This window comes from Bos indicus x Bos taurus, chromosome 21, assembly GCF_003369695.1.
Source record: "Bos indicus x Bos taurus breed Angus x Brahman F1 hybrid chromosome 21, Bos_hybrid_MaternalHap_v2.0, whole genome shotgun sequence".
Taxonomy (NCBI): domain Eukaryota; kingdom Metazoa; phylum Chordata; class Mammalia; order Artiodactyla; family Bovidae; genus Bos; species Bos indicus x Bos taurus.
Genome location: NC_040096.1, coordinates 10,620,762 through 10,764,940, shown reverse-complemented (window position 1 = coordinate 10,764,940; position 144,179 = coordinate 10,620,762). Strand labels below are relative to the sequence as shown.

The 144,179-nt window shown below is 43.0% G+C and overlaps 2 protein-coding genes and 2 long non-coding RNA genes across 16 annotated transcripts in view; 1 reads left to right on the top strand and 3 right to left on the bottom strand.

The window, feature by feature from the left end:
- The window catches only part of LOC113879808, an 11,561-nt gene extending 7,067 nt beyond the window's left edge, over window positions 1-4,494 (bottom strand). Inside the window, exons 1-2 of one of the 2 annotated variants that reach the window (XR_003507461.1) lie at window positions 3,166-4,494; window positions 1-2,421 (exon numbers count right to left, since the gene is read on the bottom strand). The exon at window positions 1-2,421 is cut by the window's left edge and continues 379 nt beyond it. This is a non-coding gene — a long non-coding RNA (uncharacterized LOC113879808). The remainder of the gene's footprint in view (window positions 2,422-3,165) is intronic. The other variant, XR_003507462.1, reaches the window with a different exon arrangement.
- A 42,173-nt stretch (window positions 4,495-46,667) lies between these two features.
- LOC113879958 lies at window positions 46,668-124,314 on the bottom strand. Of its 10 annotated transcripts, none has more exons than XR_003507539.1 (5): window positions 124,161-124,314; window positions 80,791-80,838; window positions 80,598-80,672; window positions 78,366-78,485; window positions 46,668-49,180 (listed from the first exon to the last, which is right to left on the bottom strand). XR_003507539.1 is itself a non-coding variant. In XM_027521870.1 (5 exons), the coding sequence occupies exons 1-5, from the start codon at window positions 83,522-83,524 to the stop codon at window positions 48,959-48,961; spliced, it is 621 nt and encodes a 206-aa protein (XP_027377671.1). In that variant the 5' UTR covers window positions 83,525-84,088; the 3' UTR covers window positions 46,668-48,958. The 10 variants fall into 10 exon arrangements, 5 of the variants coding, with proteins under 5 accessions (XP_027377671.1, XP_027377675.1, XP_027377673.1 ...); XM_027521870.1 differs by lacking the exon at window positions 124,161-124,314 and adding an exon at window positions 83,369-84,088; XM_027521874.1 differs by lacking the exon at window positions 124,161-124,314 and adding an exon at window positions 83,369-84,088 and having other exon boundaries at window positions 46,668-46,811.
- On the bottom strand, window positions 84,134-87,218 carry LOC113879959. Its single transcript, XR_003507544.1, has 3 exons — window positions 86,102-87,218; window positions 84,607-84,812; window positions 84,134-84,234 (listed from the first exon to the last, which is right to left on the bottom strand). It is a non-coding gene; the product is annotated as an uncharacterized LOC113879959 (long non-coding RNA).
- On the top strand, window positions 122,566-135,848 carry NR2F2 (nuclear receptor subfamily 2 group F member 2). 3 transcript variants are annotated; one of them, XM_027521867.1, is made up of 4 exons: window positions 122,566-123,313; window positions 127,900-129,493; window positions 131,106-131,633; window positions 134,356-135,497. In XM_027521867.1, exons 2-4 carry the CDS (start codon window positions 129,052-129,054, stop codon window positions 134,628-134,630), a joined length of 1,245 nt encoding a protein of 414 aa, XP_027377668.1. In that variant the 5' UTR covers window positions 122,566-123,313; window positions 127,900-129,051; the 3' UTR covers window positions 134,631-135,497. The 3 variants fall into 3 exon arrangements, with proteins under 3 accessions (XP_027377668.1, XP_027377670.1, XP_027377669.1); XM_027521869.1 differs by lacking the exon at window positions 127,900-129,493 and having other exon boundaries at window positions 123,158-123,313; window positions 134,356-135,848; XM_027521868.1 differs by lacking the exons at window positions 122,566-123,313; window positions 127,900-129,493 and adding an exon at window positions 130,759-130,948 and having other exon boundaries at window positions 134,356-135,848.
- Window positions 135,849-144,179: the final 8,331 nt, after the last annotated feature.

Here is a 144,179-nt window from a genome sequence, read left to right as displayed (position 1 = left end):
TGTCTCTGCCATTCTCCATGTTAAATTAAAATCAAAACAAACACACTCTAAAAAAAAAAGCCCTCCTAATTCAACAGAGTAGCATTCAGAATTAGGCATCTGAGTCACACAATTTAATCCCGACTGACTCAGTTTATTGTCCAAAGCGTATTGAGACCTCAGTGTCTCTAAGTAAGGCCCGAATAAAACATGTCCATCAGTGGTGAGGTCCTGTCACAGCCCAGTTGGAGATGTTGGTTGGAACCTAGAGAACAAAAGCATCCCTTTTATAAGGTTGGGACCTTTCAAATTATTCCCCCATTATTTTTTAAAGGAGTAAAATGCATAAGGCAATTTAAACAGGTCAGGGACAGAAGAAGTCACAGCTTACTCTTGGGACTGGACCAAGTCATGTACAAAGAAGGCCTGGCCCAGTGTGGGGTGAGGGCACCAGCTCTTAGGAACGGGGTCCCCCTAGCATTGGAGTTAATGAGGCCATTGGTTCACTTATTTTCCTTCCCAGAGATTATCATGATCAATTTGCATGATGATTATGGAAAAAATTAAAACACTATTCCCAAAGATCAAGTTAATATAGGCCTTTGAGACTTTGAGCTTCCTGGAGGAGAAGGGTATATTTTTCTCCAAAAGGGGGGAAAGCACTTGAGATGAACTATAGTTTAGTTCAAAGAAGCCATGGTGAATTCCTCTTCCCCACCCCCCTTTTTTTATTCATAGCATCTAACATCTCTATTAAACCCTTGAGAACCTTTCTCCTTTAAGAGCCTGTAATGAATTTAACACAAATTCAAAGGGAAATAAAAGGAGCCAGGAGGGGTGGGGGGATCAGAATGAGGAATCGAAAAGAATATGAATTTGTGGAATCCTCCTGTGGTTGAAAAACCATTTGCTCCTCCTTCAGCCCAGTGACAGAGTCTACATTTTCTAGATTCAAATGAAAAATCTTTTTTCCTTTGACACCTCAAGCCTGCCTAAGAGATAGACAGTTACAGCATCACACTGCTTCCTGAGGAGCCAAAAATCTAATCATTAGGATCTCACTAAAGTTAACTGTCCCACATACAAAGCAATTCCATTTTTTAGTTCCGTTTTTACCCCATTCCCTTGTCATTTACATAAAGCTAGATTCTAGGGTTTTTTTTTTTTCCTTCTAGAGAGACTTGCATTTTCTGCTCTATAGAAAAAGCATCTGACCACCTTGGAAGCTGGTGTGGAGGATGAAATCTGTGTAGATCTGCTTTCTTGAGATTTCTTTCCATGTTACTACTACAAAATGGAATACATAAATGTGAAACTGTTCAGCTCTTCCATCTAACAAGGGTTTTACTTTTAGCAACTGAACTATCTAGACAGAATAAGCAAAAGCAGGAGAGTTAAACCAACAAATATTCCATATCACAAGGAACTTTCCCTGCAAGCTAGTCTCAACTTCTCTGTTTCATCTCCCTTCCCTAATCATGGGGAACCCAGATCTATAGACATACTGTCCTTCTTTAATAATTTGTGTCACCTCCATGGTTTGCTCCTAGTCCGTGTCAGTATTGATTTCCCATAGTTCATGGTCACAAAAACTTAAAGCAAAGAAACAAAAACCTGTACCCTTTATGTCCAGCAAACCCAGGTGAAATGCAATACTACATTAGTTCCATGACTGACTTAAAGGAAGAAACATTTTAAGAGGAGAGAAGAACCCGTTGTTGTGACTTTTTACATGTTATCTGTAATTTATCCATTGAATCTATCCAATGGCTAAAGTAATCCTATTGAAAACATAATGCCATCATTCTGGGCACAACAGTGACTGTAATAAATTGAGTTTGAAATCATTTAGATATGTCGTTGGGCCAAGCACCATGTGACACTAGCAGGCTCACCATGGGTGGTTGTGTGGGTTGCACACTGTGCCCAGCTAAAGAGGCAGCTGACACCCAGGTTATTCTCTAACCAAGCAGAACACCTGGCTGCTGGCTATAACCATTTGAAGGAAAAGTGGCCTTTGTATAATTCATTTGTCCCAAAGTTTTCTGATAATCATATTTGACTAAGTGAGCCCAGGGCTAAGGGTACTGGGAGCTTGTAATCTAACAGCAGATAATCTCAGTGGAGGGTGATATAAATTACCTGAAAAGTAACCATGATGAGGTAAAAGGTAAATAGTGAGCTAGTCATCACTCCCCCTTATATAGCTTACCTAGCTGGTCTTTTTTGGAGAAGGAAATGGCAACCCACTCCAGTGTTCTTGCCTGGAGAATCCCAGGGATGGGGGAGCCTGGTGGGCTACCATCTATGGGGTCACACAGAGTCAGACATGCCTGAAGTGACTTAGCAGCAGCAGCTTGTCTTTTTAGCAAAGCACAATCACACTGTTAAGTCCAATATTCTCAACTCTATGAGGCAGGAGTCCAAGTGTCCTTTTCGTGACTGAAGAAAACAAGGCTCAGAGAAGTCGATCAACTTACCCCAGACCACCCAGCAGCTAATGAGTCACCCAAATACCCCATGTTCTCCCAAGGGAGAGGGACACAGAAGAAGGAGGCAGAGAGCTCTGTGACGGGGGTGGGATTAGAGTTGAAACCAGGGTGGTATTAACACTCATCTCCAACGCCCAGCACTGTGCTTGGCACACGGTAGACCCTCAAGGAGTCTTTCTTGAACTGAACCCAGGAAGGAGAACTGGGTTCTCCTTCAGGAACCAACATTTCTTGAGCAGGCCCAGGAGGCACCTAAGATGCTACATGGAAGAGGTGCTTGCTCTCAGGGTGGGCCCTGTCGCCTTAGTCCCCCACCCTGGTCCTCCATCCGCCCTGCACTCTCCCAACAATCTCTGTGGTTTGGGGACTTTCATTGACAAGCCTGGTGTGGACAAGGCAGCAATTCAGACAGCTCACCCAGGTCTCCCCTCTCTCCACCCACTGGGCCTCCAGCAGACTCACTGCTGTGTCTGCACAGAGACAGGAAATCTGGCCACCCTCCTTGGTGGTCTTCCGTTTCTTTGCCAATAAGTTGATCTGCTTCACAACATGCTTCAATATATTTGACATCTGTCATAAAGGCCAGGTCAGGCATATCTATCTTCTGTTACAATGAGCCATTCTATAGAGGCACTTCCTCTGCTGTTAGGGCCCCACCAGAAATAATTCTTGGCATATTGTCATGTCTACCTACCTTCTGATTAGGAGCTGGAAAGGACTGGTCCTGGGTCCCCCCGACTCTATCAGAGAAACAAGGTAACAGTTACAGGACTAGGAGACATCACGATATGAAAACCTGAAGGGGAAGTTGTAGCCAAAACGACAGGCTCAAAACAAATACCTTCCCTTAACATCTTTCAAAATCAGTGACTGGGGGAACACAGCTGTTTCGCTGTGATGGGGCATGAATTTTCTCATAACTCGTGGTTCAGGTGAGTCTTAGGTTCATGCAACACAGAAAGACGTTGATGAAAATGTTTCTGAGTGGCAGTTGCTCCTCTTCAACATAGGATGGCTCAGCCTTCAAGGCAGGCTTCACTTAGGGGAGACTCCCAGGCAACTTGGTCTCTCATTAGAGACTATAAGTATAGAAGAGAAGCATCGATCATTTCTGATCCTAACTGATCCCTTAAGAGGCACCCATAAAAGAAGCCTGTTTCAGTTCCTCCAAAGACCTGTTAGTTGGAAAAATCTTTCACAAGATTACTCAAATAACTACTATGATCAAAGCTGTTACAGCCACTTTGATTCTCTCTGGGCCAAGTACATATGTCAAAATATATAATGCTTCACCCTTGGGTGGAGAACATGGGCAAATGTACCTCTTTTGATAGATCAGGAAGGAAGGAAAGGGATGATTTTTATAAAAGAAAGGGATTTTAGAAAGACATATGCTAACTTTGCTATTTGTATTGGGGGTGAAAAAGGACTCTTTTTCCAAGATATTTACAAATCTTTCCTTGTGGCAATAATTGCAGCAGAATTGGTATTTTTAACAGTGATGATGCAACACACTTAATAAAACATGTTAGTTGAAACAAATATTTCTATTCAGGGGAAAAGAGAGGGTTTTTCTGGTGGCTCAGATGGTAAAGAATTTGCCTTCAATGCAGGAAACCTGGGTTCAATCTCCAGATTGGGAAGATCCCCTGGAGAAGGGAGGGGAAAGAGAAACTTCTACAGCTGGATGAAGCTGTGGATATGTTCTAGATTCTGGGCCATCCTGACTCCCTGAGCAGCCCAAATAGTTATTTGGTAGGTAGACAGGCTGTGAGGGGAGGTGGAGAGGTCCATACATAACGAAGAAAAATGGAATTAAGAACTAGAAGTCTCCTTCATTGGGGCCACTGGAGTGAATCAAGAAAACATCCAAAAATCCTCGGTAAGAAAGTTTGTTCTCTCGGCAGACCTAAACAGGATGTTTAAGAACAGAGAAAACTCATGCAGACAGGAGTGTGTGCATGCTCTCTTGCCCAGCTGTGGCAGACTCTTTGACCCCATGGACTGTAGCCCGCCAGTCTTCTCTGTCTGTAGAATTTTCCAGGTAAGAATACTGGAATGGATTGCCATTCCCTTCTCCAGGGGATCTTCCTGACCCAGGATAGAGCCCTTGTCTCCTGTTTCTCATGCATCAGCAGGCAGATTCTTTACCACTGCACCACCCTGGAAATCTGCAGACAGGAGAGAGGCCCCCAAATATTAAATGGTGGACACTCAAAAATACTATTTCTGGTTGGCAACATTCTAAGTCCTTCTTCTAATCCAACACTTGAAAGAATGCCATACATTTTTTTTTTGAATACACATAACTTGTTTGCTCCATGCTTACATGAGAAATGGACTGTCTTGTTCAAACTGGAATAAATTGTTGAAAGAAATATAAGTGCTTAAGTGTCTTCTTCAGGACCAGGAAATCATCTATCATTTGGACTTTGAGTTGTAGCCTTGTAAAGAAGAAACTTGTTCCTTATAGTTATGCTGCTAAACTAGGAATAAAGACCTCTGTTGAAAGAGATGCTTTAGCAGTATCTGGATGAGAGATTAACTCTACAAGAGGCAAAGGAAATCACCTATTTCCCCTTGTCCAACCCACTCAACTCAAACCATCCAAAACTGTCAGTGGATCTGAAATGAGAGGAAGTGACTAATTTGATGATCAATAACAACACTGATGGTTCAGGATGTTAAGATAAGGGTAATGTAAGTCATGCTTCTAACTATGAACAGATCGGTGGAAGGAATCAAAAAAGCACCGGCGGTAACACAATTGACTCAAAAGGTTCAGTGTTTTATGTTCCAGACCACATGTTTGCAAATCAACAAGTAGCCATCTCATCTCACGTGGGCATCCAAGTCTTCATGAAGAGTGGAATTCTGCTTCTTTACCAGAGTTGGAATCAGGCAAACCTGCCAGCACTGACCTAGATTCCCAGCCTTCTAATAGATGAGGGGCATCTATGTCTGAACTCAGGGAAAGGCCTGTTAGCCTGAGTTGGTGGCGTGTTGCAGCCTAACAATCTCCTGTGTAGACAGTTGCTAAGCATCGGGGCGACCAGCAGGCATCCTGAGCTCTGCAGAGACTAGGAGCCCCTCACGTGTGTTCCCTTTCCCTTTCACGTATAGAGGACCCCGGCAGGACAGCTGCCCTGAGTTCAGTGCCAGCGATCATGAAATTGGTGCCAGGAAAGGTTGTTCGTTTTGCACTGGCAGCCGCTGGGTGACTGACGCACTGTAGATCATTAAGTACTTTTCCCATCAAGGCTTTGGCACGTTGCTTACGTTGGGGTGTTGGGGGAACCGATTCCGCTGAATGCCATCTACATGCAGCAGATGTGCTGTGGAAGAGTTATCCTACCTTCTTGCCAGATTTTGACATGTTGTCTGATGTCCGTGTTTGGAGGGAATTGGTGGTTTGTTTTTTTAATATAAGACTGGGTATAAGGCAATGTGGAGTTTCCTAGCTAACGCTAGTGGTAAAGAACCGGCCTGCCAATGCAGAAGACATTAGAGACACGGATTCAATCCCTGGGTCGGGATGATCCCCTAGAGGAGGGCACGGCAACCCACCATATTCTTACCTGGAGAATCCTATGGACAGAGGAGCCCGGTGGGCTACAATTCATGGGGTCACAAAGAGTCGGATATGACTGAAGCGACTTAGTACACATATATGCATAGGGCAATATACAGCTTCTCCTTGAGAACGACTTGCTTCCATTATGTGGTCAAAGAGCTGGGTTCCCATCCTGGGGACTTCTCTGGCATGTGCTGCCCATGTGCAGAGAATGAAACAATTTCCTAATTGCAAATTATGGTTCTCTTGTTTCAATGTTATTACTTCCTCATAAAGGTCTGTATAAAGCCTCAGGATGCCTCTTGCTATTTTTTGTTTTTTTTTTTTTACAAAGTACAGTTGATTTACAATGTTGTGCTAATTTCAGGTATACAGCAAAGTGATTCATTTATATATATGTGTGTGTATATAAATATATATACACATGCATGCTAAGTTGCTTTAGTCATGTCTGACTCTTTACAACCCCACAGACTGTAGCCCACCAGGCTCCTCTGTCCATGGGATTCACACACACACACACACACACACACACACACACATGCATACATTCTTTTTTCAGATGCTTTTCCATTGTAGGCTATTACAAGATATTGAATATAGTTTCCTATGCTCTAGTGTGAAAGTGAAAGTGAAGTTGCTCAGTCGCGTCTGACTCTTTGTAACCCCATGGACTGTAGCCTATCAGGTTCCTCCATCCATGGAATTTTTCAGGCAAGAGTGCTGGAGTGGATTGCCATTTCCTTCTCCGGGGGATCTTCCCGACCCAGGAACCGAACCTGGGTCTCCCGCGTTGCAGGCAGACGCTTTATCATCTGAGCCACCAGGGACCTGCTCTGCAGTAGGTCCTTGTTACTTATCTATTTTATATACGGTAGTGTTTGTGTGCTTAGGCACTCAGTCATGTCCCATTGCTTGCACCCTTTGGACTGTTGCTCGCCAGGCTCCTCTGTCCATGGATTTCTCCAGGCAAGAATACCAGAGTGGGTTGCCATTTCCTTCTCCAGGGGATCTTCGCAACCCAGGGATTGAACCTGTGTCTTCTGCATCTCCCACATTGCAGGCGGATTCTTTACCTGATGAGCCATCTGGGAAGCAAGCATGAGTATCTGTTAATCCCAACATCCTGATTTATCCCTCCCCACCTCGCTATGCTACTTTCATTTCTGCGATTGTGATTCTATAATTCATGATAGTCAGTGCAAAAAGCAAAAGACACATGTTCAGGTTTTATGTTAACAGAGAGTCCTTTGCCTCGACTGGCTGATGTTTAAACACTCTAAGACCACACACTTCCTCCATGTTGTCTTCATCTGCTTAAGCCTAAATCTGCGCCTGTAGGTGAGGAATGACTGGATACTATTACCTCGATAGCCGATGATAATATTTCTACATCCATTGTTAAGCTTCTTAAGTTTCTCCTTCACTGTAGGAGTGTTTAGCATATCGTTTTCTAAAAACCATCCTCAGTGTGCCTTAGGTAAAGCACCATCCGATACCGCGTTCGTGGGAGATTATCTAGGACTTAGCTGCTGAGTGAGTATCTCAGCCTCCCTCACCAGTCTCTCCATAAATGCCCCTTTCTAAACCTCTCAGGAGTAAACTGGGTCACTTGACATTGTTTCAGAACATCTGGAAAATAATCATTGGGGTGGGGAGGGCGGTGAAAGCTCTTTGTGCTAAGGCTCCGGGGATCTCAGGAAAACACGGATGTGACACACACCAGATGATTCTAAAACATCCACTTGTTTGTAAGTACCCAAACTACTCATTACCTGCTCCAACTTCAAATAAGAGGGGTTTGGCAAGGACTCTAAGTTCAGATCTGTGTCACGGCTCCCACCCAAGCTTCAAATCCCTTTTCTGGCATTTTCAGGCAATCAAGAAGCAAACTGACTGAGCTGAGCTGAGCTGAATCTCATTTCACATGCCTCCCCAAGGTGAGCTCTCGAGGACCTAAGACGAACAGAGGGTCCGAGCCACTGACAGGAGCCTCTGAGCAACCATCAGGTAACCACACAATCCGCAGGACATTGTCTCTATTTGTAGCTTTTTTTGCAGTCAGCTGCAAATATGACCAGGTAAGTAAAGCCGCCAGCAAATGGACTGTCCTTCCTAAGGCACTTCATTCACTGATTACAATACTTCTTTATTGGTAGAGGTTTAGAAGTTTTGCATATAAAAAGTCCTCCCTTAAACTTCATGGATTCCAAGCTGGGGAACTTCTTAAGTGGTTGAGTCATGTGTTTTATGGTTCTCACTTTCCTTAAAATATTAATTAAGGAAACAAATGAGAGCTTTTCTTTAAGGGGCGCGCTGAGAGTTAAACTGGCCCATCCTCCATGCTAACCGTGTTGTACTTTCCTCCTTGATTAGTACGAGTGCCAGGCTGTTCCTTCAAATTAAGACAATATGCTTGCAGTGAGGGACTGTATTGGCCATCTATCTTCCTTTTGTGATCTGGCTCTCATCGAGCTGAAATGAAGCCATTTCTTCTGCCTGTGGCTGATTAAACACAGAGTAAACCCACATTTCTAAGGAGGCTCTTAATGATCCTCCACAGAGCCTGTGTCAGCGTAGCCCGCACCTGCAGCCTTCAGCTTCTCTGCTTCCGTCGTAAAATGGAGTGTCTGTTTCACGGAGGTGGTATCTTTTTATCACCAATGGTATCACTCTGGTCAGAGTGCATGCAGCTCATTGGGTACACAAGGCTGCCTGCTGTGCCACAGGTAACAAATAGTCCCTCGGGAAGTCTTGTTCTCATCAGGACACAACTTTGGCTAAAAATCTGTGACTTTGGTAAAAGTCTCATGGCTCACAGCCCATGGTCTTCCTTCAAGCAAAACAGGTTGAGAAATGACAAGAGGAATCTTTTAAAGAAGGCAATGCTTTATTCATCAACTCACTGATTATTTTATTCATTCACTACATAAACACTCATCAAATACCAGTTATGAATGGAGCCCTATGAAAGGAGCTGAAGCTAGAGCATGGGCTTGGTGCCCTTGGAGGTTACATCCTAGTGAAGAGACAGACATTAAACAAGTAATGATGCATTAAGTACTTAATTACCACTGTGAGGGGTATCCCAAGTAAGAAAAGGTTCAGTTCAGTTCAGTTGCTCAGTCGTGTCCAACTCTTTGTGACCCCATGAATTGCAGCATGCCAGGCCTCCCTGTCCATCACCAACTCCCGGTTATGGGAATATATTAAATGGGGCCTGATGTTTTCTGGGGTTCAGGGAAAGCTCCCTGGGGAAGTGACATTTAACCTGAGACCTCAAAGACAAGAACAAGTAGTGAGTTAATAGAAAGCCACAGACACAGCATGTTCAAAGGTCCTGGGGTAGAAAGGTAATGTTTAAACCATTCGAGCAATCAAAAACCCAGTGAGAGCAAGAATGGCTAAAAACAGGCCTGATGGCGTGGGCAGGGATCAGATCAGGAACAGCTATTTTATGCTGAGTTAAGGCGTTATAATTTTATCCCCAGATTTGACTGAAACTAGTGGTTTGTAAGCAGGAAGGTAAAAAGGTCATTACCACCATAGGACCTTATGACCATTTTTGAGTAGAGGCAATGTTGCACTTTCCTTGACAGGCACTGCAGATATTTGTAATTTTTCTTCTCCACGGGTACCAGTAGCCCTTCAAGGTGTCTATCTTTAGCCCCACCTCTAGGTGAGGGGAACACAGCAGATCACGCAGTTGGCAGGGTGGGGCCAGGTGCTGGCCAGGCCAGCCCCACACACAGGTTCCCTCCTCTGGGCCATGCTGTGTTCTCACTCACAGACGGACTCTTCACCTGCTGCTCCTTCATGACATTTATGTAACGTTACTTTTTCCAACTGTGTGACACGAGGAGAATTTCCAGTTCATTTACGGATAGCGTTCAAATAAAGATAGCTCCATTTCAATCATAGGAGAACTAAAGATAATAGAGCTGACTTACCTTGTCCCTTAGACAGGAATCTTGGCATCAAGGTATTAAGTTAGTGCCATGTAGAAACATAAAGCCCCAGATCTGGAATTAGATTGACCTGGGCTCAAATCCCAGCTTGCCCAGTGCAGAGGCTGATGCTCCGTTCCATTCTTCATAAATGAATGTATGAGCACTGAGTTCACTTGGTTGTTGTGAGGATTAAGTAAAATAGTTACACAAAGCAATTTTCCAACTTTCTGAAACTCTCATTTGTCACTAATACCACCAGCCTCCCTGTCATCATCTGCATCACCATTGTTATAGTCATAGCGTCATCCTCATGGTTACTTAAGTAACTTGCCAGGTTAGTGGGGATAGCGTCACCAACTCAATGGACATGAATTTGAGCAAACTCCAAGAGACAGTGAAAGCACAGGGAAGCCTGATGTGCTGTAGTCCATGGAGTTGCAAAGAGGCAGACGTGACTTAGCAACTGAACAACAATAGCCGGGGAGGGGGACACTGACCACCCCCACCTCTTTCTCCTAGCAAGTACTTTTGGTCTATTGTCAAGACATGGCTCATGTTCCTGCTTTCACCTTATAGAAGGAATGTGCACTAACCAACCCCTGGCAGGTGTGCAGAAGACCACGTATGCCTACCAAAGTGAAAGTGAAAATCACCCAGTCGTGTCCGACTCTTTGTGACCCTATGGACTATAAAGTCCATGGAATTCTCCAGTCCAGAACACTGAAGTGGATAGCTGTTCCCTTCCCCAGGGGATCTTCCCAATGCAGGGATTGAACCCAGATCTTCCACATTGCAGGCAGATTCTTTACCAGCTGAGCCACCAGGGGAGCCCGAGAATACTGGGGAGGGTAGCCTATCCCTTCTCCAGCAGGTCTTCCCTGCCGAGGAATCGAACTGGAGTCTCCTGCATTGCAGGTGGATTCTTTACCAGCTGAGCCACCAGGGAAGCCTAATGAGTCAGGCAGCAAGTAAATCCAAGAACATTTGAAAGCAGCACAGTGTAATCCCAAAAAGACTTACACAGCTTTGCAGAAAAAGATACTTGACAGAGATGAGTGACTATGAAGCATTTTAAAGATAATTCTCTCTTTAAATAAATAGCTATAATGAATGAAAGGACCCTGTTTTGCTTTGAAAACTGCTTTTTTGTCTTGAGAGGTTTTTAAAAATTATGTGAGGCATCAAATGGATTGGCTCTCACTTGAACAAAAGTTGTCATGCAAATATTACATATTTTGAACATAGATGATTATAGGTATAGGTGATGCGAATTCCTCCCAAAAGGATATCAAATATCTAAATCCAGAAAGATATCTGGGCAAGACCATCTGCTCTCTCGATGGCTGTCTAACAACTGCCACACTACTCTTGATGATACTTGCAGACAAGTCTACAGAGCAGATCCCACAAACATTACTTCTATTAAATGAAACAATGCCTGTCAGAGCCTCCCATTCTATGCCTGGTACATATTCAACCTGTGATCGATGTTAGCTATTGCAATAATACAAAAGAACACTTTCAGATTGAAAAGGTTTTTGTTTTTTTCTGATTTATTGAGATGTAATTGACAACACTGTGTAAGTTTAAAATGTACTAGTGATTTTACACACTTATATACAGCATCACTTATGTGTGTATGGTAGGATTGTTTAAGATCTACTCTCTTAGCAATTTTCAAGTATATAATGCAGTACTGTTAACTGTAATCACTATGTCATACATTGATGTGAAGTGAAGTTGCTCAGTCGTGTCCGACTCTTTGCAACCCCATGGACTGTAGCCTACCAGGCTTCTCCATCCATGGGATTCTCCAGGAAAGAATACTGAAGTGGGTTACCATTTCCTCCTCCAGGGGATCTTTCCGACCCAGGGATTGAACCCGGGTCTCCCACATTGTAGGCAGACTCTTTAACCTCTGAGCCACCAGGGAAGCCCATGTCATACATTAGATCCTTGGAAATTATTCATCTTATAGCTGGAAGTTTTCATTCTTTGACTAGTATTTTCCCATTTCTCCAAGCCCTCAGCCCCTGGTGCCAGCATTTTACTCTTTGTTTCTATGAATATGACTTATTTAAGTTCCACATATAAGTGAGATCTTTACAGTATTTTTCTCTCGCTGTCTGACTTATTTCTCTTAGCATAGTTCTCAGGTTTTAACCATGTCGTTGCCAATGGCAGGATTTCCTTCTTTCTCATAGCTTTCTCACTGGGGCTTCCCTGGTGACTCAGATGGTAAAGAATCTGCCTGCAATGCAGGAGACCTGAGTTAGATCCTAGGTTAGGAAGACCCCCTAGAGGAGGGCATGGCCCACTCCTGTATTCTTGCCTGGAGAATCCCCACGGACAGAGGAGCCTGGTGAGTTGCAGTCCATGGGGTCGCAAAGAGCCAGACACAATTGAGCAGCTAAGCACAGCATAGCTGAATAATATTCCAACAGGGAATATTTTATATCTCACATCTTCTTTATCCATTCAGCCATCTACAGACACGTAGGTTGTTTCCATATCTTTGGCGACTGTGAATAATGCTGAAGGAACATGGGAGTGCAGACACTCAAGATCCAGATTTCATTTCCTTCAGATAAATACTCAAAAGTGGAATTGCTGAATAACAGGGTAGTTTTATCTTTAATTTTTTGAGGAGTCTCCATACTGTTTTCCATAGTGGCTTCATCAATTTACGATTCCCAACAGTGCACAAGGGTTTCCTTTTCTCCACATCCTTACCAACGTTGCTTTTTGATAAAACAATGTTTGCTATTGCTTTCTTTTTGATAATAGCCATCTTAACAAACATGAGATAGTATCTCATTGTGATTTGGGGTTTGCATTTTCTTAATGATTAGTGATGTTGAACACTTTTTCCTATACCCATTGGCCATTTGTATCCTTTCTATTGGAAAATATCTATGTAGGTGTTTTGACCATTTCTTAACTAGATTAAGTTTTTTTTTGCTATCAAGTTGTATGAATTTCTTAACAATTTTTGATATTAACTTCTTATCAGATATATGGTTTGCAAATATTTTCTACCATTCCATCTTCATTTTATTGAATTTTTCTTTCACCATGCAGAAGGTTTTCAGTTTGCTGTAGTCCCACTTATTTAATTTTGCCTTTGTTATTTGTATTTTTAATGTCTTTTCGAAAAAAAATCATTGCTAAAACCAGTGTCAAGAAGACTGTCCCTGTGTTTTCTTTTAAGTGTTATCGTTTTTCATCTTATGTTTAAGCATTTAATCTATTTTGAGTTAATTTTTGTGAATTGTGTTAGGGGTTTAATGTAGTTCTTTTGCACGTGATTATCCAGTTTTTCAGTACCTTTTATTGAAGAGATTAGCATTTTCCTGTTGAATATTCTTGGCTCATTTGTCAAATATTTGTGGATCGTACATGCACACTTCAAGGCTCTTCTTTCTGTTCCATTAATCTATGTTTTTATACTAGTACCACAGTGTTTTAATTACTATTGGTTTGTAATACAGTTTGAAATAAATAAATGTGATATCTCCCACATTGTTCTTTCTCAAAATTTCCTTGTCTATTCAGGGTCTTTTGTGGTTCCATATGAGTTTTAGAATTTTTTCTATTTCTCTGAAAAGTTTAGAATTTTAATAATTACATAGATGGTTGTGGGTAGTATGGGCATTTTAAAAATGTTAACTCTCCTGATCCATGATTAAGAGATGTTTTTTCCATTTATTTGTAACTTCTTCGATTTTTTCATTAAAATCTTTCAGTTTTCTAGTTTCAGACTTTTCACCTCCTTGAATATATTTATTCCTATTGTCTGTGGTGATATTATAAATAAAATTTTCTTTATTTCTTCTTCAGATATTTTGTTGGTAATACATGAAAACACAACTAATTTATGTATGTTAATTTTTTTGTCCTGAAACTTTCCTGAATACATTTGTTAGTTCTAAGAGTTTTTCGGTGGAATCTTTAACATTCTCAATACATAAGATCATATCATGTGCAAACAGAGACAGTTTTACTTTTTTCCTTCCAGTGTAGACAACTTATTTCTTTTTCTTGCCTAGTTGCTCTGACTAGGACTTCTATAGCTATGTTGAACAGAAGTGGTCAAAGTGGGCACCCTTGCCTTATTCCCAGTCTTAGAGGAATGACTCTAATTTTTCACTGCCAAGAGTTTTAAAGCCGTCCAATTTAATTCCTGTGTGTTCACAGACCGTAAAACTACAGTTTCATCTATAACCATAGAACCTTCAAAATGTTTCATCTCTACTGAGACCAGAGTCTATACCTGTTAGCACATGAAGAAGTTAAGGCAATCTAAGATCTGAGATAACCAGAAAGTTCCGGCATACTTGGCCCTCTGAAAAAAAACTTTTCCCATCTCTTCTTTCATCACATTAATCCAACAGTCATTCCTCTCTTCTCATCTGTCCCTACTAGGTTATATGTTCCATGAAGGCAAGAACTGTGTATCCGTCATTTCCTGCATCAGCACAGTCCCCTGGCCTGAAATATGCACTCAGTAAACTATTTGTTGAGTTGGATAGAAATGTATCAGCATATAGCACAGTGCCAGGGGTCAAGCCAAATTGCTACATCATCCATCCCAGAATTATGTGCAGCAATTAGCTAAATGTTAAGCCTCTCACTAAAACTCTGAGAGATAAGAAGAGTTGGCTAGATAAATGTTTGTAACTCAAAGACACAAGGTGGCCTGTGTGTGATGAGCCATGCTGATTTTACTGATTCATTCTCAACACAAATTCCTGTCTATCTGAGAGATAACTTAGTCTATAGTGAATGAGACTGGATAAAAGTTAGGTAAAGACGGTCCAGCAACTCAAGTACTGAACCTGAAGCTTAGGGGAAAATGACTACCGGGAATTCTATCACTGCTGGGAGCCAGCGTGAGGAGCTCCACCCAACCAGAGACCACCTGCAAAGCTGCATGTCCACCACTATCCACGCAGCTAATGCATTTCCATTGCCAATCTCGCGGAGGTTTTGCTCATCACTATCTTGAATGTAGTTGGGTACTCCCTCTAGTCCTGGAAGTGAGGTACCAGTGGTGAGGAAGATGTCCTGTGGCTTTGTAGGAAGGCTTCTATCTGGTGTCAACAACCTAACCCATGAATGCAAACATAAAATTTGTCAGCAACGCTTTTCCCACCACCTTTCGTGGTAAGGCACCACTCCAAGTGCCCAGCTGTAAGACACAAAAAAGTGGATGGAGTGAAACATGGAGGGAATCACAGATCACTCACTGTCTCTGAGACTGCATCATCTGTGAAACAAAGGATTCTATGGCTTGTCTAATCCATCTCATTAGATGGCTTTAAGCACCACAGATAGACATCTTCAGGAGGGTAAAGTCTGTACAATGTTAATCTGGCGTTTATTTCTCAATAGCCATCAGCTAGGTGTTATAAGGTTAACAAAATGAACAAAACTACATAGTCTTGCTCTTCAAGGCACTTACAGTCTAGTACACACATGTAAGCATGGTGAGTGAAAAGAATTTATACACACACAGACAGTTCTTACGTTATCAAATATCTTTGTAAAGGAAACCGTTATAGAACACTGCTGCTGCTAAGTTGCTTCAGTCATGTCTGACTCTGTGCGACCCCACAGACGGCAGCCCACCAGGTTCCCCCGTCCCTGGGATTCTCCAGGCAAGAACACTGGAGTAGGTTGCCATGTCCTTCTCCAATGCATGAAAGTGAAAAATGAAAGTGAAGTCGCTCAGTCGTGTCCGACTCTTCGAGACCCTGTGGACTGTAGCCCACCAGGCTCCTCCATCCATGGGATTTTACAGGCAAGAGTACTGGAGTGGGGTGCCATTGCCTTCTCTGTATAGAACACAGTGAAGCACAAATTAAATAATCTTTGTCTGATTGATTCTGAATACCCTCAGACCATTTCACTCAAATAAGCACATAAAATTTTACACTTTTAAAAGAGAGGAATAAAGAATATATAAACAGGGTCCTTTATGTGAAATTCTGTATGAGTCAACTCAGAATCAGACATAACTAATAAGAATAGGGAGATGTCTCAGATTACACATCTGCCTTTTACTTCCTGTAAAGCATCAGTATTCCATAAGTCCACAAGATCACAGCTTGACTGACAGAAGTCATACACAGAGCAGAGGATTTGTATTGATGAAAAGTTTATTTTTGTCCCTTATAAAAAAAAAAACAGGTATACTTGATATTTTGCCAGAAATGCTTAAAGTGGATTATATCTACATTTGACTTTGTGTTAACTGCAAAGACAAAACTCTAAAATATATAAACAAAAGTTTCTCTCTTCCTTCAGAGTGTGAGGCAAAAAAAAAAAAAAAGCAACTTTCACTGCATCTCAAACATATTACAGCTTGAATGTTACAAGGACATAAAATATATTTATTGTTCCTGCAGCTCAAATTTTCCATCCCACTAAATTTGAACAGAGTTGGAGTTTACCAAAATAGTATCAGCAACATTGCCAAGATCCTATAACCTTAACACAAAGTAAATATGAAAGTAGAAAAGAAATGTAACCTTTTTAAAGTTCTCCCTATGCAAATATCATGCAGAAGCCACTGACTACTGAAAACTGACATCTCTTCAATATTTGAACCACCCCAAAAAATCATCATGGCAAATTTGTTATTTTTGATCTTTCACAGATTTCTTTAAATTCCTGCTCACTTTCTATGATGGTCTGTGTACCTACAACCATCACCTATTAATAATATGTTTCTTAAGAGGGCAATATAGTCATAACCACAAAATCACAAAAGAAGCTTTTTTATAAAGTTCTGGGTCTATTTATCTTTTGAGACTATACTAACTACATGTTCAAGTCATCTTCTAAAGTAATCTATTAAAATGAAATATACATTCAAATATATAAAGAACAAATACAATCCAATAGGAAAAAACCCAACAATTTGATTTAAAATGGGCAAAACCTCTGAATAGATAGTTTTCCAAGAAGACATACAGATGGCCAAAAGGTACATGAAAAGATGCTCAACATCATTAATCATCAGAGAAACGGAAATCAAAACCACAATGACATATCACCTCACACCTGTTAGAAAAGTTATCAACAAAAACAAGAAATAAAAAGTGTGAGCGAGGATGTGAAGAAAAGGGGATCCTGATGTACTGTTGATGGGAATGTAAATTGATGCAGCTACTATGGAAAACAGTATGGAGGCTCCTCAAGAAATTACAAATATAACCACCCTGTGATCCATCAACCCCGCTTCCGGGGATTTCTCCAAAGAAAATGAAAACATGAACTCAAAAAGACAGATGCACCACCATTCATCGAAGCATTGTTTACAATAGCCAAGAAATGGAAAAAACGTAAGTACTCATTGGATAAAGAAGTTGAGGTATATATATATATATATATATATATAATGAAATATTATTCAGCTATAAAAAAGAAAGAAATCTTGCCATTTGAAATAACACATATAGACCTTGAGCATATTATGCTAAGTAAAACAAGTCAGATAGAGAAAGACAAATATGTATGATCTCTCCTATATGTGAAATATAAACAGCAACAAGCTCATAGACACAGAGAACAGATTAGCAGTTGCCAGAGGCAGGGGACACGGGTTAAGAGAAATCAGTGATTTTTTTTTTTTTTTTAGTTTAAATAAATCAAATCATTTTAATTTTAAAAATGAAATATGCAAATAATAGTAGCAGAATATTGATAAATATCAAAACTGGTGGGACCAGAAATTCCCATTCTTGCTACCCCACTTATTTGAACCCTTTGTTTGCATGAATTCATGTTCAGTTCTGGTTGGGAGTCTGAACTGAAAGAGAAGAACTTTAGCGGGCAAGCATCAGTAACGACCCAGGAGGCCACGTCGATGGAAGAGGATGCTGTGTATTTCCCAGGCAGAAACTCAATTGCACCGTCTATGAAGACACTGCAGGATGAGGCTAAAGGGGCTGTTTTGATGAAAACCAAAGTTGTGAGACTCGGGTCCAAGCTGTGCTACCTCTAGCCTAGAGTGATGCAGAGCAGCACACAGACCAGGGGACCTCCTGCACACAGCCTTCCCCAGAACTCACAGCAGGTCTGACCCACGGCAGAGAAACGCAGAGCCCAGCAGAGCCCAGCAGGGCCCAGACGGAGTGATGCAAAGGGCCGGGCATTCACAGGAGGGCCTGGTGGTGTCCAGGCGAGGTTCTCAAGAGCTACTAAGGTTAATTTGACCTCCTCTGAGCCAGCTAACGGAGGCCTAGGAACAACCAGTCTCCCTTCACATGTGGAATATTGAGTTGAACGTGCATTACCCACCTGAAACCCATAAGCAATTATTTGTTAAGTCTGAAATACTTAGCAGTTACCTAAAATGTTCATTGATAATATGAAGCCTGTCCCTGTGCTTCTTTCTCTAATACAGACCCTCCACCACCAACACTAACACACCTCTTGTTCAGTTCAGTTCAGTCGCTCAGTCCTGTCCAACTCTTTGCAACTCGACGGACGCAAAGAGGCATGCCAGGCCTCCCTGTCCATCACCACCTCCCAGAGTTTACTCAAATTCATGTCCATTGAGTTGGTGATGCCATCCAACCATCTCATCCTCTGTCTGGCATCCTTCTCCTGCTGCCTTCAGTCTTCCTCAGCATCAGGGTCTTTTCAAATGAGTCAGCTCTTCACATCAGGTGGCCAAAGCTCTTCAGCTTCAACATCAGTCCTTCCAATGAATATTCAGGACTGATTTCCTTTAGGATGGACTCTTGTATGTATTACCAATTAATTCTGCTGCAAATCTTTTTTATATTTATTTTATTGAAGTATAGTTGATTTAAAATATTGTGTAATATTTCAGGTGTACAGTGATTCAGTTTTATATGTGTGTGTGTATGTATATATATTCATATTCTTCTCACTTCTTTACAATATATTGAATATAGCTCCCTGTGCATGCATGCATGCTAAGTCGCTCAGTTGTGTCTGACTCTGTGCAACCCTATGGACTGTCATCCACCAGGCTCCTCTGTCCATGGGATTCTCCAGGCAAGAATAATGGAGTGGGGTGCCATGCCCTTCAGGGGATCTGCCCAACCCAGGATGGAGCTGCATCTCTTACATCTCCTGCATTCGCAGCAGAGTCCTTTACCACCAGTGCTACCTGTGCTTTACAGTATACCCCAGTTGGTCATCTCTTTTATCCATAGTAGTAGTGTGTATATGTGAATCCCCAAATCCTAACTTACGCCTCCTGCACTCCTTTGATAACTGTAAGTTTGTTTTCTATGTCTGTGTGTCTGTTTCTGTTTTGTATATAAGTTCATTTGTATCATTTTTTAGATTCCATATACAAGTGATATCATATGATAGTTTTCTTTCTGTGTCTGCTTATTTCACAAAGTATGATCATCTCCAGACCCATCCATGTCGCTAAAATTGGCCTTATTTCATTCTTTTTTATGGCTGAGAAACACTCCATTATATAAATATACCACATTGTCCTTATCCACTCATTTGTCAATGGACATTTAAATTAATACAGCTTTGAAGATTGATCTGTTAGTAAGCCATTGCTTAAGAATTAGGAGAATCAAAATTCCTATCTTTTAAAATATATTCAGTTTTCATAAAGCCTAAATATCATGGTTCATCTACTTATAATGACTGGCATTCATAATTATGTGTCAAAATCTAAGACTAGAATTTGGGATTCATGTTGTGATATACAATAAATAATAGAGAACTAAGTACTCTTGATAAGTTACTCTAAGAAATATAGACTAGATATATTTAAGTACAGAATAGAATATAGAATAGATCAATAAATTAATGATACAAAGCAAAGAATGTTTCTTGATTTTTTTTTTTTTAATGTTGTGACATTAGAAGTCACTTAGAAACAGGACTATATGGACAACCTAAACAAAGGAGGAAAATCCAGAACTCAATATTTCTGCCAAATCTTGTGGAAGCTCTGATAAAGAGGAAATAATCTAAGTACATAAGAAAGCTCTGTTTTATAAGCTTGTTGGCTTGTTTTTGGTTTTTTATGCAAGAGATTGATAAAGTTTATACTTTCAAAGCTGTATAAATCTTCCTTTTCACATCATTATTGTCACCTTAGTAGTTAATAAGGAAGCCATGTTTTCCCTGAATTAGATGAAGTAATATCCAGATTCAAAAAGATGAAAAATCTAACGAACTTTGCTATGTTAGTAAATCAATGCCTTTTCTTATTCTAGAACTTTGTATAAGATCAAAACTATAACATTCCCTTAAACAATACAACTGAGGATTTTTACCCAGTTAATTCAGAAGTATGTTCCTGTCCAAAAAACAAAAAAAAAAAAAAAAAAAAATCTTACTATTTTAGTATTTCTGAAAGCTTGCCTTTGTGAAAACATTCCATAAACAAAGAAAATATTTAACTGTGTCAAATTCAACAATCTGCTTATGTTGGTAGCATAAAATACAAGTCTTCCAAGAGCTCCAACTTTGAGAATATTCTAAGTGACCAATGACATAAAAAATTAATTTGCTTCAGACTTTTACTATGTCTTTAAAATGACATAGTAAGGAAAAGAAAGACACTCTGGTCAAAGTAGTGTCAAAGAATGTTCAAACTACCTTACAATTGTGCTCATTTCACATGCTAACAAAGTAACACTCAAAATCCTTCAAGCTAGGCTTCAACAGTGTGTGAACCAAGAACTTTCAGATGTACAAACTGGGTTTCGAAAAGGCAGAGAAACCAGAGATCAAATTGCAAACATCCATTGGATCATAGAAAAAGCAAGGGAATTCCAGAAAAACATCTATTTCTGCTTTGTTGACTATGCTAAGCGCTTCCCTGATAGTTCAGTTGGTAAAGAATCCGCCAGCAATAAGCCTTTGACTGTGTGGATCACAACAAACTGTGGGAAATTCTTCAAGAGATGGGAAGACCAGACCACTTTACTTGTTTCCTGAGAAAACTATATGCGGGTCAAGAAGCAACAGTTGAAACTGAACATGGAACAACTGACTGGTTCAAAATTGGGAAAGGAATATAACAAGGCTGTATATTGTCACCCTGCTTATTTAACTTACATGCAGAGTACATCACACAAAACACCAGGCTGAATGAATCACAAGCTGGAATCAAAATTGCTGAAAGAAATACCAACAACCTCAAATATACGGATGATACCACCCTAATGGCAGAAAGTGAAGAGGGATTACAGAGCTTCTTGATGACAGTGAAAAAGGCAAGTGAAAAAGCTGGCTTGAAACTCAACATTCAAAAAACTAAGATCATGACATCCAGTGCCATCACTTCATGGCAATTAGAAGGGCAGAAGTGGAAGCAGTGACAGATTGTATTTTCTTGGACTCCGAAATCACTGCAGATGGTGACTGCACCCATAAAATTAAGATACTTGCTCCTTGCTAGGAAAGCTATAACAAACCTAGACAGTATAATAAAAAGCAGAGACATCACTTTGCTGACAAAGGTCCATAGAGCCAAAGCAATGCTTTTTTCCGGTGGACATGTATGGATGAAAGAGTTGAACCGTAAAGAAGGCTGAGCACCAAAGAATTGATGCTTTCAAATTGTGGTGCTGAAGAAGACTCTTGAGGGTCCCATGGACTACAAGATCAAACCAGTTAATCCTAAAGGAAACCAACCCTCAATATTCATTGGAAGGACTGATGCTGAAGCTGAAGCTCCAGTACTTTGGCCACCTGATGCGAAGAGCTGATTCATTGGAAAAGACCTTGATTCTGGGAAAGATTGAAGGCAGGAGAAGGGAACAGGAGAAGATGAGATGGTTAGATAGCATCACCGACTCAATGGACATGAATTTGAACAAATTCCAGGAGATAGTGGAGGACAGAGGAGCTTGGTGTGCTGCAGTCCATGGGATCACAAAGAGTTGGACATAGCAACTAAACAACAACACATTTGTGCTAAAATATGTTTTCCTATCTTTTAAAATTCTGCTGCCAAAACAAACGCATTTCTCATTCAGTATATGTGATACTATATACAGTAGATCTTGTCAAATATGAAAACCTTTTTAAAAAACTGCTCTTATCAACTTGCAAGAAGCCAAAATGTGAAATGGATATTGTGAGGCCCTGTAGACTCGTGGTGTCACGGTGGATGATGCATGTGAAAGTACTTTGTAAATGATAAATAAAACGCTGTTATTGTTGTTTAGTCACTAAATCATGTTCAACATTTCTGAGACCCCCATGGACTGTAGCCCACCAGGCACCTCTGTCCATGCAATTCTCCCAGCAAGAATACTGGAGTGGATTGCCATTTCCTTCTCCAGGGGATCTTCCCAACCCAGGGATTGAACCAGAGTCTCCTGCATTGACAGGCAGATTCTTTACCTCTGAATCACCAGGGAAGCCCAAATAAAGCATTACAAGCATGCAGACTATTCAGACTACCTGTGACCCTTCCTTCATGATGATGATGGTGATGGTAGCAATAATAATAATAGCTATCATCGATTGAGGATGTCCCTGTAGCTCAAATGGTAAAGAATCTGCCTGCAATGCAGACCTGGGTTCAATCCCTGGGTCAAGACGATTCTCTGGAGAAAGGAATTGCAATCCACTCCAGGAATCTTGCCTAGAGAATCCCATGGACAGGGGATCCTGATGGGCTACAGTCCATGGGGTTGCAAAGAGTCAGACATGACTGAGCAACTAAATCTCTTCATCAATTGAGTGATTTTATTATATGGCAGCAACTATGCTAAGCACTTTCCATGTATTTGCTTGTTTATTACTCATGACACTTGGTTAATGTCAGACTACCATTATCTCCATTTTACAGAAGAACACTAAAAGCTCAGAGAAGTTAAGTAAATTGCCTAAGGTCACATAGCTCATCAGCCTGTGACCATCAAAGTAGTCCTTCACACCCTCATGCAAATAAAAATATGGGCAAAGAATTTATGAATTAAGTCTGTCATGTTATGTAATCCAGGTAACCCTGCTTATGGCTTATTCAGTTCAGTCACTCAGTCATGTCCAACTCTTTGTGACCCCATGGACTGCAGCACACCAGGCTTCCCTGTCCATCACCAACTCCTGGAGCTTACCAAACTCATGTCCATTGAGTCTGTGATGCCATTCAACCATCTCATCCTCTGTCATCCCCTTTTCCTCCCATCTTCAATCTTTCCCAGCATCAGGGTCTTTTCCAATGAGTCAGTTCTTTGCATCAAATGGCCAAAGTATTGGAGTTTCAGCTTCAGCAGCAGTCCTTCCAATGAATATTCAGGACTGATTTCCTTTAGGATGGACTAGTTGGATCTCCTTGCAGTCCAAGGGACTCTCAAGAATCTTCTCCAACACCACAGTTCAACACTATCAATTCTTTGGCGCTCAGCTTTCATTATGGTCTAACTCTCACATCCATACATGACTAGTAGCTATTGAAGATAAATGACACATACGCGTGTACACACACATGCAAACTTACTCAGATAACCAGAGATATGTCAGGTATCCTTGAACTAACACATAGGTGTGTTCTCTTGATTAGACAGTGACTCAAGTAAGTCATAAGATTTTTCTCTGCAAAGGCTCTTTCTGGCATAAACTAAACATATACTAAATGTTTGATACATAAGCAGGTATTCCCCAGTATGACTGATTTTGCCTTACTTACCTGGCATGTTATTCAGAAATCTTTGGTTTACAAATGACAAAAAGTCAACTCAAACCAGTTAAAAGCAAAAGAGGAATTGTTACGTTTGAGCAATGTAAGTAAAGAGTCTAGAGGTCTTGGTGCTGGCACTCAGGCACGCCTTGTCCATCTCACGACCACACCTGCTCTGCTCTGCCTTCCTCTTCCTTGGCTTCCTTCTCAGTCAGGCTCTCTTTAACAGCAGTTATTAAATTATATTTGATTATTCTAGAAATGATAGCACTGCTTTCTTTTTTTAATTAATTCATTTATTTTAATTGGAGGCTAATTACTTTACAATATTGTAGTGGTTTTTGCCATACATTGATATGAATCAGCCATGGGTGTACATGTGTTCCCCATCTTGAGCCCCCCTCCCACCTCCATCCCCATCCCATCTCTCTGGGTCATCCCAGTGCACCAGCCCCGAGCACCCTGTCTCATGCATCGAACCTAGACTGGTGATCTATTTCACATATGATAATATACATGTTTCAATGCTATTCGCTCATATCATCCCACCCTCGCCTTCTCCCACAGAGTCCAAAATTCTGATCTTTACATCTGTGTCTCTTTTGCTGTCTCACATATAGGGTCATTGTTACCATCTTTCTAAATACCATATATATGCATTAATATACTGTATTGGTGTTTTCCTCTCTGACTTACTTCACTCTGTATAATAGGCTCCAGTTTCATCCACCTCATTAGAAGTGATTCAAATGCATTCTTTTTAATGGCTGAGTAATATTCCATTGTGCATATGTACCACAGCTTTCTTATCCATCCGTCTGCTGATGGGCATCTAGGTTGCTTCCATGTCCTGGCTATTATAAACAGTGCTGCAATGAACATTGCAGTATACGTGTCTCTTTCAGTTCTGGTTTCCTCGGTGTGTATGCCCAGCAGTGGGATTGCTGGGTCATATGGCAGTTCTATTTCCAGTTTTTTAAGGAATCTCCACACTGTTCTCCATAGTGGCTATACTAGTTTGCATTCCCACCAACAGTGTAAGAGGGTTCCCTTTTCTCCACACCCCCTCCAGCATTTATTGCTTGTAACTTTTGGATCGCAGCCATTCTAACTGGTGTGAGATGGTACCTCATTGTGGTTTTGATTTGCATTTCTCTGATAATGAGTGATGTTGAGCATCTTTTCATGTGTTTGTTAGCCATCTGTATGTCTTCTTTGGAGAAATGTCTGTTTAGTTCTTTGGCCCATTTTTTGATTGGGTTGCTTATTTTTCTGGAATGGAGTTGCATGAGCTGCTTGTATATTTTTGAGATTAATTCTTTGTCAGTTGCTCCATTTGCTATTATTTTCTCCCATTTATGAAGGCTGTCTTTTCACCTGGCTTATAGTTTCCTTCATTGTGCAAAGGTTTTTTAAGTTTAATTCAGTCCCATTTGTTTATTTTTGCTTTTATTTCCATTACTCTGGGAGGTGGGTCATAGAGGATCCTGCTGTGATTTATGTCAGAAAGTGTTTTGCCTGTGTTTTCCTCTAATTTTATAGTTTCTTGTCTTATATTTAGATCTTTAATCCATTTTGAGTTTATTTTTGTGTATGGCATTAGAAAGTGTTCTAGTTTCATTCTTTTACAAGTAGTTGACCAGTTTTCCCAGCACCACTTGTTAAAGAGATTGTCTTTTCTCCATTGTGTATTCTTGCCTCCTTTGTCAAAAATAAGGTGTCCATAGGTGCATGGATTTATCTCTGGGCTTTCTGTTTTGTTCCATTGATCTATATTTCTGTCTTTGTGCCAGTACCATACTGTCTTAATGACTGTAGCTTTGTAGTATAGTCTGAAGTCAGGCAGGTTGATTCCTCCAGTTCCATTCTTCTTTCTCAAGACTGCTTTGGCTATTCGAGGTTTTTTGTATTTCCATACAAATTGTGAAATTATTTGTTCTGATAGCACTGCTTTCTTTACATCACCAACAAAAGTCCTAAGAAAGCCTTGAGTTGGAATGGCCTGATCACACATCTTGGAGCTAATCCCTGCCTTCGGAGAGATAAGTTGTCTGATTTGCCAACCAAGAAGAAGGAAGAGATTCAGAGGAAGGGAGGAGAAAGAATATGAGAAGAAGTTGGTGATAAACTGAAGTGTGACACAAGAGTAACCTTTCTTAGTCTGGAGATGTCTTATTGACTTTTAGTTTCATTGTTATCTCAAACATTTAGCTTCCAAGGACTTCCTCATGGTGCAGTAGATAGGAATCCACCTGCCAATGCAGGGAACATGGGGTTGTTTCCTGGTTCAAACAAAGGGAAGATTCCACATGCCATGGAGCAACTATGCCTGCATGCCGCAACTCCTGAGCCTACGTGCTACAACTGCAGATGCCCGGGAGCCTAGAGCCTGCACTCCACACAGCAAGGGAAGCCACGGCAGTGAGAGCCCCTGCACCACCACCAACAGTGGCTCCCACTCTCTAGCTAGAGAAAGCCCTCTCACAGCAATGAAGACTTAGCGCAGCCAAAAAATTTATTTTTTTTTAAAAAATTTAGTGTCCAAGAAAGGAAGTGAGTGATAGGTCATTCCATCCCCCTTGTTAGATTACCTCCTGTATTTGTGCTGCTTTACTTCTTGTACTTAAAGGAAATGGACACAGAGCTTTGAAGAGGCTGAGGCTTATACGGATGATGTTTCTTTCCCTGCTGCATTATACGTGGTGATAATATGATCCACATAACAGTGACGCTTCATTATACCATTCCAATAAACCCACATTCATCTTCCAACTCATAAATTAACAAAAGGGCACCACAGAGTGTGACCTGTTACACGTTTGTAACTTTTATTCTCAGACGCTAGGGACATGACGGGACGTCCCCTGTGGTCCTTTCTCACACAGATGTAGCCTTCTGCCCTGTTGCACACAAAGGTCTCATTGACTGGCAGGGTAGCGACATTGATGTGCAGGCCCAAAGGGTTGGAGATCCAGGAAATTCGCAACTGGTTCAACAAGAATGGGCACCACACCTTCCTGAAGCTCTTCAGTGAGCAAGTCACAAAAATTGGGTCCACCATGAGAACAGGAAAAAATCAGAGGAGTGCCTTCAGGCAACTGGAGTCTGCAGAGATTGAGAGTTCAGATATGGGAAAATGAGGATCTCAGACTGCTCTGCTTCATTCCAGTCTCACATTTTCCTAAGGCTTCTTCTCACCCAAGGGAAGCGGGGAAGCAGAGAGAGAGAAATGGAGAGCCATTCCGCAGCCACGGAGGTGCCCACCCTCATGCCTGGATCCTGAAGCCCCCACAGCACTAGTTCTATTGGCCCCTCTCCCTTCCCTTTGAAACCTTCTGGGACCTGGGACCCTTTGCTGAGGGACCTGGACTAAGTCTCCTCGAACGACAAAAAAATTATAAGGGACTAAAAATAACTCTGTGTTTGTGTTGCTTGGGGCAAATTCTGGATGACCCGATACTGAGACAAAAAAAGCCCAAATGTGGCTTCAAAAAAGCCAGGAACAAAAGCAGGGTATTGTGCATGCCCCCTGCACACACCACCACCAAAGGGGTGGGCACACCACCTAAGCCCTCCCACTAGTCCAACCCTTGGACACACCCCCTCTTCACCCCATGCACGGAACCAGCTGGCCTGACCCTCCCAGGAAGCAAGTGAACAAAGACACCTGCTACTTGTCCTTGCTCCCTCCTGTTAGAGCGGGAACCCCAATAAAGCCTTGCCCGAATTTCTTGTCTGGCCTCTCTGATCAATTTCTATTGATTAAGGAGCCCAAATGATGCTTTCGAATTGTGGTGCTGGAGAAGACTCTTGAGAGTCCCATGGACAGCAAGGAGATCAAACCAGTCAATCCTAAAGAAAATCAACCCTGAAAATTCATTGGAAGGACTGATGTTGAAGCTCCAAAATTTTGGCCACCTGCTGCAAAGAACAGACTCTGATACTGGGAAAGATTGAGAGCAGGAGAGAAGGGGGTGACAGAGGACAATGGATGTCTGTGTCGACAGAGGTGGTTGGATGGCATTACTGACTCAACGGACATGAATTTAAGCCACCTCTGGGAGACAGTGAAGGACAGCGAAGCCTGACATGCTGTGTTCCACAGAGTTGCAAAGAGTCAGACACAATTTAGCAACTGAACAACAAGTAGCCCAAGAACCCTGGTCAGGAACACATTGACATTTTTCTTGATCTTTCCTTTTTCTTTTAGATCCAGAGGCAGAACACTGGGTGAATCATACTCTCTGCTGATAACGCACTATCATTATAAGCTTGCACCAGGTCCTTCTCTCGTTGTTTATTGCCTTTTATCCCATTTCCCTCCCCAACCCAATACCCACAGCACTACTAAATGTGATCATCTCATGTCCTTCTGCTGTGTGTATGTTTTTAACTTTTATATGTGATATCCACAGACTTTTTTCTGTTTCTTTTTCATCCACACAGCACGGTTTTTAAGATTTATCTGGATACTTCTGTTTTGCATGGTATTTTGTGGTATGCCTCATTATCTGTCCCTCCAGGGATGAACCCCAAGGTCACCACCATCCTCACCACAATAGAGAACACTGTGATAAACATCCCAGGCCAGCCTGCTCAGGGACCTGCATGACAGCTTCTCTGGGTTCTACATCTGGGCTCGGGACTGAAGGATGGTTTCCGTCCGGCTGTCCCGTCCTGATTATTCTAAGGAGCACCTATGTGGCCCCATCATATCGCCGGGTTCACATCACAGAAATGGGAGTCATCTGAGGCTCAAAGAGGTTAACTCCTGAGAGTTATGCCTACCTCCACAGAGCTGGTTCAGTGGTAGAGAGTCTGGATTCAAAGCCAAGTTTCTCTTACTCCCTTCCACTGCACCATCCTGCCTTCCACAGGGATTTTTTGATTCCATGCTTGAGGCAGGAAACAGGCCAAGAAAGGATTCTCACCAGGGATCTGTGCCCCCAGGGGTCTTCAGATCTGCAGGGAAAGCTAACCCTGACCCAAGGGTCTGCGTTCCCTAGCCTGGCCCACAGGGCTGTGTAATCAGAGGTGCAGGAGAGCCCCACTGGCCGGGGGCCAGACAAGCTTAGCCCCCCACCCCACCCGTGATTCAAGCAGATTAACAGCTGCCATCTGGCAAGCAGAGGCTCTGCGTGCAAACTGCAAACCCCTCCTGTGGGCGAATCACTAGTGTGTCCAACACCAGTCAGGCCCAAAGAAGCTTTGATGGCTCTATTAATGAAGATGAAAACTTGAGATATGCCAAATACAGATTAAATGGCATCTTGGTAACATGATTATCTCTGAATTACTAGCTGCTGAGAGAGAGAGCCAAGTGACTAATCCCAGGGAAGGCTGGGCACTTTGGATGCAGGAGACACCACCTCCTGTCTCCAGGGTGTTCTTTATTGCATCAAAGTATTGATAGCACTTTACTAAATGGAACACCTGAGAGGGGGCTTCCTCTGGAGAAGTCCCTTTTTTACAGAGAAGATTTAATTTCTCGAAGTTCTGAGGTTCCAAATTTAGAGTGGTATGTAACAAGATGAGCAGGAAGTGCATCAGGAGGAAACAAGGAACAAACCCAAGAATCTAGCAAATGCTCATGTCTACAGCATTGTTGATAAAATAAGCAGAAATGACAAGGTAGGAATGACAGGAAAATAAGAGCCACAAGTCTCTCCTACTTCTTTGTTTTTAATTTTAACAGTAGCTTTATTTAACTCAATTTATTAAAAAATATCATTTTAACATGGATTCAATATAATAATTAAAGAGATATTGCGCATCCTTTTCCAGAATTAAATTTTTTAAATTTGATGTACATTTCACAGTGTCAGTACATCTTCATAAGGACTTTGTTGTTTTTTAGTTGCTAAGTTGCATCCAACTCTTTTGCAACCCCATGGACTGTAGCCCACCTGACTCCTCTGTTCATGGGAACTTCAAGACAAGAATACTGGAGGAGGTTGCCATTTCCTCCTCCAGGAGATCTTCCCAACCCAGGGATCAAACCAGAGGCTGCTGCATTGACAGGCAGACGCTTTACCACTGAGCCACCAGGGAAGCCCTAATAAGGACTTGTTGCAGTTAAAATGCTCGAAAGTCTGGCTTGGGTTCCTATTCTCTGCATTTCCATCGTAACCTGTTTCCATCATTCTTCCACTCAGCTGTGTTCTTCTTGAGATTAGGTGCGCTACTTTGCTTCCTGCATCCATAACACAGAGCACAATACACCTAGTAGGTACTCAACAAATACTTTTTCCACAATTAAGAGATGTTGTTGCATGAGATTCAAGCCTTCATGCAGAAGAGAGGATCTTTCAACTTCTGTCTTTAGCTCAGTATTGTCTAGTAAGTTCTTCTATGCTAGGGTTTTTCAATACATGAGCTACGTTAGCGCATGTCATTTCTATGAGTTAGGCACTGTTACTCATTCCTTTTTTCTCTATGAGAACGCTAAGGCCTAAAAAAATGTTAATAATTTGTCTGAGGTCAAGCATCAAGTATTCGGCCAAGTTGAGACTCAAACTAGGTCTTACCATGTCCTAAAGTGAGCATCCTCTTAAAGAAATGCCATAGCTGTACATCCCAATTCTAGGGAGCTATAGAGAATTTTGAGAGGGTTCCAAGAATTATTTCCAAAACAAATGGAAAGCCAATCCCAGTAGAGAGGCTTTGAACATTTCATCTTTAAGAGAAAACTGGGTCTTGTCAAGTGGTGGTGTGTTGTGGAAGTGGAGTTGTTTGTGACGATCTGCAAATAATTTGACAAATGTCTTTCAATTTAGCTGGAATTTTGTAACAAAGTCTTTACTTGGCAGCCATGAAATAGTCTATAACACCCCCAAGAATCCCATCTAGCCACAGATGTCGATAAATTTCCTTACAGTTTCCAGAAGAGGTCAAGGACATGAATTGGTGGCACGGCACATGGTATAAATTGTGTGTTGCATAAAGTTATCTAAATACATCTCAAGAAAACCCACCACTTTGTCTTTTCTTTCAAAGTGTGTTTCCATGCACAGCAGATAGCTTAAAAATCACTGCTCTAAGACTTCTGATAAACTGTACCTTTTCAATCAGATGCATAATTGTAGTAGCACTGTTCTTGCTTACGTTTCACACAGTCGTTAGCAACTATAATTTTTTGTTAAATTCTTGAAATCCCTCTCTGAAAAAACAAATGCGATCGCACTCTGCATTCTCCTAGTTAACAGCGTCATTATCACACGCACATCCTCAAACAATTAGCTAAATTCCATTGTTCTGAATATCTTTTTTGTGTGATGCATTCACAAACTTATTCAGTCTTCTGCCTGCTCAATGGAAAAGTTTTTATAGAAGCTACCATAAACGATACATAATTGTAAATGGCTTTAAAAAGCCATATGGAAGGATGAATAATCTTCCTTTTTGTTTCCATCTTTCCTAAATATTCTTTCGCTTTGGGTTTTGCAATACCTTTTGCACTCGCTTTGGTCAAAATTGTTGTTGGCCATTTGCCAGTTTGGAATGTCCTACAAAATGAATTGCTTCTTCTGTAAATAAGAAAACCTTTGGGAAACAGTGCTTTGAAATACTGTGCTGGAGTTACAGCTAGCTGGTAGCACTTTGTGTGGGGGCAAAGAAGGCAGGGAGTTTATTGTCTGTGCATCATGTATAAATCATGATCCAGGTAATATTTTGTGCTTGCCTTCATATCTACTAGTGGCTATAGTTTGGAGCATCACAAATATTCTTTCAGGAAAAAACTGCATATTTCCTGTGTCATGATGGCATTTCAATTTGGTCACTTTTCAATGACACTAGTATCCGATAGAAACGGACACATTTTAGCCACCAGTTTCTTGGCTGACACTTAATAAAGACACCATGATTTTCAAGTGAATGAGTTTACCCATTTTTATTGGCTTCCTTTTCATACCTTCTACTTTAAGAAGTTAATTTATTCCTCTTACAATTTAAATGCCAAGTTCTTCTAATATTATTCTTGCAAGGTAACTGAATTTGGCCAGTCTTCATCTTCCTTCTTTCCCATATTACCTTATGCTTTTCAGAAAAAAAAATCTTTAAATGGCACAACAAGAACAAATATCAGAGTTGAAGATCATTTTGAAACTAAAGTGATTGTCAAAATTAATCCAATAATGCACTGCAGCTCAATTCACTTATAAGATACATTATCATATAAATAATAATGTTTTTAATTTCTTGCAAACTTAGAAATGACAGTGAGAGCACACTCGAAGGAAATTTTAAAGCTCACATTTAAAAGAGAAATAGTTTTCTATTTTTGCCCATTGAAATGCAGTGAAATTATATATGTATATATACTACGAATCACTACATAGGATTATTAAAATAACTTTCCTTTCCATGATTTTCTTCCGAAATACAATTCTTGAATCATATATCTTAATTTAATATTCAAAATAATGAGAACAGAGTGAAAAAGTTTACTGAAAAAATGGTCTGTTTAAGACAGAACTGGAGTGATGGTCAATTAAAACTGTGTCTCCACACTCCAGAGAAGGAAGCCTTCCTACACTGCTGGTTGGAATGTAAATTGGTATAGCCACTATGGAGAATAGTAGGAGGTTCCTTTAAGAACTGAAAATAGAGCTACCATATTACCCTGCAATCCCGCTCCTAGGCATATATCCAGAGAAAAACATGATCTAAAAGGATACATATACCCTAATATTCATTGCAGGATTGTTTTCAATAGCCAAGGCATGGAAGCAACCTAAATGTCCATCAACAGAGGAATGGACAAGGAAGATGTGATACATATAAACAATGGAATATTATTCAGCCATTAAAAAGAAGGAAATAATGCCATTGCAGAAACATGGATGTGCCTAAATATTGTCATACTGAGTGAAGTAAAACAGAGAAGGTGAAGTATTGTATGACATCATTTATATGTGTAATATAAAAATAAATGATGCAAATGAAATTACTTATAAAACAGAAAAAGACTCAGAGACTCAGAGGATAGTTGCTGGGGGTGGGGAAGGATGGGCGGATGGGATAGCTAGGGAGTCTGGGAGGACATGTACACAATGAACATTTCATATGGATAATGAACAAGGACCTACTATATAGCACATGCTCAAGATTATGTGGCAGCCTGGATGGGAGGGGGGTTTGGGGGAGAATGGACACATGTATATGCAAGGCGGAGACCCTTCGCTGTTGACCTGAAACTATCACAAAGTGTTAAGCAGCTATACCAAAAACATAAAAGGTTAAAACAACAAAAACCGTATCTCCACATTTAATTCAGGATGTGGATTTTTTTTTTTTTTTAACCTCTGTAAAGTAGCTGAAATAAGATATATTATGCCAAGATATCTGGGCAGGAAATTGCCACTAGGTGCGAGCAAGAGACATCCAATCTCCCCATTCTAATGAAAATGTGGTCAATCATATCTATGCTGAGAAGAGAAACATACCAAAGGCTCAAAAACTTAGGAAAATGCCATGAACAATCCAGCTCTGTGCAACCCAGGAGAGGACATGACCTAATCAATGAGAAGATGTAAAAAAGCACCGAGCTCTATAGACTTTAAGTCTCTCTGTCACAGAATTATTCATGTCCAAAAATTAAAAAAATAAGTTTAAATGTTTTCATTCAGAAATATATATATATATATATATATGTATGTATAAAATATCTTGGCTCCCTTCAGTTCAGTTCAGTTCAGTTCAGTCGCTCAGTCATGTCCGACTCTTTGTGACCCCATGAATCGCAGCACGCCAGGCCTCCCTGTCCATCATCAACTCCTGGAGTTCACTCAGACTCACGTCCATCGAGTCAGTGATGCCATCCAGCCATCTCATCCTCTGTCGTCCCCTTCTCCTCCTGCCCTCAATCCCTCCCAGCATCAGAGTCTTTCCCAATGAGTCAACTCTTCGCATGAGGTGGCCAAAGTACTGGAGTTTCAGCTTTAGCATCATTCCTTCCAAAAAACACCCAGGGCTGATCTCCTTTGGAATGGACTGGTTGGATTTCCTTGCAGTCCAAGGGACTCTCAAGAGTCTTCTCCAACACCACAGTTCAAAAGCATCAATTCTTCGGCACTCAGCTTTCTTCACAGTCCAACTCTCACATCCATACATGACTACTGGAAAAACCATAGCCTTGACTAGACGAACCTTTGTTGGCAGAGTAATGTCTCTGCTTTTGAATATGCTACCTAGGTTGGTCATAACTTTCCTTCCAAGGAGTAAGTGTCTTTTAATTTCATGGCTGCAATCACCATCTACAGTGATTTTGGAGCCCCCCCCAAAATAAAGTCTGACACTGTTTCCCCATCTATTTCCCATGAAGTGATGGGACCATATGCCATGATCTTCGTTGTCTGAATGTTGAGCTTTAAGCCAACTTTTTCACTCTCCTCTTTCACTTTCATCAAGAGGCTTTTGAGTTCCTCTTCACTTTCTGCCATAAGGGTGGTGTCATCTGCATATCTGAGGTTATTGATATTTCTCCCGGCAATCTTGATTCCAGCTTGTGTTTCTTCCAGTCCAGCGTTTCTCATGATGTACTCTGCATATAAGTTAAATAAGCAGGGTGAAAATATACAGCCTTGACGTACTCCTTTTCCTATTTGGAACCAGTCATTGTTCCATGTCCAGTTCTAACTGTTGCTTCCTGACCTGCATATAGGTTTCTCAAGAGGCAGGTCAGGCGGTCTGGTATTCCCATCTCTTTCAGAATTTTCCACAGTTTATTGTGGTCCACACAGTCAAAGGCTTTGGCATAGTCAATAAAGCAGAAATAGATAGTTTTCTGGAACTCTCTTCCTTTTTCCATGATCCAGCAGATGTTGGCAATTTGATCTCTGGTTCCTCTGCCTTTTCTAAAACCAGCTTGAACATCAGGAAGTTCACGGTTCACATATTGCTGAAGCCTGGCTTGGAGAATTTTGAGCATTACTTTACTAGCATGTGAGATGAGTGCAATTGTATGGTAGTTTGAGCATTCTTTGGCATTGTCTTTCTTTGGGATTGGAATGCAAACTGACCTTTTCCAGTCCTGTGGCCACTGCTGAGTTTTCCAAATTTGTTGGCATATTGAGTGTAGTACTTTCACAGCATCATCTTTCAGGATTTGAAATAGCTCAACTGGAATTCCATCAACTCCACTAGCTTTGTTCATAGTGACGCCTTCTAAGGCCCACTTGACTTCACATTCCAGGATGTCTGGCTCTAGGTCAGTGATCATATCATCATGATTATCTTGGTCATGAAGATCTTTTTTGTACAGTTCTTCTGTGTATTCTTGCCACCTCTTCTTAATATCTTCTGCTTCTGTTAGGTCCATAGCATTTCTGTCCTTTATCAAGCCCATCTTTGCATGTAATGTTCCCTTGGTATCTCTAATTTTCTTGAAGAGATCTCTAGTCTTTCCCATTCTGTTGTTTTCCTCTATTTCTTTGCATTGATTGCTGAGGAAGGCTTTCTTATCTCTCCTTGCTATTCTTTGGAACTCTGCATTCAGATGCTTATATCTTTCCTTTTCTCCTTTGCTTTTCACTTCTCTTCTTTTCACAGCTATTTGTAAGGCCTCCCCAGACAGCCATTTTGCTTTTTTGCATTTCTTTTCCATGGGGATGGTCTTGATCCCTGTCTCCTGTACAATGTCACGAACCTCCGTCCATATTTCTCAGGCACTCTATCTATCAGATCTAGCCCCTTAAATATATTTCTCACTTCCACTGTATAATCATAAGGGATTTGATTTAGGTCATACCTGAATGGTCTAGTGGTTTTCTCTCCTTTCTTCAATTTAAGTCTGAATTTGGCAATAAGGAGTTCATGATCTGAGCCACAGTCAGCTCCCAGTCTTGTTTTTGCTGACTGTATAGAGCTTCTCCATCTTTGGCTGCAAAGAAAATAATCAATCTGATTTCAAGGTTGACCATCTGGTGATGTCCCATGTGTAGAGTCTTCTCTTGTGTTGTTGGAAGAGGGGTGTTTGCTATGACCAGTGCGTTCTCTTGGCAAAACTCTATTAGCCTTTGCCCTGCTACATTCTGTATTCCAAGGCCAAATTTGCCTGTTACTCCAGGTGTTACTAACCCACTCCAGTGTTCTTGCCTGGAGAATCCCAGGGATGGGGAAGCCTGGTGGGCTGCCGTCCATTGGGTTGCACAGGGTCAGACACGACAGAAGCGACTTAGCAGCAGCAGCAGCCAGGTGTTACTTGACTTCCTACTTTTGCATTCCAGTCCCCTATAATGAAAAGGACATCTTTTTTGGGTGTTAGTTCTAAAAGGTCTTGTAGGTCTTCACAGAACCGTTCAACTTCAGCTTCTTCAGCTTTACTGGTTGGGGCATATACTTGGATTACTGTGATATTGAATGGTTTGCCCTGGAAACGAACATAGATCATTCTGTCGTTTTTGAGATTGCATCCAAGTACTGCATTTCAGACTCTTTTGTTGACCATGATGGCTACTCCATTTCTTCTAAGGGATTCCTGCCTGCAGTAGTAGATATAATGGTCATCTGAGTTAAATTCACCCATTCCAGGCCATCTTAGTTCGCTGATTCCTAGAATGTTGACATTCACTCTTGCCATCTCCTGTTTGACCACTTCCAATTTGCCTTGATTCATGGACCTGACATTCCAGGTTCCTATGCAATATTGCTCTTTGCAGCATCGAATCTTGCTTCTATCACCAGTCACATCCTCAACTGGGTATTGTTTTTGCTTTGGCTCCATCCCTTCATTCTTTCTGGAGTTATTTCTCCACTAATCTCCAGTAGCATATCGGGCACCTACTGACCTGGGGAGTTCCTCTTTCAGTGTCCTATCATTTTGCCTTTTCATACTGTTCATGGGGTTCTCCAGGCAAGAACACTGAAGTGGTTTGCCATTCCCTTCTCCAGTGGACCACATTCTGTCACACCTTTCCACCGTGACCCACCCGTGTTGGGTGGCCCCACGGGCATGGCTGAGTTTCATTGAGTTAGACAAGGCTGTGGTCCTAGTGTGATTAGATTGACTAGTTGTTTGTGATTATGGTTTCAGTGTGTCTGCCCTCTGATACCCTCTTGCAACACCTACTGTCTTCCTTGGGTTTCTCTTACCTTGGATGTGGGGTATCTCTTCACGGTTGCTCCAGCAAAGTGCAGCCACTGCTCCTTACCTTGGACAAGGGGTATCTCCTCACCGCTGCCCCTCCTGACCTCGAATGTGGAGTAGCTCCTCTAGGCCCTCCTGCACCCGTGCAGCCACTGCTCCTTGGATGTGGGGTAGCTCCTCCCAGCTGCCGCCCCTGGCCTTGGGCATGGCTCCCTTAGATACATTGAAAAGAAAAATTTGAGCTACTCAAAATCAATATATAAATTTATGAAATAATGCAAATGCTCCACAGTGCATTTAGCCAAATCTTAGCCAAGTCAGGAACAAAAATAACATTATGAGAACCTATTGGATAAGGACATGAAGATGCTTCATCCTTCCATTTGTTGCTGTTATTGTTGTTCAGTTGCCAAGGTGTTCAACTCTTTGGACTTCAGCATGTCAAGCTTCCCTGTCCTTCACTGTCTCTTGGAGTCTGGTCAAACTCGTGTCCATTGATTCAGTGATGCCATCCAACCATCTCATCCTCTGTTGCCCTCTTCTCCTTTTGCCTTCAATCTTTCCCAGCATCAGGGATTTTTCCAATGAGTCAGCTCTTCATATCAGGTGGCCAAAGTATTGGAGCTTTAGCTTCAGCATCAGTCCTTCCAATGAATATCCAAGGTTGATTTCCTTTAGGATTGACTATATACCACACAAACCTGTCAGATCTCAAATATCACATATCACATCTCAAATGCTGTTTCCTCTGAAAGCCAAGTTTCAACTTGGGAACAACCTCATTTTAAAGACCAAAGCCCAATATTCCAGAATCTTAGGGTTAAACAGAGAATCTGAAGAACACATCTTTAGTGAAAACTTAAACTAAGGTCGACATTTACTGATGTCACTACAAACAAAACACTATCTTGAAGAATCTTATAATAATCAACTCTTAGGCTTTACTGCCCTGTGAGAGAGAGAGAGTGCACATGTGTGTGCACGTGCATGAGTGTTAATACAAGTGTTTTCTACAAATAAACCTGGCCACCAAACTCTTTCTTTAGTTGCTGGTGTATTTTTGTTTTCCTGTGTGCACTGAACACATTTCTGCAGTTGTGAACAACTACATTTGATTAAAATCTGTCAGATTTATCTTTTTAGCCGGAGAAAAGAAATATGTGTTTCTCCAGAAAGGAAATCAATGTGTCTTTATGATAGATGCAGAGTGGAAGGCTGGATCCTGTCACTTTAAGTGATGAAGCAGAAAGACAGGGTAGCTCCGTAGCTATCACCCACTGGTTGCTGACATAGTTGTTGGGAGGCAAAGCCCTGTTTAAATCTTATAATCATTGTTTATAGGATAGGCTTACCGTCACTGACCTAATAGTTGTTACTCCACCTTGTTAAGTTACCAAGTCTAGCATCTGAGGTGTCCGCAGCTTACTTTGTTTAAATTCTCTTAGCAATATCTTTGGACCAGAGCTCTACTCTGTTGCTCTTCAGAGAAAAGAGTTCTCCCCTCCCCATAGGAAGGCACCAGGTCTGCAAGGGAGGATAACTGTAGCACAGAATCCCCTATCTGAAGATAAACAGAAACCTACAAAGCAGCTCACAGGCTATGCCAGAGACACATAAAGGAGAAAGCATCCTCCAGGGGCCATAATGGGAGACTGCTTCCTGCAAAAATATGTCCAGAGATCTCCTCCCTCCACTTGAGATCCACTCTCCTCCCCCAGGACCCCAAGGGGCTCCGTACAGAGCTGTGCTGGAGAGCAAAGAAACTTGTGCCCTGGCATTGTGAGCTTAGAAGGTCCTCTTTCAGAGATGCTACAACCAGCAGGCACTTACCCAATCAAGATTGCTTGAGAAGGTCACAATAAGCAGGGATGTCTTTACAGAGTGAGTATTAGTTCTCTGTGGCTGTAACCAGTAAAACCATCCTAATGGGCTTGTAAAGGAATGTCAGGGTCTATGAACTCATGTGTCAGCTAAAATTACTGTCTCTCTTGTCTCATGAATGACATCTGTCAATGAAGTATTTGAACTGTTTTTTTGTAGTCAATTTCCATAATATATATTATATATAAAATGTATTTTATATGTATATTTATATATAATACATAAAATATTACATATATAAACATTTCAAATATGTTATATATATTATATATTTATATGTGATTGTACTTTATATATATTATATATAAAGTATTTGAAGTGCTTATGTGTAGTCAATTTCCATAATAATGGTGTATGTAAAAGCCCCTCTCCTAACCAACATTTTTAAAATAATATGTTGCATTTTGTTCCTTAATTAATATGTTATATATAAAATAAGTTACATATAAAACATAATATATATATTTATATTCATACTGGCTTCCCTTGTGACTCAGTGGTGAAGTATCCACCTACAATGCAGGAGACCTGGGTTCAATCCCTGGGTTTGAAAGATCCCCTGGAGAAGGGAAAGGTTACCCACTCCAGTATTCTGGCCTAAAGAATTCCAAGAAGTGTATAGTTCATGAGGTTGCAAAGAGTCAGACACGATTGAGTGAGTTTCACTTCACTTCACTTGTATATATGTACGGTATTATATATATAATAAGTTATATATAAAATAAGTTGACTTTGTTCCTTGAGAAGTTCCTTATTAAGTTCCTCCTTATTAAGTTCCTTATTGAAGTGCCTGTGCACAGGTGTGTTCTGCATGTTAACACAGGCCTGATTAAACCATTGATGATATTTTATGCAGAGCACCTAGCAAGTGCTTAGAACACGGTTGGTATTCTTTACAGGTTCTTTCCTAATTGATCACGCCTCTCTTCAATTTGCACATTCTACAAATTAAATAAGCACAAGCAATGAGTGCAATTGCTTAAAGCTAAATGACCTCGCCCTTTTTTCCCAATGTCCACCTTCTATCCTCACCTCACTCCTACAGTTTCCAAACTGTTCAAGAATTAGCGTTTAAGAGTTGCACATTAAGACTTTGTTGGCCACCATTGCATCCATTGTAAATGATTGGAGCCTTCCCACAATTTATATAAAACTGAACATACATTCTTACATTCTAGTAATAGACTCTAGTAATGGTGTCATACACTTCTGATATACTGATGGATTTGATTTGCTAACATTTTGCTTATAATTTTTGGTAGAAATTGGTCTTCAAATTCTGTGCTGTCTTTAGAAGCAATCTTCACAAAATAATTTTACTACCTTTCCTTTTTATGGTTGAATAGATTTTTTATCACATTGAAACTGATTTTTAATAAGGAATTCATCTATAAAACCGTTTAGGTCTGGTGCCTTTTTTAACAATAGATCTTTTACTCTCCAGTGTCAATAATAATTGATCTATTCATGGTTCTTTAAATGATCACTTTTGGTATTTTTACTAGGAAATTATCCACTGCCTTCAGTTTTCCATAATTATTTCAATAGATCTGCACATAATACCCACCAGAGAGTTTTCTCTTCTCCGTATCTATGATTATGTCTCCTTTACAGAGCTGTATTTATATAACTTTCTCTCTAACCACGCTTTACCAGGATATATTTAGTTCATTAATCTTTCAAAGCACCTAATTTTGATTTTACCTACCCATTTTTATGTTTGTTTTCTACTCCATAAATTTTAGTTTTTAATCTTTACTAACTACCTCCTTCTTTAGTTTTATTTTGTTACTTTTTAGTTTGAGTATTTTAAATTTACTTTCAATTGTTATTTCTTAAACAATAAAGATAATCTCAGGATATAGTTTTTTGTCTGAGTACAAAGTTTGCTTGACTGTCTCACATAGTACATATTTTACTATTCAGCTACTACATTTTTATAGTTGTACTTATTCAACTACTATTCTTGTATTGTAGCTGAATAAGTGTCACAGTTATAGAGTTGCATTATTTGTTTTATAAATATTTACATATACATTATCTCACAAAATTAGAATCTCTTCCTCTTTATTGTTAGTATTCCAAAAGTACAGAGCACAGCTTTTTGCCCATTGATAGAACTTCTTTAAATATGTGTAGGATTTTTTTTTTAATATGGAAGGTATAAAACTTGCCAGAGTATCTAACTCTGGGAAACCTATGCACATCAACCCAAGTATCTTCAAAACTTAGGTGATGGTGGAAAACTGAATGCTAAGGGGGATTCCAAGGCAAACCATTCAACATCACCGTAATCCAAGTCTATGCAGCAGCCATTAATGCCAAAGAGGCTGAAGTTGATCGGTTCTATGAAGACCTACAAGACCTTCTAGAACTAACACCCAACAAAGATGTCCTTTTCATCATAGGGGACTGGAATGCAAAAGTAGGAAGTCAAGAGATATCTGGAGTAGCAGGCAAGTTTGGCCTTGGAGTACAAAATGAAGCAGGGCAAAGCCTAACAGAGTTTGGCCAAGAGAACGCACTGGTCATAGCAAATACCCTCTTCCAATAACACAAGAGACGACTCTACACATGAACAACACCAAATGGTCAGTATCGAAATCAGATTGATTATATTCTTTGCAGCCAAAGATGGAGAAGCTCTATACTGTCAGCAAAAACAAGACCAGGAGCTGACTGGCTCAGATCATGAACTCCTTGTTGCAAAATTCAAGCTTAAATTGAAGAAAGTAGGGAAAATCACTAGACCATTCAGGTATGACCAAAATCATATGCCTTATGATTATACTGTGGCAGTGACAAACAGATTCAAGGGATTAGATCTGATAGACACAGACTCTGAAGAATTATGGACGGAGGTTAGTGACACTGAACAGGAGGCAGTGATCAAGACTGTCTCCAAAAAAAAAAGAAATGCAAAAAGGCAAAATGGTAGTCTGAGGAGGCCTTACAAATAGCTGAGAAAAGAAGAGAACTAAAGGCAAAGGAGAAATGGAAAATATACCCATTTGAATGCAGAGTTCCAAAAAATAGCAAGAAGACATAAGAAAGCCTTCCTTGGTGATCAGTGCAAAGCAATAGAAGAAAATAATAGAATGTGAAAGACTCGAGATCGCTTCAAGAAAATTGGAGATCATAAGGGAACATTTATTTCATGCAAAGATGGGCACAATAAGGGACAGAAACACTATGGACCTAACAGAAGCAGAAGATATTAAGAAGAGGTGGCAAGAATGCACAGAAGAACTATACAAAAAAGGTTTTCATGACCCAGATAACCACGATGGTGTGATCACTGCCCTAGAGCCAGACATCCTGGAATGCAAAGTCAAGTGGGCCTTAGGAAGCTTCACTATGAACAAAGCTAGTGGAGGTGATGGAATTCCAGTTGCGCTACTTCAAATCCTAAAAGATGATGTTGTGAAAGTGCTGTACTCAATATATCAGCAAATTTGGAAAACTCAGCAGTGGTCACAGGATTGGAAAAGGCCAGTTTTCATTCCAATCCCAAAGTAAGGCAATGCCAAAGAATTTTCAAACTACCGCACAATTGCATTCATCTTACATGTCAGTAAAGTAATGCTCAAAATTCTCCAAGCCGGGCTTCTACAGTATGTGAACCACGTTCAAGCTGGATTTAGAAAAGGCAGAGGAACCAGAGAACAAATTGCCAACATCCGTTGGATCATAGAAAAAACAAGAGAATTCCAGAAAATTCTGACTTATTGACTATGCCAAAGGCTTTGACCGTGTGGGTCACAACAAACTGTGGGAAATTCTTCAAGGGATGGAAACACCAGACCACCTTACCTGCCTCCTAAGAAATCTGTATGCAAGTTAAGAAGCAACAGTTCAGACTGCTTCCAAATTGGGAAAGGAGTACATCAAGGCTGTATATTGTCACCCTGCTTATTTAACTTCTATGCAGAGTACATCATGTGAAATGCCAGGCTGGATGAAGCACAAGCTGAAATCAAGACTGCCAGGAGAAAGAACCAGATATGGAACAAGTATCAATAACCCTAGATATGCGGATGACACCAGTCTTATGGCAGAAAGTGAAGAGGAAATGAAGACCCTCTTGATGAAGGTCAAAGGGGAGAGTGAAAAAGTTGGCTTAAAACTCAACATTCAAAAAGCAAAAATAATGGCATCTGGTCCCATCACTTCATGGCAAATGGATGGGGAAACAATGGAAACAGTGAGAGACTTTATCATTTTGGGCTCCAAAATCACTGCAGATGGTGACTGCAGCCATGAAATTAAAGGATGCTTACTTCTTGGAAGAAAAGCTATGACCAACCTAGCAGGATATTAAAAAGCAGAGACATTACTTTGCTGACAAAGTTCCATCTAGTCAAAGTTATGGTTTTTCCAGTAGCTGTGTATGGATGTGAGAGTTGGACCATAAAGAAAGCTGAGCGCAGAAGAATTGATGCTTTTGAACTGTGGTGTTGGAGAAGACTCTTGAGAGTCCCTTGAACTACAAGGAGATCCAAGCAGTCCATCCTAAAGGAAATCAGTCCTGAATATTCATTGGAAGGGCTGATGCTGAAGTTGAAGCTCCAATACTTTGGCCACCTGATGCGAAGAATTGACTCACTGGAAAAGACCCTGATGCTGGGAGAGATTGAAGGCAGGAGGAAAAGGGGACGACAGAGGATGAGATGGTTGGATGGCATCATTGACTCAATGGGCACGAGTTTGAGTAGGCTCCGGGAGTTGGTGATGGACAGGGAGGCCTGGCATAGTGCAGTCCATGGGGACTGAGCAACTGAACTGACTGAAAGGGGATTCTGTTAGAGGAGAAGGTGCGACATCAGATTTAAGCAACATAGAGCTGGGCTCCAATGCCAACTCTTTTCCCAAACTTCAGTTTCTTCATATATAAAGCAGGTGAAAAAAAAGTTCTTCCTTCACAAAGCTGCTGTGAGGATTAAATGAATGAGTGTGCCTGACACATAATAAGAACTCCACAGCCATGAGCTCACAGCATTACTGTTATTATCCCTATAGTTATAGTAGGGCCAGGGTGATGGGGTGGGAACTAACTGAGTGGTGGAAGCCACCCAAGGGGAATTGGAGTTGGGAAAAGGACAAGAAAGGGAAGTCGCTAGCCCAGTCTTAATTCAATGGTCTTGAAAACATCGAGTATGTATGAGAAATGTTAAATCCTTTCCTTGTAATGGTGACATTCCGATAAGCTGGTTCTCTATTTCATTTCCATCTCACTAAATAATATTACACCAAACTTCTCAAGAGAGTGCCCTCCCCACCAAGTTCACCCCAAAGAGGATGGAGTGGATGGAAGGAGGCAAGATAGGCAGCCGTAATGTAGCCGCCAGCTGTCCAGTGAGTGTCCGGAAAGCGTCAGCTTTAAGGACCATTCCTGTGGAGGAAGGAAGCATGCTTTGGCCATTCTCTTCCAGGTGAAATAAAGTCAGGGCAGAGGCAGCTGTTCCTGATCGCTGTCCTGTGTTTCCAGGGATGTCTCCAAGGAAGAATGGGCTCTGGTGCAGATGGCCAGATCCCAATCCCACTCCTGCTGTTGGCTAACCGTGTTGTCTCAGACAAGAGTCTTGACTTCTCTGGGCCTCAGTAAAAGGAGGACTTTACTTAGAAACATTTATGGAACACTATTTTAAGCGCTTGGCAAAGATTAACCTATTTAATCCTTACAGCAGGTGTGGGAGGTAGGTCAGATAGGGGATGGTGAGAATTAAAAAGTGAATGTACTTAGAGTATAAATACTTAGTCTCACAGGTCTTGTTGTCTGGCACATACTGAGTACTGTGTAAGTATAAGCATAAGCTGCTGTTATTATCACCATGAATGCCATGCTTTAGCTGCTGACCTCCTCACCATCTAACCGTTGTTCTGTTGCAATATGGCACTTTGGTGGCATTTTCTCTCTCCTCCTTCCATCACCAAATTCTCGCCCCATTTCTCAGGCACAAAGAGTCATTTGAGCATTTCCTTCACATTCTTGCCATCTCCCCCTCCATATTTACATTGCCCTTCCTCACATTCTGAGACCCTAGTTCTTCCATTTCATTTACACAGATACCAACTCTCCTAGGCCTACAGGGTGCCAAGTATGATGCTAGGTATTCTCCCCTGCGTGTAGTCTGGGCCCCTGTGATCATGACCAGATCCAGTTGGAAAGGTAAGATTCCATCAGCTGTCTATTGGGCTTCCCTTGTGGCTCAGCTGGTAAAGAATCCACCTGCAATGCAGGAGACCTGGGTTTGATCCGTGGGTTGGGAAGATCCCCTGGAGAAGGGAACAGCTACCCACTCCAGTATTCTGGCCTGGAGAATTCCGTGGACTGTATAGTCCACAGGGTCACCAAGAGTCAGACACGACTGAGCGACTTTCACTTTCACTTTTCAGCTGTCTATTTGCCTCCAAAGTCTTGTATTGTTGTTGTTTAGTTGCAAAGTCATGTCTGACTCTTTCGACCCCGTGGACTGTAACCCACCAGGCTCCTCTGTGCATGGATTTTCCCAGGCAAGAATTCTGGAGTGGGTTGCCGATCTTTCTTCAGGGAAGCTTCCTGACCCAGGATTGAACCCATTCTCCCGCATTGCAGGCAGATACTTTACTGCTGAGCCACCAGGGAAGCCCTCTAAAGTCAACTCTTAAGCTAATATCCTTGAAACATCCACCTCGCCTTCCAAACTTTTTTACCATCACTCTTAAATGTTGGACTGGTTTGTTTTTAAAATATAGCATTCCAATTTTTTCAATAAAGAATCATGCCAACTTGAAGTAGTTATATCTTAGTCTCAGTTTTCTGTATGTTTCAATTTTTAAAGGTGATAAATGAACTGATGTGCAGCATGTAATGTGCTTTTTTTAAACTTTTTATTTTGTATCTGGGTATAGCTGATTAACAATATTGTGATAGATTTAGATGAATAGCAAAAGGACTCAGCCAAACATGTACATGTATCCATTCTCCCCCAAACTCCCCTCCCACGCAGGTTGCCACATACTTTCTTAATAAACAAGTTTCTTATTCTAGCACACAAACATTTGAGATGATTATACCAATCAAGACATCTTACTCTACATATTTTAAAGCAACGTCTTCAAATAAAGGAGTTAGAAACAACCAGAACCTATCATAAATGTGAATCTTTGAAATACACATCAGTAAATTCAGAAATGGAATAACTTGAGGTCATAAAAATGAGACTAAGTAAGTCAGTCTAGTAATGAGGATATATCTGATGATATATTAAATGGAAAAGGCTGGTTACAAAGTGTATGTAGTATAAGATGCAATTTTATTTATTTACAAGAATATATAGTAGTGCAATCACAATAGCTGATTTGTGGCGAAAGGGAAAATTCACTTTGAGGGTGTCTTAGTTTTGCTTTGTATATTCTAATTTTTCTTTTTAATGAGTATACATTGCTCTTATAGTATCAAAAAACAATAGAAGCAACTACATTTTGGTGGAAAACACAGTCGGACACTTATCTCCACCAGCTGAAACTCTCCTCAGTTAAGCCTTTTAATCTGCTGTCTCATCAGGCCATGCATTTGTTTGATAGATGGCTCAGTTGCCTCTGGCCTGTCATGTTGTTATTTGCTTTGAACTCTGAACATCTGGGTGGCAGGGACTCTAGCTAATATTGTTTTTTAGTGTTTAGATATACAGAAAAATACATTAAAATTCTTCTGATCATTAGGATGAATCAAGAACCACTAGTTCAATATGTTGAAGGCAAATATCAACCTCCTAAGCCTGGAGCATAAAGAGAAACGAAGGATGACCCATGTCCCCATCCTCTGTCTCCTTCCAGCCACATCTACAGAGCAGGTCACACTCAGCAACATTTAAAACAACCACAGACGCAGGTTCCTTGACCACGGACTGCATTTTCTTCCTGGGGTAACTGCGTTTTATCTTAAACTATGCTTTTGCTTCAGTACAAATGTTAACCATGTTCATTAACAATTTTTAAAGTTTTCTTTTTTTCTTATCACTCCTAAAGTATGCTTTATTTAGTAAAAGATAGTGAACACATGTTCTGGAAATAGTAAAAGCCAAGCTTAGATATTTATTGAATTCATATTTTATATTTATATTTTCTGATTAAAATCAGAAGGGTAGCTGGCGTTTCCTTCATTTCCACAGGACAGAAAGACAGGGGCTGTGTCTGTTCAAAAACAAAAATGTATCTGAAAAAAATAAAAATATATCCTAAAAATTCAGATATTACCTTTACAATGTCAAATACATGAATAGTTGGATAGTTGTCCTGTATTATTTTTTTCATATGGTCAGTTAGCAATATATAGAATGCCACAATGGAACTGATTAACTTTTTTTCAAAAATTAAGATACTCAATAAAAACCAATTTAAAAAAAACAACAAATGGACATAATTAAACAAAAACAAAACCCAGGCATTTAAAAAGAATCCTCACATCTAAATGCAAAAGAAATTATTCTATAATAACTTATGAATCCAATGTAATACCAATAAATATTCTTAGACTATGTCTTATTTTTTATTTTTTAAAAGCATAATGATAAAAATTAACCACACATAAAAGTGCTTTATACTAGACATGGAGGAAGCATAGGTTTTTAATTAGACAGCATTGAGCTATTTGGGTACTTTTTCATATCACATAGCGCAAACTTAAAAAAAAAAAAACTATGAATGGAATACAAAAGAAAACAACAGTTAAGATAAAAGTAATTTAAATAGTTTCTTGCATCTTAGAGGCTTTTGGAAACCATGAAAGGCCCAGGTGAAGGCAATTAAAATATATTTGTTAATATATGACATAACTGAATATTAAGAAATATTTAAAAGCAAAAAACATTTAAGAAAAATTAGCCTGGAAAAGAGAGGACTAGGGTCTACTTTCTGAAATGTTGACTCATGTCCAGGAGAAAGAAATCATGTCCAAAAAAGAATACATTCTGAATAAACAACAGCGTGGGAGGAAAAAAAAAAGAGTAACCGCTCTGCTGCCAACCTGACTTAAAAAAGACAATGACTCTTGAGACCTGCCTTTAAACTCTGTCCTGTCTTGGACCAAACTTAGCTTGTGCTGGACACGTTGTGAAGGTCCTTCAACACTTCCTCCTCAACACATCTGCCACATAAGGCACTGGTGGCCACCTGAAGTAAGACACAGATCTGAGCCATACTGCCATGGAGGGGACCTGGAATATTCCCCCAGAAAGGCCACTGATAACCCAGGCAAACGTCAGGGAAGAGAAGCTGTCGACGAAAGGCATCATCTGTCTGAGATGAGTTTGATAGGTGGAGAGAGGTTGCCCAAGGGAATAGAAGAAACAATTCCAAGCATTCCAGGCAGAGGAAATTGCATGTTCAAAGGCACTGAGGTATTCGGATGTGCTCAGAGAATACACTTCTGTGTAACTAGAGAGCAGGATAGGTGGCCAGAGGTGGTCCTATAGAGTCAGGTCCAGTGCACATTAGCAAAAGTCTTCCTTTCTACCATGTTAAGTTTGGGTTTTGTCTTTAAGGCAGTTGTAGAGTTATTACTACAAGGATGTTTTTACAGGGAAATTACATCATGGTATTAGCATCTTAATGTTCAAAATATCCTTCTGGTGATACATAGTATGAAGACTAGGCTGGAAAATAATATTGGAATCTGTTGCAATATTATAGACAAAATTCCGTATTCTTTTGAGTGTGGAAGCAGAGTCATGCAGTGGTCAGCAGCTGGCATTGACAGAAATGGTGAATCGCTTTTGTGAAGGAGAAAAAGGAAAGGAAGAGTCTAGGAGAATTGTACTTGGGCAATTTGGTAGATGGTTGCATATTTTTCCAAAATAGGCAATACAGAAGGAAAGGGGTAAGGTGGTCAGGAGAGATGGCATATTTAGTCTTCTAGGCATAGAGCTTATGGTGCCTATGAGATATCAAAGGAAGAAGTTGCATTTACTAGAATGTGAGATTCCTGAGGGCAGAGACCTTGTTGGTTTAGTTCAACCAACCAGGCACATGGCTTTCAACATGATCACTGTTTAGCACATTATCCAGCAGAAGGTAAATAGTAAATTCCAGTTGAATATGTGTTTTTGGATGAATTGGGTCTGAATCACAGCACAGTGTTCCAGGCAATGCTCTTTGGTTTCCCTGCACAGAAAATTCTAGAACCTCTTCTAATGTCCACCAAGACCACTTTACTTCCAGAAATAGGACAATTATGGTCCACTCAAAAAGGAATGAATTACAAAAATCTTACTATGATTCCTAGAAGTCCTATTGTTAACAGACATAAGCAAGCTTGTTTGCTTACTGACAGAAGAAAAATTCACAAAATAATTTTTGGAGTGATCAGACTGAGCAGAATGAATGATAATCACAGCATTGGAGTAAGCCTCTGATTTTTTTCATCACATGTGTGACTTTTAAGTTGCTATTGAAATGGTTCAGAGAGCTGAGTCTGATTGTTGAAGATTGCTGTTGATTCACATACATATCAAAACTTGGAAAGAGAGTTGCATCGGAATGAGAAGTAGTGAGAAATCCGGGGCTGAAGTAGAAATCTGGAAAAGACTTGAAGGAGAAAAAAAGAGGAAAAAAACATGGTAAATGGCCCTGCTACTTGGAGAAATTGAAACTAATCTTTTTGCCAGGGAATCCTGAACTACCTGCCTATCCCTTTAAGCATTCTCATGTACAAATCAAACACAGATGGCCCATTACATTTACGACCCCCTGTCAATTACTCTAGATGGAGCATGCATTAATTATTGAAATATTTTCATAGTATACACGCTGTTAGTGGTTACATTGCCACAGATAATTTCAATTTTCCGATTAGAAACTGCTATAAACAATTTTATTTATAAAAATTCATCTCGAATGTAGTAAAACTACATTCAGTAGTGGATTTTTTTTTCCATTTAACATAGCCAAAGTAGAAATTCTGGCCTCTATCCTTGGAAGTCAGCATTATGTTAGCATTGCACACAATACATAAACTCTGTCAAAATCTATTACAATTGTAGTAAATTTTGATTACTGCAGTTGTTTGTTATTTATGTCTATAAGATAAAGATAATATTGGGAATAGCCTTCTTCTATTTGATATATAAGCTATATTGATAAAATATCTTGTTTTGAAAACAGTAAAAGTTAAAAAAAAAAAAAAGACTAAACTTGGTTGAAGCTTCAAATTGTGCATCCACTTTAGTTCAAGTAATAAACACTTCAGATGATGGGAAAGTCCATTGAGAGTTTAGACTCTTAACTGGGTCGCTAGCTTTTGTCTGGCTTAGTAAACAAAATGCTGGGGTTAGTTAACTGCTGGAGAACAGTAAGAACATTCCAACGAAGCAGGCTTCAGAGAATGTGGAGAAATATTTTGAAAGAACTTAAAGAAAAGCCTAGGTATTTTCTGTCACTCTGGAGGAAGCTATTCATTCAAGAAACATGAACTGAGCACCTATTATGTGCAGGGAACTTCTTAGGCATTTGGAGTATAAAGCAAAGATCTCTGCTCCTACCAGCAAGGAGATCCAACCAGCCCATCCTAAAGGAAATCAACCCCGAATAGTCATTGGAAGGACTGATGCTGAAGCTAGAACTCCAATATTTGGGGCACCTGATGCAAAAAGCTGACTTATTGGAAAAGATCCTGATGCTGGGAAAGATTGAGGGCAGGTGGAGAAGGGGACAACAGAATATAAGATGGTTGGATGGCATCACCAACTCAACGGACATGAGTTTGAGCAAACTGCAGGAGTTAGTAAAGGACAGGGTGGCCTGGCTTGCTTCAGTCCATTGGGTCACTAAGAGTTGGACATGACTGAGCAACTGAACAACAACACCCAGCATAGATTCTGAACCGACTGCCTCCTTTAATCCTCACACAGGCGAGATCACTTACCTAAGGTCATTCAGCAAAAAGGCAGTAAAGTCAGAATAATAACCCACACAGTCAATCTATATTCTGAACCCACCAGCTCACTCATATGTTTACTATTTTCAACTCATCTTTCTCTAGATCTTTGAGACAAGAATACTTAATGTTGTTAGCGTGACTTTTTTCAGTGAAAGTCTTCAGTTAGGCAGATTAGCCCTAAAAAAAAAGAAGCTGTATCTCTTCTCTCTGAAATTCACTTTAGGAAAGAATGTTTATGCAAAGAATGGTAAAAAGAGATGGTCATTGCAGAGGCTGATTCCACATCCCAGTGGGATAAGACAGCCCCAGAGGCAGCAAGCAAATTCAACATGCTTCTTTCTCTGGCTAAAGCCAAAGAGGGTTAAAAACTATAATTCTCAAGAGGGACAAAGAGGCAGTGCTGACGGCACTGGGCTTTCACAACAGGTTTGCACAACATGGAAAAAATCAATTCCCACATACTTCAGCAGCAAGTAAGACTGGAAAAATATGGTCCCCAACTAGAATTATGCCACGGCATGGAAATTTAGCATATGCATCGGGTGCAGATCATCTACCAGTGAGCAATGCTTGTGTTTTGGACCACTCATTCATAAGAAACACGACCAGTGGGGAGAATTCATGTAAAAATTCCTGGCATGGCAATAAGTTCTGTTGAATTAATTAGGGGTGTTAATTTTGGAAAACTAAACAGTAATGTATTTTCTTATCACTAATAAGGAAACTCTCAAGTTTGTGTGCTGCTGTGTGCGTGTGTGCTAAGTCATGTCCAACTCTATCCAGGCTCCTCTGTCCATGGAATTCTCCAGGCAAGAATACTGGAGTGGGTTGCCATTTCCTCCTCTAGGGGATCTTCCCAGGATCAAACCCAGGGATCAAACTCATGTCTCCTGCATCTCCTGCTTTGGCAGGTGGATTCTTTATGACTGTGCCACCTGGGAACATATTTTTGTTTTTCTTTTTATGGAAGTAATTTAATTTGGAAGTAATATGGAAGTAATAGTTAATTTACAAGGTTGTACTAGTTCTAAGCATACAGCAAATTGTTTCACTTTTATATAAATACATATACATATATAAATACATATACATATATATAGGGCTTTCCTGGTGGCTCAGAGTCAGACACGACTGAAGTGACTTAGCAGCAGCAGACAGTAACGAATCTGCCTGCAATGTGGGAGACACAGGTTCAATATATTCAGATTCCTTTCCCTTACAGGTTACAAGAGATTAAGTAGAGTTCCCTGTGCTATACAGCAGGTCCTTGTTGTTTGCCTATTTCCTATATAGTAATGTATATTTGGGAGAAGGCAATGGCACCCTACTCCAGTACTGTTGCCCAGAAAATCCCATGGATGGAGGAGCCTGGTAGGCTGCAGTCCATGGGGTCGCTAAGAGTCGGACACGACTGAGAGACTTCACTTTCACTTTCCACTTTCATGTATTGGAGAAGGAAATGGCAACCCACTCCAGTGTTCTTGCCTGGAGAATCCCATGGACAGAGAAGCCTGGTGGGCTGCGGTCCATGGGGTCGCACAGAGTCGAACACTACTGAAGCGACTTAGTAGTAGTAGTAGTAGTAGTAGTAGTAGTAGTGGTTATATATATTTGATAACTCCAAATTCTTAGTTTATCTCCTCCATGCTATCCCCTGCATTTCATAATTTTTAAAAACCTTTTTGCTATCGGTGAAAGAGACAGAGAGTCAGAGACCTCAGATGACTGATGTGAAGTCACATCAGGTTTAACAGAAAACAGCCCAGAACCTAAGCACACCAGTTCACATCAGACTCTGGACATTGCTCCGGGCTTCTTATTTCATCCTCGCCAAAGGAGATGGAGACGGTAATACCATGTCCATGGACGAATGAGAGCTGAAGCTCAGAAACACAGGACAAGTCTGTGTTTAATTAAGGAGAAATTGGGCATACAAAGTCTAGTGTGGGTGTGTGGGTGAGGAGGGCATGGGTAGGAGACGCTAAGGCACACAAGGATAGAAACTGAGAAATGCAACAGTAGAAGTCCGTGCAAGGTATAGAGCTTGTCCTGTTCGGTTCAGTCTCTCAGTCATATCTGACTCTGTTGTACAGGGGTGGAAGTAATTAACTTCATCTAGATCCAGCTAATTGCAAATATATCTGGGTCGTAATCAAAACTCTTAAGAATCTTGTGACTGGTGATGCAATGTCTAAAGCTGCTGTTCTGTTTTGTTTTGTTTTTATGAGACTGCATAAGAAATTTAATGAGAAATCTTGGGGAAAAATAGCCTTATGTTTATTGAATCAGAAACTTTGGAGATTCCCCAAGTTAGTTCTCTCCACACGTCAAGTCTGAAGAGCGCAGGTCTACAATATCCCTCTCCTGTTAAACCTTCACCTTATCAGAGAAAACCAGGCAATGTGACATCGTGTTCTTAGTGAACCCATAAGGACTCCAAGCTGGCCCAACTTCTATCTCCAACTTCCTTCCCAGTCTAATGTTCTCCATGTCCATCACCCTCTGGTCAAGGGTTATAAAATACCAACTCAAATATTCTCGCAACTTTGGTTGAAATTCAATATCTAATTCGTGAACTATCAAGAGTTTCAAGCATTTTCCAAATTCACCTTTGAAATATCTTAAAAGTAAATCATCATTTGCACATCTCTAAAGACTCTTCCCTTGGAGAAGGCAATGGCACCCCACTCCAGTACTCTTGCCTGGAAAATCCCATGTACAGAGGAGCCTGGTAGGCTGCAGTCCACGGGGTTGCTGAGGGTCGGACACGACTAAGCGACTTCACTTTCACTTTTCACTTTCATGCATTGGAGAAGGAAATGGCAACCTACTCCAGTGTTCTTGCCTGGAGAATCCCAGGGACGGGGGAGCCTGGTGGGCTGCCGTCTCTGGGGTCGCACAGAGTCAGACACCACTGAAGTGACTTAGCAAAGACTTCCCTGGCAGCTCTGCAGTAAAGAATCCAACTGTAATGCAGAAGTTGCAGGAGATGCAAGTTCGATTCTGGGTCAGGAAGATCCCCTGGAGGAGGGCATGGCAACACACCCTGTATTCTTTGCCCGGAGAATCCCATGGACAGAGGAGCCTGGTGGGTTAAAATCCATAGTGTCTCAAAGAGTCGGACACGACTGAAGCGACAGCATGCATGCATGCACATCTCTAAATTCCCAGTAATCCTCCCATTTCCCACAGTTCGTTGACAAGTAAAGCCCTTGGGCAATCCCATCTGCTGGCTTTCTTTGCCCCCTTATATGACAATCAATCCGTCGGATTCAGAGAGCCGGGTGTGTTTACAGTTTCTGAGGAAGCCATGATGAATTCTACCCTATGCTGAAGCTTCAGGTTTCTCATACAAGTGTTCGTTTAAACCAGGCTCCATGAGGGCACCTGGGGAAGCTACTCCTTGCTTTCAATTACTTGGGGAAACCCCTCCAGCCTCCATCCTGGGATAAGGGAAGAAGGAATTATCCTCCTCTGGTCCAATTCTCACCACTCAACTAAGAGCACCACAGCTAGTATAACTCATTATTGTAACATTAAGAGAAATTTTAAATAAATAAAATTGCTCTCAAGTCTACCACCCTGACAAGTTCATGGTCCATACACATGTAGAGCTAAGTTTACATATGGATTTGCTTTTGCTTTTTAACTTTCTTCAAAAGTATGTTTCGTTTTTGAATATGGCTACAGATTTCGTAGCCTTGTATTGCAATCTTGAAATGCTATGTATATGGAATCAATCTACTTCTCTTGGACATCCAGTTGGCTTCCAATTTTTCATTTTGAGAAATACATTCTAAAAGCTAATTTTAGAGATTTTTAGAGATCCAATCCCAATATTGAACAATTATCCTTAAAGAAAAGAAGAAGTTGGCCCAAGGCCAGGATTACTTTGCTGACTTCCATTAGCCTACTCATAAGTGCATATCATTAGTCACAGTGGGGACCAGGCAGAAAAGGATAAAGAAAACTATATAAGATTGATCCTTTTTATCTTCAAAATCAGCTGAATGTACACGTTCTACTAAGAGACCCAGAAGTATCATTTTTCACGTACGATTTACTCTAAATAATATAGATGAAGTGTGTTATTAATATATATGGGGTTGGCTTCATTGCACCGAAAGGTTCTGAGTTACAAACAATTCACGGGTTAGATAGTCGGCCACTTCCTGATTAGATGCCTTCGCTTGGGTAGAGCCAACTAGAGATTTGCTGTAGCCGAACATTGTAATACAGCTGTAATTTGATTGCATTCTCACTTTCTGTTTTAGACTGTAGAATTGAAAACACATTAAAATCTGTTTAACCTTTATTTGACTACACTGCATCCAGCCATGTTACTGTGAGCTGGCCCAACATCTGACTTCTGTGTTCCCTTTTCTGTTCTCTTACCGGTCCCTTTCTCCCCCCACCCCCTGCCCCGTCACCAGTGATGGTGACACTGGTTTTGGTAGAACTCGAGGAAGACAGTAGAAGCCACTTGGAATAGCCCAACTTGGGGTCGGGGACAAGCAATCTTTTAAATTTTATTTTTTCCTTCTCCTGCCTAGATCTTCTACTTAGCAAAACAAGCAAAAAAAAAAACTGCCAGAGGAGCCCTTGTCACAGAGGACTTTGAAAGACAGGACAAAGAGTCTGGATAATAAGAAATTATTTTAAGCAAGAGTAAATCAGATCCAGATTTGTGCTCTGTAAAGATGTAGCTCGGTGAAGTGAATGGAAGAGAGAAGGGCCTGCCAAGGCTGAGCAAATATTGAGCTACAAATGGTGAGCTGGTGAGAAGGGTCTGGATAAAGAGGCAGCAGTAAGAATGGAAAGGACACAGGTGTAAGAGGAGCAAAATCACTGGGTGAAGGAGGCACGGAGAGTTATTCTTAGAAAGTTGTTATCTGGACAATCTCCTCCTAGGCCCTATGTCCTAAGAAAACACCAGATTTTACAAAGCCATCTTCTAAAATAGCAAAAGTCTGTAAGACTCAGGTATAAAACTGGCTGAAACAATCATTTGAACCTGTGCACCAACGTCCTGTTTGAAATGGAAATGTGTCATTGACTTTGTGGCCGTATTTGAAAAGTACCAACAGGTGTGATTTGGCTTGGCTTTTTGACTGATGTTGCCCAGTCTCTGAATGGCTCGCCACCTCGGTGGACATGCACAGCTCTATTTCTAAACATCTGGCAACAGTGATTGAGCTGCCTGGCTGTACCTGCCCTGGAAGATGGAAAACTCAGTGAAAGATACTGTGGAGAGTCTCCATCTTCTTGGAGAAGCAAAGGCAAAGAAAAAAATTAAAGCGGCTGAGTACATGTGGGTTTAAATAGAGTTGAGAAAAATTGTATCAGAGATTCTGGTAGGACTTTCACTGAAAATTAAAATTGCTAAGTAATTTGCCAGTAACTTAAAATATAAAACATGCAGATCCAGCAACTTCAGTCTAAGTAGCCATGCTAGAAAAATACTCATAGCAAATGAGTAATATGCTTAGGAGCACATGAGAAATACTTGGACACATAAGGAAGTGTGTACAGGTATATTCACTGCAGGGCTGTTTATAATGTCAAAGGGAATCTACCTCTAATATATGGGAATAATATGGCTATTTTACTAGTCATAACATGTGGATCTAGAAACAAAGTATGATCTGTATCTGCCCACTAACAAGGTAATCTCTCCAAGACACTGACGAGTGAAAAAATCAAGAGCATAATGATATTTACAATATGACACATGTTTTATTTCCTCTAAAATAGTTCATTTTTTAAAAAAAATCAAGTGAGGTACAATCCAGGAGTTAATGGTTGAATCGCAACAGATGATAGACAAACAAACCCTCATTGGCAAACTCTGTTAGAGCTACCAAATGTATGCTGCTGCTGCTGCTAAGTCGCTTCAGTCATGTCCGACTCTGTGCGACCCCATAGACGGCAGCCCACCAGGCTCCCCTGTCCCTGGGATTCTCCAGGCAAGAACACTGGAGTGGGTTGCCATTTCCTTCTCCAATGCACGGAAGTGAAAAGTGAAAGTGAAGTCGCTCAGTCGTGTCTGAATCTTAGCAACCCCATGGACTGCAGCCTACCAGGCTCCTCCGTCCATGGGATTTTCCAGGCTAGAGTACTGGAGTGGGGTGCCATTGCCTTCTCCAACCAAATGTATGTAGGACTACCAAAGCAGCTCTCAAAATAATGGTACAACTGCCATAGCTTAAATAATTTGGCAAAATAAATACCCAAAGACATGCCCCTGAATTGCCAGTGCAGGAACATCCTCATTTATGTCCTATTTAAAAGGGAATGTGAAATATTATTTCTTCCTGAGATGAAATCCAGAAATTGAGCTGATTTGAAATCAGCTCCAAATAATCTAGACTGGAATGTATTCATTCAACTATTTTGGGGGGATTTAGAAATAAGTGGAAGCAAATCACTTTCCAAATTAGAAACTATGTCTGCAGTACCTTTCAATCCATTCTAATTTTTGAGGACAAGGCAGAGCTGATGCAATTTCAATATAGTTTAGCAGATAGTGATTATCACAAGATCTTCTTTTGATCCCTTAGGACTTTTTCACTTAAAAACTTGATGGTGTTTATGGTAAAGTGCTATAAGAGGGCTTCTAGCATATAACGGAAAAGAAAATATTAACCCACTATGCAGCCAAGAGCTGGATTAATCTTTTAAGCAATTCAGAAGAGCATCAGAACATGAACCCTGAAAGACAGCTCAAGTATTCTGAAAAATGCTCGACTATCTCCACTGTGACAGTCCACTTTAGTGGGTTTTCAGTTATTTTGGTCACCTTGCTTTGACTCATTCAAGTCTCAGAAGTAAGTTTTCACGTAAGTTGTTTTATTTTTCATGTGTTTGAAAGTAATCGCCACTGAATATTTCTTTGAGCCAAAAAGTTGAACAGTCTGCCATGCTGAGCACATGAGGGTCACTCTGGGAAAAGGGTGTTTAATGAATAACTTTGCAGTAAAAGGCCTTGAAAACTTCCTCTAAACATTAGACCCGTGCTTACTTTTGGAAATACATTAACAGCCTCCAGAAAGCTGAGATGCTGGCAGCACTGTTAGGCAGACTTCAGACATCCCTGACATTTGAAGTGCATCACAAGGTGTGCGAACACGCCCACCCCTCCTCGGCCCTGACCCTGCTCCCTGCCACCCCCGTGTCCCCACCTCCACCCCCAGCCGGCGTTTGGAGATCATGTGGACTGGAGCTCTCCTGGAGAGAAAGATTGATAAAGCAAAGCCATCGGAGTTATTTCCTATGCATGAAATTGATTAAATGCTTCACTAAATGGCTTATAAATTTGCTTCTCATATTTCTGTCACCCACTGAAAAGATTACAGAAACTCTGCATATAACCATGTTGTATACAATACCAAATTACAAAAGGTTGTAAAAACTAATGTTTTGTTTAAAGTTTTGAGCAGGACCATATGCCTTCAGTGACCTTGAGTAAGCTATTTTAATTCAAAACATTTCAAAGAATAGAGAAGGGAGAAATATTCAACTCCATAACAAACCAGACAAGCGGTGGGTAGACCTCGGTTAACTCTGCTGAACTTCTGTTCTTTCCTCCAAGGGCGGGAGAGTGAAGCCCTTTCCTCGGGCTAAACGCCTTGTAGTTGCAAAGCTGAGAAACGCATATGGTGTCAACAATATGTTTACAAAGGAGATGAGAAAAAAAGGCTTTGAGACCTCCCAAAGTTGAATCCACTCTACTATTTTTAGTTCAGAGACACAACCCAATGAGTCCCGTGTCTTGGCCAGACTTGCAGGACTATGGAGAAAAGATGACAAATGTTAGCATGGGTGATGGGGTTGTTTTATGTTTAGGCTTCTTGTTTGTGTATTTTTCATCTCTCCCCATCTTTCAAATGTCAGTTCTCTTCTTTCTTCCATTTGAGAGTTTCTTCCAACTCTTGTGTCACCAGGAGGGGACAGGGTGGGGTTTTTAGCAAAGAAGCCACTGGTAGGCAACCACGTGACCTATAGATGTGACTTGGGAAACTAATCCTTTGCCTAACGTGGCCTTAAAAGTACCTTCACTTCTACAAGAAAGATGATATTCTTTCATAACATTTATAAGACATCACGTCCCCAGCAAGAATTAGCATTTGGCATTAATGCACAGCTCTGGCAAGAGCTTCAAGAGGAGATGTTTATAAGCAAAGGTGTGTTTAAGATCCCTGCTGGGCTGACCTTTGTGGTACACACCGCCAACCTCCGGTCACCTTCATGAATAGCCAGAGGAGGAGCCAAGATCTGCCACAGCCACCACCATCTGGACCTCAGTGTGGTGGGAAACAAGTAGGGCCGTGCTGTCAATGGGATGGGCTTCCCAGGGGGCCCAGTGGTAAAGAATCAGCCTGCCAATGCCGGAGACTCAGGTTCCATCCCTGGATCAGGAAGATCCCCCAGAGGAGTAAATGGCAACCCACTCCAGTATTGTTGCCTGGAAAATCTCATGGACAGAAGAGCCTGGTGGGCTACAGTCCGTGGAGTCGCAGAGTCAGACACGACTGAGCAAATATGCACCTCAATGGGGAATGGGGGGAGGGGCGGAGGACAGGACTTTCCAACACCAGCTTAGGTACACATCTGCTTTTCTGTGACATTTCTGGGTACATGCAAGGAGTTATGATGGAACTATCCCTAGTTTGTGAAAACACAGTGTAATCTCAGTAGTAAAATCCAGTTTGTTCTTTTTTTTAATGAGTACCTGTTCTGGGAGATATGCCAACAACTCAGAGATGATTTAACCAGACCATCAACAGCTGGACAACTTACTTAACTCTTTGGTGATGGCTACATGAACCTTCTTGTTGGCTTCAAGCCATCACATAATTAATGTTGATGCCAGACATACAGGGTTTAATAAATTATAACAAAGAGACTCCTTACTATACAACACAGAGAATAACTAGATTCTCCCCACAGGTGTGAGCCATCTTAGAAGATGTGAATGCATGCTTCCTAAAGGTTACTCCCTGGAACACTGATTCTACAAGGTTATCCTTCATAAACCTGGAGGACAGCATGGTAACCCTCTCCAGTATTCTTGCCTGGAGAATCCCATGGACAGAGGAGCCTAGCAGGTTACAGTCCATAGGGTCACAAAGAGCTGGGTATGACTGAAGTGACTTAGCAAGCATGCATGGACGCATCCTTTATAAAAGGGTTTTGCTGATCAAATACATTAAAGTGAAAATTGCTCAGTCACGTCTGACTCTTTGCGACCCCATGGACTATACAAGTCCCTGGAATTCTCCAGGCCAGAATACTGGAGTGGGGAGCCTTTCCCTTCTCCAGGGGATCTTCCAAACTGAGGGATAGAACCCAGGTCTCCTGCGTTGCCCGCAGATTCTTTACCAACTGAGCCACCAGGGAAGCAACACTCTTTGGGAGAATCGTAACACACAGGAAAGTGTTAGGACCCCTGTTGCAAACAATCCTACCTATTCAGTGTACCTACAGCTTCTCACTTGACCCGAGACATTATTTTTATTTTCTGTATTAAGCTTAGAACCTGGGAATTGCTCTTTGTGGGAAACACTAATTTAAACCTACTGCATATCTAGCAGACTGGGCCACCTCGTTTGAAAGTTTAACAAGTTCTGGAATGCCCCTCCGGTAAGACTCTCCAGCAAAATAAGAGAAATCTCCAAGCTCACTGCAAGAAGGCCTCCTCCTTGCCATATACCACCCTTGAATCATGCACACGTTCCTCTCCTAACGGGCACAAGTTGCATGGCTATATACATATATAAAATTTTGGCTACATTGAGTCTTAGTTGCAGCATACAGGATCTCTCCTTGAGATCGGTCTTTCCTTTCCTTCTCCAGTTGTGGCTCACAGATTCCAGAGCCTGTAGGTTCAGTAAGTTACAGCACCCAGGCTTAGTTGCCCCGAGGCACGTGGGGCCTTACTTCCCAAAGCAGGGACTGAACCCGAATTCCCTGCATTGGTAAGCAGATTCTTAACCACTGGACTAAGGAAAGTCCTTATATTTGTTCTTTTTTTAAGTAGATCTGACTAATCTACACAAGCACCTGCGGGCACTGAATGCCCAGATGAATATTGCTATCAGTCACTCAGCCATGTCCAACTCTTTGCGACCCCATGGACTGCAGGACTCCAGGCTTCCCTGTCCATCACCATCTCCTGGAGTTTGCTCAAACTCATGTCCATTGAGTCAGTGATGCCATCCAACCATCTCATCCTCTGTCACGCCCCCTTCTCTTCCTGCCCTCAATCTTTCCCAGCATCAGGGTCTTTTCTAATGAGTCAGCTCTCTCAGGTAGCCAAAGTATTGGAACTTCAGCTTCAGCGTCAGCCCTTCCAATGAATATTCAGAGTTGACTTCCTTTAGGATTGACTGGTTTGATCTCCGTGCTGTCCAAGGGACTCCTCCAGCACCACAGTTCAAAAGCATCAGTTCTTCGGCGCTCAGCCTTCTTTAAGGTCCAACTCTCACATTCATACATGACTACTGGAAAAACCATAGCTTTGACTAGACGGACATTTGTTGGCAAAGTGATGCTTTTTAATATGCTATCTAGGTGAATATTAGTTGTATTTATTAGTAAATAAATTCTTCACATACCTTGATTTTTCTTTCTATGATTACTTATAAACCCACCTCCCTGTTCTATTTTAGATATAAGCCACAAGCCAGTGTTTCTCCTTTCCTTTCTGTAATCAAGGTCACTCAAACATCAAGATCATTCAAGAAAACCTAGTGGTGTGTGGGAGTGAATGAGAGTGACGGTAATTATGGAGAGAAGTTGGATATGCCCTCATTTAATTTTTTTTAAGTAAACCATTTGCACACTTCAACCTCTTAAGTTGTATGGGTAGAAAATTACCCGTGAGGCGCCTGAGAGGAGATGGTTGATAGTGCTGGGTGACAAACCCCTGGCTCGACAGCCTTGGCTTGCAAACTGTGAGGAAGCGTCAAAACCACCTGGAGGCTGTGTTTAAAAAAAAACAGGTCTGAGGCCACACCTTCAGAGTCTGATTGATTGAATGTCTGTACACAGAAATACCACATTGCTCCAGAAATGCGTCAGCGGGTCTGAGCACAGACCTGAGGATTTGCGTGGCTAAGGAGCGCCCTGGCGATGCTGGTGTGGCTGGTCTGGGAGCGCACTGGGGGAGTTCCAGCTGTACGACAACTCCCCAACTTGCCTGATCAGTTACCTGGGGGTGTTATTGCAAACACCAAACAGCAGCCCTACCCCAGACTCCAGAGATGGCATCTCTAGGAAGGAAACGTGGGAGTCTGTATTTGTATAATAATAAACGCTGCAAAGCCATTTGAAACATCCAGGCCTGGACTACCTCAGCCAGAGAAGCAGGGCTTGCCTTTTAGATCAGGGCCCTGGGCCTTGGGCGCCCCGCCTGCCTGCCCGCGGAGGAAGCCGCCTCGGTGCCCGGGGCCTCTTCAAAGTGCACGGAGGCCCAGGACCCGTGAATGCCTCAACCAATAACTTGTCTGGTAATTGGTATATTGATTGCTAATGTCATCATGTTTTAGTATACATAAACCCCTCACTCTATTCCACAGCCCCCAACAATCCCCAAAGTCATTGTTTATTCATCGTGACTCCCAAACTGGCCCTTGTCAGTTCCCGCTGGAGGGCTTGCTGATAAAAATCACCAGATGATTGGATGCACACATTCTTAACATGACTGACTCATGACATCTCAGAGGGCAGTCGGGGAGCCTGTCATTACAGTACAATACTTTCCTTTCTTCCTCTTATCTAGCCCCAGATGACTTTGAGATTTTTATTAACTCATTAATGACTGAAGATGTCATTAGAACCAGTAGAAGGGTTTTTAATTTTTTTTTCTTTCATTCTTTCCTTCTTTTATTGAGAATAAGTGCACAATTTGCTCCTGGTGAGAGGGGGTAAATAGCCAAGGCAAACCCAGTGAAGAGACCCTTTAACTTTATTAGAACTTGAAATCTGATTGACAGTTACGAGGACTGAAGGTCTGTACCCAGAAACACCAAGTTGCTTCAGAAATACACTGGGTAAGAAAAAATGGAGCAATTAGTAAAGAAACAGCAACTCATAAAATTCAGCAATTTCTATTGTGTGGTGGGACCAATTTTTCCAACCTAACAGCTAAATTAAAAAAAAAAAAAAATTCAGAGGAAGGCTACTGAAACCTCTAAATGTTTCTTAACCTACACATTCATTAAACCATATCTTGTTTCTGCCTGCCTTTAATTTTCACATCTGCAGAATTGCTTTTAAAAATCAAATTAGATCTTTTGAAGGCACTTAAATTGCAACAACCTTATGTTTTTTTATATACTCTTGGGTTTCAGGCTTTTCATCTGGGTTGTGTGTCCAATTAATGGGATATCTCAAGGAAGCACTAATCATTTCGAAAACTTGAGAATCTGAAAAGCAAGCAGACTATTTTCATTATAACTGATTGGATTGAGAATAAGCTACAGAGGAAATGTTCAATAATTATGATAACTTTTTTAAGATGAGATCACAAAAAAATGTCAGTCACATAAGGTACTTTTCCCTGCAATGAAGTCTTTGAAGTTCGTTTCAGTGGATTCCTCTTCAGGGTTCAGCCTCGGGCATGGCAGAAGGCTGCTTAGAGAGTGGGTTTACACAGATTTTATCAGGCTGGGTAATTCACTTGGCAAAGCAAACGTCTATTACTCGATGTATCTCATATGTTATTAAGTGTTTATGAAATTTTACTATTGTCAAAACACATTGTAAATTAACAGATTCTCGTAACACATGGAAACTACTCCCCAGAAGAGAAAATTGTTTTCTGAGGACCTAAAAAGATTTCTACCCAAGGAAACTGCTGTCAGTAAACTATGACCAAGATTTCAATGTGCCTGAAGCCAAGTTTTATTCTTAAATCACCTAATTATATCTTTCTGTATTTATTTGCCCGGTGGAGAATTTTACTCATTAAATGTTATGCTAAACAGAATAATTAGTTAATATCTGCAGATTAATTAAATACAATAATTTTCTCTAATTCAGTAATAATCATATTAAATTTTTTTTTAAATTGTTCAACTTTCTGTACATGATGCCAGATATCCAGATAAAACCTGGGAGAAAATGAGTTAAAAGCCCAGATGTTTTTAAGCATCCAGATGTATGGTGTCAAGTAAACAAAACATCAAGGTTTTTTACTATTTTTTTTCCCATTTTCATCCAGATGTTTGGTGTCATATAGACACACTTTTAATCTGTTTAGTCGTAATCACAGTGTTCTTTAATATCATTTGCCAATATTTGGATCCTTTCTTCACCATATTATTTCTAAAATTTTTGTTTAATTCATTCATGGGGGAAAACACAAATAAGTAAAAAATTTAACAGCCAGAAGACTCATAACACAAGACCACCAGCCAGAATGATGCCCAAGTCTTTTTGTTGCAAACTCTTTCCATGTGCATTTTTAAATGAGGAAAGACAATTCAGCTTAAATGGTTGGAATGGCAACTTAATTTTAATTGACAGGTACATGCTAATTTCAATTCTAATAAGTATATAGAAGAACCCCAGGCTCCCAATTGTAAATCATGGCCATCTTTTCAATGGCTTTCTTTCCCAACTTCCTAAATCCCAGAAGAGACATTTCAGGAACAATTTCTGCTCTGGTGACTTTGGGAATGTAGAAGCTCTGACCTTGGACTTGAAAGACTTGCCACTGAGCTTCAACTCTTCCATTTTCTGACTGGGTGACCCTGACCTCATCATTTAAGCTCTGAGCCTCAGTTTTCTCTTCTTTAAAATGGGAATAATAACCCTTCCCTCAGTTAACCTGAGGTTCTAATGAAAGAAATCTGGAACTGCAAAATGTTTCGCAGGTACACATTATCGTTAGTTATAAAATATTTTATAATTATTTTAATGTGTTATTAATGTTTAAGTGGGGCTTCCCAGGTGGTGCTACTGGTAAAGAACTCACCAATGCAGGAGATGTAAGAGATGCGGGTTCAATCCCTGGATTGGGAAGATCCTCTAAAGAAGGGCACAGCAACCCACTCCAGTATTCTTGCCTGGAGAATCCCATGGACAGAGGAGCCTGGAAGGCTAAGTCCATAGGTTTGCAAAGAGTCGGACAGGACTGAAGCAACTTAGCATGCAATGTTTAAGTATTAATAGGGAAAGTGACTGTCACTGTTAATATGGAATCCAGGGGAACAGTAAAGAAAAAAAAAAAGTAAAAAAAAAAAAACCCACACAAAAGGATCTGATCAGCTATTTACGGTTTCCAAATTGTATACAGAAATGATTATAATTCTTGGGTGTACAAAACAACATCAGATTATGTTACAGAGTCCACGCTCTCTCTGCTTGATGCACAACAGGCCGATGAATCCAAGAGACGAGGCAAGGAAGAGAGTTTAATTAGGGAGCCAGCAGACCCAGAAGACAGCAGGCTAGTGCCTCACAATAGCCATCTTATTGGGGTCTGGATACCAGGTTCTTTTACAGATCAGAGAGAAAGAAGCAATGAGGAACTAAAGTCCACAGGCAGAATAGAGAGGGAGATGCAGCGAGAAAGTGCAGTAGAAGGGTCTCCAGTCCTGTGAAGCGTCACCAAGGGAATGTCCAGCCTTCAGAAGGGGTGTGTTAATCTCTTCTATTCACAGGGCAGAGACAAACTATCTCTCCTTGAGTTGAACAAAGGCACTTTATAGTCAAGCAGAGGGACAGGGTCCTCCAGGCAAGCCATGAGTATGATCATAATAATAAAAGCAAGTCAAAGAAACAGTTTCCAACGTGGAGTCAGAATTGGCTTCCTCCCTGCAACAGTTATACTCCTCCGTGCATCTATGCCCTTACTGCATTTCATCTAGGTAAATAGAGAAATAATTGTAGGGATATTCTCTTAGGTAACGAAATAGACTAATCCTAGATCCCATTGATTTGGTCTCTACTACAATAGGGCACTCCTGCCGATCTAGAACTGTATTCTTGACCCACTGTTGCACTTAACTTTGATGGACTCACTGACCCTCCTGGCTAATGCAAAGACTCAAACATCTGCATACAGTAATTTTGTGGGCTGCTAAATATTCAAACAGACCTCATGGTTTCTATCAAGGGAGATGGCTTTTACGATTTTGTGCTATTAGCAAAATGTGCATCCTAAAAAATTGTCATCGAAGAATAGGTCAACCTTCCTGCTACAATACAAGAGGGTTTCTAAGTGAGAAATCAGCTCATGCATTTGTAAACCTCTAAACACTAAAAACCTTTCAAGCATTCTAATCTTAGACTTTTTTGTCATGACTCCAAGATTTTGGAAAAAAAAACAAAAACCTCAAAATGTTTGAGTTCTACTTTTAAAATATGGAAGGTTCTTGAAGTAAAGAAAGGGAAGAAAATAAATGCAAGGAAGACAAACTTGGTTAATTTTAATAAAAAAAAAAATCCACAGTGTCAGAACACCACAGTACAAAAAAGCTCCCATGTTAAGAAATTTCTTTCAAAGTTGAGTGCAACTTTTTTTCTCAATATGTGACCGTAGAGGAGATGGAATGAGGAACCGGGTTTTAGCTCCTCAACTTTCTGAAGTCACAGACCTCTCATCAGCATATAGCTCTGTGTGATGAACACTTGCTGTGAAGAACCAGAAATCAGTGCAAAAGGAAACAATAATAATAAAAGGGACGCTTTCCACCATCAGAACCGGGAAAGGTGTGTGAGCTGGAAGAAAGTACAGTACTGAAACCCATGACAAGTCATGATAAATGGGTCGTTATAAAATTCATGTTTAGGCAGCACCAGGCCGGGGATAATGCCATTCGTCATGGTAACACTCGGCCGCTAATGAGCCCTCATTGCATATTCATGTCCGTGGCGTTTCTTCTCTCCCTCCCACCCCGAACTAGTGCCTGGAAATATCTCCACCTCAAACTGCAGCTCAGGCCTTCTTCTTCTTCTTCTTCTTCTTTCTTTTTTTTTTTTTTTATTTGTTATGTTGCAGCAATTACAGTGTAAAAGTGCTGCCCAAGATTGATTGCTCTGATCTGTAGTTCAATTGTAAATTAGAATACACATCCCCCCAGGGACACACGGCCCCTATTTGTGATTAAGAAAAAAGCCCCATAATAGACTAATAGGTAAAGTTCTCTCTCTTTTACTTTCAGGCAATTAGCTTGATGAAATGGCCTCTTTTTGTGTACCCTGGAAGTGTAAAGCGATATCATAATGAAGTATATGATGTTTATTCTATGATTTTCACCTTCCCGGGTATGCAGGAATGCATAAGTAATGGCTGCTTTGTCTGGTGCATTTACTGATTCACAAGTGAACTATTTCTTAAAGATGCAGTGTGTGCATTCTGAGGCTTGAGGTAAGCAACCCCCTGACTTTGGGCTACCCTCCACAGAAAGAACTCTACTAAAGAGGAGAGAAATTCCCAGGTAGTGGTGAGAGCAGGACTCTGATAGTCAAGAGCCATCTAACTGCCTGCTGGCTCCGAGGTGGATGAAGTGGTAACACATTGTAAGCACTCAGAATCAGTGAAGACCCCGGGAGAGTCTGGCAAAGTGTCCAGAGGTGACTTTGAGTCCAGTGAGCATCCAGGTGGCCAAAATGTGTGTTTCATCTCCCGTGCTTGGTTTTGGAACACTAGCTCAGTCTATACTCCTGGGTTAGAGGAGTTAAAGCTAGGGTTAAAGCTAGCCCTACACCATGTATTTCATTATACAACCATCTTTAAGTGAATTGCAGCCCCCCCTCAACAAAAAGCCTTGTCTTTTCAAGTTGCTAAACTGTCATAAGTTGTCAAGAAAACATTCTTCAACTTCCTACACAGGCTGGCTAACAAAGGTTTTGACCAGTGAGCCAATGAATGCAGCTGGTGCATTTCCAAAGCTGTTTGTGCTCTCCATATGCAATATTTTAATATCTATTTTATTTCATTCATGAGAGTCTCAGGAGTCAAGGAAGAAACAAGTGTCCCAACTGGCAAGATAGAAAGAGAAAAAAAGGAAAAACAGAACAAGACAAAAATCTATCTTGGTTGAAAATAGTTTATGGTGGGTTACTTACCAAGAGGTTGATTTCTATTTCAATTCCATATTCCAACCTCCTGCCACTCATCAATAACCCAGTTTGTATAACCCACCAAACACTTCCTGGGCTTGTGTAGTCTGGGTCAATCCAACCCTCTCCTCTTTAATGTGAACCTTATTTGCTTTTCTCAAAAAAATCACTCTTATAGCAAAAAGATCTCACTGACTTCTTAATGCTGAAATGGACATGCATGTTTAGATTTGTTATATTTTAAAATTAATGTTTGCGATAGTCTTTTGTTACATATAAAATGTGTTTGCATTTCCTCCAAGTTCCTGGTTAAATAAAACCTTTTGGGAAAGTTTATTACTATATCCTGTAAAGTGATACTAATGTTACATAATTCTGAATAGTACCACAAAATGAGCTACACAGAAATATTTCAGAAAAATTTACTTGATAACCCTTCTTGCTAAAAATCTAAAGTTCATATCAGTCCTTATTTGGGGGTTTTTGCCTTAATTTTTATAATATTGAACTCTGTGTAAAATATAGACCTGAAATATAATAAATGCATATTTTCATTGCTCCTTGAAATGTTTGACTGTGTAGCTGCCACATCGGTGCTGTGTTTGGAAATATACTATTGTAAACTTCCAACCTAGACAGCATATTAAAAAGCAGAGATATTACTTTGCCAACAAAGGTCCATCTAGTCAAGGCTATGGTTTTTCCAGTGGTCATGTATGGATGTGAGAGTTGGACTGTGAAAAAAGCTTAGCGCAGAAGAATTGATGCTTTTGAAGTGTGGTGTTGGAGAAGACTCTTGAGAGTCCCTTGGACTGCAAGGAGATCCAACCAGTCCATTCTAAAGGAGATCAGTTCTGGGTGTTCATTGGAAGGACTGATGCTAAAGCTGAAACTCCAATACTCTGGCCACCTCATGTGAAGAGTTGACTCATTGGAAAAGACTCTGATGCTGGGAGGAATTGGGGGCAGGAGGAGAAGGGGATGACAGAGGATGAGATGGCTGGATGGCATCACCGACTCGATGGACATGAGTTTGAGTAAACTCCGGGAGTTGGTGATGGACAGGGAGGCCTGGTGTGCTGCGATTCATGGGGTCGCAGAGTCGGAGACGACTGAGCGACTGAAATGAACTGAACTGAACTGAAACTTTCAAGTGGCATTAAGTCTAGGAAAGTTTCCTCCATAGCACTTCCTTGCTGAAACTTGTCACAATTTTTTAAGAGTACATTTATTCTATAAAAATAATGACTTATATTTACCTTGCTTCATAGTTTTTGCAGTTCTTTCATATAAATTACACCATATAAATAATCCTTTGAGATAAATGAGGCAATCATTTCATTAATACCCCAAGGTTACAGGGGGGGATAAGTACATTCAGCGAGGTTTAGTCATCTGCCTAAAAGTTACCAGTCCGTAAAGGCAAAGTTGGTCCTTGTCCCCATGCCTTGAACACCAAAAATCTGAGCACCCTCTGGCAGGCCACACTGTTTCTTTTCTGGCTGCAAAGTCACCGTTAGCAGCAGCTCTTCAGAATCTCATAGCTCTTACCATAAACAAACCTTTCGATCTTTTTTATACTTGGGCAAGACTGAAAAATGAATGTTACGCACACACACCCCTTGATAAACACCAATAAAGGAAAGAGTAGAATTCACACTGCCTGGTTACTTCCCTACCTAAATTTAAGATAAATAATCTGTATTTCATTATAAGCATATGCTGAGACTGGAGAGATGTCAGCCACAAAACTGAAGCAGTTATCTAGATAATTCAAATTTGAGATACAGAGCAAAGACCACTCTTTTTTAAGAGCTATTGGTTTACATCCAAATTTTCCGGAGTCTTGGTCGACTCTTTTCACTAAACATCTCTCCATGGCCTTTGAACATGCCCTCTGCCCCACCCTTATCCCTTGCCACACATTCCCATAGAACTAACTCAACCCTGACCATCATTCCAGAATCAGCTCAAAGATCACTTCTCTTCAGAAAGAGTGGCTGACTTCTATCTCTACCCCTGTTGCAAATACCTCCTTGATTTGATCTCAGCAAGCAAGCCTCATCCATCCCAGTAAAGGCCTCCTCCACCGTGAAGCCAGTGAAGATGGGATTTACATCCAGAATCCGGAAAATACAAATTCTTTCAAGGGTGTGCTGCACTCATCTGTTGAAGTTTCCTACCCCAGTAACATGTCATGCTCATGACTCAGAGCCCTGAGATTAGCAAGGCAGTTCTGGGCAGTTCTTTGAGAGAAATGGCCACCAGTTTGATAAGAGACAGGCACCTGACCAATGGCTTGCCACTCGTAGAAGTGCCCTTGAGATGACAATTCTATCAAATAAAACTACTTAAGCAGAAGCCTACAGGAGTAGGTAAAAGTCAAAGATAAAATCACACTAGCCATGACTTCCTATGAAAAAAACTATTCCTGCCTGAATTGGGAGAAAGAAAAGATACCAGAAATGGGCCCAAAACAAAGAATCCCCGAACAATGTGTACGTACAATATCCAAATCCCAGGTGTGATTACCTAACCTTGTAGGAGAAATGAGGGGATGTGTCATTATTTCGTTTAGTCATTTATCCCTCCATTCAGTGATTCATCCAGCAAATACGTACTGAGTCCTCAGGAGACAATGGCAAAAACAGACGTCACCCCTACCTTCATGGAGCTCACAGTTTAATGAGGGAGACACAGACATCATCACACCGGAAGACAAGCCTGCATGCTCTGTAATACACACGGAAAGTACAAAAATGGGGACTCATAGTGGGATCTTGATATACAGAAAAGTGCTTCTGTATAGAAAGTCTTACACAGAAGCCTGAAGAATGAGGTTATAGATGAATGTTTAGAGAATGCGGGGAGGAATGGACACATTTCTAGAAGCAGAACGAGCAAAGGCCCAGGAGTACAACACAGCTTAGCCAGTTAAAGGGCCATTGAACAGGCAGCGCGACAGGACTGCTAAGAACTGGAAGTAAACGATAATGTGTTGAAGCTGAGGACATAGGTAGGTAGTCCGTGTAGCGGCTTGTAGACCCCAGAAAGCATTCTGGAGGCTACCTTCAATCTAGTGCAAAGCAACTGAGGGTCTCTAAGCAGAAGGGGCCCCTGACCACATTTGTAGTGGGCTCTTTGGTGACGATGTTGTCAGTTTGAGCAAGGCACCTCCATTTGTTCAGAAAGAAACACAGTGGTTTTGTTTCTCTAGCCCGGGTACCAACTGAGCTCTAGGAAACCACTGCCTCTTTACTGCTGGAAAACAGAGCCCTCTCCAACCTATCTGGTGTGTGAACCCAGCAGCAGGGTCCCCAGTGCTGACAGAGGAGCTCTGGGCCAGCAGGTATGACACCAAAGATTGACTTTTGAGTCAGTTCTAAGAAACAGTGACTGCTCTCAGGACAGCAAGACAGCTACTCAAACGCTGCAGCAAACCTGGAAGATGACACATAGGCTCTGAATGAAATGGAGTGAGAACAGGTCCCAAGATCCATCAGCGGTCAGTTTCAGAACTGACTGGGCTACATGACATCCCCCTGAGTCCCTGTCCTGCACCCTCTGACTGGTCAGGACCTACCCATTCTGATTCCCCGTTAGAGCACTCTGCTGGCAGGACTTCTTAATGGCCTGTTTCCTCCACACAGCAGGAAGATCCACAGAGCAGGAGAAGCAGGGATCTTCAGTCACCACTTAATCACTAAGGCCTGGTACTGTGCTGGACACTTGTAAGTGCCTGGTAATGTTGGTTTGTTTCATTTGTCTTATGTTCTACAACACTGCATTGTCATTGTGGATTTTTTTTTTCAATCTCCCTCTGTGAGTTCTTTGAGAGCAATGTCACCATGTTTGCATCTGCAGTTGGCACTTGATATAGGATTGTCTGTTAAGTAGTGCATAGGTAAAGGAATTAATATGAAGGCACTTCACGAATGCCAACAGCCCCACCTTCTCTCTAGAATCCTACATACCATCAGTATTCACTGATGAAAGATGCTCGCTTAACACTGACGGTTAATGCATTCCTACATTTTAATACACAATCAAAAAGAGAATGCATGTAAAAACTGCTGAACTCCAAATAAGGTCTATAACTGGGTTAATAGTAGTGAATCAGTTCCCCAGTGTTGACAAGGTATGGTGGTCACACAAGATGTTATCTTTGGGAAAGCTGAATGAAGGGAACAGGGGATGTCTCTGAATTCTTTTCACAACTTCCTGGGAGTTTAAAACAGTTTTAAAATAGATTATAATGACTCAAAAACAAATTTTAATTTTTTTGCTCTTTACCTCTTTATATATTTTCATATTTTTTACTTCTAATTTTCATATCTATTTTGAGCACAGCTGAGAAAAATGTAATGATTTAAATGATGCTGTCACACACTACACCAGCAAACAGGAAAGATAATGCCCCAATTCTGGGCACTGTTCTTTTGGTCCTGACAGGTTGGCATTTAAAATATGCTGGGAGAGGAACAAGAGGCATTACTTTTGCCTGATTCAAGCATATCCTCGAAATGGTAGTTTCATAAACAAAGTGCCGACGGCTATGATCTTCTCTCCTCTCCTCCTTTTATCCTAAGTCAGGTCAATAAGTCTGCCTTCTGCAGAGCCCCGGTTTTGGAAGATAGAGAGCAATTACAGACTACAGGGAACTGTTAGTGGAAAACTCACAGGAAGCCAGAGTGCCTTTAAACTTCCTTCGGCAGAGCACCATTCTTTGAAAAAAATGTCAATGTTAGAAAACGATGTTTTAAACAAATGTTTAGTGTGTACACTCTCATGGTGTTCCTGGAGTTTTTAAATTACATTTTCAAGAGCCCACTGTCAGTTACGTGGATAACAATATGGGTCATGACTTCAAAAATCTGAAGCATGGTAGGCAATTTTTCTACTACTGGAAGATCTGAAAACCACCAATAAGAAATCCCTGTGTACACAGATTAAGGTGAAATTGCAGTTTATCTTAAACTGCTTAAACATGGAAGGTCAACAAGAACTTCCCCAGCATAAAAATCTGTAATTTCCAATACCATTCAATTAATAAGCTTCCTAGAAATCCATGTGATGAAAATTATGACAAACCCTGGAGATACCATAAAGTCAAATTCAAAGATAAATGACATTCCTCCATATAATCATCCTTTTTTTTTTCTGAAAACTGAAAACCTGTGAATAGGTACATCTAAGAAGAGTACCTGCTCAGAAGTCCCTGTGGTTTTGTGATAACCTGTTTAAATCAAGTTCAGCTCTAGGGATGGCACTGGGACATCATCTTAGCAACCCACAGGCTTGCCTGGAAAAGAGGTGGAAGGACCGTGTATGATAACCAGGTGCAGAAGGAGAATGCCTCTCTGATGACTGGAAAAGCTCATTAAACAAGGGCATCCATCTTTACTTCTTCAGGGTAACAGCCACACATTGTAGAGACAGAATTTCACTTAATAAAAGAAAGGGAGGGGAAAGTACAAGAATGTTTTTAATATTTGGCTTATCGATTCACGAATCAAAGAAGAAGAAACTATAATTATCTCTGGTTGTATCAGAACTGAGAAATTTCTTCCACACAATCTTTTGTGTGGCGGGAACAAAGCTTTATTCCAAAGAAAATTCACTTTAAAATATCCCCAAAGAGATAAAATACCCGCAAGATTCTACAGCTCTTTAATGCTTGCCATGGGCCAAATTGTGCAATTAGAATCAGTCACTTTAAGTGCTGAAGTCATATAATGCTAATAGATCACTTTATAATGTGAGCAGTTTTTAAAAGTCGTATTTAATTCTCCATTATCACTGGACTGAATGCTAGCTGTGTCCATACAATCGGTTAGAGATTCTCAAGTCCAGAGAAGACAGACGGCCACTTGCTAGGGCAGTGCTCTACCCTGGCTTTCATTCTGAAATCTGAATTGGAACTCTAAAATAGACCATATTTCCACTTTCTTCCTAACTGTGTTTATTTTTATTTCCAAACCAAATGACAAGGGCTCCTTTTGGTTTTGTAATTATTTTATTTCAAAAAGTACAGATTGAGACAAAATCCCCTGTGGGGTGTGTGTGTGTGTGTGTGTACGAACATGTGTGTGGTTTTCTTTAAGAAAATGAAATGAACCATAAAATAAGCCCTTAACAGTAACCTTAGAAATAAAACAAAATCATTTACAACACATGGGATTGTTGCAGGATATGTCAAGATTAGATGGTTTAAGGGAGCTCTCCTGAATGTGGAAGCAATTATCATGAAATTCATGACTCATTAGCAAACATTCCATATTGTTCCTCATTTCTGGGTCAATGTTATTAGGAAATATAGACTTAAGATTTAGCTGTTTCATTGACTTTAGAGCCAGATTAGAGATAGTTGGACCATATGATAATATAAAGCAAAGATTCTGTGCTTTTGAAGTTCTTCACTTCTCAGACATAGGCAGTTTGGTCCTGGAGTTAAGTATGAATGAAATAACCTCAAAAGCATATAGGTAAGAATGAAGTTGGTGATAGAAGGGTCGTCTGCAAATGGAAAGCAAGAGTGCACGCTGCACATACGTACTAGCGGATGTCAGCTGGGATTTCGCAGACACGCTGCTTGGTATGCAAAATGGCTGGTGAACTCAAGTACCCAATACTGTATATAATGGGAACCAGATGTCTAACAGAGAGAGAAAAATATTTTATAGCAATAAATGTGACATTGACTCTTAAAGGGTTTGCTGCTTTTAAACAACTTCCCAATCTTTCCTTTTCCTCGTGCATTTTAAAGCAGATCGTGGAAAGAAACTATTTTCACATTTTTAAAGAAAAAGTGTTTAACTCGCCATGAACTTCTAAATTGCATACATAAGGAGAAATGATCTGAAAGAGATAATTTTGGAATTTATGAAAGCCCTGTGCCCCACAATGCAAAAAAAAAAAAAATTACTAAGGCTAATAAGGCATAATTCCTCCTGCCCTTTAAGAACTTAAAATATACAAGATGTGATAAGATGCATACAGCTGTTATGGGGACATGGCCAAAGCAGGCCCTGGGAAAGGGACAAACAGTACTCTGAGGACTTAAGAGGAGGCCGAGAAAACTCCTCGGGCTGGCCGGTCCCATGAAGAAGGAGCCCTCTAACTCGTCCTGCTCTAGGCCTCCCGTTGGCTCCTCTGCATGCACCAGTGTTGCCCTGATGAAGGCCTCCAGCTCTCTGGCTTGCCACTGCACTGGTCTCCTAGCAGTTCTGCCCTCAGCTTCCCCCAACCCACTCCCAATATAACCCTCATTTTGCTGCTGGGCTTGTTGGTGTTCAGTTGCTCAGTCATGTCTGACTCTTTGAGACCCCATGGACTGCAGCACGCCAGGCTTCCCTGTCCTTCACTATCTCCCGGAGTTTGCTCAAACTCATGTCCATTGAATCGATGATGCCATTTCACCATTTCTCACCCTCTGCCACCCCCTTCTCCTCCTTCCCTCAATCCTTTCCCAGCATCAGGGTCTTTCCCAATGAATGGACTCTTCGCATCAGGTGGCCAAAGTCTTGGAGCTTCAGCTTCAGCATCAGTCTTCCTGCTGGGGTAGGGGTTCTGAAGCCTTGGTTCTATAAAGGAAGCTGGTTAAGTTGCAAGCTCTCTAGTTTGGCCTGGGTCCACATCTTGCCTTGTCATTTTCTGGTTGTGACCTTGAGGAATTCACTTATCCAACTTCCTTCAAACCTGTATTTTTTTCATCTGTAGGATGAGGATAACCAAAGTGCAGATCTCATGGGTTTGGTGTCAGGAATTGATGAAGTCTGCACAGAATGTGCTTGAAAGTCAGGACTCTGTTGGTAGAAACTCTTTTAGCTCTTCTACTATAAATCATCAGATCCAGGTTTTTAAAAGACAAAATCTAATGTGCTTATTTTGGCGTGCCAGACTGCTCAGAGAGAAGCTGGTGTTTGCCTGCTTCTCTAATTCTTTCTCTCAATCCCCTCCCTCAAATACACGACTCTCCTCCCATCCTTGTCTGCTTATCATCATCCAAAGAGGCCTTTGGGCTCCAGCCCCTGCACATTTCCACAGGTTACCCTGCCTGACATGGATGCCTCACCTTCCACCTTCCTACACAGGCAATGCTTGCTGACCCTGCTGGTCTGCTGTCTAAGAGATCTCTCTGTCTTCCCTGACATCCTATGAAAAAAAAAAAATAGTGTTCCCTTTATGAGGCCAATGGTTGCAAACTCAGGGTGCACACAGATAGCATAGCTAAGTGAAGCAGGACAAGGTGATCAGTAGGGAGCGGTGAGGACTGTGGCGAAAAGGAGAACCCCTGCCCTGGCTAAAGGGTCAGCCACTCCTCACTGCTGCCATGAGAAAATGAGCATTCAGTATTGCCAAAACTTCCATTGCTTCAAAGGAAGAAAGAAATCTACATTCTCACCTGAAATCTCCGGTCGTTAATTGTTGACACCTAAAAGGATTTTTGCTTCCCAGGTGGCACTAGTGGTAAAGAAGCCACCTGCTAATGCAGGAGACAGAAGAGATGAGGGTTTAATCCCTGGGTCAGGAAGATCCCCTGGAGGAGGAAATGGCAACCCACTCCAGTATCCTGCCTGGAGAATCCCATGAACAGAGCAGCCTGGAGGGCTATAGACCATAGGGTCACAAAGAGTCAGACAGGATTGAAGCAACTTAGCACACACGCCAAAAGTTTATTAATGCTATAACTTTGGGCCAGACAAAACCCTCTGGGGACCAAATGGCTAACTGTATGCAGACCTTGGCTCTTGAGTCACCAGACTTAGGGATTTCCTTACAGGTGCACCCCTCCGTTCTTTGCCTATAATTGTTAGCACACCTACTTCTCCAAGAAGGACAAGGAGTATGTTGGGCGTGCTTTGTCTATCCAATGCCTGTCGCGAGTGGCTCAAAAAAGCATCTCAGAGAAGTTTACACTGATGTTTCCTGAATCTGAAAGACAGGGTAGGGTCTGCAGGTGGGAGGTCGTTCCAGGCAGGTAAAGAATCAAGGAGTTCCCATTCCAAATGTCCCTCTTTCTAAAGAGAAAAGATTTTATAGATATCATAAGCCTTGGGCAGTATGTGACTTCCTTAGAACTGTCTGGGACTCTTCCTACAAAGTTTCAAAGTCTACTCCATGATTAGCAACACTGGAATCAGCCCTAAAAAGATAAACCTAGTCTACACAGCCTACATATAAACTTAATCTGTACCTGGCATGCAAGTGAATAACTCAATGAATGAGCTAAATCTTCCTGCCAGAACCCCAACTCAAGTGTCAGACATGACACTGTCTTAATTTTGTTGGAAGGTGACCAGAGAGCAAATGCTGGATCAGAGACAAGCTGTCTCTGAAACTGTGGACAAGAAAAAGAAAATAGTGAAGACTGAGATGTGGACAACTTAGAAGATCCAGCAAAAGCGATGACAGTATTTTTTTTTAACTTTTTGAATGCCCACAGTCTTTAATCTGATGAGGTCCTTACTTCAAGGGATGAAAAGTAAAAGTGCTAATCATTTCATTACATCCAACTCTTTGTGACCCCATGGACTGTAGCCTGCCAGGCTCCTCTGTCCATGGGATTCTCCAGGCGAGAATACTGGAGTGGGTTGTCATTCCCTTCTTCAGGGCATCTTCCCAACCCAGGATTGAACCCAGGTCACTTGCAATGCAGGTAGATTCATTTACCGTCTGAGCCACTTAGGGAATTATCATTCATAAATGCTTGGCTGTAAGTATGTCCATTGCAGCTTTGTTTACAATGTTGAAAAAATATAGGAATTGTTACATGAGAGCAGTAATAGAGGATTTACTATTGTTAGTATTCATTAATTAATAAACTATTATTAATAATTTACTGTTATGAATGACTATTATTAACAACAGGTGAAATCTACTGAACTCTTATTTATGTGGCAAGCTATGTACTTGGAATGTTGGGTTCCTTTTATCACTTAACCATAATGTTCTATCCATCTTACAGATGAGGACTCTGAGACACAAGAGTGTTTAAATAATTGGTCTGAATCACATAGCACAGGCATTTGAACTCAGTACTTATTTAATACCAGAGCTTAAGCAGGATCTTCCCCTTCTCCTGTAAATAACTGACATCCACTGTGGTCACTGTGAAGTCACCAAAATTATAATCTAGGAGAATATAGGATGATACAGACAAGACTGCTATAAGGTGGAAAAAGCAGGTTACAGAAAAAGTTCATCTTGCTCTGGCAATGTTAGAGGAAAATATCAGAATCCATCAGACACTGCTCCATCAGTGAAGAAGGATTTGAAGTGAGAAGAAAGACTATCTCACAAAAATCACTGCAGGTCAGTGCCAGATACAAGGAGTACCTCTAGCATCCTTCCATTTGTTCCTCTGCTTCTCACCCTCTGTCTCGTTTACTTGTCTCTTGCAAACCACCTTCTTCTGTAATCCCACCTCAGTTTAACCCAGCTGGGGCCTGAGATTCCCCCTCGTCCACTTAGCTGGGGCCTGGAGCTCGAGTTCTCTAACAACTGATCCACAAAACAGTAAATGGCCAAGAGGAAAGCACTGTCCATCTAAGAAATAATTCTATTGTTTGTAACTAAAAACCAAAAATATGTGGCAAAAAGATGGCAAAGACCCACATCAAGGTATTAACAGAGTTTAAATACACATTTTTCTGCTTATGTTTGCTTCTCTATGCATTCTAAGTTTTCTACAGCACATATAAATTATAGCTGAACAGCAGACCCCACCTGAAAGTTGTTGCATGTAGAGCAAGACCTCACCTTGAAGATGTCAAAGTTGTATTGATGGGACTTCCCTGGTGGTCCAGTGATTAAGCCTGTGTCTTCCAATGCATGGGAAGCAGGTTCGATCCATGGCTGGGGAGCTAAGATTCCACGTGCCTTGCAGCCAAAAAAACAAAACATGAAACAAGCAATATTGTAACAAATTCAAAAGACTTTTAAAAATGGTCCAAATTAAAAAAAAAAATCTCTAAAAGAAAAAAAAAAACTTGTATTGTTGGAGATGGTAAACATTAACTGCTCCCAGGCCATTGCTCCATAACTACACGCTGAGCTAACGGCTCCTAGGATAGACAAGCCAGAGCAGAGAAGAAAGGCATGAAGTACATGGAATGTAAGACATCACTGCAGAAGGCAAGAGACTGTGTCCATAAAAGGGGAAACCAAAATGAAAATACATATTTCAAACAATCAGGTGGAGAATGGACAAGGAAAAGCAGGTTCATTGCTTTGGTCTGAAAAATGGCGGTGTGGTTGCAGGTAGCGAGGAAGCAGAACAAGAAGCAAGGCTTTTCCACGCACAGAAAGGAAAGCTGAAGTGCTGCCGGGGGAGATGAAGGGATGGAAAGATTGTTAGGCCCACAGAAGGTACAGTACACAGAAGACTGGGACAGTAGTGTAACCACGGTGGAGCAGGAGAAGAACAGCAAAGAAACCGGAGAATGCAACACCGAGGACATTTGGGCTGAAATAAAGCTGGCAAGCACCCGCAGTTCAGAGTTAGGAATGTCACCCACTGCGGTCTTATTTATCTTTCAATTCTCCTCAATCACACTCTGCTGGTGGCCTTTCTGTAGGCAAGTGTTCATCTTGTCTATCACTTGGTGCTTGTTTCCCTATCATCCTGCTCACCTGGAGAATAGATATTTCATTCCTTTTCACTAATTACTTCATTGAATTTTTTACAACTCCAACTAGACAGGAAGCTCCTGGAGACTGGAATGCTATGATGAGAGATCGGCAATTTTAAGAGGTGTCCACAAGCTTTCTAACGCTCTTCAAATCCAGAGAAGGGGTCTATGTGCTCTCGCCTTGAATCTGAGCTGACCTGAGTGACTGGTGGACCCGTGATGGATGTGCCTGGGCTAGGACAGAAAAGGACGTTCCAGCCTTTGCCTTGTTCTCTTGGGATGCTGTCTTTGGAAACCTGAGTGTCCAGGAAAGGAGCATAAGAGCAATTCTGTCAGGAAGCTCAGGTCACAGGGAATGAGCAAGCGCTCCAGCTGACAGTCCCAGCGGAGAAAGCAGCAGAGAACGCAGTGGAGAAGGGCTGGCATCAACCATCACACCTGTGAGCGAGGCGGTCTCAGTGGTCACTCCAGTCTCTGCCATCTCATCCTTCTGGAAGGCTCTTTGAGACCCACCCAGCTGAACTCTGCAAACACTCAGAACCATGACGGATAATATAAAATGTCTGTTGTGGTTTTATGTGCGTATATGTCAGGGTGAATCTCTCGTGTAGAAACAGATAACTGGAGCAGGCACTGTTGGTTCTCAACAAATATGTGTTACATTTCATTCAACAGCAGACTAGGGATGGCAACGTTGTCTTTTGATCTTTTTCTCCCTTTTTGTCTTTCTCTCCATTATTTTCTGTTCTATAATCAGGCTCTCCTTATATCCTCAGTCTCTCTCTCTTTCTTTCTCTCTCTCCAAATCTACAATTGTCCCCGTGGAAAAGAGCTCCATCCAGAAAGCCAGGCTTCTCTTCATACCTATAAAAGGCTTTTCCCTCTCTCTTTTGGAGTGTAGGTGCACGTGTGTGTGTGTGTGTTACTTGTTCAGTCATATTCGACTCTTTGCGACTTCATGAACTGTTACCCACCAGTCTCCCCTGTCCATGGAATTCTCCAGGCAAGCATACTGGAGTGTGTTGCCATTCCCTTCCCCAGGGGATCTTCTAACCCAGGGATTGAAGCTAGGTCTCCTGCTTTGCAGGCAGATTCTTTATCGTCTGAGCCACCAGGGAAGTCCTCTTTTGGTGTAAAAGAGCCCAAATTCTTCATTAAAAAAAAAATTGTTCTCCTTTTCCTGTTCTTTGCTGACTTTAGTCCTCCTTCCCCAATGATCTTTGAGTCTTGGGTGTACTTTTCAGGTTGTAAAGATTAGGAGCAAGCTTCTCTAGCTGTTATGCTCTTGGTCATAACCTTACTCACACCTGGAAAGCACAACTGTTTTGGCCACCTTGGGATCGTCCTGTGGCTGTCCCACCTGTCGGCTGCAGAAGTCCCAGCTCGCTTCCCCAGGCAGTACAGGGGGTCCGCAGGCAGCAGCCACATCAGGAGCCTGAGGGGTAGACAGCAAGCAGGGTGGTCAGAACCGCTGTGATGAGGGTGCTGAGTGCCGCTTCCAAAGAGGTCTCATAGGAGAGATGCTCGGACGTTGTAATCTGGAGATGACTCACCTGGCCTGGAGAGGCACTGACTGTGTCACCTGAATGGTCACCGAACAGCTGAAAAAGAACAGAAGCTGAGAGATAGGCAAAAACCAGACCAGAAGATTCCCCAGCCCCTTGTGCGCAAGGGTGTGCTTTCCATCTGTGCTTGCCCCCTGAGGAGCAGCCCGCGCTGGGACCTGGAAACACCACCTGTGATAAGCCCATGTGGGCGCACACTGACGGAGCCCTGCGGCTGCAGGAACGCACGGGGATTCCGGAGGCGCATGGAGCTGCCCAGCAGAGAAAGGAAAAAGCCACCCCCAGGAATGGCAAACACGCTGCTAAAAGGACCACGTGCAGGCTTGGCCCAGCACACCAGCAGCAGGCAAAGTAATATCATCTCAGGTCAAGGAGAAAACCCACAGCCCAAAATAGACACCCTCCCCAGTTGCCGCTGGGTCTAAAATTATACCATCGAAGATTTATTCCTTTGCACACCTCACTTTCCCTGGGGGCCAGTCTGGGTGGGGGCAGGGACAGGCACCCATATGTCTTCACATAAAGGTGTAAAAGGCCTGACAGCTCCGGGAGTTATGTGGGGGCGGGAAAGGAAGGGAGGTGTTGAAAGGAGTGGAACAAGGCAAAGGAAGTGTTGGTGAGGAATACCAAAAGGAAACTTCTCCTATTTCAGAGTTTTACCCAGAAGGAAGCTAGCTGGCAGCTACATCATAAAACCAAGGCCTGAGCGATTTGCCAGTAAATCTGAACCATGCATGTAAACAATTCAAATCATTCATTCCTTGAAATGTCTTTATAATATATCATTATGCAGAGCTGGACACGCCTCTGCTTCAAATTGCTCAAAGGGTCGTGGGGTAAGGGGTGGGGAAGGGCAGGCGGAGGGAGGGGGAACAAATGAACGGGCGATTAGAAAGTATAACAAGAGGAAACAGAGAAAATGTCAGACTGGCACACAAAAGGAAGCTACAGGCAGGTAATCAGACCATCCTCAATCAAAGGCACCATTTCTGGGGCAAGATGTCCTCAGAAATTCAGGCAAGGCCTCTGTCTTTACACACAAAAGTTTGATTAACCTGACCCTAGAAGATTAAGCTGTAAGCAAAATAAAAACAAATAATCACTACTGATTATTTGTAGACCTCCAGTCTACTGTCCCAACAACAACCAGCTCCATCCTCTTCTATCTTTAAAGTCCTTAAAATATAGACAAGAATGTCAGAAAGGTACGCCCCCATCCTCCTTTCTTAAGCTACCTCTGGGGCAGAAAGCCAAGTACATGGATGCCATGGATGAGCGTTAGGTAGAGGCAAGACTCCAAATAGGGAACAGTAGAAGGATAAAAGTGAAAGACAAGGAAAGAGAGCAGAGTGCTGCGAATGAGAAACGTGTTCACACCATTCGGCCATTTATAAAGGGCTGTCATTTAACCTGACCTCCAGTCCTCCCAACTCAGTGAAGAAAGGAAGTTTTAGACCTCTTTGTATGAATGAGAACACGGTGAATGAGAGAAATTCGGCGACTTGGCCAAAGTCATACAGTTGGGTATTTAGGGACATGGACAGGTCTCGAAAGCTGAGTCTAACTGAATAAATGCCCTATTCCTTCTACTCTAATAGTCTTTGGAGTTACTGAACCCAGGGATTCAAGAAATGTTCCTCCTGGGTCTGTTGGTAATACACTGATGATTTCTGTAACTAAGATTTCCCTTCTTAGCCTTGATTCATTTTTTTACTCAGCCACAACTGAATCTCAACCAGAGCCAGGCCTTGATCTAGGAATTGAAATGCACCTACGTGGGGATTTCACATAGATGACTCCATGATGGTCAATCTCAAATGTCCCCTTTACAGATGGATATTTTGCCAGGCGACCTCAAGTGGCCCCTGGCATCCTTTCCTAGTGACAATTGTCTAATTTCCCCAGAATGTGTAAGACATCTGAAACAATGTAGATCCTATCTTTATCCACTGTTTTACTACTTGTCTTCTCTCTCTCTAGAAAATGAGGTCGTTCAGAACAAGGACCTTCTCTTATTCAAAGCTGTCTCTCCAACACTTAAAACAATTCCTGCCCAGAATAGGTGCTTTAAAATATCTGTGTAATAAATGACGCTGAAAATCACAGAGAACTTTTCCCAGTGCCTACTATGTGTCCAAAGCAGTATGAGACTGTTTGCCTCAGCCCCAGTCCAAGGGGGCTTAAAATTTAATCAAGATTATACATGTCTAAATAGAAAGTACATGAAGAAGATGGGATTTTAATAATGGCAGAGAAAGGACCTGGAAGAATTAAAGCTCAATTTGAAATGCCTGTACACTGTACCACTTAATGCAAGAACAAGAGCCATCTTGTGATAATAAAAGGTAACAAATTTAAAATGAATAAAAGGAAACACTTTTTTAAAACAGCATATAATCTACCTGTGGAATTCACTGCCGCAGGATATTATTGAGGCAAACAGTCTAGCAAGATTCAAGAAAGGATTAGACATTTATATGAATAGGAATAATATTGGCAGTTACACTAACTAGGTTAAAAAGTTACAAGGCATGTCCGTCCTGGGCTCCAGGGCATAACTGCTCACCAGCTGGGGTGAGGAAGGAATTTCCCCTTGTGATAGAGCATTGCATAATTGGCCAGATGCACAATGGCTGGTATTTTTGCAGTCTTCTGTAACAGAGGTAGAGACCACTGCCCAGGGGAAGTTTCTGCAGAAGTCAGACCAATGACCTCTTACCATGGTTATTTCTGTCTTCCTGTTATACAGTCCTGAATAGAAGGTAGAGAAAACACATAAATTTGGAGGGGATTTTTACCTGAAGATTTTTCAACTTCAGAAAACAGAAAAGGTAAAAATAACTTTCTTCTTTTTCATGATGAAACTATCTCAGAAAATGAAATCGTACTCTAGCTGTAATCTTATTAGTGGCATAGCCAGCAGCTCTAGGAGGCTACCTGTGCAATTCCAAACCTCAGCAGGAGTCCTGGGAAAATCGTGTATAAGGGCATCATCCATCCATCTTTCACAGCCATCTAACACTACGCCTTCTGCGTGTGCACTTAACACATATGTGTTTAATGAAAGTGCATTTTTGCAGATGTGGGAGGAAAGCTGTTCATAATGCAGTCCACTCACATTGTGAAGCTTTTCTCTTTGTTAGAGAATCAGTTACACTGCCAGGCACTTCCTTTAATTCTTATAATGCATGCATGCGAGTGCTCTAAGTCGCTTCAATAGTGTCCAACTCTTTGCAACCTTACAGACTTGCCTGCCATGGGTTTCTCCAGGCAAGAACCTTGGAGTGGGTTGCAATGACCTCCTCCAGGATCTTCCCAACCCAGGGATCGAACTTGCGTCTCTGACATCTCCTGCAATAGCAGGCAGGTTCTTTACCCCTAGTGCTACTTGGGAAGCCCCTTAAAATGCATATTCTCCATTTTTTCTTCATCCTAATGTGAAAAAACCAAAAAGGCAGTTGTTAGCCATGCATTGGAATACAAGTCTCCTTAATAACATGTGATCACATTAAAGAAAACATCAAAACTAAATTATTCATTATACTAACTTACTTTACAAATCTTAGCTATGCACGTGCAGACAAGACTCCAAAGAAATGGTATCAGTGTTTGAATAATTTAAGAAAAAATATCTCCCATATTGCGGGACAAAGAACATTCTGCAAGCCAAAACATAAAGGGTAATTTTAATTTAAATCCTCAAACCAGAAATGAACCCAAAAGGTTTCAAAGATCTCTAAATAAGAGTAGATAGATATACAATAAAGTGTACATATGGTAATACGATGGGATCTTGTTACTCACGGATTCCTCATCTGTGTGTTCACTCAATCAAAATTTGATCCACAATTAGATGAATGTGTGGGTTCAGTACCCACTGCTATGGAAGGCTAATTGTACTACATCATCTTATATAAAGGGTTTGAGCATCTGCAGATTTTGGTGTCCTCAGAAATACAGGAAACTATCCCAGATGGAGATGGAGAAACAACTGTATTCGTGGTTTTTTTCTGGAGAGAAAGAATCAGAGATGGACCGTAGTTATCATTAGTATTTTCAAATATGTTCTCACACAAGGTATGTTAAGAATCACTGGTCTAGGACCCATCCTACAACAAAATTCTCAAGTCATTTTGGACACAATCTTTTCCATCTGTGTACAAAAGTTGCTCTCATAAGATTTGCTTCCTTACATTCAATCATTAATACTTAATGATTGATACATGGGATCTAATTCCCACCCAGAGGAAACACCTTAAACATTTAAGGGTTCTTTTAGACAGCTATCTGTCATTTTATTTAGTGTAGGATGAATCTTTTCAAGTTTGAATGTTTTCTCTTGGTTTAAGTTTTCCTACTTACTTTTTCATGTGGTTACCATTAAGATTAGGGCTCGTCAGATTTTTATTTATTGGTGTTGGGTTGTTTTTGATTTGGGGTGTTTTTTTCTCTATTTTTGGTGGCTAATGCTTGTTTTTTACTTGAAATTAATCACATAGCACAAGGAATTGTATGTTGTAGAAGGTCTGTTGCCAACTAGTATGGGGTTCAAATTTCACTCCAGAAGTATTACTTTAGATAAACCAATTCCTATGACTCTCTTTCCTCCTCTGTAAATTGGAGCTATAATAAATTTGGCTTAATCTGATGAACAGATTAAAGGAAACACGACTATAAAGCATGTGCCACATTGCCTATCATATATTAAGCAGACAATAAATTTCATCTACTTTATAACTGTGGATATTTTGCCTACATATTTGTAACACTAAGAATGCATATCCTATTTCAATGTTATTATATCAGCTGCATAACAGTAAATATAAAGAAAATATTTTATACTTCCATTTTCCATATTGGTAGGTTTATATTAGGTTCTAACTATTGTAAGCAATAGTTTGATGAACATCTTCAAGCATTATCTTTTTAATTCTGAGAACAGACTCCTAGAAGTAAAATTATTTAGTCAAGCGTTGTTAAAAAAAAGCCAGTGGCTCTTGACACATGTGGTCAATTGAGGTTCCAAAAGGGTTTTGCAAATGTACCCCCCTCTCAGCCATATAGAAGTGTCAGTTTCACGACCCTTTGGTGAATAACGGGAATTACTATTTACCAGTAACAAAATAATAATGAAAAGACTCTGTACAAGCAAGCTCTGGTGTTTCCAGATCTAGGAAAATAAATATTCTGTGAATGGTACAAATTTCCATTGCTTCAGCATCAGTGAGTTTCCTTCCAAGTGTTTTCTCAAAGTGTTGCATATAACCTCTCAGAAACTTTCCAGCTCACAGTCACACACCTTGTAGTTTTCAGGCTGAGTGAAGTCACAGAGGGGAAGGCAGTTTCCTGGTTTTCCTGCCAGCTGTCCAGTGGTCCCATGAAAACCAGCGATCCAACTGTCACCACTAGCATGAAGGCACGGCATGCAGGACCATTCCCAGAGGAAATGGGACCTGGTGAGACTCATATATAAATATTTTCTTGCAAGGTGGAATACTGGAGACTGACAGCCCCATCTGACCACAAAACCTGGAAGGTGTAACCCAAGGAGGCATATCACTTGAGCCTTGAAAGGAATAATCTGAGGAGGAACAGTTGGTTTGTGCAGCTTTGCTAGAGACTAAATAATAGCTGGGTTTGTGGAAGGAGAGGAAAGAAAAGAAAGAGAATACTCTGGCCTTTGGTGGCGAGTTACTGCATGTGAGAGCTGAGGGATTGACAACGTCGAAATGGAAATTTTCTTCCTCAAGGTGACCAAATAGAGGCTTTTTCTTCCCTTTCCACATCAGTGTCCTGCTGACTCCCTCCTTCTCTTGAAACAAATCTTGAGGAGCCCCAGTTTTCACTTGAAATCTATGTGGGCATTGTTCTAACAATAAACCATCTGACCTCCCTGCTCATCCACACCAAACTCTTCAACAAGAAATCTCTTTTAAGATGCTATCACTTAGGAGGCTAGTTCAGCAGCATCTCCTGGCTCACTCACAATGCAATATTCACAGAAAAAGTAAAAACCAGAGTTGGGCTCTTTTGACATTTATAGATGGCGTAGCGTTATTTGTTAAATTCCAGAACCTGGTGTCGGGTAAACAGGCTGAAAGGATTAATGACTCCAAAGGTGAGGATCATTGGCATGGATGCCTGCACATCTGGGTATGAAGTACACCCAAAAGCAAGCAACATGGTAGAAGGGATAAAGACTCAGCCTCCCATCAATACTACCTGCATGACCCTCCACAAGCAATGAACCTCTCTGGGCCTTTGTTTCTACTCTGTTAAATGGAGACAGCAACACCTGCCTCGCAGAGTTATATCAGGAAAGTGCCAGCTCCCAGTATAGGGGAGATCTTTATGTCCACGGGCTTCCCTGGTGGCTCAGAGGGTAAAGCGTCTGCCTGCAATGCTGGAGACCTGTGTTCGATCCACGGGTTGGGAAGATCCTCTGGAGAAGGGAATGGCAACCCACTCCAGGACTCTTGCCTGGAAAATTCCACAGACAGTGGAGCCTGGTAGGCTACAGTCCATGGGATCACAAAGAGTCACACAGGACTGATCAACTTCACTTTATGTCCACACACGTGTGTCTACATGCATATGTGAGTACATGTGTACATGCATTTGAGTTTTTGAAAATCAATTACTCCTCTCCCTCTTTACAGCTCGTAAGGTGAGTTTTGAAAAGTCAATCAAGAAAGGAAGGAGAGAAACATATTTTCCTCTCCAAGAAAAATCAATTAAATGTCAAATATGAACTGTTCCTGGGAGTAAATTTTTTTAATGGGTTAAAGGCTTGGCCATTACAGACCTCCAATATGTAATTTCTAAGAAAGGACCAGGTAATATTTTTTTTAATTAAGTGGAAGATAAAATGCTCGAACCAGTGGATCCATTCAGAAACCACTTTTTTAGCCATTTTCCGGAGCTTCCCGATTGCATCATGCCTTTTAAGAGTCCGGATTTAATAGCACTTTACTTTAAACCTTCATTTGTGAAAAGCATTGATTTATGATAGGGCTGATTAAAGCAATGGTATCTTAAGCAATAATGATTTCAATTATTGGACTTTCACCAATGGGCATTATTCTGACTTACTCTCCATTCTTTCCCCATTTTGATTCACTGTAAGAGAATAGATATAATTTTGGAAAGTTCCCGCACAAACATAATATCAGAAAGAAAGGTGTAGGCAGATGGACTGCTGTACCCTTTTTGATGATGTGAGGGTGTTGCGTTTTAATATGCTTTGACAAACTAGAGCCCCAGTGAGCTCCTATCCGATACCACGAGGATTATCCAGAACTCCAAGACCACTCTAATGCCCCTGGAGCACAGAGAAGTCATAGCAATAAACATAGTAAAGACCAACCCTCCAAGCCTAGTACCTAGAAGCGCACTTTCTCTTCATGGACCTGGAGAAAACAGTTAAGCCCACACTTAGATCTGTAACTCCATTTGAAACTAGCATTGATGCAAAGCAGACCAAAGATTCCCTCCTGATCTGAAAGCCTGTCCCATGGACCAGGCTGGTAAATTAAAAAGTGAAACTGGCCTGGGGTCATATGCTAGGGAATGGTGGCAACTTGGAAGGAGCCCTGAGGAATGGGGGCAGCTGCTCCTGCGCCTCAGCTAAGCCTCACCACGTGCAGCTGTGGCCCAAAGCCTGCTGCATCTCAGGTGTCATAAGAATCCAGAAACCCACACTGCTATGTGAAGCTGAAGTTTCTCCCTTTCTGAAGGTTAGACAAGCACTGGCCAAACTGAGCCCAGAGGCCAACTCTGCTCAGATTCCTAGTGGGTGCACAAGTGGTGGATCCATCTAGTTACTGGGGGCAGGGGGGAAACATGCCACATCTTTTAAAAATTATCACAGTGTTTTTATTCCACTATTTCACAAACATTTAACAGAAATATGTGCGAAGAACTACATGCTGGGTGAAAGTGAAAGTCACTCAGTCATGTCTAACTCTTTGCCACCCCATGGACTATACAGTCCACGGAATTCCCCAGGCCAGAATACTGGAGTGGGTAGCCTATCCCTTCTCCAGGGGATCTTCCCAACCCAGGGATCGAACCCAGGTTTCCTGCATTCTGGGAGGATTCTTTACCAGCTGAGCCACAAGGGAAGCCTGGGTACTGGGAAGCAAAAAGAGAACAGTACCTTTTATCTGCCGTCAAGGAACTGACAGTCTAGCATGTATATACAGGAACTATGGAGGGCTTCCCTGGTGGCTCAGCTGGTAAAAAATTCACCCGCAATACAGAAGACCCTGGTTAGATTCCTGGGTCGGGAAGATCCCCTGGAGAAGGGATAGGCTAACCACTCCAGTATTGTTGGGCTTCCCTGGTGGCTCAGCTGGTAAAGAATCTGCCTGCAATGCAGGAGACCTGAGCTCAATCCCTGGGTTGGGAAGATCCCCTGGAAAAAGGAATAGCTACCCACTCCAGTGTTCTGGCCTGGAGAATTCCATGGACTGTACAGTCACAAAGAGTCAGACACCACTGAATGAATGACTTGCACTTTCACTTTTCATGGAGGATTTAGGGTTTAAAATTTTGAGAAGAAATAACCTAACATTGGGGCTCAATCTATCACATTCCTTTTTTGTATTTAGCTCCCTTGATATCTTTTAATTAAGTTAGTTTGTCCCTATTCTGCTTTGAAGCTTTCTTTGAATTTGAGGACTACTGCCAGGATTTCTAAAGTCCATGTTGGGTGAATTCCCATTAAAACCCCAACAATGATTGGAAGGGAAAATTCCAATTGTACCTTGACAGTTCATTTCCATCAAATCAACTTTACAGATTTCTTAGTTTGGTGCTGTTAACTGGATGCTTGTATCATTTGAATCTAGCTAGTCTGTGCTGCTATAGTTTTTATGAGAGCTGACCAGCAGATGCTTTATGTATTAATCCCTCTGGAAAATCACCTCAATAACTTTTTTAACTTTTGGTTGGGGAAGCGGGGAATTATAGAAATCCAAAGACACAAATGAAAGCATTTGGGTCCAACCACTAGAATTTTTTTGGTCTCACATTTGAAAAATGATGTGCTTAATTGCTTTACAGAAGAAAATCAGATCAAAGTTAAGATTCTTCTTTTTAAACTTTGTAATTATTTTTCAGACTCCTACTTGAAATGCATTAAAGTACTTCCACTGAAATGTATATGGCTTTTCCCCTCTTTCTGTTGAATTTGCTTTGACTTTGTTGGGTTGCTTCCATCGCCTTCTTTGATGGCACAGCCTGAAAGGAAAGTCCTCAAACATCACCATCATCGGCATGATACAGACACATAAAACCCGTGGGGCATGGTGCTAAGAGCTGGGCACTGCATGGATTTAAAAACAGCATTTGATACATTCTGCAGCTCAAAAACAGGCAATTACGGGAGGTGTCATTTCCTTGTTTGTTTAGAATTCTCAGTCAACCCTTTGCCTACAGATCCTTTTTCCATCCTCTCTTTCTCAGCTTGTCCCCTAGTAGGTCGTGTACAGCTTCTCAGGGAGCACTGAATCACAGGTAGCACGCTCTGCCGGCTGTGGGTACCAGATGTCGAGGCGCATCTGACCCTTTGCACTTGTTTGACACAGCAGGCAATTCTTACAAAGTAACTATCTTTCTTAGTTGAAGCTACTTTGCTGACTCATCTCCAAACACGTTATGTGACAGATGAAGGAGAAGAGACTGAGAGTGAGGAGCTGACTTCCCCGGGTCACACAGTTAGCACTTACGACTTTCTTAGAGTGTTCCCCTCTCTGCAACTCACAGTCATAGTACTGTAGGAACCACGTCTCAAACAGAAATTTACTTTGGCCTCACAATAAAAACTAACGTAGGATAAAAGTGTGGATGGGCTCCGTTTTGTGCCAAGAGCTTGCTCATCAAAGACAGAGATTCAGCAATGAGTGGGAAGCAGTCTAATCCTGATCCAATCACCTGTTGATAATCCATCCTCCCTGAGTTGATGCCCAGACAGATCACTGACTGAATGTTGCCTAGACTGTAAGTGGAGGAACTTTAGAACTTTCTTCCTAACTTTTGTTTTACAGAGGAGGAAATCGAGGCCCCTAAAAACCTTAAAAGCTAATTCACCCCAGAGGCAGATCTAGAACCTACAATGCTAATCCCTGAGCTGTGTTCACTTCCATGCCTCCACCTAATTTCTGATTGCAACCTAACATGGGAGCCCAACCTGTCTCATGGATTACCCATATCTTCTCTGTCATCCTTCAGGTAAGTTAGTTTGTCCCTGTGCTCTGCTTTGAAGCTTGTGTTTTAATTTGAGAACTAGTCCCATGAGTACTAAAGTTCATGTAAGGTACACTCCATTAAAATCCCCAACAGCAGACAGTAGTCCCGGGACCCAGAGTTTAGCATGCGGTGACCGGCACAGTATACACATGGGCCCCAAGGGACAGAGACTGGGGAAGTCTCAGGAAAGAGGAGCAGATGATGAATGGAATCTCCATTCCCGGCTCTTGGGTCCCGCCAAGGTCTGGGCTAAAACATGGAAACTGACAAGTACACAGACCAGCATATACCCACAGCTCTGACTTTTTCAAGACAAACACAGAGAAGTGGAATAATAGAGACTGAGATACTGAGGTTAGTGTCTGTACTTTTATCAGACTAGTGGGTTTTTAAGACTTCCTGCTGCTGCTGCTGCTAAGTTGCTTCAGTCGTGTCCGACTCTGTGTGACCCCATAGACGGCAGCCCACCAGGCTCCCCCATCCCTGGGATTCTCCAGGCAAGAACACTGGAGTGGGTTGCCCTTTCCTTCTCCATTAAGACTTCCTAGAGATATATTTAAAATAGTAGCTGTGGAGAAGGAAATGGCAACCCACTCTAGTATTCTTGCCCGGAGAATCCTATGGACAGAGGAGCCTGGTGGACTATAGTCCATGGGATCGCGAAGAGTCAGACACGACTGAGCAACACACACACACACACACTGTTCCTAGAGATTCCAGCTTAGCCTGAGGATGAGCCGTCCTGTGCAAAACAGAACCAGTCACCCCTCACCCAGAGGATCCTTAAGCAGCTAAGGTCAACCTAAGGGTTTCACTTTGCCTTCAAGCTTACAATAGCCTCTGGATCCTGGAGCAAACCGTTATACCAGTTCAACCTCAGCACCAAATCAGGTTCAATGGACTTGATACAGTGTTTTTCTCACATCAAGTTCAAACCTCTGGAAATAGACTTTGGTTGCTAAAAGATAATCACAGTTATACCATTGTCATTAATTTGAGAAAAGATGAAATGTATTAATATTTGTATGTATTTAGTCTTAATAAAAAGATAAAATTATTATAGAAATAATTGAAGGTAAAGAATCTATTATGTATTTGAAAAAATATTTTTTCTAGTAAAAAAAAAATTGTAGCTGCAGTTTATATATCTTTTCAATGACCTTGTAAATCAACAGTATTCAGTAATCTTAGCTGAAACTATAAATGGCTGCTGGACCCATTAAAGAAGAAGTAAGTTAGATCTTCTATTTTTTTAAATGTGGTCTTCCAGGAAGCTGCCTCTGGACATAAGTACAGAAAATTAACACAATAAGTAAAGCATTATAGAACAGCTATTAACTGATTACACTAATAAAAACCAAATGGGGGCCTTAATGCTGCTCCTTTGGGAGAGAGGGACAGATAAAATAAACAACAGGAAAAGAATATGGAGTAAAGGAAATTGATTTTAAACAATAATAATACAGAAACCTCCCACCACGTAAAAAAAAAAAAAAGAAATTCAGATCTCTAGCTTCACTTTGGAAAAGAAAGAAGAAATTTTTCACTCTGCCTTGGCAAGGATTAAGTTTGATACTAATAAGCATGTTCTCTAGGCTAACAAATTGGAAAAGTGAAGGCGTGCTGACAAGAAAGTTCTTAAATGCCAGACACATGGCCACAAGGACTATCTACTGTATTATCAAAACGAGGAGCCCTTCTGGTACCCCTTAGTGGACGAGGAAATCTAAACATTTGGAGCCCCTGCTTCAACAAGGTGGGATGAAAGGTTGATTCCAGTGATATTTGGCATTCACGGCAAAGACCACACCAGACAGAAGAGAAGAAACAAGTAACCGCGTCTGTCTCCTTGGGAGGTGGTGGTGGGCAGACACTGTTTAAGAATGGCACCCCTAGGGAAGCACCGACTGTTAGCTAAATCCTAAATGCAGTAATCTTAGCTGAAACTATAAATAGCTACTGGACACATTAAAGAAGTAAGTTAGATCTTGAGTCCTTGAGTGGACTTGGGGTTAACTATGTAGAAATTTATAGTAAAGAAGGATATCTTCTTTCCATTTTGTTACCTATAATGTGGCCCAAATCCTTCCCTTCAAACCTAGCCAGAAGCCAACAGTTTGTCTCAGTAAGTGCCCACTAGTTGCCAAGTGGCCTCCAAAATGCCTTATACATGTTGTCTCATTCCCAAATTACGTTTGCAAGGCAGGTGATGGCCCAAAATTAGAGTTGAAGAAATGAGGACTCAGGTGATTCAGAGACCAGCTCCATTCCCATCTTACAGGGACTCACCCTTCGTCCTCCTCATAGGTAACCCCGGGCAAGATCCCCAACTATATATACTTTTAACTCCTTTCCTCACTCTTATTTTCACATGTTGTTCTAACCAGTGGAACCCAGGGAGCCAAGCCCTTTTGCAAGGCATATGCAAAATCCAGGTTATTTTTACTTTTCACTGGCAAAAAGTCAGCAAATTCAAATGAAATGATAATTTCTATGTGAGAAAATAGTTTAGCATTTTCTTAAAATGCAAACTTAAAAAAAAAAATTCTCACACAAGGCTCTAACTTCGAAGTTGACAGAAAATAGCCTGGCAGTTTCATGGGAGGCCCCAAGTAAACAATAGTGGTTTAGATGTGTTGGTCTGAGAATTGAAGGGGAACCTTCCCACAGTGAAATGTGGGTGTTTAGACTAGGTAGGTAAGTGATGAGGCTATCTATATAGAGATAAAACACTTGTGTATTGACTTGTGTAAGATTTGTTCGGTACTGGGCAGAGAAGGCTGGGAGGTATACAGTGAGACCAGTGGACAGGAGGTTCAGGAAGGGAGATCAAAATTTGAAGCCTTGAACACATTCTAAAAGCCAGAGTCTTTCCAAACTACATTATATTCAGGCCATTATACATGGTAGTAAAATATTGTTGGCATTCTGAATAAAGAATAATTTAAATTCTGCGGAAGTTGACCCTTTTGTAAAAAGATTGGGAAAATTAAGAAATTAAATAATTTGAAGGAAAGAGACAAAATTATTATCTGCAGATAAAAGTATTTACTTAGATGGCTCAAAAGAATCCATTGGCAAATTCTTTTGAATAAGAAACCAGTAAAGTAGGAAAATACAAAATAAAAATGCATAAGTAAATCATTTTCCTCAGAAAACAGTTATAGGATTTAACAGAGAAATTGTATCCACAATAGCAGTGAATAAATTTGACACCATGCACATTGAAAAATACATGAAGAAACTACAACTTTAACAGGAGTTCATATGAAAAAAATAAATGAGAAGGCATGCTTTACTTCTAAATGAGAAAACTCAGTATTAAAGACTTCAGATTCTCACACACTGATGTACCAATTGTCTTCTCTTACATTTTGAACTTGATGAGTTCTTATGGTATAACAAATAGGCATTGAAACATGTAAAATATCATGTATGAAACGAGATGCCAGTCCAGGTTCAATGCACGATACTGGATGCTTGGGGCTAGTGCACTGGGACGACCCAGAGGGATGGTATGGGGAGGGAGGAGGGAGGAGGGTTCAGGATGGGGAACACATGTATACCGGTGGCAGATTCATTTTGATATTTGGCAAAACTAATACAATTATGTAAAGTTTAAAAATAAAGTTAAAAAAAAAAAGAATAGAAACAAACATAAAAAAAAAAAACAAATAGGGAGGCATAACCCAGAAAACTAATTGTAAAGAAGAGATTAAAAAAAAAAAACTTGCATCACTAGATATGAAAGCATATCCTTAAATTGTGATTAAAAAAAAAAAAGGAGGGTTTTGGCAAAAGAAGTGATAAAGACAGAAAGATAATAAATAAAATTCTAAAATACGGAAATAGGTCCAATAAATAGCAACATTTAGATCAGTGAGGAAATAGATTCTTATCACACAGACCAAATATATGAGAGATTTAAGTATTTCTTTTAAGTAACAAGAGCCACAAAAATACTAGTAGAAAATACAGGTTAATATTTCTCTGACCCTGAGGTGTGCAAGGCTTATCTAAGCACAAAAGCAGAGGAAGAAAGACTAAATGAAAACAGTTATATATTTAAATTGATAAATATATACATTAAAAATCCATTAACAATTTTAAAAATCTAGTGACAAAATGGAGAAATGTTTGCAATGGGCAAGAGTGCAAGGGTGAATAAATGCACTATGCAAAGAACTTTTACATCTTAACAGGTAAAGATCTAACACCATTAAAAAAAATTAAATACAACTTTTCCAATTTTAAATAAATAGAAATTAAAATAACAGGCAAATAACATGCACACAAAACAAGACAGCCAATAAACATGAAGTTAGCATCACAAATAATCAAGGAAATAGGGATCACAGTAGGTTCTAAGTTTCTTGTCTCAGTTTGGGAAGAATTAATGATGGTTTGTGAGTTCTGGATTCTGTTCCATGGCAGGTGGGAATATAAACTGGCATAAGTACTTCAGAGGGCATCTCTGCACATTATTGCCCCCCAAAAGGTTTTGGCCCAGGAATTTCACTCACAGTTATTTCCAGAGTGAACAGAGATGCACACGAACATCTTAAAATGCAAAAATTTACAACGTTCCATGAATATCTAGAGGTCAAATGAATTCACCATCAAATAAGGAATTATGATGCCAAGATAAAAATCGTTTTTTATAATAGTTTTAATAACCCTTGCAAAGGTCTCTTAGGACTAGTCAGATAGGAAAACCAGATTCCAAAACAATGGATGACACCAGGGCCTCAGTTGTACTTTTTCAACATGCAAATATATGCATGCAAGAAAGCAGAGGAAGATGATGAGAAAATGTGTATCCACGTGCTGACAATCATTATACACAAGCGGCGGGACTAGAAGAATTATTGACTTCTTCTTGCTTTTCCGTAATTTCCAACTGTTCTGCGATGAACGTGTATCTATTTTATTTTTATTTTTTTAATTGGCCATGCTGCTCTGCTTGTGGGATCTTAGTCGCCCAGTTAGGGATCCACCCAGGGCCCCTGCAGTAGAAGCACGGAGTTCTAACCACTGGACCGCCACGGAATTCCAGGATGTGTGTTATTTTTTGCATTCAAGAAAAACATGGTTTCACGTGTGTGTTTTAAATTCTAGCTGGCTGGAAGCATGGAGGTGTGAGATAGGCTGCCCAGAGAGGATGCCGCAGGAGAAGAAAGGGAACTTCTCAACCCCGTGAGTCTGCGCCCTTTCCTTACCCTGGCTTTTTTTTTGCTCTTCTCGAGAGTTTGCAGCTTCCAACACCATTTCACACGCTTCTCCTGTGAGTGACGGAGCAGAGTGTCCCAACAATACCTAATGCATTTTGTGTCAGGGGCCTGTGGGTCAGCAAGGTTATTAATAAGCATCGCCTCTTGTTCTAATTTGGGTCCCTTCTCTCCTCCTGCCCTGCTTTTCCTTTCACTTCTCTCTCTGACCCTTTTCCCCTTCTCCCTGATCTCAAGGATTCGGCCTTCATTTTAGCTTGACTTCTGGCACTCTTCCCATATCACATTTCTGATGTATTTGTTGCTCCTGCAAAGTTTTCACAGGGAATTTTATTTTTGAGGAAATGCTTCGTGTCCTAAATCCATTCGTCGCAGGCTGGTGCGATGCTCTGACCTGACCTGCCTGAGACGAACGGCAGGGATCAGTCAGATGGAGGCAAATGTGTGCATGAACGGGGGACAGACCTTGTTTTTTAAAAAGAATTTCTGTTAAACAAAATTTACTAACCACAAAGTTTAGCCAGATTGAAGAGGCCACTATTACAATCAGGTCCACATGAAAGGAGGAAGGCGAAAGGCAGCTTAATTTTATTAGTATTTTTCTATTCTCTTTCATGAGACAAAGAGAATTTAAAGAATTTATCATGTATTTTTGGATGTGTGTATATCTATTTTATTTTCCATTTACAGCCTGATTTATGACCTCAGCTTATATTTAGAGTAAAGCTTGTTGTATTTCTGCTGATTTTCTTACACAAATAGAACTGGTTGCATGGTCACCACCACTACCAAATTTTTACATACAAGCTCTTCCGATCCCCTGAACGCGGTGCAAATTCAATTTTTCTTTTCACTTACAACATTTCTAACTGCAAAACTTCAAACCAGAAATAACTGAAAAAAGTCAGTTCCTACACACACACAAACTTGCATGTGCTCTCTCCAAATTTATTAAGCTTCAGTTGTTACTTTCTTGTAATAGACATGATATTGCATCTCCCATCAGAGCCTTCAGAGAGTTAAATGTGCCAATGGGAGTTACTTATCAATGGTAGAGCAATATTTTTATATGGGAAAACATAAAAAGAAATGTATGATTTTTTTCCTGAATTACTCATACTTTTCGAATTTAACCTCATGCCCTTCTTCAAGAATGCGTTCTTATAAAAATCTGACCAAGGACCAAGACTACCTTTTTTAGAATGAATGGAAGTCTTTTAGAGTGATGTAATTTTCTAACACATGATTAACATGATTAATTCTACTCTGAACTAGGGTCCTCATATTGAAAAAAACGAAAAGAAAAAAAATTAAGCAATGATAAGAAAACCAAATGTATCCAGGAGAAAGATAGTTTTCTATACCTAAACTTATTATCATGAAACATACTGGTTTTGCTGCTTTAATGGAATTGCACCTGAGTTTGTTCTTTCCCAAACTAAGACAGTCTATGTGAACTTTGAATGAATTATGCATTCAGCTTCTTCTTAATCTGGTCACCTCTCAGCAGTGCACATTAACAGTTCAGGGATCCTAAACTCAGCTCAAATCACCACTGGAAGGAGCCACTAATCAGACCTAAGTAAATGTCTAATTCGTTTCCTTACCCTATAGTTTTTTATTTTCCTTTTGAATAGATTAATCTTATCTGTTCTGTAACAACTGTCAAAGGATGAGGATAGCTTTAAATGTGCTCTGTTACATATGTGACCATTTATCATTCGTGGGGTAATATTTATTTTCTTGAAATGCAGTATTTTTCTTAATAGACCTGGGTTTGCATGAGCAGTAACTTCTTAGACTGTCTTGGGGAAGAAGAGAGGAAAAAGAAATAGGAGGAGGAGGCTTTTCTTGAGTACCTGTGTGCTGTGTGCTAAGCCATTTTGGTCATGTCCGACTCTGTGTGACCCCATGGACTGTAACCTGCCAGGCTCCCCTCAGTCCCTGGGGATTCTCCAGGCAAGAATACTGGAGTGAGTTGCCATGCCCTCCCCCAGGGGATCTTCCCGACCCAGGGATTGAAACTACATCGCGTACATCTCCTGCATTGGCGGGCGGGTTCCTTATGACTAGCACCACCTGGGAAGCTCAGACAGTATGACGGTATACCACACAGTATGACACGGATTCACCCATTTGATGGAGCTTTCATGCTGTTTCGCACATCTTTTCAGGTACTCTCTGCACAAGTGAGAAAACCGGGGCTTAGAGATGCTAAGGGATACATCCAAGACACACAATTAGTGTGACGCAAAGCATAGACTGGCACCCAGGCCCTGCTCGCCAAATGTTCTGTGATTATGAATAGACTTCATTGTCTGCAGTGGTAAGGGCTCAGAATACAGGTTAAACCCTGGAATTTACTGTAGGCTGGCCTTGTGGTCAGTGACACTCATCACTTACCAGGTATGATTTGGGGTTGTCTGAAAAGCCAAGACAGACCTCTCAAAGAATTACACTAGATAACATGGCACAGACATTATGAAAGGGCCAAAAAGAAACGCTATCCTGTATACCACAAGGCCCACGACACCTGTGTGTGACTCCAAATAGAGCGGCGGCTTTCAAGAGCTGGCCATCTTGGTGACCTTGTGGTATGTGTTTTAAATATTCTCTATTTAAAGAGGGTCGTTTGTTCCAACACGTTCCTTGAAATTTTGATAAATGTTCCTAGAATCATCTATGGGGAATTTTTCCCTCACATAATCAGGTTGGATGCAAAGCACAGTTTTATGCCCTGTAGCAGGACATTAAAAAAAAATTTTTTCATGCCCTCTCTGTTTCCGCTGCTTCCAAGTTCCAGGCTGGAATCTGCAGGTTGTGAGATGAGGGTGGTGTGGCGGGTGTCAGGCTCCAGTTCTTCATGCTCTAGGGATAAGATTTCCTATGAAAACTGGCAGCTTTTTTGTTCTTCCTCAGCCTTTTTAACCCACAGCCTGGTCTCTCTGTTTGGCTGCGCCTGCTGCGGCGGTGACTGTACTGAGCTAAATTTATGCCGCTGACAAGTCCCATTGAAGTACGTCGGTAGCACAGAGTCAGTGGGAGTTGTGTGTATCTAAGCGCGGGCAGCCCTTGGCCCGCTGAGTGTAATAGCATCTCTGCCTTGGGAGATTATGGGTATGATATGGGCGATGCGTAATGGATAGGGCAGTCTGTGTACAAATTCCCAATGACTTGCTACACCCCTTTAGGATGGTGGCTGTCAAAAGTGTTAGCACTTTACACACACAACAACCCCGGATCCGATTACCGGTGGCCCCTGCTCTCGCAAACCGGCTCCTCCTCCAGGTTATTGCTGCAGGGGTACCTATTGAACACGTACAAAGGAGAAAACACTGGTGAATTTTCTTCTTTGAGCTCCACTGTATTAATGGAGAAGGAGGAAAATACCGAACGGGTTTGAATTAGCCTGGACAGAAGTTCAAAGAGAACTCCCTGTAAAAGGTATCTCTGAACGATTTAAATTTGCAACCCGAGGAGAACTTGGTTTAACACCCGGAAACTGAAGAGGGAGGAGGGCGGGAGGAGGGGCGGGCATTATGTTGCTATGCACTTAAAACAAGACCTACCCTGATGTTAGCACTTCGTTGTGGGTGTTAATGGAAAGGTACGCAGATGCGGAAACTTCCACGCTGTGGATGTGGACGCCTTTTCAAACGTTTAAATTGTTTAGCATGTCTTCTGGAATGAGTTTGCCTATGGCTAAGTAATCTACAAAAGTTTAAACACAAAGATCTGAGTGAGGAACGCTAGGATTCTTGGGTTAGGAGACTTTGCATGCCAAAAATAGTGTTCACTCTCCCCTTGGTGCAGGCAAAACTTAACAGTACCCTTGCCCTTTTTCTGTGTTGAGAGTGAACTTCAGTGTCTGATTTTTCTGGTCTTCTGAGCTAAACCGAGACATAACAGATTAGTATCAGTAAAGACACTGGTGACAATGATGACAGTTCCTAGAAAAATTAGGGACAAAATAACCAGTCTGATGATGGCCTGAGGTTGAATGGTGTACAGTTTCATGAGATGGTTGGATGGCATCACGGACTCAATAGATATGAGTTTGAGCAAGCTCTGGGAGTTGGTGATGGACAGGGAAGCCTGGTGTGCTGCAGTCCATGTGGTTGCAAAGAGTCAGACAAGACTGAACTGAATGGAACTGAAAATCTGTTAGCATTGGAAACCATAGCATTGCTTATATTATCTGTCTGCACCTAGTTTCCAGAACACTATGGAAACTCACTCATCCATATACCCAATTTATTTAGCCCTAAGTATATTCCAGGCACAGTGCTAGTCTCTGGAGATAACAGATATCAATGAGAAACTGCCCCTGTCCTTAGGAACCTTGTCTTGATTTATTTTTGTCTTATAATAAACAGTGCATGCTATGTACCTGAAACTAGTCTAAATGCTTTACATATATTAACTCATTTCATCATCAAAACAGCCATATATTATTACCCCCCATTTTACAGATGAGGAAACTGAGACACAGGCAAATCAACATGCCCAAGGCCATGCTCCTGGTATATCAGCAGACCCAGGATTTAAATCCTGACAAATCTAGTTTGCAGAGGTCCTACTGTTAACCACTGCTTATGAGCTAGTTGAGAAATAAACTTCTATTTTCAACATAATTACTAGTGACATCAAAGAACCTAGAAACCCCAGAAACACTGGCTTCTGTAATATGCAGATCAATGATTGGACAAAACTGTAAGAGACACGCTAATGCAATTTGTAAAGGAACAAAAGATGAGAGGGACAGACTTTAAAAGCCACCAAAAAGCCAAAACAAAATGCAATTTAATGGGGATAAACATGAGACATTCTTAAATGCAATAAATCCCTCCTTACACGCTCCTTGATGATTGAGATCTGACTCCACAGTATGGGATTCCTCCCTGACCAGGGTTCTGATTAAAGTCACATGGCATGCATGGTACACAGCACAGGACACGAGACTTCTGAATATTTTGTTTCTGGATGCTTCTTAAAAGACTCTGAGAAACTAAGGCCAACTCAGGAAGACAAACCTTCTGAGTCCAATTTAGCCAAGGGGATGGGGGAAGAATGAAAGTTACCTTGAAGGGTTTGAAAGTCTGCCATATGGTGTAGGGATGAGGTTCAGCTGTACTGCTTCTGAGGACAGACTCCAACTCTGTAGAAAGACACTCCAGGGACACGGTTTTTGTTCCCTTTTGTGTGTGTTCAGTCATGTCCAACTCTCTGCAACCCCGTGGACTCTTTGCGACCTCACGGACTGTAGCCCGCCAGGCTCCTCCGTCCCCGGAATTTTCCTTGCAAGAATACTAGAGTGGGTTGCCATTTCCTCCTCCAGGGGATCTTCCTGACCCAGGGATCGAACCCACATCTCTTGCATCTCCTGCGTTGGGAGACAGATTCTTTCCACTGCACCACTGGGAAGCTCTTTGGTTCCCATAGAAGGAACAAAACTTTCTAAAAACGAAGCCCCCAGTAGTGGCAGCCTCAGAAAAAGGACCCCTCCCGCTCCCATCTGTCTAGGTGGTCGGCCAGGACTAACTGGCAGGCTTCACCCAGGTCTTCACATATTTATGTGACCTGACTTGAGTTTACAACTCCTAAAAATCCGTGTTTGCCTGCCCATCTGCCCATTTCCAGATGTCTGGCTTTAGTGGGAAGTTGGACCAGTGTTCTCCAAGCTTCCTTCCAAGGGAACCGTTTCATGACTTCTTGATTCCATTATGGAGCCTTCATTTAAGGCTTCCATGGCACTGTAAAAACCAGTTTTCCCTGTTTCATAGATGAAGAAATATCAGAGGGCTGAGTAACCAACAGAATTAGATGCTGATAACATCTCCCCCTCACACCTAGATTTCTGCTCACATTTGAAGAACTACTCCTACACAACCAACCTTAGCATTGTTACAGAGGAACTTGGTCCTAACCTTATTCTAGAAAATTGGCCTAGTCCCCAGTGGCCACTATATCATTTGGCTGAGCGCTTACTATCATTTCTAAGTTAATTTGTGAGTTAATTGTAGATGTCAGGAAGCTCTGACACTGCAGAAAATGGTAAATTATTGAGATAGACCAGCCAGGGTCAGAAGAATCCAAAATGAATACAGTTGATTGTTGATCAGTTTTTATAAAATATATACATATATATGCTGACATCCAAGGGGACTGGAATGTCCTCAAAGGAGTTTCCTCAGAAGAGAGTCCTCCGTGAAGTGGACACTGGATTCTTGGGTACAAATGTTTTCCAAAACAAAACAAAAAAGTTTTCCAATGCTAAGATTTCCATAATACTTCACAATCAAAACCCCGATCACATTTTCACCTAAATGACTATCCAACCTGTAGAACTTCAAAAAGAGAGCCCACTCACTCCCTGCCTGTGATGTGTCCAGCTTGATGGTCTAAATATGATATTGAAAGTGGTTAAATTATAAACCTCCACACACGTGCCTTTCAGCTATTGGTAAAATAATGACTCGTCTTTTCCACAGGTCTGTGCTTCAGGAATAGATGCCTCTCATTTCTTCTTGTTGTCTGACCTCTGTGGTTCCTTTTCCCCCCGGCAAGGTCAAGCCCTTAACATCAGGATTACATTAAAAGAAAGACGAGAATTTTTCTCAAACTTCTGGAATCATCAGGATTACATGCAGTGGGGGCTGGCCTCCTTAGTGAAGGGAGAAAAGGAAATCTCAGTCCCAAATGATTCCAACTCCTTTCAGCCTCCACATTTTGGCCAACTGAGGCCTCTTTTTTGCCCACATGAGCTGTGTCTATGCGTTCTCACAGTAATAATGCCACCAACTCCCGCTTGTTAATGATTAATCCACAGCATACTGGAGAACAGTGTTAAAGTGGAATGCAATGGTAGTGAAGCAGAAGATGTCAGAGAGCCTTTAGTTTTAACTTCTTTTGCAAAAATAATTTTTGAGGAGTAGCAAACTGAAAAACCACATCCTGACACAGCATCCTCAGTCAATTAGACCCTTCCCTGAGTGAGAAAATGCATGCTCTCCTCGCAGAGGATCTATGTTAAATGTCTTACCTGGAAGACAACATTCAGTTTCCCATTCATTGACATTTTAAGGCAAGTAACAACAGGGCTTTTCTAGCTGATTCTCTCTACCCTCAGACACACAGGTCAAAAGAGACGGCAAAGTTAGGCTGAAATTTCTATAATTTACAATCTCCAGCTTGTGGGCCAGAGCCAAAACGGCTCTTGGCTACGAAGTGTAAACAGAGCATTGTTGCCTCTTAATCTGAGTAATTGGTCCCAAATGTTGTTGCCACTTTTCAGATCAGATGCTTTACATACTTTTTAAAGAACCTGGAACTTTTCTCCTTTGGCAGGGAAAAGTTTGGAGCGTAACTCAGTCTTTTCATCAGCACTAAGACTCCTATAAACAGCCAGGTGATTTCATTTGGGGGCCTGTAAACACAGGAGGCTGGGAGTCTGCTTGGAGCGTTCCAGTCCACGTTCGAATGTTCGTCCATCTATCGTTTGCTCCCCCATCCAAGCCAGCTTCAGAGGGTTTACTTTACACAGCTTCTGCAAGAGCTGAACAGACAGGCCAGCTCTTAGAGGATGCCCGCCAGAAACCAGGCTATGTCCCATTCCGGCAGAGCATGTTCTTATCAGCGTGTGCCCCGGGAGTGATGCACCGCAGTGCATTTGGCCTAAAACCAATTGTTCTGTGACATCATCTTCTGGGAGAAGTCCTAGGGATGCTGTGTGAGAAAAGACAGCGCGTGATGTTCTGGGAGGAGACGAAGCTTGGGATACCGTGGGGGGACCACAGGCTGCAGGACCCTGGGCAGGTAGCACAACCTCCTGGTTCCTCGGTTTTCATGTCTGCAAAATGGGGCTAATAATGTAAACCTGACAAACTCACCATGAGGATTAAATGAGAAAGTTAATATAAAGGTTATGGGGGCAGGCCACATATGACTCAGACGGTAAAGACTCTGCCTAAAATGAGGGAGACTTGGGTTCGATCCCTGGGTTGGGAAGGTCTCCTGGAGACGGGAATGGCTACCTACTCCAGCATTCTGACCTGGAGAATTCCCTGGACAAAGGAGCCTGGTGGGCTACAGCCCATGGGATCATGAAGAGTCAAACACAACTGAGAGACTTTTACTCCCTACATATGATTATGATGTCAAGCACTTTTTAAAATCCATATATATCGTTTTAAAAATTCTTTATAATAGTATATATAATAGTAATAGTATGTATATATATTACTATCATATAGTAATATATAACAGTTTTTATATTTATATATATATATATATATATATATATATGTATATATAAGCCTATCTTTCTGCTTCAGGCTTCCCCAGTAGCTCAGGGGTAAAAATCTGCCTGCCAAGCAGGAGACATGGGTTTGATTCCTGGGTCGGGAAGATCCCCTGGAGGAGGAAATGGCAACCCATGCAAGTATTCTTGCCTGGATAATTCCACGGACAGAGGAGCCTGGAGGACTACAGTCCATGGGGTTGTAAAGAACTGCACACAACTTAGTGATTAAACAGCAACAACATCTTTCTGCTTCCACCTACACAAGGCAGGGAATCCATTTGTGTTTTCCTGTGAAATTTCTGGCTTGGGCTTTAGTATTCCAAAAAAAATATAGCTTTCATTACTGGTCTTTCAAGAACATGACAAAATCTTACTGAGTTCCCTTAATTTGTTCTTTTCTCAGACCTTCCTCTTCACCTATTTCCAATCTCCCTGGTGACATTTGTAGGCCTTGGTTTTTCTTCTGAATATCTCTAGAGTGCTACTGAGTTCTAGATTAACTCTTGCTTTTCCAAGTTTTCCTTTTTTAGTTCTTTTGATCTTCTCTCCCCAGTCATCCTCTCACCCTGTCATTTTGTCTTTTTTTTTCCCTTTGAATTCCACCCCATTTATCTCCATCTCTGTGGCATTAAAGTATTCTACATATGTAGCATTCCAAGTAGAAGCTCAGCAAAGACTTCAGGGAGATTTGAGCCTTCAACTCCCTTCCTACTTCTGGGATAAGGAGATTAGACAAGAATGAGCTTTCTCTACCTTGGTTTCTGCCATTACATTTTACCATTCTCAGCAGTTAAAAATGGGAAAAGGCTTCTGCCACGAATCACTGTAGCAGTTTGTTCTGCAAACAACATTGCAATTACAATTTCTCTAGGGAGGCAGGAGAGCACTGTGCTTAGGTACGGAGATTCCAGAACCCAACATGCTGGGCTCAAATCCCTTTCAGGAGCAGTGTAACTTGGGCAGGTTACGTAATTTCCCCGTGCGTAGTCTTTCTTATCTGCAAAATGGAGATAATAGTGTTTGTCTGGTACTGTTATGGTCAGCTGCTGCTGCTACTAAGTCACGTCAGTCGTGTCCGACTCTGTGTGACCCCATAGATGGTAGCCCACCAGGCTCCCCCGTCCCTGGGATTCTCCAGGCAAGAAAACTGGAGTGGGTTGCCATTTCCTTCTCCAATGGATGAAAGTGAAAAGTGAAAGGTAAGTTGCTCAGTCGTGTCCGACTCTCAGCGACCCCATGGACTGCAGCCTACCAGGCTCCTCAGTCCACGGGATTTTCCAGGCAAGAGTACTGGAGTGGGGTGCCATCACCTTCTCCGTATGGTCAGCTAAGTTGAGTTAATACGTGCAAAGTACTTAAAATGGTGCCTGGTTATAGTAAGCTCTCAAGAAATGTAAATTACTGATATTTCATATAGATTCTCCTTTAAAAAAAAACTCATATGTGTATTTAACTGTTGATTCCCCCTCTGGTCTCTCCTATGTGGTCATATCTCCACATGTACCATTGAAAATGAGCTTCACATACTGTTCTCCCCTACCTCAGAACCTGACAGGAAACATGAAATAAAATAAGACAAAACAGTAATTCCAAAAACATCTAGTTCTCTTTCCCAGCCCATCATCTATTCATCATTAGCTAAAGTGGGATGAAAGTTTTATTATGAACACAAAATGCAACTATAGTTTACCCCAAAGTGAGTGAGTCTGGGTTAGCTTTAGGAAAACCTGGTTTGAATTTTAGGTGAACCTCCTTTCTACTCTCAAATGCCAAAAGAGGATTTATAGTTTCAGGTGGATACCAAATGAAATTTGGTAGGTTCATCTGAGTTTTACTTTGGGTTTGTCATTTGAATGAACTCAAATTTCATGCAGCCTTAATCCTTATATTTATGGTTTTCCTGCCATTTTCACCTCAGTTGATAAAAAACATTTTTAAAATAAAAATTGAGGCATGCTGTTCAATATTTAAGCAAATTGCAATATTTTAGAGCATATGAATTTCCTTGTCTCAATAATAAATAACTGTGAGAAAAATATAGTTTTGGTAATATACGCTTTAATGAGTCATGCTATTTTTGCAAATATTCTCCTTTATTTCATACTGTGTTCATTAGCCATGAAATTCCAAGCTGACCAGATAATAATTAATAAAATTATCTATTTCTGTCAACATTTAAAGATCTGCACTTGCATCAGTTTTTAATCCCTGGCTCACCTAAACCATGACTTTAAAATCAAATTTGTATAATATAAGCTTTCTCCATTTTTACGTATCTTCTCCCAAGAAGTCAGAAGCCCAGACTTTAGCTAATTTCCTCAAATTATATGCTAGATGTTTGGGGGGATTTAAGGATAGATCTTTTATGTCAAAATGATAGGTTCACAGTTTGTGATTGATGATCCTGGGCATATAAATGATATATGCCCATTAAATAAAGGGGCCTTAGGATGAGAAGATTAAGCAAGAATGAGCTTAATTTCCAAATCCTACATTTTCAGAGATATGGGCAACATGCTTCCCGTTTCTGTTTTAAGACAAAATGACCTTAAATAACCTACAAATTGAGACTAACATATCAATGAGCTCTATTAAGATTGCCTGAAAGTGCATTTTTCACTCCAATAGTTAAGTAGAAGCTTTGCAATTGCATTACTTGGAATACCTACTTTTCAATGGAACTAAAGAAAGTCACTTTGGGATTAAAAAAAAAAAATTCCCTAAAGAACTATGCATTAGATAAAATTTCCTCCAAGTGCTGCTGATATCTTCTCATAAATTAATCACATTTTATATTATGTAAAAAAAAAAAAAAATCCCTGTAAAGACATAAACAAAAAGTCATGGGTTTTTTTCCTTCCTCTAATCTGTAGTCCCCAAATGACCGGTCATAAAAATAAAGTTTACAACGTCTTTGAGAATCCCAAAGAACCCCAGTAAAGATTATTTTGGCTAGAAAAGAAAGCAATTTTGATATTCAAAAATTTAGCCTTCCTTAGTCAATCCCCAAGAGGGAAAAAAATCAGCTAATCTTAGAAAGATGATAAATTTAAGTGAATCTGTAATCCAAGTTAGTCCTCAATCATGTTTTGAAATATGATCAAACAGTAAAGACTGGGAAACAACAAAGAAAGTTTCAAAAATAACTCCGAATAGAAACATCGAGCATCTCTTTAAGAGGCTTTTGGTTTCTAAATTCGAGGATGAATAGCATCTAACTGGAAAATAGCAACGAGTTTGTGCTGGCATGCCCAGTTTATGGTAACAAGAAGAAAAGAAAAAAAAAAAAAAAAACCACTTAACATATTTTATTACCGGATCATTTAAAACAGCATGAAACATCAGATTTTTGTCGCTCAAGTATTCCAGGTATCACCCTAGACAGCACGTCAGCTAAATATGGACCCATCTATACACAGGCTGTAACACTCATACAACAAACAACCGGGCACGCATGCATGCTGGCACACGCATGCGCACACTCAAATACATACACCCGAAACCTGCTCGGGTTTCGCTCTGGGTCCTTGATAACTCTGGCATATTGTAAACCCTGGAAAGAATTTTAATCTACATGGATTGAAAATAGGAGCCTTTTTAAATATGCTGCATACAATTTGTGATGGTCATCTCTAAAATGCTGCTCCATTATCCTTTTCCATTTGGAATGAATGAGGCTAATTAATTTCAGGCCATACTTGATGAGGTCAGCACCATACGAGGGGTGCGTGCTAGACATTGCTAATCTCTTTCAGCTGAGAGTGATGAATTAAAGATGAAGCATGCCTTTGCAGGCCTAATTTAGAATGTATATCAAAAAACCTACAGCCAATAATACTATACCCTACAACAAAGGAAAACTTGTTCACTTGGGCTCCCTGAGTTGTGTTGATTTTAAAGACATTTTCAGTCATCTTTGGAATTCCATCTGTGGATAGGTAAACCATAACAAGAAAATCAAGCCATCTCTCACACATAGCGCCCTGTGGACAAAAAGTGGGATTAAAGGAGACAAAAAAAGAAAACAAAAACAAAAGACAACAATCAGGGTTTGATCCCTTGTATATTAAAATTCCACCTACACATTAGACGCTTTTTTCCAGAGCTATCAGACTGACAAAATTCCCAAATTAGCAATACCTATATTCAAGCAATGACCACCCAGCTCTGCTGGGACATTTCAAAGAAACATGCTAAATGAGGTGGCCTGTTGTTTTTAAAGCAGATATCTTAATGAGGCTTATTAGGTTTTTCCATGTCTCTATTTTGAAAGCCGATAGAGATTGACCAGGTAGATAATGTGATACCTTTTATTAAGCCAAGAAAGAGATTGTAATACAGATGCCTCCGGGCCAAAATGTTCTTATGAAAGTGAATGCAAAGCCAACTTCCGAGTTGTAAAAAGGGAGATACTTGCTGATCTAAACTCTAAAGAGAAGAAATTAGTCATAATTTCTCAAAGGTAACTACTCCAAATCCCTAAGGGTGGCAAGAAAGGTGGCTCAGCCCAGAGACTAAAGAATACACCTTGCAAAAAGTATTTCAACATACTGTGCCTAGCAGGAGAAATCCAGACATTATTCTAATGGGTCGGTGTTTCCAACTGGTGGCCACAAGAACTCCTGACTCTGTATCCCAGTAGCCTTCATTAGAAAAAAGCTGCTTCGAATTAGGTCCAATCTACATGCTGAATCAATCTTTCATCCCTTTGATTGCTTCTGAAAATATTTATATTTCTTAATAATGCACATTTTGTCTTGCAACTTCTGATTAAACCCAGACGGGTTTTCCCAAAGAAGCCAATGTATGTGGAAGGGTGATTTGGGACAGGAAAAGGAAGATAAAAAACACAGGTTTTTCCCATTGGGGAACCATTAGAGAATATAAATCTAGCAATTTTGGTTATGTAAGCATCAGAGGAGGGTTGTAATAAATACAGATTGTAATATTACAGTGACCTAATGGAGATTATAGAATATTTTTATTATTGTATGAGTCTTCATTGCAGCTTCAACTCTTTGGCTGGTTAGCTTAATAGATTTTATGGAAAATTACTGTGGTCGAGATCTAGGAAGATTTCATGTTATAACCAATACTAACCCACACAAATTATCATATCAAAATAGTTAGAACAGAGAAATAGTTGTAATAAGGACATGATCAGATCATCTAAAATAGGTTTTGCTTTGTTTTATTTATGAATAGGAACATAGTGTTTGGAAGATATAGGAGGAGGGTGGATTTCTGGTTTAGGAACCAAGAGAAAAGGAATCAAATTTCAACCCTGTCACCAATCAGCTAAGAGAACTTACAGGAGTCACCCAGCTTCTCCAGACCTAAGGTTTTTCTTCTTGCTTTCATCTGAGAAATAAGGGAGTTAAAGTTTTCCTTGTAAGTTTTAAATTATAAGGTTTTGTAAAGAACTGTCCTTGTCTTAGGGCTTCCCAGATGGTGCAGTGGTAACGAATCCACCTGTCAATGCAGATGTGGGTTTGATCTCTGGGTGGGGAAGATGCCTTGGAGAAGGAAATGGTAACCCACTCCAGTATTCTTGCCTGAAGAGTCCCAAGGACAGAGGACTCTGGCAGGCTACAGTCCATGGAGTTGCAAAAGAGTCCGATACAACTGAGCAACTAAACAACAATAAAATGCTTGTCTTAAATATTCAGTGTCCTCTGGCAGCAGAGAGGAAGAAAACAGAGACCTTGTCCAATGCTGAGGGCCCCCAGTGCTGGTGTCTGAGAGACAGTAGTCACACCTTCTCAAAGCACCTCGAATGTCCCTGGTCCCACCTCTCCTCGGGCATGGCTGTCACTTTTCTGTTCCTCACTTCTTCTCTTTTAGAGACCAAGATGGAAGGAAACACCCAAAAGCAATGCCCATAGTTTCATTTGGCCAAAGCACCCCATTTCAGAGATGAAGAAAGTCAAGGTCAAATGAAAGTGAAAGTGTTAGTCGCTCAGTCAAGTCTGACTCTTTGAGACCCCACGGACTGTAGCCCACCAGGCTCCTCTGTCCATGGAATTCTCCAGGCAACAGTACTGGAGTGGGTAGCTATTCCCTTCTCCAGGGCATCTTCCTGACCCAGGGATCAAACCAAAGCAGTGGAGGTCAAATATTTGGTAACTGGCAAAGCTGGAATTTAAACCCAGGTCTATTTCCAAACCAAGATCTATTCTTGTAAAACACAGTGCCTCAGAGTCTGAGAAATTTTTATATTACCAAAAAAGTAGAATTTCTTGTGACTACTCAGTGCAACTGAAGACTCCTTGCAATTGGAAACAAGAACATAAGATAGGGCAGTGGCTTTGAATGTAGACTCCCTAGATTTGAATTATGTGTCCCAGCTTACTAACAATGTGAGTTTCAGGCAAGTTCCTGACCTCCATAAGCTTCGGTTTGCTTGTGTTGTTTTCTCATGGATAATGGAAAATAACCACAGTATCTCCCTCAGAGTTGTATAAGAAATTAAATAAAACAGTCCATGTGTAGGACTTCCCTGTGGTGCAGTGGACAGTAATCCACCTGCCAATGCAGGGGACATGGGTTCCATCCCTGGTCCGGGAAGATCCCACAAGCCACAAGGCAGCTAAGCTCATGCGCCACAATTACTGAGCCCCTGCACCACCACTACTGAACCGCATGTATGTGCCTGGAGCCTGTGCTTGAAAACAACAGAAGCCTCCACAGGGAGAAGCCCACGAAAGGCAACTAGAGAGTAGCCCCTGCTTGCTGCAAATCGAGAAAGCCCACGGAAAAAACAGCAAAGGCCCAGCACAGCCAAAAATAATAAATTAATTAATTTAAAAATAATAATAATCCATGTCTATACTCACTATTGGAGAAGGAAATGGCAACCCACTCCAGTATTCTTGCCTGGAGAATCCCAAGGACGGCGGAGCCTGGTGGGCTGCCGTCTATGGGGTCGCACAGAGTTGGACACGACTGAAGCGACTTGGCAGCAGCAGCAGCATACTCACTATAGTTCTGGTATATATATATATATAGTAAATGTTGACCGCTGTTAGCAATCACCATCATTTTCTTTATTTACATAATGAAAATCCCTGAAAGGATCCTAGGAAACCAACTGAATTCTGACTCTGTTCCTATTAGCTCCATAGCCTCAGATAAGTCTTTGAGCCTCAGTTTACTCATCAGCAAAATGGGAATTTAAAATCTCAGTCTTGCAGGATTTTGGTAAAAAATCCAATGAGTTAGGCATGTGAGGATAACTTTTGTAAATAGTTAGAGCTCTATAAAAATGCAAGGGTTGATGGTTTTATTAAAACATTATTATTCCTAGGTCACAAGTTAACAGGTGATAAAGGAACTAATACGACTGATTTGTTTCTCAGATAAATCACCTTAGAAATGAGATATATGCAATACCATGAAATCATAAAAGAAAAAATGCATTTCCTCAATTATCACTGTTATCCACTTAGCCCTGTTCCACTGTTCTCTACCTAAACTTGTAATTCTCTCATAATTTCATTTTACCAGGGAATTAGGAGATGTTGAAGTGGCGGAGACAGGGTTTAGAACACTGAAAACAGCACTTTCTTCTTTGCCTTTCAAGTAAGGGAAAGAAAGAAATATCTCAAAGTAAAGAAAACATACTTTATGAAATATTCATTGAGCGCTTCCAAGAAGGCTTCATAACTGTGTTAAAATACTGGCAAACTTTGCCAATGACCAGCTGTCCGTTGCATGTGAACTTTAAAGTATATACATGATTCAGATACAGTTTTGTTTAAACTAAAGAAGCATCATGGGATGCGTAATTGTTTTGTGAGTAGGATTAGTAAAGAGTCAGGGCCTAAAGGTGTATGTCTATTTTAAAAAGAAATTTTCTGATTGCAGATAACTTCTCAATTTGATTTACTGTCGAACGATAGTGATGGGGTTGATAAGTGAGCATTCATCGGTAATTCATCTTGTGCTGGTAGAAATTTACAGCAAAGCAGTGCTTTCCCAACAGTGACAAGCCCTATTAATCTTCTTCAGACACATTTCAATAGGTGTTCCCATCTGTGGCCAACATCTAAACACTCTGGTATCACTGGCGACTTGAAGACACCTTCATTTCAAGTCACACTAGTGAAAATGTGATACTAGATTGTACTCTATTTTTTAACCTAATTCTCTCTCTTCATTCAATTAGCCTTTCTTGCCTGGATTTTCTGCTCATGTGTAACATCATTTCCCAGGGAGAGCACTCAAAAGATGTGGTTTCTTAGAGATGCACAATCTCAAGGTTAACAACCAACAACTTTTTTACAAATTAATATTGCATATAGATTCCAGTTCTGATCATCACTGGCCTCTGATGGCGTATGTCCTTAAAAAGTAGAACCTGCTCAAATGCAGCCACTGGTGCCTTGAGAGGCCGGAGGAAAAGAGGAAGGCTGGAAAAGCTATTGTGTTCATATTCAGAATGCAGGGTAGTATCCTGAACTGTGATGCTTAATTTCAGCGCAGGGGAATGCTGGGAAAAAGAGATGTTATTATGAAAACGGAACCAAAAAATGAAAAAGAGGCCCAGCGTTCAAAATAGCCACATGTACTCAACACAGTAAGGCTATAGGATCAAACCCCTCTCCTGTTCCTTTGCATCTGCTGGAGGACCTCCGTTAAGAAAGAAATACAGTAATCACTTTAGGGGTAGATTATTTTACTTAAATTGCCTCTAGCTGCAAGGTTAGTCTAGGTGAAAAATGTGGAGGGGGTGTTTGATTCTGGATTGCACCTAAGTGCTTTTTTGTGCCGTTTCGTCCTTAAAATGGGTTTGGTCTTGCAAGGAAGGTGCATTTGAATAGCATTTTTCTTGTGTACTTTAGAAATCATTGAAAAGAGAAAACTGGCTGACATTCTTAGTTTGGAAGGGTTAGATCTACCTGCATATTGAATGGATTTTTTTTTAATTTATTGAACCTTTTTGTTTGTATGTGATCTGAAATGTATATATATGTATTACTTCTGTGTGTGTATATGTAGGTAGCTACATATATATGTGTATGTACATATCTTCATATGTAATAAAGACAGTCATTCTCAGAAAGATCTCCTTCCCTCACACAAATTATTTTTCACAATGATCATTTGAGTTGTTATAGATCTCAAAGTTCTTATTGTAGGTGGCAAGTTTAAATGTGCCATATTAATAACTTGTTATCCAAGACAAATTAAGTCCTTATGTGTCAAAAGCACTCGGCACTGGATTATCTACAAGACAAGTATTTATTGAATAAATGTTGAGTCCAATTTCATTTTAATGTGACTGACTCTATGTTTCAGCCTCTCAGACAGAGATAAAAACACTCAGACCTATAACTGTGTTGCAACATTACACCTAACTTGTCTATTTCTATTATTGTCTCCTAACTTAGAATATGGAAAGAAGCCTTTTTTTTTTTTTTTTTTTTTTGTGGTGGTGGTTGTTGTTCTGAAGAGCAAGGGGAGAGATAGAAAAACGGCTGGCATTCAGCCTAAAGAGAAATCATTGAAACAAATTAATCCTATGCCTTTTAAATTGACATGGTAATCCATCATCAGAGAAGGCAAACTCTGAAAGCAATCTAGAATCTGCCCTGCTCTTTCACTGGCCCTGGAGGCACAAGACAGATAGTAAAGGAAGGGGGATGGGGGGCGGCGGAATCATAAAAGTTAGGAATGCCTTAGAAAATAATAAAATTGGTAATATCAACTCTCACGGTCCTGCCTCTGAAAACCTTCTTTGGAAAGGAGAGGTTGACTTTCAACAGTTGCTTTCCAAACTTTCCCTCTAAGTGGTAGGTCATCTGCAGTGAGCTCAGAGAATCTGCTTCCTTTTTGAGGCTGCCAGGCTACTGGCTGGAGTGTAACCACTGCCTGGCGAGTTTCAAAGTAGACCAGCCAGGAACTCAGGCAGGACCCACAGTTAGCACAGAAACTTTCCCTAAAGTGGTAAGGGGCTTCTTATGTGGGGGTTAGGATTGGAGTTTGTTTTGGCTTTTGTTGGTGCTTTGGTTTTTTGGTGGAAAAGAATGACAGGGAACCTTTTCTTTTCTCCCTATAATTATCTTGCTTTGCACCTGATGAGAAAGCATGTTATTGTAATTTTTTAAAGTAAAACTTTCATAACATCCCTAAAAACGAAGACAAGCCTCATGCCTTGTCACGTGTGTGTGTGTGTGTGTGTGTGTGTGTGTGTTTACTTTGGAGGCTTATTTGTCAAATCTTCCTTCACTTCAAAAAGCCTGTGATATGTTGTTAAAACTTGATATAGTGTTAAAAGTTGCTCAGACTTTAAAAATTATATATAAAACTAAAGTGTCCCATCTTGGGAGATAGTTAAGATGAAAAAAGTCTTATAAAGAGTTCCATTGTGAAAAACAATGGTCCTACATTTCCAACACACTGATTCCTAAGGTTTATTTTTTTTTCTCTTTAAATTGTGTATATAATAATTCTGTTGTTGTTGTTGGATTTGGGGGGGTGGGCGGAGCAGTGCAGAGAGTCACCTCCTCATTATTGTCTGGACATACAAATTTGAACACAGAACTGAATATTACTTCCCAATTTAATAATGTATGAAACTATAAAGACAAGACCACTTGAAAGTATTTTAATCTCAAAATCTGCTAACAATAGACAGTGTGTGAAGACAAGAACCCAGATACCTTAGTGCCAAAGGCAAAAAGGCAGAAGGACACGAATATAAACCATACCCAACAGCTGCCCTATTTAAATTTATCTAGGATAGACTTTCTTCCAGTTTATGAAGAAAACTTTACATGTTCCTGAAACTTCAGAGTAAACATCACACCTTTTCTCTATAATTAGAATTTTATTCACTATTTTTCAAGAGCATGAATAATTCTTGCATATGGACTAATGCTTTTTTAAAGTATTTAAGCATAAAAGACAAATTAGAGGCATTTCCCAGATAAACAAGAAGAGAAATAAAGGCTCTTATATAAAATATTCATCCACAGCCATGCCAGTTGTAATTTTAAAAGTTGGTAGGAAAGAATAAGTTTAGGTGTTTGGAACCTGGGAAATTTATACAGTAGCTCTTCAATAACTGAATATTCAATTACACTTTCCGAGAAAGATCCGATGCCTTTAAATTTGTTTCCAATGTAAAAACAATGTAGAATTCATCACAATAGTACATGATTTTAAAAGCTATTAATCAAAATCATATGGAAAAAGTCAGTGAGTAAATAAGCATAATTCTTGGAAACTATAAAGAAAAATATTGTTTAAGATTTTTTTTAAACCTCACTTAAATTTCACTTCTTTCTATTTGGATGGCAATATGACAACAAAGTATATGAAAAGTAAAAAATTTCACCATACCTTTTGGAGTCAATAAATATATTATTAACATGCATTCCGCAGAGAAATAGGAGTGCCTAAATTTTTAACTTCTCCCTGACCTGTGATGTAATGTAATCCTGTCAAGAAATACCCAATGTGACATTTTTCACTGAAGTCAATATTCTCTTCCTTTTACATTTTCACTTTTGCTTTAAACTATTTTAAGTGATATCATCTCAGTCAAGTTGCCTCAGTCAAGCACATTGTAATCCCTTTGATAAGGTTGACTAATTTATTATAAATTGTAATAGACAGATAGAAAAGGCACCTTTCTCTATTCTGTATTCAAAATAAAAACGATCAGTGTAAATTTTATTTAAACATCACACTTTGTAAAACCTCAAGCAATACTTCCTACAGTCAAAAAAAATAAAACTGAATATTGTTATATAGCCTCCTCTTAATTTTGCACAGTAGTCCTTTATTTTAATATGTACCTTTACCATTTCAAGAAACCATCCTTTTAAGAGAAGTACAGTTGATAATTAACTAATTAATTATGTTTTCTAAATTCATACATTATGCTTTTCTATTATGGCAGTATATCTTTGTCCATTTACTTACTTTTCTAATTATATGCTTTGTTCTAAAACTGGGGTTTTTCAACCTTCTAAAAGCCAAGAGAATGGAAATTACCCCTTATATTATTTTCTCCTTCTGAAATTCAACTTAAGTTTGTGGCTAAAGGAAATTAAACAAGATAAATCCCCTCTGTTGTTTTATTTTGTATTTTCTCTAAGTACATTGATGCAGCGAATTAACAATATTAATTTATCTGGATAGTTGCCTTACTAACACCTTCACATTTAAATGACTGGCACTTGATACCATTTGATTAATGCCTTTTTTGACATACCAAAAATGAACTGTCATTTTAAAGAATTCATTACCAGTCTCTTAAGAGAAAAAAAAAATACAGAATCAAACAATCTTTCCTCACTCTATCCACTTCTAAATAAGAACTGATGTCCACATGGTTTTAGATGTCTTTAAAACTTTTACAACAGGAGTTGCCTTGCAATATAATATTAAAAGCATATACAGACCACATCAGACTTGGTTAAATGGGCAACAAACCCTTATGCTATCATCTCTAGCTAGAGCCTATTCTTTTTTAATTCTTCAGTTCATTGAAAAGTAAAATAAACAGTAGGGTATTGTTGAATTTTTAAATAAATATATTAGACAAAAGATGCTCACCTTTTGTTTAAATGCCCTGCCAAAGCTACCAAACTGAAAACTGACATTTTTACTTTGAAGTATCTTTCTACGATTCTGCAAGGCACAATAGCTTCATCAATACTAAGTTGTTTTAGCTTGTATTTCAACAATAGTGATTCTAAGGAACTCATTCGAAACTCTTTTTTGTACTGTTTTTCTCCAGAACTCCAGCATATACACATGAGTGACAGCCTCTATCTAGTCCTTGAGTATATAAACCTTTAATCCATCATGGAACTTCTACCACCCCAAGAATATATACACACCCATGTGCATATATACCTTCATGCACATAACTATTATATAAGTACTCATTAAAAGGCCACCAGGTATGAAAACTGCAGAATGTATTTTCCAAATCTCATCTGGATTTTATGGCTATAATTTGACTACTGACAAGATTCTAAATTAGCTTTTACTTAAAGAAGGTAAAATATGTTTTAAGATTGAGGGGGTGCTTAACCCCTCCCCAAATAATTCATTGTTGCTTACATGTTAAAATGATTTTTAAAGTGAACTGGGTGGTCAGTTAAATAGAAGAAAATATTTCACGACATTGCGTTTTCTTATTCCCCAAAGTCCCTCTCGGTGGACTGAGGTACCTTGATGGATGAGACTGTGGTCTCTCTCAGTGGAAACCCCCTTTCGTAGGAAGGGTGGGGGTGGGGGAGGACCAGTGAGAGCTTTAAAAATCCTTGCAGCTAGAATGAATTTACCTTTCTGTCCTTCCTCCCTCCCTCCCTTCTTCCCACCCTTCCCTCTCTTCTTCCTTCCACACTTCCTTCCTCCTTGCTACATCCCCTTTGGTACATTAGTGTAGTTAACCTTCGCTCTGGCCGAGACCAAGAAGGGTTAATAGAGACCCGGCTCCTGACAGCCTGCAGGTCAGCGATGCTCTCGAGCTTCCATGGCAGGAATTAAAGGATTACCGAGGAAAGAATTCGAGGCACCAATCGCTTCACACCTGAACACATCACTCCAATCCACTGGGATTCATATTAAAAAAAAAAAAAAAAAACTCCCTTCTGAAAAACGGTTAATTGGATCTGCAGTTATATTTCCTGTTGCGCCGAGGAGCCAAGTAGGGCAGCCTGAACTGAATTCCTCAAGCTGCCAAGGAAATCGAGCAAATTTGGGGAGAGAGAAAGTAAATAAATAAGCCAGCGAGCTATCAGCATCTTCAGGAAGAGCAGATTGTTAGGGAAAGGTTAAGAGCGAGAAAGGGACGAAGAAACGAAAGAGATTCTTCCCTTTCTTGCCTTCTGTGTCCCCCTTTCCCCCCCGAAATTTGTGCCTTCTTGATTATTTGCAGCTGTTTCGAACCTCAAGGTTTGTCCACAAGAGAGAGCGATGCCTCTTCAGCTTCCAGAAGTGAAAAGCCACTTTTTTTTTTTTTTTACTCCAGGACTTTGCTGTTTGAGTTTGGGGAGAAGATTTTCCTCTTCTTCCCAGCAAACCTCCCCCCAACTTCAGCTAGCCCCGCAAGCCTTTGCGCCCTCGCACTTCAGGCCCCTGCATCTCGCCTTGGGGCCACAGACCCATTTCCCTCGCTGGACAGTCGCTTGAGACCCCCCCACCCCCCCAAAACTGCTTTCCCAGCCCTGGAGAGGACGGAGACCTCCTTAGGGGCGTCGCTGGTGTGTGTCACCCCGCCTCTGCCTGTCTGCTCGCCTTCAGACTCCCTCCCACCTGTCCAGGAGCCCCGAACCCCGAATCCACTCGCCCTACGGTCCGCAGCGGGTCCCTCACCCGGCGGCTGCCCTTGACCCTGGATGGGTGGGAAGGAGAGGCAGCCCGCGGGGCTGGGCCGCTGCGTCCTCTCCGGGAACACTAAGGGAGACGGGGGCGCCCAGAGATTCATCCAGGAGAAAGTTCGGGGATGCTACGTGGCGCGGCGAGGGGGAAACGCAACCGTTTGGGCCACAGGGTTCCTCCAGGAGGCTGCCTGGAGCGCTCGAGCTGTGGCCAACGTGCCAGCATCCCGGCGCCGGGCCTGCGATCCCCTTGCGCGGCCACCTGACCGCTGGCCCGCGCGACGTGCAGCCCGAGAGCCCAAGCCCTCGGCCCCGCGGCGGCCCGCTCTGCGCTCACCCCGCGCCGGCCCAGCCGAGCCGGGCTGCGCCCTCGCGTCTCCCGTCGAGGACGGAGGGACGCAGGCCTGCACCCGCAAGCTCCCCGGCAGGGCTCGGGCCGCCCCCCTCGAGGCTTGCTCCCCCTCTCTCAGCCTCGCCAAATCCCTGAAAGCCCCGGCCCCCTCGGTCACCCCGGGGGCTTCTAATCACTCCGTATCGATTTCCCTAACTCTTTTCATCCCGTTGAAGACACATCTTAAAACACTCCAGCCCGGAGTGTGCTCTGGGCTTTATCCACACTAATAAAATGATTTACCCTTCTCTCTGAGCTCTCCTCACAGAGGAAAATCGTTGGAGCCCCGGCTATTTGTGTGTGATCAGTAAATATTTAGTGCGGTGACATCCTCAGCTAGGCTTCGGATCGATCCGGGGCCCACCGGGAGGTGCGCACGGGCCGGGCGGGGCCGCGCCGAGGGGGCTCCTCCCGCCCTCGCCGCCGGCCGCTGATTTACGGCCTCGGCAACCAGCAAAGGGGAGGGGGGTGGGGGACGAAAGCGCGCCGGGAAAATTGGCTTTTCAACCTTTTTACTTTTGACATTCAGCCGCCTCCCCAGGCTCTAATTCTCGCCCTACTCCCCCCTCCCCACCCGGACCCAAGGCGCTCCGTGCGCCCTTCCCGCGCCCCGGGGACCACGAATCACAGCCCTGCGCCGCCACGCGGGGAAGCGCAGGCCGCGGCCCCGGAGGTCGTCTTCTGGGCGCGCTGCACTTTGTCCGCCCACACCTCCGAGGGCGGAGGGGGTGTGGGGAGGCCCGGGGAGGCTGCGGGGACCCGGCCCTCGAGCTACTGTCCTGGCGCCCTCGTCTCCGACCCCCGGTCATTTCCCCACTTCTGCGACTGGCCCTCGACGCCCCTTGGGCCGGCTGGCGTCGGGCGGGAACTTCGCTTTGCTCGCCGAGAAACTCCCGTTTCCTCAGAAGCAGAGAAAGCCCGTAGCTTGGACAAGTTGGAAGGGGGCTTCCTACCCTAATCCCGGATGCCCGAGGGCTGCGGCCGCGGCTCCGTCCCCCCCCCCCCCCCAGGCCCCGCGGGCCTCCCCGGGGTGCACACTCCTTCCTTATTCCAGGGCCGCGCCCACGATCTAGACACCAGCCCTGGGCCCGACCTGGACTCACAGCACCACCCTCGCCCGCTGCTTCGGGACCGCCACCTCGGGCCGAGGGTGAGGTTGTGAGAGATGCTAACACCCTGGGCTCCGTCGCTCTCCGGTCGGGGGCGCGGGCCTGCAAAGCTCCAACACGGCCCACCTGTGATCGGCCCTGACCCCCTCTCACCTGAGGCCCGGGTTCCTCAAATCCCCCGGAGCCCAGGGAGAGAGGTGAGCGACCCTGCTGGCCCAGGCACCCCCTCCCCAGTGCTAGCCCTCTCTCCTTTGTCCCACACGTGATTTTTCTAAACCGCCTTATCTGCGGACTATATCTTTATACTAATGCATACTTAATTGGTCCGTCTTGACTGTCCATATAAAACAATTTAATTAGGGTGCTTTCTGGCTTTGGAGAGCAAAGAAAAAAAAATCTGCCCAGTGCTTATTGTATTTAGCACCAATACAGGCAGAAAATGTAGCACAAGTTTTTGGTTGAAAGAGCACCTCTGTGCCCATTGAAGGGCGTTGATCCGAAAAGACAGAAAGGACAAGTAAAATCGATTTGAAGCGACCCTCTCTGTCGCTTTCACACCATTCAGAAACTCCATTCCTTCCAAGACAAAGACCAGCGCCTTGGGAATTCTCAGGGGAAAAGAGGACTCCAGTCCCACGAGCCTAGGGCACTTTTGAGAAATCTTCAATATTGCACTGAAAACCCGCTCTCAGCTCTGTGTCCCCCGCGTGCGGGTTTCACGGGCACCCCCTCGGAAGCGGCAGGCGGCCCACTCCTTCGCCTGCTCGGCCTTCTGGCCAGGCCAGACCAGCCTTTTAGGGTTAGTGCAGAGCTCACCTTTGACCCCCGAGATCGAAGTGGCTGCTACACTGCGGAGTGCAGAGCTACATCTCAGGCCGGAGTTCAGTCAGCAAAATATGTCTTTACTCCCAAACCCAGAGAAACCAGTTCCGGTTCGGTTGCCTGAGCCATCTTACCCAATAAACACCTCCACCCTCAACTTTTTTTTTTTCCCCTTCTTTCTTCTTTTGCAATGAACTGCCCTAGTCACCTCTAAAGGAGGGAACTTGGGTTGTCAGAACTTGGGTTGCGATGTGCTGTCCTCCATTAGGAGCTCAACGCCAGGTTATCCGACTGGCGCCCTGGCTGGGGAAGGCGGTCACCGATCAGACCTGGCAGGAAAGGGAGGAGGGGAGGGGAGGCGAGGGTGAGGGGAGGGGAGGGAAGAGGCTGGGCTGTGATCACCTTCACCTGCCCCGAGCCCGGCCCCCCTGTTCAGCTATCCCTCGACCTTCTGCTGGGGTTAAAGGGGGCGGGGGCGAAAGGGAGGGGGGCACCCCCAGTTACACAAGTGGCCTCCTTCTCGAAGAGAATGAGTTCACCACCTCCCCAGAGGAGCCTCGCCATCCATCCCCTCGGTGTAACTGATGAGACAAACCGCAAGGAAAAACTTCTGTAGCCCATATTTATGGTATTAATGAATAGTTAAAAAAAGATTTACACTTCTTATGATCAATATTCTGAGTTATTTCCCTCAAAGTATATAATTACAGTGTCTTCAGAGTTTTCATCATTGTTTGAGGTGGCAAAACCATTTGTAATTTTCATTAGCCAGTAAACATGTAATTAACATTCAGCACTGTGTTTAACTTAATTCCTGTTTAAGACAAGGACAAGAAGCAGCCGAAGAGCGTTAGTTCCATTTGTTAATTCTGACATACATCTTACCATAACAGTTTCCTAAAATAAAAGATCCGTGTTTCCCCCATTATTCTTCTCTTAAAACAAAACAAAACAAAAATCCATTAGTTAAAATTGTATTAAACTCTGAGAGGCAGCATAGTTTATTCTCATTTTTCGCTAGTTACTGTATTCCTGCTTCCTTTATTCATTTTGGGAGGTGGATGGAGGGAGGGGGTGAATTAAGCATTCATTATCTGAAGACTTGGAGTAGGGAACCCCTCCCCCCCCAAAGAAATAGGTTCCGGCTTCAGGAAAGTTCTAGAAGCAGAAATGGGAAGAGGGGGGTGGGCATGAATCCGCAGGGGAGAGGGAAAAATCACTTTGGGGGATAGTTAAAAGTAGAAAATGAGGATTTCAACGGATTCCTAGGAAAATGTTGCCCTCCTGTTTCAAGTTCTATCTTTGATCCAGGGTGAGGGGAGCCTGTCTGCCAGTCTGTGAGGCTGCTGCTTTTTTCCCCTCCTCTCCCACCTCTGTTTTTTTTCCAACTTGCTTTAGGATTAGTCTCCATCCCTCTCGACCCCAAACAGTGGAATTTGGCTGCGCCTTGGGTCGTCTTTGCTCTGCACTATCGCCTATAGTTGTTGGCGGTTTTCTGCTGAGGCTGAGCCGTTAGCCCCAGCCTCCGACTAAACTCATTAAGTTGGGAGATTTTTTTCAATTGGACGGGTGTTTTTAAAGTCTCCTCTTTCCAGCCCCAAACAAGGTGTAACAACGCACTCTTCCTTCTAAGGAATGAGATGAGAGACAAGGATCACTCCAGACATCTCCTACCTACGGTTTGGGGTTTTTTTTCTTAAAGGCGAGGCTTGCATTCCTCAGCAGCTATGTACAAAGCTCCCTGAAACCTCGTCTCTCTAAAGTTACTGTGCAGGGCTTTCCAAGGCTGAGAGCGTCTGATACATGGGGAAGCACTTCCTTGAGGTGGAAGATCTTTCCCTTCACCTTTCCTCTTTTTCCCTGCAGGCTAGTGCCTACTTTTTATCAGTTTGCACAATCGCTTAGATAAACACCGAGGAGGAGATTCTCTTTAATTATCAAAGACACATCTTTTCAGGGGGCCAACAAAGCGGTTTATTTCACCCGCCAAACTAAAGGAGAGTTATTCCTGTTTAGAAGGAAGATGCAAGCGGTTTGGGACCTTGAACAAGGCAAATATGGTTTTGGTATGTTTACTTACAGTATTTTTTCTCTCTCTCTCTCTCTCTCCTTTCTCACTTTTCTCCTTGTGCTATGTGGGGTTGGGGATGACTTGGGGTTTTTCAAGAAAAAATCGGATTGCTAACGTGTATGGAATGCCTAGGACTGTGGTTTAAGGGGTTTGGGGAAGGGGAGACCGTCAATTCAATGCATTGCCATATTTTATTACATGTGTGTGGTAGGAGAGGTGGTGGAGGGGGGAAGAGGGGGAATATACAATTGCAAAGCTGCCAAAATATGATTAAACCGAAGCGTAAAGACTGCGGTGCCTCCCATCTCCTCAAACTCATTTCCTTCGCTAGAGCAAACTAAAAGCCAGTCCTTATAAGCGTGCTTTTCCAAGCAACAGACGACTCGGTTTTCTAGCAAAGGAGCTGCTAGGCTCGCACTAAGTGTCAGAATATACTGTTCGATTTGCCTCGGCGCTGCATTTTGCAACCTTGTGCAACTGACAACCAGCCAGGCAGGGAGGGAGGAAAGCGCTGCCCGGCGCCCTCGGCCGCGGCTCGGGGAGGCGAGCGTTCAACGTTAGCTAGGAGGAGAAGCGCGACGAGAAGGGTACTCACCATCGGGCGGGGTGGTGGAGCTGGCGTGCGAATTTCAGGCAAACGTTTACCTTTTTGCTGTCTATTGCAACCGCGTCGGGCTGACTTAAGCAATTCTGTGCTCTATCCAAAACGTTCAAGGAACAGTTCCTCATTTTTAAAAAGCCAGCGAGAGAGACGACAGAGACAGAGAAAGAAAAAGAGAGGAGGGGGTGAGGGGGACGCACATAAACCCAGTTCAGGAAGAAAAAAAAAAAAAAATCATCACCTCTCCGCCAGGGAATCGGGAAACGCAGAGATCTGAGTCCGGTCCAACCAAGTCAAAGCCAATTAATTTTAAATCCTGAAGAATTATTCAGATTAAAATGTACAGAAGTTTCATTCTGCTATGCCTACGTGAGCTCAAAGTCGTTTCCCTTTAAGAGCTCTTTTCTTTTAAAGTTGAATTTTAGGCAGCGAGGACTCTTACACTAGGGGGCAGACAGATACTGTACTAGCTCCAATCTTAAGCAATTTTTTCCCTCCCAGCATATGCTCTGATTTAGCACTGTAAATTTTTCAGAGGACCCAACTCTGACAGCCCCTGGTGATTTTCAAAGTACCACAAGCCAGTGGTTAAAAATTGCATTGACTTGGAAGTTCAGAGAGACACAATGGAAGCCCCTTTCCCTATTCATGGAGCTCCAGTGTGGTGGAAGAGAAAAACACACACGGACTAGATTGAGGGGAAGGAGGATTTCAATGAATCCTGGTGGACAGAACTGGTTTCTACTGAGTTCAGAGTTAAACTCAGCATTTGCTGGGGTTTGTATTCATATTGTGATTTAATTTGTGTAGAATTACAGGCACTTTCTGCAAGAAAATCATATTCCTGGGTGGGTTTTTTTTTTCCCCTACAGTTAAACAAATGTTTTTTCAACTTTCTCTGGCCAAATTTAAGCTTGCCATTCTTCTCATTAAAATAAATTTATATCTGCAATAAAAGACTGGGCTGGATTAAAAAAAAACATATTAATATTTATATTTTAGCCTTAGAGCTGTTTTGTTCAAAGAATACGAACATCTCTGAAGAAGACATTTTAAAACCTGCTCCCCTCTTTTTCATTCTCAGTCTGCAATCTTCTCTCTTCTTCCATACAATAAAATTAACTGCAATTGATAGTCATTTCTTTGGTTTGTTTTTGGCTTTTTAATAGCACCCCCATAACTGAATGAGTCCTAAGATAAAGAGTAAAACACCTCTGACTCTATAGCTGCCCTGGGGTCGTATGCCTAGCAGACTCCAGAGCTGTTGAAGATGGTTGGGAAATCCTTCATTTAAAATCTGAGGCCATCAGAGCGTACTTCAAATACCAAAAATCTCAAAGTGGACGGGGTAACTCTTGCTCCTCAAAATTTTTCCCACTGCATGTTTGTAGAAGGTTATCTTGCCATAGAAATGCCTGCACCCAAGAGGCAAGTTTAGGGTTTCTCTGTAATCAATTATTCTTATCTTCTATTAAATTGAGATAAGGATACCCATTAGATTTTCTATCTCAACCCCAGCCCTACCACATCTTTGCTGAGTCTGCCCCTAATCTATTGACATCCGTAGCATTAGGCAATTCCTCCTCGAATCATAGAGATTGAAAAGAAAAAGAAGAAAAAAGACACAACTTTCTCTGAAATGATTTCTCTTCCATCCTTCTTGTCCTCTTTAGGAGAAAATTATATTGTATCTATAATCATCCTGAAATTTGCTGCCTGGCTTCCCTCTACGGCAATCTCATTACACACCAGGTTCATGATAGTTCAGTGTCCACTGAAGGTTAAAAAAAAAAAAAAAAAACCTCCAAATAATCCCAGCACCTGCAGCTTTAGTGAAATATCTAATTTCAGCGGAGAAACGGTGAGGGCTAAGAAGGTTTCAAGAACGAAGCAAGGAGGATCTTTTCTGCCCTAAAACCAAGCCCCTCTCCGCCTACATCTTCCTTTAGTTCTTAGCTCGTATTCTGCCCCTGTGTGTAAAGTGTATTGAGTACAGAGTACATTCTACACATGTCAATTATTTGTACAATTTATTTTTTTAAATTCTTCATTGCCTCGATTTCTCAAACTACTAAGGATGCTTTCCTGTGGTCATTAATTTACTCTTTATGTGTGTTCATGTTTCCTAAAGCTCATCATGCTTTGTGTAAAATATCTTAATTGTTCATAAACCTGGTTGGATTACTAGTCCATAGATTTTTCTTGGTGCAAAGAGTGTATGATGGAGTCGCAGTTTTGTTCTATAAATGTTGAATAGTGATGATCCACTAGCTGGTCAAAAGCGAACAGAAAGATTACTGCGTTGGAATATAACGTGTTCTGGGGGACAATTCTAGATGTTTGATGTTTAAAACTAAATGCTCCAGAATTCAGAGATACAACCGGCTTGATGATTTTTAGCACATTGAGCAGAATGGCACAGGCAATGAAGTTGTTCTCATTGCAGCGAATCTCTTGAGGTAGAATATGGCTTGTGCAGTGATTCCTGTGACTTGTACTTGGTATTATTGCCAATTTGGGGCAGAATCTCTGTGTGTGTTTTAATGGCTGTATGAATGCTTAAAAGGAACTTGAGGAACAATGAAGTCCTACTCAACTGTTCTATGACCTAGGAGTATAGTCGCTGAAGTCTTTGTCTGTGTACGTTGACAAATGTGCATCTGATACATGTGCGCTTACATGTGTGTACAGAGGGTACGCACAGGGGACGCTGGAGGCTGCGTCCACTTGTCCATCAGCCAGCAGAAAGGTCTTTTCACCTCTCCCCACGACTGGGTGTGTGTCAGGACGCTCGCTGGCTTGGGAGTTAGCTGAAACTAACGAGAGAGAATAAAGTTGAAGAAAATTGATTTTAATTGCGTCATGACAATGAGATGAAGTCTACTTCGGCTTCTCAGCATCTGAGATGCTTTATTTGAGCAATTAAAATGTCAGGCCACGTACCTGTGAAATGTTAACCCTACATGGACAAAAAAGAAAAAAGAGCCACTGAATGGCTCTTTTTATTTAAAAAAGAAAGAAAGAAAAAGAACCACCAAACCAAGCAAGTGATCAGACTTGAATAAGGAAAGGGTCTATTCCCGGATTTGACCAAATGGTTCGTTTGGAAAATGCCTGCCAGCTGGGCTCTAGGTACCTTCCCATCCTCACCCACTACCCCTCTGCAAAGAAACCCGGCAACTTTTCTCTTTCTCTGGCACCGCGGGCACCAAGATGCGCCGGGAGCCCCGGGTGGTGCGCGAGCTGCGGATCCGGTGGCATTGCCAAGTTGTGAGAATCGAAGTCCCCGATTCCATCCAAAGCCTCTCGCGGAGCCTTTAAGAGGCGTCGTTCCGTGCGCGCCGCGCTCCTCACCCCGCCGGGGCGGAAACCTCGGGTGCGGGGTGCGCAGAACGCTGTGGCCGCGCGCCCGGGGACGGCGCGGGCCCATCCCCCGCCTGGCTGCCGCGGGGGCATCGCCACCCCCGCCCCGCCCCCCGCCCCGAGCCCCCGGAGCGCCCGGAGCCCCGGCCGCGACGCCGCTCGCGCTAGGACCGGGCTGCGCCCGCGGCCGCCATGGCGGGGCCGCCGCGCTCCGGCCAATGACGGCGAGGGGGCGGCGCGCGCGCGCCTGGCCAGGCCAACCCCGGCGGCTGCCTTATAAGGCGCGCCGTCGCCATGGCAACGTGCGCTAAGTTGCAGCAGTCGTGTCAAAGTTCACTATATAGAGAGCTCAGTGAGCTGATCGCGGAGAAGCCACTTCTGCCAGCCCCGGCGCCTATAAATCGCATTCCCTCCCGCGCCCCCCTTTTTAGCATATTTGATCACTTTGATTCTCTGTTCTTTTCTCTCCGCGGTGTGTGTGTGCGTGCGCGCGTGTGTGTTTTCTCGTCCTCCTCCTCCTCTCCCCGAGTTGCCTTCTTTCTCCGGGTGCCGTGCTGCCTTTTTTCCCCTCTTTCATTCTTTCTCTCCGTCTTTTTCTCCCCCCTCTGCGCACGAAGGATGTGCTTCTAGGTGGTGATCTGCCCTCCTCTCTCTCTTTTATCATTTCTCCCCCGCCGCCGGCGAGTTGACTCTTTCCCTATGTGTGTGAGGCGGCTCCGGCGGCAGCAGCAGCGGCTCCGGCGGCGGCAGCAGCGGCAGCAGCGGCAGAGCCTTCAGCGGCGGCGGCGGCGCTAGACGCGGCGGCTCCGGGCCCGACCCGGCGGCTTCGGCGGCGGCGGCGGCGGCTCCAGCTCCAGCTCCGGCGGCGGCGGCGGCCCAGGCGGCCCGCAGGGAGCAGCGAGCGGCCTCTATCCGGCGAAAGCGGGCGGCGCGGCCGGAGCGAGCGAGGCGCGCGCCGGGGCGCCCGGGGCAGGCGGCGGCGGCGGCGGCCCAGCGCCAGGACGACGCCGCTCAGCGCCCGACGCGGACCACTTTCATGCTGATTCCCCTGGACCCGGGCAGCGCTCCGGCCACTCCGCGGGCCGCCGGCCTCCGCCCCGGCCTGCCTGGCTCTCTGGGCGCGCCCGAGACCGGCGCCTCTGCTCTCCGAGTCCTCCCGATTTCGATGGCTTTCCTGAATGGCTGACTGTGGGCTGCCCTGGACTTGGCCCCCGGACAGTCGCCTCTCCTCCTCCTCCTCCAACTCCTCGGCTACACACCAGCTCTGAGAGCGAGAGAGTAAACCAGAGAGGGAGGGAGAGCGAGCGAGGAAGATCTTTGGAGAGATTTTTTTTTTTTTTTCCTCCTACTTCTGTCTTGAAGCCAGACAATCGACTTGCAGCTCTCCCTCCCCTCCCTCCCTCTCTCTCTCTCTCTCTCTCTCTCTCTCTCTCTCCACGTTCTGCTCCCACTTGCTCTCCCCCGGCCCCATCCCCTCCCCTCCCCGGCGGAAAGCCCCCCGAAAGCAACAAAGCTGAGCCGAGAGAAACAAACAAAACAAACACACCGGGCCAGACGAGCCATCGACAAAACTTTGCAAAAGCAGAAACAAAAAAGGAAAAACTAACCAACCTCAACCAACCAGCCCCCCCGAGCCACCCGGGGCGCCCTCCCGCGCCCTCTCGCACCCTTTGCACACACAAAAGGCGGCGCGCCGGAGCCCGAGACCCGGGAGCCCGCCGCCGCCCGCAGCCAGGGGAGCAGGAAGTCCGGACGCGGCCCCCATAGATATGGCAATGGTAGTCAGCACGTGGCGCGACCCCCAGGACGAGGTGCCCGGCTCTCAGGGCAGCCAGGCCTCGCAGGCGCCGCCCGTGCCCGGCCCGCCGCCCGGCGCCCCGCACACGCCACAGACGCCCGGCCAAGGGGGCCCGGCCAGCACGCCGGCCCAGACGGCAGCCGGCGGCCAGGGCGGCCCTGGCGGGCCGGGTAGCGACAAGCAGCAGCAGCAGCAGCACATCGAGTGCGTGGTGTGCGGGGACAAGTCGAGCGGCAAGCACTACGGCCAGTTCACGTGCGAAGGCTGCAAGAGCTTCTTCAAGCGCAGCGTGCGGAGGAACCTGAGCTACACGTGCCGCGCCAACCGGAACTGTCCCATCGACCAGCACCACCGCAACCAGTGCCAGTACTGCCGCCTCAAAAAGTGCCTCAAAGTGGGCATGAGACGGGAAGGTATTGGCCTCTCATTTCTCCTCCCCTCGCCCGGGGTCCCGGGGCCCTGGGTGCGTTTGGCTAGCCTGCTCTGGGTAAGGACACAGACGCCCCAAGCTCTTCTCTTCGTATTGCAGCTGAAAGGGGTTTTTATACTAGAAGCAAGTTCTGCAGTGGAACCCAGACCCCCCCAAATCCGCATGCTTTGGCCAACTGATTTCCTCAACTCTCTTCGGGCTGTTTTCATTTCCTTTGCATTGATGGCCAGTTCATTCGAGTTCGCCTTTTTGCAAGGGATGGGGAGGTGGTGGTGGTGGTGGTGGTGGTGATGATGGTGGTTGTTTTAAAGCCTGGTTTACTTCTCTTTCCTCTCCGTTTCTCTCTCTCTCTCCTTGTTTTCCCTGCATGTTCAACATATGTCCCTCCTCCCCACCCCTCTCCCCAGCCCCCACCCTCTCAAAAAAAAAAAAAAATCAACCTGAGATTGTACTTTTTGTACAGGAGGTTCAAATTACAAATGGCAATTTTATGCACTTCGCCGTATTAACGCTGCCGCCCGGGCAGCGCTCATGTGACCCTCCGTGGATTAACATTCGGCTAAAAAAAAATACCTCTGTTTTCTTTTTTCCTTTCACTTTTGAAAGGAGGAGAGCGCGATAGGGAGTAGGAGCAGGGTGGGCGAGGGGCCTGGGGCGGCTGCTTTCGCTCTGCGCGAGTTGGGTCTTTGTGATATGAAATTCGCCGAGCGCCGCGAGTCTTGCTCGGCCAATGGCGCGCTCGGCGCCGGGCGCGGGCTCCGGGTTGCGGCGAGCGAACGCCCGGGTTTCTTTGTGTTTCTGCGAGAGCGACTCTCCCCGTCCGGCGTCAGATAACCGCTCGTGCCCGAGCCTGGCCGGCCCTCCCCGACCCTCCCGGGCGGCGCCGCCGCCGGCCGCCTGCTCCCCGCCTCTCGCCCGGCTTCCTCTCGCCTCGGCCGGCCTGTCTCTCCGCCCTCTCTCTCCCTGCGAGCACACCGAGTCGGCTGCCGCCAGACCTTGGCTCTCGGCTCGCCTCTCGCCAGGGGTGGCCCGCGGGGCCGGGGCTGCGGGCTTGGGGGTGTGGGGTATGGAGAACGGTGCTGGGGTGGCCAAAGGCCGTCCGGGGTGAAGCTCCTCGGTGTCTTTTGCAAAAGCGTCTCCCCCTCCCCCCAGCTTCGCCCCCCCCCCCCCCACCCCGCGCTCCTTCTCCTCCAATCAATAAAAATATCAGCCGTTCAGCAGTAAAAGAAGAAAGATGCCCCCCACAATGCTCCATCCCTCCCAACGTGCCGGGGACCCCGAGGCAAAGTGGTCCATGCTGGGTGCGCGGTCTCCCGGCCTGGAACGGGCCTCTGAAGCCAGTGGGCCGCCCTGATTGCCGGAGCTGGCCTGGGTGGTGGTCGGAGGAGAGGGCGGCCGGGCTCCCGGAGCCCCTCGGGTCGGTGGCCCTGGCTCGCGGGTGAGAGAGGGGCAGGCCTGCCGGTTCCTGCGCCGCGCGGAGTCGGGGTCGGGGGTTTTGGGGGGTGAGGGGGGCGGGCTTGGGGCTGACCCTGCCGAGGGAGCAGGGGAGACGAGGCTGGGCATTAACGGCAGAGTGTCTCCTTTCCTCCCCGCAGCCGTGCAGAGGGGCAGGATGCCGCCCACCCAGCCGAGCCACGGGCAGTTCGCGCTGACCAACGGGGACCCCCTCAACTGCCACTCCTACCTGTCCGGATATATTTCCCTGCTGCTGCGCGCGGAGCCCTACCCCACGTCGCGCTTCGGCAGCCAGTGCATGCAGCCCAACAATATCATGGGCATCGAGAACATTTGCGAACTGGCCGCGCGGATGCTCTTCAGCGCCGTCGAGTGGGCCCGGAACATCCCCTTCTTCCCTGACCTGCAGATCACCGACCAGGTGGCCCTGCTCCGCCTCACCTGGAGCGAGCTGTTCGTTCTGAACGCGGCCCAGTGCTCCATGCCCCTCCACGTCGCCCCGCTCCTGGCCGCCGCCGGCCTCCACGCCTCGCCCATGTCCGCCGACCGGGTGGTCGCCTTTATGGACCACATACGGATCTTCCAAGAGCAAGTGGAGAAGCTAAAAGCGCTGCACGTCGACTCCGCCGAGTACAGCTGCCTCAAGGCCATAGTCCTGTTCACCTCAGGTAGGAAGGAACCCTGCTCTCTCGTGCCTGGGGGCTCCTAGCTGAGAGTTAGGGCCTAAAACTCTTGGGAGCCCCCAGAGCCACACTGTCGAGGGAAACTTGGAATGGGAACTCTGCCTAGCGGTGGGGCTCCGGCAGGCTTGTTCTGGGGAGAGGAGAGGAAGGCTGGGCCACGGGAAGGATGCTTCAGACTTGACTGTCTCAAAATGGGCCATGGGGAAGCCTCGCAGGCCTGTTGCCCTTCCGCCAGACCAGGATGCACGCTCCTGTTCCCTCCCTCACCTCAGGCACTCTGGGCCAGCTGAGCGGGAATCTCCTCTACCCCCATGGCTCTCCTGTCACCCGGGCTGAGCCTCCGGGAGATGCCTGTAGGCGCTGGAACAGTCCTGGTATCAGCCCCTCAGGGGAAGGTTTGCCCCTGGCGGGAGGGGGAAAAGTTTGCCTGCTAACTCAGTGCAAGTTGGAGCTCCAGGCCCGGCCAACCTGAGGGCAGCAATTTTCAAAAGCATATTTTTTCTTAAAACAATGCAGACTGTCCAGAGAGGGGAAAGAGCTGTCAGGAAGGGGCAGGAGGAAGAAAGGGGCCATCATCACTCTTCAGAATGTCTGCAGGGGGTTCAAGACTCAGGTCTGTCGTTTCCCCCGCCCAGGCAAACACTTAAGGCAATTTTTAAACACCCCAAAGTGTGTGCCAACTTGGGCTGGATATGAGTGTTGCCAGAGATATAAAACCATCACTGACTGCATTATGAAATCTAATTAGTTTGCAGGTAGTTTAACCTGTGTGAGTAATAGATCTAATGTTAATTAACTCTGGAGGTCAAATGATCATGGAAGGTGTCTGGCTTACCACTTTGGGCCACACCTGAGCCTTTTGGCTGGCCCCCCAGGCTGAGTTCAGCAGAGCCCAGGTGGGTGGAAATCACCCCTTCCACATGCTTGTTCCGAGTTGTCAGCTGACCCCCTTTGTCACGGTTCAGAGAGGAAGGGGGCTCCCCGTTCAAGATAACAAAATTTGGACCTGGGTAGGGCTTGGAACCTAGTCACCCACTGCAGGTTTTGCAGCTTGCAGTCAGGACACCAGGAGAGCTGAGGAGTTCCTATAGCAGACAAAAAGATCCACAGTCTCTTCCTTATTGTTCCAAGGAAATCTGGGGACCCAAGTCTTGAGCTGAGTCTGTCTGTCGTAGGTTCTGAGTCCTTAACCCACTTTCTTTTATATATTACCTCTTTTTGCATAAAGTCCATCCCCTCCACCGTCACCCCCAAATTCTGTCTTTGAAAGTCCTTAGGTAATCAATTAAAGGGCAGTGTCTGGGCAAGGAAGGGCTGTAGGCAGAGGCTTGGATCTGGATTATTTTTCTCGGGGGACCTGTCACAACTAGAACGGTTGCCTGATGCAAATGTACAGACAGGATCGTCCCCTAACCCAGAGTCACCTTCAACCCTTCCTGCAACCCAACACCCAGCCCATGTTCCCAGACCATCCAGGCGGTGGTTCCTTTCTTGAGCTCATTGTTAGCTCTTAGACTTACCTTAGTCTTCCAGGGAAAGAAATGGCTGATACTCTTGTAACAGTTTAATTTATTAGTGTTTGTAAAATGTAGAGGCCTGTGTGGAGAATGCAGATCGCCTCACAAAGAGATAAAGGTCCCTGTTATCTGATTCTGAGAGAGACAGTGCACTTGCGGAGAGGAGTCCAATGCAAACAGATCTTTTAATTTCTGATCACAGACACCTATGCATTCTGTAGATATGCAGAGCCCTAGATCCACACATGAGGAGGTTGTATGTGTGTTCTGGTTCTTGGGGTGGACTCAGTGGTGGCTTTTTTTGAATATCTGCTTTAAGGATTGACAATATGCATGTGTTAGCCCTAGTCTTGCCTGAGGAGCCCCCAAAGGTCAGGTCACAACCTGCACCGCCTTCACTGAGAAACCTCTCATTTCAAAGGCACTTATTGTATTTTCACATATCTGAAAAAGAAACGTGTTTTCCTGAAGATAACAGGGAGGGGGTTTCTTCTTCTCGGAGGGACCTGGGTTTACCAAAAAAAAAAAAAATCAGGGGGGTGGGTAGGAGAAAAAGGGAGAGAGAAGAAAAGGAGGGAAAAGAAACAGCTCAAATGAACAGAGAGATCACAGTTTGCATGGCTGCCCTTCAATAGGCTAAACTGACAAGATCAGTTTTAAAGGGCCACTTAAATCAGTTTCAAAGACTGGAGAAAAATGAGTCGCCCTCTTTGGGGAGAATCTGAGGCTGGGTCGTGGGCGCCATTACCCGGGGCTGGGCCAGGTTGTTGCCCCCCCCCCCCCCACTATATAATTATAAGCCAAACTATTATTTACAGAGGAGGAGGGGCGGAGCACTGGTAGTTTTGGTTTCATCTGTTTGTCAGTCTGTTTACTGACCTGAGCTGGATTCACCCGGTGCACTTTGCTTGGGCCTCCCGGTCACCAAGCCTGAGGAGTGGGACATAGAAAGCCTGCAGTACACTGAATTGTGTTCTGTTTTAAAGCTAATATCCCAGGACCATCTCACACAGTTCCCCCCTCCCCAGCCCCCAAGTTTTCAGTCCGTAGGCATTTGCTCCAGCTCCGGTTGGGGCAGTTTGACAGAGCACTGTACACACACTTCATGTGACCCATTTCAAACCTCTTAATCTGATGACTGAATTCTTCGTCGTCTTCTTCTTTTTTTTTTTTTTTTAACTTTCTTCCAGATGCCTGTGGTCTCTCTGATGTAGCCCATGTGGAAAGCTTGCAGGAAAAGTCCCAGTGTGCTTTGGAAGAATACGTTAGGAGCCAGTACCCCAACCAACCAACACGATTTGGAAAGCTTTTGCTTCGCCTCCCTTCCCTCCGCACGGTCTCCTCCTCAGTCATAGAGCAATTGTTTTTCGTCCGTTTGGTAGGTAAAACCCCCATCGAAACCCTCATCCGGGATATGTTACTGTCTGGCAGCAGTTTTAACTGGCCGTATATGGCAATTCAATAAATAAATCAATCAAAATAAGAAGGGGGAGTGAAACAGAGAGAAAGAAAAGGCAAAAGACTGGTTTGTTTGCTTAAATTCCTTCTGTTAAGAAAGGATATAAAAGGATGTTACAAGTTTGCTAAAAGAAGAGAGGGGAAGAATTTAATGGACTGTGAATTTCCAAAAAAAAAAAAGACTGTCGAATGAACTTTTACAGAATGCATTAAAAAAAAAAAAACTCCTGTGTCGGTCAGAACAACTTGCTACTTATCATTTTTGTATAAAAAGGAAATTAGTCTTTTTTCTTTTTTGGGTAAATTTTGGAAAATATTGCTAAAAGTGCATTTAAGGAGATTGGGAGAAAATTAGCAGAATGGAGAAAGTAAGTCTTTTTTTTTTTTTTCCCAAATTATTAATTGTCCTGTGTCTATGTACCTCTAGCTGTTCTTTTTTGTACTTTTCTGGTTCCAAACCAGTTTATTCTGTGGTTCTATAATAAGTTTTGATATAATCTTGGCTTCTTAAAAACTGTGTATCCTTAAAATATATGTTCTGCAAGAATTAAAACTGAGTCCATGAAAATATCATAGGAAGACATAAAACTTTAAAAGGCAACTCAAAGATGATGGAAACGCACTTACAAGTGGTGACCAAAAATTTTAGATGAAGTTGAGCACTCTAATTTGAGAACTGGAGGAACCACATACAACACTAAAAAACTTCCCCTACCCTGACCCACCCCCGCTCCCCAAAAGACACCATGACAAACCTAGCTTTTTAAAAATATTTTAAGAAAGAGAATGAACTGTGGAATTTATTGGCAGCCAAGGAATGTGTCCAAGACACATGCTGAGGTTTTGAATAAAAAGTGAACTTTTGTAATTTGAATTGGGTCCCGCTTAGTTCTTGAATTGTTATGAAAATCCTATATCTGTTTGTATATTTGCAAACCCTTTGTATTATAATTGTTGATATTTTCCCTTTTTAAAAAATACCATTGAAATCAGCATGACAAAATAACACTGTTGGCACTTATAGGTAACGTGATTGATTCAGTATCTTAGAGTTTACAGTTTGTGTTTTTAAAAAAAAAACTGAAGGTTTTTTTTTTTTTTAAGTGCAACATTTCTGTATACTGTAAAAGTTATAATAACTGAACTGTTTGGTCGAGTCTTTGTGTGTTATATTCCAAGGAAATTGAAAGTATTCAGAAATTAAAATATTATTTGATATCTGAAACCTGTTTGGCTGTCCCCACTGTCTTTCCATCGAGAAGCCCCTGTGAGCTAGCTCTCTCTGAGCTGGGCCAGGGGCTCGCTCTATTTGTTCACTTCCCTCAGCCAGTTTGTTCAAAGGTAGACTAGTGTATTTGCCTGTTTAATTTGGGTGTGATGGGGTGGGGGAGCTGAAGTTAATGGTTTATCTATGGTTTAGCAAGTGCCATACTGATATAGTAAACCACCCCTATTCACCTAATCCTTCTTTTAATTAAAAATGGATTTTCCAGGAAAAAAAAAAAAGGCCCTTATATTTGTCACACTTAAGTGCCTGCTTAGGGAAGGTATTGTGAAAAGTATTAGAAATCTGGAGATCAGTATCTATTTTATGATCAGGAAAAAATACTGTTTTGTACATTTCTGACAGTTACGCAGAGGGCGGTTCAAGCAAGCTAATCCAGCCTTGTCAATAGAAGGCAGTTGTTTGCAATGAGTTTTTCCTTAAGTAGGCTGATTTTTAAAAATATTCTGTGGTTCTCATCTAGGGTGGTTGTTGAGAGGATTTCAAAATCAGTGATGTAGCTTAGAGTGGCTGAAGGGTTTATTTTTAATGTATATATGATAACTTGCAGTTGGCCTGCCTTCCCCTCCCCCCTGTACGTTCCTTCTGTGAGAGCATGACCACAGGTCAAGGGAATCTTTTCCATTGGAGTTCTGCACATAAAAACACAGCGACATTCTGACATTTCAGATTGTGTAGATACAATCTGTACTACTCTTGGGATCCTTTGTCCTTAAAAGCCAAATTAAGAAAAAGAAGAGAAAGAAAGAAGGAAACTTTATAGGGTGTGTGGATTTGGAAGTATTAACTATTTTGTTTTGGAGGTTTGTTTGTTTGTTTGTTTGTTCCTTTTCCCTCTCTCTTGTCCTGGTTTGAAGGAAGCTCAGTGTGTGGGAGCTTGCAATTTTTGTTCTTACTGAGGCTTTGCAGTACCCACACCACCATCATACATCACTGTGTTGTGGTTTGATTTTAAAAGGGGGTGGTGGGTAAGGGGATGTGAAAGAAAAGGGATCATTTTGTAAAGTGTATTAAACTTTGATACTCAGTTCCAGTCAATACATGTAGACCAGAAAAATCTGTCTGATTTGTGCATCTGAGCGGAGTTCTCCATCTGACCCTCAGCTTCTTTCTGTAGATATATACATACATAAATCTAAGTATGTTCTTATGACAGAACATTGCTGACCTCTAGATTGAGGTTCGTAGGTTGTTGTTTATTTTCTCCTCTTGCAAGTGCTATCCATGTGAGTGTGTGAAGTTTTCTCTAATAAGTAAAACACAGGCCCTTTGCCTTGTTTGTTTTGTTAGTTTATTGTAAACAGCCATTTGTTGTAAATTATTATTGGCATTAAATTATAATTTATGATTTTCAAAGCAAAAGACAGTCCCTGTTTTATTCTGCTTTAAGCATGTGTTCTAGACGTTGGAAATCTCTCTCTCTCACTCTCTAAGTTTCAGCAATGTAGCTTGGGATCTGCGAGGCAGAAAAACAGGACCCAAAATTTTTCAAACGGTTAAAACAAAACCCCTTGTATATGTTTAGAGTGGCCGGAGGAGGATCTGTTTAGAGTCTTGAGTTTGGTTTAAGTTTATAGCATTTAAAGAAAGTTTTTCTTTTCACGCTGAGTTAGAACAAAAGATCTTTGCTGCGACTGAATTGGACAAAAGACGAGGGCTGGGACCCAGCGAGTGCGTTCTGTGTGAAATTGACGAGATCTTTTTTAAAAAGCTGCTAAACATGGCGACTCTTTCCCTTTAAGTGTCTCTTTTTCCTTGCCTTTTTTTCCCCTTACCACCCCCCCCCCCCCATCTGATCTGAGCTCGCTTTATTTCTTTTCCCAACCCCGCTGCCCCTCCTCCTGTTGGTGCTCGGGGGTGGGGGGTGTGTGAGAGAACCCAGTTAGACGCGAAATGCAACAATGGTCCGAGGAGAGAGAGAGAGAGAAAGGGGCGACCGCTGCTTCTCGCCACTTTCAAACAAACCCGGGGGCAGACCGAGCTGGGGAGGGGAGTGGTGACGGTGGTGGAGGGGGGTGGGTTGCGGAATCCTAGCCCGTGCGCTCGGCTCGCGGTCGCCCGGCCTCGGCCCTTCAGCAGCGAGTTCTCGCCAGGGGCCGGGGCTCAAAGTTCGCAGGCTGCGCCCGGGGCCGGCCCCGCGGAGACGGGATGCCGGGGCGAGCATCCGGCCGGCCGCCGGGCCGGGGGCCGGGAGCAGCCGCAGGAGAGGTGCCCCCGGCCCCCGCCCCCCGCCGACGCGCGGCGGGGCCCCGTCAGCGCTCCCCGGAAGGCCCGGGGTGCCGGGCGCGCCGGGCCGCCCTCCCGGGACGCGCGTGAGGCGGCGGGCGGCGCGCGGGGGGCGCGCGCGCGTGCGAAACTCGGCCGCGAAGCCCCGCTCCTGACTGGGTCCTGTGAGCGGAGCCAACATGGCGTCTCCCAGCGCGCCGCGAGCGCCGGGCTGCCAGGCGCGGCGGGGCCGGCTAATGGGAAACACATTGGGTATCCGAAAGGGGGAAAAAAAAAAGCGGGGGCGGGGGGGGGGTGGGGGCTAAAGGCCGCTGCTTCTGCAGGCAGAGAACCCTCTTTTCAAACTCTCCCCGGCGAGTAAGTGCGGGCCTCGGTGGTGCCTGTAGTTAGAGCGACAGAACTGCGAGGGGACACGCTGGTGACGCGGTGGCCCCCTTCTCCGTCCGCCCCCCGCCCCTCATGACCAGGAGAGGTTATTCCAGGTCTGCCCCCTCAGCAAGAACCGAGTGAGAGAAAGTCGGCCTCCACGACCGCTGGTCTTCAATGAGTGGTGGAGGGGGAGGGGGCGAGGCCATAGGAACAAACCTCGGTCAGTCGTCGCGCTCGTTAATGTAGGGGCTGCAGCTGGGGGGTCGTCCCGCGAGCCTCTCCGAGTTGTTGGGGTGGGGTGGGGGCGGGATGGTGGAGTGTGGGGACCGGCCGGCCATCCCCCCCGCAGGACGTGGGCACAGCTAACTTGCTGCTTCCGTGGCAAACTTGGAGGAAAGGGGGCTTTCCGGGTGGAGGGCTGCCTGGGGGCGCTCAGGGGTCGAGGGCGGGCTGCGGGGGCGGGGGTCTCAGGCCCTAGAAGCGCACGAGCCGGCGTGGACGGCGCCCCTGACAGGAGCGCTTCTGCAGTAGCGGGGGAGGATCTCTTTTATCGAACAGGTTTGAGAGCAGGGGAGGTCGGCCGTGGGACAGATCCGGCCGCCCATAGAGGGTCTCCTGAGGGCCTCTTAAGAGACTGGCTTGGGCCCGGGCTGAGCTCTCCGCCGACGGGGGAAATCGCCCTGAACGTCCCACTGCAGCTCCGGCCCAGGCCTGGAGACCCTTACCCTCAGCCTCCTGGGAGGGGAGTGAGGTTACTCTCTGAATTCCGGGCCTCGTCAAGATTTATTGAAGTTAGGTTTAAAAAACGTGCTTCAGATGATTTTTTCCCATTTTCTCAGATTTCAAAGGCTCCCTGCAGTGCGGCTGCCTAATTAATGGTGAAATTCAACTAAATCTAATTATGCAGTAATTTTAAAGCAGTTAGTGCTGGGCGTTGGTTTGTAATAGGACCCCAGTTTTTTAAAGTTTGCTTACTGTGTTGGTTTAGGAGAAAGCTATCTTTTGTATGGCAAAGAAAGAGGGGGAAATAGTTTTCCTGCGTGAAGGCCTGAGACCGCCCCCCACCCGCTCCATTTCCATCCCCACTTCTATCTATCTCCCTGCCCTTCTCGCTCGCTCTTTTTCCTTCTGCCAAGCTCAAGCTGAAAGGCTGAGCGAGGTGCTAACCCAACCAGGAGACCCGGTTTCATAGCCAAAGGGGAAAGGCCGAATTTTTCACAAGGAGACACAAAGGGACTTTGGTATCTGCCCTCCTGGACGCATCTGTAAATGCCCGAAAACAGGGAAGGGACTCTCATCTCCTCTAATAGAGAACAGATTTCCTCTCTTTAACATCCATTGTCATTAAGGGGAAAAGCTGACTCTTGGAGTTATAAATCTTATCGTCCTTCTGATAACAGACTTGTAATAAGTTAGCGTCTTATTCAAAGTGAACTGTAAAACTGCCTCATTTAATATGGCATCTGTGTCATTAAAACTTTTTCATTTTTTTCCCCCTTTGCGTCTTGCAGGCCTGGCATTCAGGCAAGCCCCGAGGTGCCTAGTGGGCCTCTGGGCTTGGACCAAGAGGGAGAGAGGTGTGAGAGATGGGCTGCCTGGTTTAGCCTCTGGATCTCAGTCTGGGGGTGAGAGACCCCTGAGGCAGAGAGGACGTGGGTGGGGGGGTTGCTGTGTCCCCCTTTCCCATTCCCCTGAGCGGCCCCCTCGAAATGACGTTCCTTGAAAGAAACATGCTTGTGATTAGCTAAGCAAACACATCTGCTTTCGGAGTTGGGCCTTCGTTAATTAGCTGAACAAAGGGCCGTTTTGCTTTTTACCTTTTGCTGGGGGAGAGTGTGTTATTTCAGGAGTGTCGCGGGCCCTCCTCTTTTCAATTGCAGCCACGACGTTAATTTTATTGGGATTACTGATGGGAAATGAGGTGGCGCAGGCTTCCGAGAGGAAAAGCTTGATCATTACCCCCTCTGGAACTATATTTTTCCACCCTACCTCCTGCTTGCGAGGAGGGGGTGGGGGCCGAACTGCGCAGCAAGTTCGGAGCAATTGGAATCAGGCTCGCCGTCCGCTGATATCGGGTGACAGAGCGTGTGTGGAAGCTGAACTCTGTAATTTGCGCTTCTGTTTCTTTATTAGGCCTGGACAACGAACTAATGAGCTTTGGCCCAGCACAGTGTCACTTGTATTTATTTTCTTATGGTAACTTTGAGGTAGCGGAAGTGTTCCTCACCAAGAGCCGGGAGGGCCATAAGCCCTGACCGAGGCTGCCCTCAGCCGGGGCTGGTGGCCGCGTCCCCGGGGAGCGAGGAGGCGCGCAGAACTGAGGGAGCCGGGGACTGGGCCTTTAGGTGAGGCCCTGGGGCGCTCAGGAAGGGTTAGGCCCTTTGGAGGCCCAGGCATTCCCGCAGGCCCAGCTCCCTGAGATCGAGGTCGAGGGCCAGGTCGAGGGCCGTGAGGCTAGCCTGGGGCAGGTCCCCAGGCGGGATGATGGTCAGAGGTGCAAAGGTGGCATGGCTCCCTCCTGGCGCCGGACGGAGGAGGGCTCCACAGGCCGAGCAGGTCGGGCCAGGGACACCTTGGAGCGAGCGGGGCTCTCCCGCCCCGTGGCCAAGGCGCCGGTCTGCTTTGTGTCGAGGGAGGCCTGGTTCAGCTCTCTGGCTAACTGGTTGGGGGGTGGGTGGGGCGGAGGGGACGCTTTAAAGGCGCTCTCGGAATCCTCAAGTGCCGGGGCTTCCCTGCCGCCTCTCCCTGGCTTGCTCCAAGGAGTGTCAGTTGGAGAGGCCTAGGATACAGTCAAGGAGGAGTTGGGGGCTGGGGACCGCAGAGGGTCAGCGGAGGCAGCGCGAGCATCCCTTGCGCTGAGACTGAGAACACAAGCCCCCCAGGCGGAGCGGGGTCGGGGTGCGGGACGAACGGGAGCCCAGGGAACTGCGAGGCGAACGGGGGCTTCTCCGCTCCGCAGCCGGAGGCTTCCCGCGGCTCCTGCCTCGCTCCCCGCCAGGCAGCCCCGGCTAATAACGCCCAGGCACTGTGTCCCCGCCCGCCCCATCTCCCCTCGCCCCATCCCTCTGCTTTTTCTCCCCCCTCCCCACCTCTTCCTTCCTTCCTGCAAATGGGTGTTAACGTGGGTCTTTATGTTCTGTCTATAACTAGGATGTAATCACGCGCCCCATGCCTCTCTCTAAAAGCATTTAATAAATGTCTATTAAAGCGCTACAAATGTAAGATGAATTTAGTGGCGCGGCTGCCTCCCTGAATCTGAACGGTAATGATGGATTTATCAACGGGTTTCGCCTTCAACTCAGCAAGGGAGGTTTACTCAGCAAATACGTCTGCGAGCACCCACCCAAATACAATCATTTGACCCCCTGCGGGCATTAGCCACCTCACCTCTTCCGCAGCCTGCTTGGGGCGGGGATGGCAGGGGGGCGGTTAGGGTCGCCCGGGGCCAGCGCCACCGGAGGACCAGAGGGGCACCGCCCCTCTCCTGGCCTTTTGCCTCTCCTCTGGGCCTTCGGGTCTCTGTCTCACCTTTTGGACGAGTGGGGGACCCGGCTTGCAGGTTTGGGCATGGGGAGTGGATGATGGCAGTGTTAGAGCACACGATGAACTGTGGGCTGTCTTGGTTTTGCCAGGTGACATCAATGAGCGGCCTTTCGCTCCTCAGTTTTGAAGAGAGAGCAATTGTTCCTGCGATTAGGTTCTCGAGTACCCAGCTGTCAAGCACATCTTAGGTCCTCGGATCCTCGCTGGGCCCTGGGCACCATTCTAGGAGAGGCGGCTCCAGGACAGAGGCCTGGGCTGCCAGGTCCTCAGAGGGCCCCGGTGTGCCCAGAGTGGGTGCCCGGCGGGCCTGCCGTCCCCAGGCTCCCCAGACCAGCCAAGCCAAAGCAGAGGCGGCTATTTTCCGAGGTTAGGATGGAGCCCCTAAGGCAGAGGGCAAAACTTCAGAGTGTCTTCCCCTGAACAGATCTAGCTTCTCTCCCACCTGCCCTAGCAGAGCCCACCCGGCCATTTTAAAGTTTCTGTGGCTGTGGGTTTTATAGAATTTGGTTTGGACTGTGATCATTAACGTGCACAAACCCCCACTGACCACCACCTCTTTCTTTTTGTCTTTTTATCTTTCTTCTGGAGAGGGGAGGAAAAGTGCTGGCCTGTTCCATCAAGCCCGGTTCGCATTTGCTCTGGCCTCTGATTTCTCTTTCTTCTTTGGAAATTTCATTGAGATGTCTCTGTACTTCGCTTGTCAGTTATCTTTGTTCCTTTTAAATAAAGGGCTTTTAAATGGACTTATTGCTCCCAGCGTGGGTTCCTCTCTCTAAATGTTAGAAAATTGTGCCATCTACCCGTTATGCTGAGTACTGTCACACTCGGAGACCTCGGGGACCTCCGGGCCGGCTTCAATGCCGCCGTGTCAGGGGCCGCGGGCGGCTGGAGGAGGGGGCGGCTCACGTGGATTTTTGCAGATTTCCGCCAGCAGCCGGCCCGCGTGGCCACGCCAGGGCCCGGCCCGCCCCGCGCGCCGCCGCTGGCTTCATGGTGCCCGCGAACCCGGGACTGCGGCCGATCCTGGAGCACATCGCAGGCGTGGCCGGGGCTCTCCCCTTCTCCCTTTCCTCCTCCGAGATGCCCCGGGCCGGGAAGGGGGGCGCCGGTGCTGCCTGTGGACCCGAGCAGCCGCTGGGGGTGGGGGTGGGGCGGTCGGGGATGACCGCGGACAATGCGGGGAGGCCGCCGGGGAGGGGCCGCGGGGGGACTTGGCCACGCCACTTTGGAGCGTTCCTGCCCGCCACCGGCCCCCCTCTCTGCCTCGGGGAAGCCAGGCCCAGGCCTGCGGAGAGCCACGGCCGCCGACCGGCTTCCCCGCCTCGGTGAGCGAGAGGGGAGCTCGGGCCAGGCAGTTCGCTGGCAACTTTCAGCTCCGTTTTCCCCGGTAGAGATCCTTCTGTAGTCTTCTGGAAAGCCACTCACTACTTGCTTTGCTTCAGGGGAGTGTGGTTTAGCTGAACCGAGTTCGAACAAATCAGATCTCTGACGTGGGGTCTCCTCACCCCGACCCCTCCTCTGCAAAAACCACAGGTTCTTTTTGAATGAGTTAAAATGGATTAACAGTTTAGATTTTATTATGTGGCTACCCTTCTCAGATGCCTTTTTTTTTTTTTTTTTTTTTAGCCTATTAAAAGTATTAGCTAAGATTTCCAAGTGTCAGTCGGGTATTTATGCTACTGGAGGTGGGGGGGAATCTCCGATACGGTTTATGACTTTTATTACATGTTTCACACTGTTCGAGAAATGGAGTTTTAAACAACATACAATTAAATCTATATTGCTGTTTGGAGAAGGGCCAAGGAACTCGACAATCAATTAGTTCAGATATTTTGATACTTGTTGCTAAAATCAAAGTGTAAAACTACCACCCCAAGGTAGAGCTGCTTCTCCATTTTTCCTAAGGTCATGGAGCTACCCCATAGGAAATGGCAGTTACTTTTTTCCATCCCAGGCTGTTTTTCCTGATTACTCTGCACAGATTGATCTTTTTTAAAAATTCAGACTCTTTTCTGTGTTTTTTCCTCCCATTTCTCTCTTACTGCCATCTCACATCTGCCTTTATCAGTCAGGTTTAATTTTTTTAAAACACATTTACTTTTAATTTGTATTATTTGAAAATGAATTGTCTGC

Coding starts and splice junctions, on each gene's coding strand:
- LOC113879958 (XM_027521870.1), bottom strand. CDS start 83,524: ATGGTAAGAGGTCATTGGTCTGACTTCTGCAGAAACTTCCCCTGGGCA. Junction 78,486..80,597: donor GGGACTTCTGCAGCCGACAG/GTGGGACAGCCA, acceptor TTTGGCTGCAAG/GCACGTGGAATCTTAGCTCC. Junction 49,181..78,365: donor ACAACTTTGACATCTTCAAG/GTGAGGTCTTGC, acceptor TTCTCCTTCAAG/TCTTTTCCAGATTTCTACTT.
- NR2F2 (XM_027521867.1), top strand. CDS start 129,052: ATGGCAATGGTAGTCAGCACGTGGCGCGACCCCCAGGACGAGGTGCCC. Junction 129,494..131,105: donor AGTGGGCATGAGACGGGAAG/GTATTGGCCTCT, acceptor TCCTCCCCGCAG/CCGTGCAGAGGGGCAGGATG. Junction 131,634..134,355: donor CATAGTCCTGTTCACCTCAG/GTAGGAAGGAAC, acceptor ACTTTCTTCCAG/ATGCCTGTGGTCTCTCTGAT.